This window comes from Idiotropiscis lumnitzeri, chromosome 15, assembly GCF_059441095.1.
Source record: "Idiotropiscis lumnitzeri isolate Australia: NSW breed Sydney's pygmy pipehorse chromosome 15, RoL_Ilum_1.0, whole genome shotgun sequence".
NCBI lineage: Eukaryota > Metazoa > Chordata > Actinopteri > Syngnathiformes > Syngnathidae > Idiotropiscis > Idiotropiscis lumnitzeri.
The window spans coordinates 9,303,519-9,434,043 of NC_142405.1; the positions used below are offsets into that span (position 1 = coordinate 9,303,519).

At 40.0% G+C, this 130,525-nt stretch overlaps 9 protein-coding genes and 1 long non-coding RNA gene across 20 annotated transcripts; 5 read left to right on the forward strand and 5 right to left on the reverse strand.

Moving 5' to 3' along the window:
• The first annotated feature begins 9,275 nt into the window (after window positions 1–9,275).
• Window positions 9,276–12,132, forward strand: nfil3-6 (nuclear factor, interleukin 3 regulated, member 6). 2 transcript variants are annotated; one of them, XM_088317481.1, is made up of 2 exons: window positions 9,276–9,548; window positions 10,236–12,132. In XM_088317481.1, the coding sequence occupies exon 2, from the start codon at window positions 10,248–10,250 to the stop codon at window positions 11,376–11,378; it is 1,131 nt and encodes a 376-aa protein (XP_088173607.1). In that variant the 5' UTR covers window positions 9,276–9,548; window positions 10,236–10,247; the 3' UTR covers window positions 11,379–12,132. The 2 variants fall into 2 exon arrangements, with proteins under 2 accessions (XP_088173607.1, XP_088173606.1); XM_088317480.1 differs by having other exon boundaries at window positions 9,278–9,548; window positions 10,165–12,132.
• Window positions 12,133–15,834: 3,702 nt separating this feature from the next.
• On the forward strand, window positions 15,835–20,958 carry LOC148322753 (uncharacterized). The gene is made up of 3 exons (XR_015846690.1): window positions 15,835–16,125; window positions 20,629–20,705; window positions 20,873–20,958. It is a non-coding gene; the product is annotated as an uncharacterized LOC148322753 (long non-coding RNA).
• Window positions 20,959–20,962: 4 nt separating this feature from the next.
• Window positions 20,963–24,776, forward strand: nfil3-2 (nuclear factor, interleukin 3 regulated, member 2). The gene has a single exon (XM_088317573.1). The coding sequence runs from the start codon at window positions 21,128–21,130 to the stop codon at window positions 22,922–22,924; it is 1,797 nt and encodes a 598-aa protein (XP_088173699.1). The 5' UTR covers window positions 20,963–21,127; the 3' UTR covers window positions 22,925–24,776.
• Window positions 24,777–44,654: 19,878 nt separating this feature from the next.
• rgl3b (ral guanine nucleotide dissociation stimulator-like 3b) lies at window positions 44,655–58,426 on the reverse strand. 3 transcript variants are annotated; one of them, XM_088316187.1, is made up of 16 exons: window positions 58,326–58,426; window positions 53,017–53,303; window positions 52,553–52,597; window positions 51,757–51,956; window positions 51,533–51,672; window positions 51,106–51,330; window positions 50,491–50,594; window positions 50,109–50,193; window positions 48,244–48,330; window positions 47,782–47,814; window positions 47,539–47,660; window positions 47,252–47,341; window positions 46,996–47,125; window positions 46,573–46,869; window positions 46,282–46,396; window positions 44,655–46,064 (listed from the first exon to the last, which is right to left on the reverse strand). In XM_088316187.1, the coding sequence occupies exons 2-16, from the start codon at window positions 53,133–53,135 to the stop codon at window positions 45,925–45,927; spliced, it is 1,932 nt and encodes a 643-aa protein (XP_088172313.1). In that variant the 5' UTR covers window positions 53,136–53,303; window positions 58,326–58,426; the 3' UTR covers window positions 44,655–45,924. The 3 variants fall into 3 exon arrangements, with proteins under 3 accessions (XP_088172313.1, XP_088172312.1, XP_088172311.1); XM_088316186.1 differs by lacking the exon at window positions 58,326–58,426 and adding an exon at window positions 56,472–56,798 and having other exon boundaries at window positions 46,573–46,858; XM_088316185.1 differs by lacking the exon at window positions 58,326–58,426 and adding an exon at window positions 56,472–56,797.
• Window positions 58,427–59,870: 1,444 nt separating this feature from the next.
• On the reverse strand, window positions 59,871–77,339 carry LOC148322756 (choline transporter-like protein 2). 4 transcript variants are annotated; one of them, XM_088316184.1, is made up of 22 exons: window positions 77,150–77,338; window positions 69,281–69,329; window positions 69,116–69,189; window positions 68,930–69,014; window positions 68,253–68,337; window positions 68,007–68,120; window positions 67,851–67,911; window positions 67,129–67,252; window positions 66,944–67,027; window positions 66,742–66,854; window positions 65,386–65,517; window positions 64,779–64,878; window positions 64,591–64,683; window positions 64,366–64,450; window positions 63,976–64,238; window positions 63,812–63,906; window positions 63,097–63,200; window positions 62,938–63,011; window positions 62,789–62,859; window positions 62,470–62,558; window positions 62,286–62,370; window positions 59,871–60,946 (listed from the first exon to the last, which is right to left on the reverse strand). In XM_088316184.1, exons 1-22 carry the CDS (start codon window positions 77,175–77,177, stop codon window positions 60,840–60,842), a joined length of 2,115 nt encoding a protein of 704 aa, XP_088172310.1. In that variant the 5' UTR covers window positions 77,178–77,338; the 3' UTR covers window positions 59,871–60,839. The 4 variants fall into 4 exon arrangements, with proteins under 4 accessions (XP_088172310.1, XP_088172308.1, XP_088172307.1 ...); XM_088316182.1 differs by lacking the exon at window positions 77,150–77,338 and adding an exon at window positions 70,436–70,829; XM_088316181.1 differs by lacking the exon at window positions 59,871–60,946 and adding an exon at window positions 60,957–61,797 and having other exon boundaries at window positions 77,150–77,339.
• A 2,173-nt stretch (window positions 77,340–79,512) lies between these two features.
• Window positions 79,513–84,838, forward strand: gcdhb (glutaryl-CoA dehydrogenase b). The gene is made up of 12 exons (XM_088317815.1): window positions 79,513–79,677; window positions 80,053–80,168; window positions 80,528–80,557; window positions 80,656–80,796; window positions 81,149–81,211; window positions 81,402–81,572; window positions 81,704–81,833; window positions 83,034–83,250; window positions 83,363–83,466; window positions 83,550–83,675; window positions 84,072–84,232; window positions 84,359–84,838. Exons 2-12 carry the CDS (start codon window positions 80,069–80,071, stop codon window positions 84,430–84,432), a joined length of 1,317 nt encoding a protein of 438 aa, XP_088173941.1. The 5' UTR covers window positions 79,513–79,677; window positions 80,053–80,068; the 3' UTR covers window positions 84,433–84,838.
• A 2,775-nt stretch (window positions 84,839–87,613) lies between these two features.
• LOC148322758 (uncharacterized) lies at window positions 87,614–90,238 on the forward strand. The gene is made up of 3 exons (XM_088317537.1): window positions 87,614–87,746; window positions 87,820–88,160; window positions 89,022–90,238. The coding sequence occupies exons 2-3, from the start codon at window positions 87,863–87,865 to the stop codon at window positions 89,288–89,290; spliced, it is 567 nt and encodes a 188-aa protein (XP_088173663.1). The 5' UTR covers window positions 87,614–87,746; window positions 87,820–87,862; the 3' UTR covers window positions 89,291–90,238.
• A 272-nt stretch (window positions 90,239–90,510) lies between these two features.
• Window positions 90,511–96,948, reverse strand: farsa (phenylalanyl-tRNA synthetase subunit alpha). The gene is made up of 13 exons (XM_088317535.1): window positions 96,752–96,948; window positions 95,774–95,911; window positions 95,490–95,588; window positions 95,285–95,403; window positions 94,981–95,073; window positions 94,408–94,536; window positions 94,221–94,336; window positions 94,050–94,134; window positions 93,161–93,260; window positions 92,641–92,809; window positions 91,825–91,902; window positions 91,042–91,156; window positions 90,511–90,818 (listed from the first exon to the last, which is right to left on the reverse strand). The coding sequence occupies exons 1-13, from the start codon at window positions 96,896–96,898 to the stop codon at window positions 90,713–90,715; spliced, it is 1,494 nt and encodes a 497-aa protein (XP_088173661.1). The 5' UTR covers window positions 96,899–96,948; the 3' UTR covers window positions 90,511–90,712.
• A 463-nt stretch (window positions 96,949–97,411) lies between these two features.
• ilf3b (interleukin enhancer binding factor 3b) lies at window positions 97,412–109,385 on the reverse strand. Of its 4 annotated transcripts, none has more exons than XM_088317071.1 (18): window positions 109,315–109,385; window positions 107,883–107,934; window positions 107,584–107,795; window positions 107,330–107,504; window positions 106,479–106,626; window positions 104,754–104,845; window positions 103,438–103,533; window positions 103,139–103,250; window positions 102,962–103,059; window positions 102,783–102,891; window positions 102,557–102,670; window positions 101,278–101,483; window positions 100,895–101,068; window positions 100,363–100,644; window positions 100,143–100,263; window positions 99,815–99,859; window positions 98,204–98,578; window positions 97,412–98,081 (listed from the first exon to the last, which is right to left on the reverse strand). In XM_088317071.1, exons 2-18 carry the CDS (start codon window positions 107,883–107,885, stop codon window positions 97,951–97,953), a joined length of 2,493 nt encoding a protein of 830 aa, XP_088173197.1. In that variant the 5' UTR covers window positions 107,886–107,934; window positions 109,315–109,385; the 3' UTR covers window positions 97,412–97,950. The 4 variants fall into 4 exon arrangements, with proteins under 4 accessions (XP_088173197.1, XP_088173196.1, XP_088173199.1 ...); XM_088317070.1 differs by having other exon boundaries at window positions 99,815–99,862; XM_088317073.1 differs by lacking the exons at window positions 97,412–98,081; window positions 98,204–98,578 and adding an exon at window positions 99,193–99,270.
• Window positions 109,386–110,446: 1,061 nt separating this feature from the next.
• LOC148322761 (prostaglandin E2 receptor EP1 subtype-like) lies at window positions 110,447–114,959 on the reverse strand. Of its 2 annotated transcripts, none has more exons than XM_088317047.1 (3): window positions 114,121–114,959; window positions 111,936–112,862; window positions 110,447–111,179 (listed from the first exon to the last, which is right to left on the reverse strand). In XM_088317047.1, the coding sequence occupies exons 2-3, from the start codon at window positions 112,812–112,814 to the stop codon at window positions 110,907–110,909; spliced, it is 1,152 nt and encodes a 383-aa protein (XP_088173173.1). In that variant the 5' UTR covers window positions 112,815–112,862; window positions 114,121–114,959; the 3' UTR covers window positions 110,447–110,906. The 2 variants fall into 2 exon arrangements, with proteins under 2 accessions (XP_088173173.1, XP_088173172.1); XM_088317046.1 differs by having other exon boundaries at window positions 113,860–114,959.
• Window positions 114,960–130,525: the final 15,566 nt, after the last annotated feature.

Below are 130,525 nucleotides of genomic sequence, written 5' to 3' on the forward strand. Positions count from 1 at the left end.
CTCCCACCGTAGTATGGAATCTGGGAGGGGGAGTGGCCATAGAGGGGGCGTGACCACACTGCTCATTACCAGGAGGCTTTTTTGTACTTCTTAATTTTGTATTAATTTCTCCAAAACTCGTTGGTAGAATTGAAAATGCAAAAATACAAAATTATATACATGGCTTGAGCTTGTTACTAAAAATGGACCATCCCAACTCTGAGGACTTTAACAGTATGTACCGCACATTTTTTGTCTGTATCAAAAATAGCATATTTGTCGTATATCTGGCTAAGAAGTACGTGGTCGTATGTGGCCAGAAAATGAAGAATTGTGGCCCCCAATTTAACAGCTGCACATCCCATTGTTACAAAATGAGAGTTGGAAATAAATTACCGGTAATACTGTGACATGTAACAATCACAAAAGTTGTGTAAGCCAGTCTGTTGTTGATTTACATCTGTCATGTCTGTCATTTCTTCACCTTCTGTTAAGCTTGATTGTCAAACAAATATAGTTCTCTTGCAAAACATCTGGATGAACATGACAATTAACTTTTCTGTTGATGCGTTGCGTCCAGGTCATGAGATTGCAAAGCACTCCCAAAACAAGGCATTCTGTCAGAGTCAAATAGAAATCTGTTTTTCTCCTCCCATTTAAACTCATAATGTCCCACAATTATTGCAGTTTATTGTATAATATTCTCTCATGGTACAGGATCAATACACAAAACGATCTTTGTTGCTATCTGGCAAAACATCCTGATAACCACATGGTGGGAGCTAGTCGGCAATTCCCACCATGTGCCGTAGGTCGTGTTACACTACGATTCCCACTTTAGTCACTGTACTTTCAAAAGTAAACAATGCGCATTTTGAGATAAGTGTTGAGATAAGGCGCTCCCGCAGAGTAACACAAGAAACGTTTCGGATGCATAAATTCCAATAATGTTTGTGTGAGTGAGATAAAAGAGCATCACTGAGAGATATCGAGCTTGACTCACCTCTTTGCACTAGTACCGGCAGGAACTCAAAACCCAGATGCAGGATGACTCATCACCGCTACCTACGTTTCCACCTATAGTCAGATTGTATCACATAGACAAACGGTCATGGCCAAAATATCGTAAATAACAGGTTGCGAATCGACAGAAGACAATGGCACTTTTTGAAAAAAATAAACACCCCTGTGAGGAATGTATTATGTCCTTACACCACTGAAGCAGACATCGAGTTCTAAATGCCAACTATCTTAAGTCACTGAAAAGTAATGAATAAGTGAACAGCGGCTAGATGGAACACAAGACCCAGTCAACAGACCTCAAATGTCCCTGTCGATTGTTCTTTGTCCTCAACAAACACTCCTATTCTCTCCCCCCTCCGGCTTGTTCCTGTGGTTGTCTCATACCGTGAGATCAGATTGCACAAGTCCAACAATGATGTTAAGACGCTGAGCGCGATAACGTAAAAGAATGGGTGATATTCATTGTACATTGTTGTCTATTTCCTTGGCTTGTCGTGGAGAAAAAAAAATTTTGGGGGGTCAAACAAAGTAAAAGCTAGAAGAAAAAAAAAACTGATTCTCGGAAAAAAAGTTTATCTGAAGGGTTTCATAATTCAATGCTTAAATTTCCACTGGTGTTGTGTTGGCTATTTGGAAGCTGTATTGCATGTCTTGCGCTTAATTGATCCCTATGGAAACCAAGGCCGACTTGTTTACATTTTCTTCCTTAGTGATGGAATCCCCTCATATTTTTTTGTCCTCCTTGTTTGAAAAATATGAATCACGTCCTCCTTATTAAGGATCGAGCAGCATGGTCTAAAGAATGTCATTTTTGTTACGTGATATCTTAAAGAGTATTTGTTTGCTACATAACCCAATCATACAATATCCCATAATGTGATTTTAGTTCATGTCAGCCTACTGCAGCAAACTGAATCAAACAAAATTGCTTAAAAAAAAAAAAATACTAACAATAATTATGTAAGACTTTCAAACTAATAAAAATATGTCCTCATAAAGTTCAAAAAGCCTCCAGCGTTCCACAAATATGAAGATGTCTGAATTGATAATGAGCCGTGAGAGTTGAGTGATTTGAGCCGCGGATAAATTGACTTAACAGATTTGAACAAACGTTTTACTGTAAGCCAACTGCCTCAAGGAATTACAGTACTTGACAGTATTTGACACGATGAAAAAAACAAATAAAGAGGCAATCCCCTAGCTTCTTTTTTGTCAAATGAGATCGTGAATCGCTGCATGAAGGAATGGACAGATGTTTTGGTTGGAACAAAAAAAAAATCAAAGTTACATAATGCTGTTTTCTAGAAAGTCATGAGGTTTGCCTACATTTTATGAGCCAGTGTGTTGCCGCCCTTAATGCTCGTTTTAATTCAATCAACTTCATGTGAATGTCATTAAAAGCCAAAGGGATTCACAACTACCCATCACCACCTGGTGGCATGTTGGCGGCGATGGTGGAGGGAAGATGCTGGTCCGATCTGGCAGATCCAAACGTAATGTGCGGGTCTGTTGGGTACGTCTGGAACGCCTATTTGCCCCGTGGGACTTCTTTCTTCCTCAGCAGAGTCCTCAAGGTTGCATGAGTTTGCCCAACCAGTTTTGTCGACTTTGAGATGTTCAAGCGGTTGACAGCAGAATGTGAAGCGGTTGGGATGAAAATCAGCACTTCCAAATCTGGGACTTGCCCCAAGAGTAGGAGTTCAAATATCTTGGGCTCATGTTCCCGAGTGAAAGGAGGATGGAGTGGGAAAGACTGAGAGACGAGTCCAGATGAAGTGGCTCGGGCATCGGATTAGGATGCCTCCGGGTGGACTCCCTGGCGAGGATTTCCGGGCACCTCCCACTGGCAGGAGGCCCTGTGGACAACCCAGGAAGCCTTCGGATTCCCCCAGGAAGAACTGGATGAAGTGGCTAGGGAAAGAAAGTCTGGCATTCCCTGCTAAAGCTGCTGCCTCTCAACCGAGCTCCGGATAAATGGAAGAAAATGGATGGATGATATAGAAGTACTGCATGGTATCACTTCAGGTGTCGAAATGCAATCAAATGCTCAAATCGTGGTTTGTGAATGTCGGCGGTGAATGATGCTCACAACAGTACAGCTGTGATGTGATGTAAACTCCAGCTTGCGTAAACCTGAGTGCTCAGAAGTCTGTGCCACCGGTACGCTGGAATGAACACAAAAGAAAACGGTGCCACCTATATTTGCACAACTCCTCTGATTAGGAACAGATTATGCAACTGCAAAACACGCTTTACATAACTGGGAAGAGTTATGCGCTCGGCTGAATGAACCCTTTGTCCCCAAATTAAAAATGTCATTTAAGCCAACCTTTTAAAGTTGATGTCACAGTAGTAGCTGTCACTTTATAAAATATTTCTTGTGGAGAACTCGTAGACGTATGCTGCATCAATGAAATCAAATGTTTGAGTAAAGTGTTGATTTTTGTCAACGAGAGTCCCAAGTGCGCTGGAGACGATTCAACCGACTGGGCGGGAGGCGAAGTGTTGACATGATGTTCCTGCTTATTTACAAGCCAATGTAAAATATTGTTAAATTTAATTGCTTTTTTTTGGTTTCTATTTAATGGTTTACTGTTGTATGGTCTTAAATGAACTCTCCCAACACAATGAAAGTTTATTCTTTTTTTGTGTTCAGAGACTTCCGTTGGGCAAAGGATTTCAAATCCATTTTTACTTTTCACTTTCGTAAAGTTGTCCTAAAACATTTTTAAACACTGTACTCTGTACTTATTTTTTACTTAGGGGGATGAATGAGTAGGTCTACCTTTATATATATATATATAAATATATATATATATATATATATATATATATATTTATTTTTTTTTATTTTTTTTTTTTTTTATTTTTTTTTTTTGTTTTGCTAATGTGGTCTCCATGCCTGGCTGTTCTTTTTATTTTTTGCATGCAATCATAATAAGAGTCAAAACTAAAATGTGAAGCAACGTGACACAAAGACTTCATAGTTTAAATGACAGCATGAAATGTGGAAATCAAGATTTTTATTTTATTTTATTTTATTTTAGTTTATTTTAGTTTATTTTAGTTTATTTTAGTTTATTTTAGTTTATTTTAGTTTATTTCATTCAATTTTATTTTGTCCTGGGTGCATTTCATTCCCCAACCCATCTCCCCCTGCCCAAATGATCAAACGGGGTTGCGTTGGCAACAGCGTGACGTATTTCAAAGGCTAAGAATAGAATCATTGAGAGGAAAGCAGGTCTGCAGCTCTTGGCTTCTGTCTTACATATGCTTTATGCTATGCTCCAATTTTTTTTTCCTCTGCGACACTAAAGATTAACAGTGCAGTGAGACTGAAAGTGTTATATGATGCCAGGCTGTGGAGTATTTGTTACCTGATAAAACACCTGAAATTTGCATAGACCGGCAACAAGTAAATGCATGCAGCACAAGCACTCTCCATGTTATGAAACGGAACCCCAAGTCTCAAAAAATGAGTCACGGGCTATTTATAACTACACCGATACATCTGTCCTGTGCGTGATGGAGGCTTGACGTTGAGTCTATGCTGTTACATAAATATGTTTTGGTCTATAAACGGCCACAAAATACGGTTATTTCTTTTTATAGATCTTCCCTTAATTGCCTTAAAATAAAGTTTTCTGAATTTGAATATGTGGAATGTTTGTGGAGAGTATGTTGGAGAGTTTGGGGGAGAATTCAGGTATCGGTTGTCTTGCACGTCTCTCAGCAAGAAAAAAACGAAGCAGAATGGACTGTGAATGGTGAAGAAAATAGCAGCAAATATATAACAGAGAAGAATGAGAGAGGTATTCTCGCGTGCAACAAACCTGTGCACAATTGCTCAAGTTTGGCACTTTCATGCCGGTGACATAACAGACAATTGGCTCGGGCTCATAAATGCCAGCGAGTGTTATCACATTAGGTAACCTTGTTCGGCACGTCAAAAGTAGGCCATAGCCGTCCGTGTCTGGTCTGCTGCTGTGTTGTTGCAGCACGCTGTGTTCCTGCAGCACATTTTACGAGCTTCATCATTAGGAAGGAAACAGTTCTCAAAGTGTGAGGGCAAAACATTGTAGCGTAGCATTTAGTCAGGAACAGATCGTACCGGTGACACTGGGCTGAAAGTGATTAATGGCTCCGACCTTCTTTCTGCAATCGGCTAACTATGTCAGCCACCCTTTTGCCCTTTTGCAAAGACGTTCCTCCCGGGCTATTTTGGGGTGGAAATTGGGCTCCTACAGGAGACTTGATGTCTCATCTGTCAACTTTTAGCAAGCATCTCCAAACTCTAAATCTGTTGGCAACTCACTGGCTGTTTTTGTAAAAAGGGAATTTGCTGGCGTTAACACTCTCACTGTCAGTCTTCTGGCTTGTGTAACACCCTTGTTGCCCAACGCTGCTGAGGTTAGACTTCTTTGAATAAACACGGGCTAAGTATTTTCACGGCTACATCCGCTATACAAGAAAATGCCCCACGTCAATTTTTAAATGGGACGTACTACGGAAAATGCATATTAGAGGACGTCAGGAAATTCTGAGCGACTTTGTGGTCTCAAATCAACTATTCCAATTATTCGACCAGTGCCAACATAATGAGATCATGTGATAAAGCTGTTTTGATAACAAAAGGAATAGGGCTTCATTTTAATGTCATGTTTATTAATGTGGTTGTAGTTTCAAGTGGTCAACAACTCCAGTGCGGTCCTGTAATATTTTTTTTAACCTAAATTAGTTACATGAGAGGGTAAAACTGATTTTCCTCACTATGTCTTTATTTGTGAACAAATGCACATTCACGGCACGTTCGTGTAGAAGTAATATTGCAATTGTCAAATGAAAATAATCCTGAAAATAAATTTTTTAAAAATCAAACAGATTTTTTATTCCTAAAATTTTGGCTTACATTTGACCTTGAGTGGCTTCCACGCATTTATGTATTAATTTTATTCCAAATAAATGTTTTTTTTTTCATTATTAGTGTTATTATTACAATTAGTGGAGCTTCATAGAATTATAATTTGAATCTTTGTCATTGCACAGTGTACAATAAAATTGGGGTCATCACCATATGTTTTGAAAAAGACAAGACATTTAAAAAGATAAAAAAAAAAAGGTTTGGGTTGCCGCTTTAAGTAGGTTACTAAATCAATCTTTAAAAAGTATCCCATTATTGGTTCTTTCTGTCGCAGCAAAACAAAGCATGCCGTTCATTATTTTGTCAACTCATTCATCAACTCATTTCAACCTCAGTGATATTTGTCTTGTGCTTTTGTTTGTTGAAAGCACATGTTCAGTTTACAGCTTTGAGGAAGTCAGCTCACAGCCCTCTTGTAAATTCTTGACTGACATATTTTTGAGTGCCTACGTGTTGATCTCCCTTTCTCCCTCCCCCTTGCAGGTCAAAGAAACAAGATCAGCCATTCCATTCAGGGCTTGTACATCAAGAATTTCAGCTTTAACGTAATGAACTTCTTGGTCGACTTAAGTTTCTTTTCTTATCGGGTTCACTGACTCGACTTCATTCCAGACTACCTTGTTACTTCTTTTGTTGAGAGAAAAAAACAATCCCAGCTCTTATCATTGAAAAATGATGAAATTGTAGTCTCCGAATGATACGTTATCTAAACTATGTAGAGGTCTGGTCAATAACTACAGAATCCACATTTTACCGATCTTTTGTCCACAACGTTGGCATACGTATGTTGACACACTTGTGAGAAAGACAGAAAGGCAGCGTTTCCGTCTGCATAAGCCTGATGCAACACTCTTTTCAAAAGTAGAACTTTAAGTGTTAGATTTATTTCGTAAGGCAAGCAGATCTGTGATGTAACCCACTTCCTGTTGCGTAAACCAAACAGTCACTATGACCCTGAAGATTTTATTTCTTAAGAAAGCACGGCTGTATTCTTTGGGTGTAGAAATGTCATTATTATGTATATGCTTAATTGGTCCTCGCTGATCAGGAGGATTGACGAGACCTCCAGGATTCTCCTAAAAAAAAAAAAAAAATAATCAGGTCATTGTTGCTCTAAATGCAATATCGAGGCAAGGCAGTTTGATTTATACAGCACATTTCATACACAGGGCAACTCGGTGTTCTTCACTTAAGAAGAGACACAACATCGACAAGCATTTACAAATACGCCAGTTAACAACATTCAAAAGCAAAGCAGAGAAAATAAATTTTAAAAAATTCATAAAATATCCATTGACAACATTCAAGCACGTTAACAGACAACTTAAAAAAATGTTTAAAAGTAAAAGGAAAGAAATAAAAGTGGTTTACTAAAATATCTAAAAGAAAATTATTATCGTTTAAAATTATTTGGAGGACCTTAAACAAAGCTTTTAACCAGGATTTGAAAGCATTGACCCTCGGGGCTGTCTTCACTTCTGTAGGCAGCCTACTCTATTTGTGTGCAGCATAACGGCTAAATGCTGCTTCACCGTGTTTACTTTGAGCCCTACAGGGCTTATATTCAATCAGTATTTCTTGAATGTATTTGGGACCCAAACCATTCAGTGGTTTATTGGCCAGTAGCAGAATTTTAAAATCTATACTACGTCTAGGGAGCCAGTGTAAAAACTTTAAACCTGGAGTAATGTGTTCGGATCTCTTTGTTCTGGTCAGAACCCGAGCTGCAGCGTTCTGAATGAGCTGCAGCTGTTTTGATGCTCTCTCAGAGGAACGGAATGATTTGTCGTCAACTTCTGAGGAGCGTGCTCAACTGTCAGTGTCCCTATAATACATAAGACATTTCTGAAACGGAAATTGCAGAAAGTTTTTTTTTGAAGAAGAATTATGCAAATCAGATGAATACAGAGTGATTGATTGATGTGTGTTGAACAGCAAACCCAGTGTAGACTTTTTCCAAGTCTTAGCATGCTTTTAAAATTAATGGGTGTCATCAGCAGCAATGTAGTTTGCCTGGGTAGACCACTTCCACTCCGGTTGCGATATTTACATTCATTTATTTATTTTTAACTGTATTAACACGTTCACTGTGACCAGATTCTGTCTAAGCAATTGTAGCTTTTTCTATTCTCACTTCTCATACTTTTTTTTTTTTTTTACACAAATCAGAAATGTGACTTGTGCCCAGGGCCCTGGCTTTTTATGATAAATAATTTCTTGCACTAATTTAAATATGTGCTATGAAAAATTAACAACAAACAGCACATGAGGCATTCATTTACTAGAAGGAATAATAAAATATAAAATTTTCTGGACGGATTCAATAATGTAGCTTGCAGCATGATTTAGTCTCGATATCAGCATTGTAACAACAGATCTGGTTACTAGAACTGTAAACTTAATTGGCCTTTAAATATCCATCCATTTTCTACCATTTATCCCAAAACGCTCTTTTTTCCCCCCTCAATTATAACATATCTGCAGGAGAAATGGTAATTAAATCCACAATAGTCTCGAGGGCAGAGGAAACCTGGAATTGACGCTGCTACATTTTCTCAACTGTGGTGCCAAATCTAATTCTTGAACAAAAAGCACACAGTTCTGGAACTGCATGTCATTATTTAAACATCTCTCACTAATAGGAAATGACAAGCACGATACAAGAGAGATGGCAAACAGATTATTTTTTTTCCGGAATGACAAACCCTTATTAGCTCCTGTACTGTGACTGTAAAGCCACTGGCCTTTGTCTCCATCATGATATCAAGATGGCCTAACAGTGAGGGCACTGGGGTTAAATGTGTAGCTCATAGCTCACTATAAACCGAAACATGTTTACTTATGTGATATCACACTGACAGTAAAGTGCATTGTCCTCTTTGAGCATACATCAAACTTAGTTGAACTATTTGACACGAAGGCACAATACTCTAATTATCACATCATGTTGCCTACTGGCCACAGACAAGTCAGCTTGATGATACCCTTTCAATCCAAATTAGCAGTCATGAGAAAAACGTATGTCATCTGTCTTTAAAATGATCTCTGCTGAGTTTTGAATGAGTGAGAGGTTTCAATTTGACATACAGTATTTCATAAAAACATGAAAAGAAACGTCCTGATGGATCAACTCTTCATTCGTGTGCAATTTGCTGCATTCTGCACAAGCTCATTCAGTGGCGTTGGAAGTTGTACAGAGATGTTTCTGATTCTTTAGCTTTCGGTTGCTTTGGATTGCAGTGGCGTAACATTGCTTCATTATGACGCGCTTACCCGGAGGGGGAGGACTCGATGAGCTCAGATGACGGCGGCATCTGCTATTTGCGGTAAGCGTCGGGAGCTTTCCTCTGCACAGGGCGGTCGGTGGGGGGAGGGCTTTATGAAAGTGGTCACTTTGGAAGGCGGTCCCTGAGCGTCCAATTTGCACACAAACCGGGACCCGGCTGGTTCATGCGAGGATAGAGACCGTCCCAAACTGATCTCTGCGTTACAAATAAGCGGCAGCGCTCTTCCAAGTGGAGCAGAGTGAAGAACAGCACGTCCGGCGGATAATATTAAGTAACATAACAGATTAGAGAGCATCTGCAGCGAGCACATACGGACCGGCACCGAATTCCTATCGCAGGTATTTCGATTTGCATCATTGTCATTATTATTTCATTTTTGTTGTTATTTTTTTTTTAGGATTTTGGTTTTTAATCTAATTTTCTATTGTTGGATATAATGTTAGTTTCCATTTTTTGTGAGGAAAAAAAAGTTGTAGTTATGTACCAAACGTGTTGGGCGATAACGTGGTGATATGACAGGGATGCTGCTCTGGAGTGGGGTGAAATGCTGTAGTCTGTTCGTCTGGACAGATTCCGGACCAGATCAATGTGTTCCCGTCAGAAGTGGGTCGGTCGTCATGTTGGCCGAACATCGGAATTTAAGTCTATTTGAAGGGCGCTATGTTATGCAGCTGAGAGTATGCTTTCTAAAAGTATCCTGTTTATGGGTTAAGCGAAGTGAAAATGTAGGTCAAAGTCAAGCGGGACAAAATGACATTTTGAAAAGACTGTTATGCCATAACTCCGGCTTAGCGTCAGGTAACACACGGCATTACCGCATATTGATCACATATTACGGTACAAGTTGCTCCAGTTCCACGGGAGTAGTGTAATGGACTCGAGTTACATAATATTGTGTCGTAATGACTGTTGCGTAACCATTAAATCCATCCTTTGTGTCTCCCTCGCCACTAGGTGGCACTGTTGCTGCGGTTTGACATCAACGCAACTCGAGATTTGACTCACATTTCTCAATGTTTGAGGAGGTGTCCCAGGAGATGAGGATGCAGCAGGAAGTAGCTATGCTCCACCCACCAGAGTCCTCAGGAGAAGGAGAGGGAGCACCGAGGTCCTTCTCAGATGATACCATGTCCGTCCTGACCTCCAGCAAATTGTTGGCTCGCTCCCTGCTGGGCCGCTCGGCCGCCATCAAACGCAAAGAAAGCCCCTCGTCCAGCATCCGGCGCAAGCGTGAGTTCATCCCGCTTGAAAAGAAGGACGATGGCTACTGGGACAAGAGGAAGAAGAACAACGAGGCGGCAAAGCGTTCGCGGGAAAAGCGGCGCGTGAACGACATGGTCTTGGAGAGTCGCGTGCTGGCCCTGCTGGAGGAGAACGCTCGCCTCAGGGCCGAGCTGTTGGCTCTCAAGTTCCGATTTGGTTTGGTCAAAGACCCGTCCAATGCGTCCATCCTGCCTCTCTCTGCGGCGCCTCCACACACACCCCCGAGTGTGACTCCGCACTATTATCTTCTTAACTCCTCATCATCACACTCCAACAACCAGACAGTTCAGCCGAGCGGGCGGGGCGTCAGAGACGGTGGCAACCTGTCAGAAGACTCTGGGTTTTCCACTCCAGGTGGGTCCAGCGCTGGAAGTCCTGTTTACTTCGAAGACCGGCTCAGTGACCATGAGAAATCCTCACCACGCAGAGCAGAGGAGCTGACTTTGGACCTCTACCCGTCCTCTGCTGATATCCACCACAAGGTGGAACAAGCCGAGGCTCTGAAGACCCTTCCCCATAAGCTGCGTTTCAAAACGCCCTGTAACGGTGAGGCGGGCGATCCGGCAGGTGATCCCAACAGCACTCGACGCAGCCCAGCACCTCCCATGGTAGAAATCCCGCGAGAGAGCCCTAAAGGCCAAGAACTGATGAGGGGCGAAACAGGAGAGGGTCACTTGAGCCCGTGGCTTCCTCTCCAGGGCGATGGAAGCAGGAGGGGAAGACAGTCACCCCAGTATGTCCCCTCACCCTCAAACTTCAGCCTGCAGCCGCCTGCTCAAGGACACGTAGAGGTCAAGTATCAACATGAGAACAACTACCTGAAGTCTCAACTTACCTCTTTGAGTAAGGAGGTGGCTCAACTGAAGAAACTTTTCACAGAGCAGCTCATGGCCAACGCCAACTAAAAAAAGCACTCTTTGTCATTCAAATGTTGCTGAAAGAGAACATTTTACTCTTTGAAATGAAACCTCGAAAAATGTGATGTTTTGTTTTTAAAGTATTGCAATATTTTGCGATAAATGTCGAGATATATTCCCCTTGTAGTCTGCTGTTTAGCTTGCACGCCCCAAGCGTGGAACTTTCTTTTTGTGTCAGATGTACAATGTGCTCACGTGGTGGTTTGAGGAATAGCAAAAAAAATGGTCATAGATGCCACAAGATGGCTGCAAAGTAAGACTTGCTTAAATCCGTGAGTTTTTCCAGCAAATAACAAAGGATGGGTTCCCCAAAAAAGCGACAAGGTGAATTCACTGTGCGTTAATTGATATAATCCACTGCACTGTGACACATCACACCCTCAAAAAATTTTCAGTCAGCATTTTGACACATGGTAAGCAAAAGTGTTTGTAGTTCTGCGTTCGGATGATTGCAAAAGGTTTGTACTGTTGAGACAATTCAGCTCCATCACTGTAAACAGATAGCAGGTAGACGGTAGCAGGTGCACACAAAATCCAGGTAAACTAATATTGACTCAGCACTCTCAAGTTTACTTCATTGTGATAGTTGATGTTTACCGACACACTAGGTTTTTTGTTTTCAAGCGAAGCAGTCGAACACTGTTAAATGTCTGGTTTTTTTTGTCCATTTCTCTGTTCATGCTAAGTTTGAATGGTATCTGTATATTTTTATTTCCACTAAAATAAACATTTGACAAAGTCACTACAAGTGTATTTTTATGTCCATGACCTCTTAGTCCATCAAGTTAATCCAAAGTTTTCTGTGAGCTGTAAATGGAAGAAGTGGTTCGTCTCGCTCCGCATGTTCGCTCCAGTTTGGAAATGTATATGAAATGGAAATCACAAAATCTAGCACGAAAAAGAAAATGTGTGAGTTCAAGTAATGGGCCAAGAGTCCATCCACAGCTGAGAAATGCTGAAATCTGTTTGTGGCTCTTTAGCAATCTGTTACACGTCTTACATGTTAGTGCACGTTAATTCGCTGTGCTCGTTTCCTTGGTGCATCGTTTTTATTTTTAATGTCCAGCAGGGGGCAGCAAAGACAGTATCATTGAGGGTCACCGTCTAATCCATTTTCATCATACAAATAACAAATAGTAATCCTCCTTTTGTTCTTCTATTAGCAAGTTCGTTGGCCTGGTGATGAGTTAAATTCAGCAGCCCTGCAAGTGTATTCATGTCCGTTTAATTATACAAGAGGAGGTTACTTAATTGACAGACTTATTTAATCTGATCTGCTTATAAATGGAGTGTTTTTTTTTTTTTTTTATCCATCCCAATATTTGTGAAAGCCAAACCGCATCATCAATTTTCTCTTTAGCTTCCCCTCACTAGGGTCGGTTGTTGACCTGGAGCTGAAGACCACCTCAGCTGATTTTCGGGCCAGAGGTGGGGTACACCCTCAAAAAATCACGGGGCACATTACCACCTGAATATAGATGTGATCGTATCAACGTTTCCTATAAATTAGAAATATATTTTCTGAATGAATTGTACAATCGTGTGGTGGTTGGGAAAAGTAAAAAGGCCACTGATATGCGACAGCTGCTGCAGGTGTGGCGCAGGTTGGAGAAAGGAATGTGATTTAAAGAAGCCACTATAATATGTTACTACTCGCATCTACGTAACTCTCACAACCCCCTCGTTCCCCCAATCTCTTGCCCCCACCACCACCGTCCTTTTTTTCAGTCATAAGATAAAGCCTGTTGCTAGGCAGGCATTGCGACAGTTGCCATGGGAACGCTTGCAGACAGAGCTGGGGGGCTGCTCGGGTGGGGATAAGGATGGGGTGCAAAAAGAAAGGAAGGAACGACATAGAGACAGAGAGAATGTGTGTTTTTATGGGGGAGGGGCATCCATGTGCACATGCCGCCAATGCTTCGGCTCCTTCAGTGCTATTTGTCTCCTTCATCCGTGGAGGGAAATAAAGAGTGGCACTTCGGATGATCCCGTTTTCAATTCCAAATTTGAATTTGCATACTTATATATAGAAAATGTGCAGATGATACATTTGACATGAGACATTTGGTCAGGTTCATAAATGTAAACCTGTTTCTAATTTGTACACACAATACCTGAAGCCATTTTTTACAGTTATCAAATGTTCTTAAATATTATGCAGCAAGCATTTAAAAACATTTGTGTTTGATTTTGGGATGCGTGACGTCAGCGAGTATAGTGGAGGAATGTTTTAGCCTGGAATAATTTGGAGTGTAGTGGGTGAGAAGGGAAAAATGATCTCTGAAAAAAATATGTGGCGGTTAAACGGACAATTTCCTGCTATTGTTTAAGAAGAAGAACTGTGCCTTCCGCAGTGAAATACTTTTCACGGAAGACAACAAACCACCCCACAATGCAAAAAAACACCATTGATGTTGTGGGTGCTGTAGCAACTCATGGTGTGGTCACGTCACCCCCAGGTTCCAACCCTATGACAAACCACGGAGCTCCTAAAAAGGAAGTTTATGATATACTGACAAAATTAAAAAATCCGCAAGTGCAATAATAGGAGAGTTGTTAAGATACCGATACTTGTTTTCTTTTTAACTGCTGTGCCTGGCAATTTGGATCAAGGCATTTTGATGACCTTTGCAACAACACCAGAATTCTGTCATCGTGGTGGTTTGCTCAATAAAAGCCATCTTACTAAAGAAGTCGATCTAAGTATTGATGGTTAAAAAAAAAATCTGTGCTGACTGTTATTGGTTACTTGAGAAAACGAATAAAAACAGCATCATCTGCTTGATCATTTGGAACACAGTGTACTCGCGAAGGCAATAAACGGGCAAAATCTTGAAGACATTAACTGTGATGAACTAGATGTTCACATGCTCAAAGCTAAAAAAACAACAACAACAAAAAAAACCACATCATGAAATACTCACAAGAGGGCACACACACACACTGGCATGCAAGTTGCAGCTCTCACATTGTCCAGTTCAAATACGTTCTGCGTTAATAAACCAGTTTGTTGCGCTAATCTAGCCCCCCCCCCCCCTGCGGTGCAGTCGTCTTTGATAACCAGTCCGTTATTAGGGCTGCCTCACAGTCCAAATGCTCAGTGACACAAAATCGAGTTGTTGCACCATAACAAAATAGTTTAACACTCTTTGTGCGAGGGATTTCCACACTTCAAGCCTGCCGGCGTGTTAAACATTCCTGCTTGTAACCAAACAGAATCACAACATGAGCTTCAATAACAAGCCGGGTTATTCAGAAATATGTTGAGCAAGATGAACAGTCGGGGGGGGAAAACAGTGAATGTGCAAGGCCCGCTTGGATAAACGTTGGAATCGTCTATGGGATATTAAGTTCATGTGACCTCTGCCAAGTGCAACACTTGCAAGGTGAGAGGTTGAGTTTTGATGGCTGTTTGAGGTGCAGGGGTCAAGCACGAGCCCATTCATTTCATTCAGCAGATCTGTCACATTTCACCGTAACGGTCTCCCGTTGTTGAAATATATTGAACGATGGGTGACACGGTGGAGGACCGGTTAGCGTGACCGCCTTACACTACAGAGGTGCAGGGTTTAATTCCCGTTTCCTTCCACATACTGCAGACATGTAGGTTGAGTGGATGCTCTAAATTGTCCCCAGGTGTGATTGGGAGCTCGAGTGGTTGTCTGTCCTTGTGTGCCCCGCAATTGGCTGGCAACCAGTTCAGGGTGTGCCCGCCCACTTTCCATAGTCAGCTGGGATAGGCTCCAGTATAATCCACAAGGCATTAAAAAAATGTTATCTTTCCATGTTATCACCATGCACCATAAAATAGCAGTTCCAGAGAACGACTATAAGAAACAAATCCTCAAAGCCCGTAAATTTGCAGTAAACAGCATTTTATCCCGATGCCTATCCCTGGTATCTTTGGAAATTGTGCTTTGCTCTAATCAAAGTTGGCTGCAGAGAGTTTTGCTCTAACCAACTATTTAGAGAAGAGAAAAATACTGACATCATTGAGGGTTAGTGAGCTGATTGGTTAAAAAAAACAGTCCTATTGCTAATATTGTTTAAGTTACATCAGCCAGCAATGGTTCTGACGGCCATGGGGAGATTCAATTTAAGTGGCAGCACATAAAGGCTTAACTGTGATTGGACCGGAAAAAAAAAGGAATAATCACATTCACGTGCTGGTAGCAATCCAGCCAAGAATTACGCTATGAAATAAATGAACACAGTTTCGTGGATCCTTTTTTTAGCTGAATGATGTTGGCATACATTGCCTCCATCATTCTCCTTTCTTTGACTTGCAAACCAATTTTACATCATCTGTCAGTCTGGATTGACGGCGTTTCAATTCTGTAGCCCCGCCCCTTACATAATCTCGCCCCGCCCCGCAAATCCCTTCTGCAACGGGATTCGAAGGCGTGGACAGAGGGGAGGGGGCAGAACCAGGAGAGAAACAAAAAACGTGACTAGGCACCCAAAGCGTCCTGTTATGCAACAACTGACCTACTAACATACATTTAGACACTGAGGGAGAAGGGGAAATAGAGAGAGGGAGGAATTGGAGCAAACATGACATGAGCAAGGCACTAAAAACAAGATCCACTGTGCTCACGCTTCTTCTATGTTCCTGCGCTGAATGGAGAGCTGGAGTTTTGGAAATTGGCGGATGCTGTGTGTTTAGGACTATGAGGCGACATCAGACACCACACGGATTGGTGCCCACTGTGGATTCTATATTCGAAGCAGCTGGGTGAGTTTTGTTGGATATTTTCATTAATTTCTAGATTTCAGCGGGTGTTTTGTCAAATAAAAATGATTAGTAGCTATTACTTGGTAGCATTTTTCTCAATGTCATTGTCAATTATATGAGGGTCTATGGTTGGGGGGGGGAGACCTATAGCGGGAGGCTACGCCTTTGAAGGGAAAGTGTTTTTTTTTTTTGCGTTATTTTACGATAATTCAGTAACTCATCATTTCATTTTTTATCCTTGATCGTCTCTGCTTAATCTCCCCACCTGCTTCCGTGCGCACGTGTGCAGAGACAGCGCATAAATACACTACAACTAACACTATTGTAATGATGCAAATAATAAAAAGAATAATAATAATGATAATGATAATAATAATAATAACATTGTTATGACTATTTTATTATTTATAATATCTATTATTAGTAGTAGTGACAATATCATTAGTATAGGTCTTCTCTACACTATTACTATATCGATACTTTCTATATTAGTATATATATTCTAAATATTTGTTCAGTGACTACATGTCTAAAAAAATCGAGCTATTTGGACGCGTTGTGGGTTAGTAGGCTCGTCCGTGCAGACAAGGGGAACAGTCGGCTCCGCGGACACACTTCTCCGTGTCACGTGTAGCTGCTTCTTTGTAAAGGTTAACGCGGCTGTGCAGTCCTCCCGCTTAACCCTTCAGTCCCCGCCCAAGAAGCCGCAAAAACAAACCGGGAAGCACAAAGTCAGTCACGATCGAGCCGCGAGTGCCTCGTTTCTTTGATTTTTTTCGTTTGGATGGTGGTTTTCATCTATTACGATAAAAAACAGACAGATGGAAGAATGGTGAAGTTAACCGGCTTTGGTGACTGCAATGCTGCAAGGTGAGGTGTGGAACATCTGGATCTAATGTGGGTCAGACGAGGGTCAATGTAGGTTATCAGGTTTATTTTATATGTGCGGTGATTGTTTATTGAATGCAAGCAGTTGACAAACTGGGGATCCAACTAAATATGCATGAATGTGATTTGTCAGACAGTACAACAAAGAAGGCACGCTGGCCGATATATTACCACTAATGATGGTGAAACAGAAACTAAAATATTTCGGTGGGCAATACTATTAGAAAGATTTTTGTATTTTTTTTTTTTATTATTTATTTATTTATTTATTTATGAAACTACTTAGCACGTGCTTGCCCTATACATGCCCTTGCAGGTTTTTAGTAATGGCATGCTGAAGTCGTCCTCCAACTTATAGTTGTTATACATGTGTAATATAATGTCCAGTTAATGTAGCGTTATTCTGGCATGCACAGTGAAAAGGCTGTTTGGGTGGGGACACGTGAAGCCATGCAAGAAAATTGAAATCTACACATTTCAATACAAAAATAAATGAATGAATCCATTTTTTTTTTAAAATTGGGTTATTATGCAATCAGGGGCAACCGGTGGTTTGCGCTGTCTGCGTCTGTATTCTGTGGCGAGGACACTGCCAGTTGGGTGGCATACAATGGGTCCCCATGCCAGCTATAAATGTAGGTCACATCACTCCTGTGGGAGGGGCCGGCGGTGAGGTGAGGCCCAAAACCAAGGCATGGTGTCGCACTCTCAGAACCACTCAATATAGAGTCCTCACCAGTCAACAACAAAACTGGGCATTTAATTCAATATCCCCACATGAAAACATGTAAAAAGTCCAAACTTGTGCTGAACTAAATTCACATTGAACCCAGTAAGAAATATGTTTGCTGTCCATATTGCGAGTTCAAAAGAGTGTGAGACAAGTTTATTGTCCGGGTTTGCGAGCACATGTGAGATGATAAAAGATGAGTGCTGTGCTTTGTTATTGTGTTGCGGTTGTTGCTGCAAGCACAGACGAATTACAGCGTTTAGTAGGCCAAGGGAGCACATGTGACTGGTGAAACACATGGACTGAGTCACTCAGCTTTTTTCCCTTTTCCAGAGAGAGAGGGCTGATATAGCCGAGTGTTCTTGGAACTAGGATCCTGTTTCGATCGGGCTCCACCTTGCTGGCAGGCTTCCAGATTCTTTAACCCCCGCCCCCCCCCATGTTTTTTTTAAGTGGATAAAGTCTGCACCCAGATTTGGATTTCACACAGACCCCACCCATGCCACCCCCCCCCCCACCCCCAACTTCACGTCACGTGCCATAAACCAAACCCCCTCCTCTGTAGGAAGAGGGGACTGTTTCATCATTCCCCTTCTTTTGAGGCATGTGCCTTTTATTTTAGGCCGGCTCCTATTTCCTGAAATGCTCCACAGCAACACGTGCAGGGATTGACCTCAATCCACTGTTTCCAATACGCGTTACCGCATTTAGAGTCCTGCAGTTCTGGCCCCGGTGGTTTTGTGTGAACGACGAGTGCAACTTGGATTCTTTGACTGTGCTATCATTCCACAAGTGCCACATCGACCCGGCAGTGACACGTGATGTGTACGATGAATCGGAAGGCGTTGATCTAGGTCATGGACCTGTATTGAGATCAGCAGATCAGGTTTGCTCGCTTGAGTTGAATCTATTTGTAAATTTGAGTCATAAATGTCAGTTACTCTGCTTTAATTTGCCTGTTAAAAGGAGTCCCAAAAAAAAAGGCTGAGATAGAAAAACAAAGGAAAAGCTTGAGCTGCAACTCTGAGACAGGAAAAGAGGCTCATCTAAGAAGGGGGATTGCTGATGTCACCCACTCCCCTTTCAAAATGTGAACTAATCATCTGCTTTTGACCATGTGACATGAATGTTGATTGTTGGGGCTCTGATATCGGATGTGATTGGCCGGCCCCCTTTTTTTTTTGGCCAGGGGTGACATATTCCTCCTGTTGATGCAACACCAACGTAGTTGCAGCCACCACTGTCGTCCCCCGTATCAAGCGACCTTCTCATCCTTTGTTACAATTCTCCCGCTTTGATTAATTTCTTTGTCTGTACGCGCTTGCTCACGCCTTTATATAAGCAACACACCATGCTGTCATTCTTCACGTTCTCTCCCTTTTTTTTTTTTGTTAAGTCTCCCATCACGTTTTGTCTTTCTTCCGATCTCTGGGCTACATCTCGCTGCGGTTTTGGTGACCTAGATTCTGTACAGTGGAGGCAATTGGACTTTCTGGGTCAGTGGGACGTGTCTCTTCCCATTCTGTTTCACTGCTGCCACACGTCAAAGGCTCACGAGGACAACCGCAAACCATTAGGCCACACAACAGTCGAAAAAAAAAATTCCAGTCCAAATCAGAAAGACATGGGAGTAAATTCAGGGCTCGAACCAGGTTTGACCTCATTTAAAGAAAGAAAATATGCACAGCATCTGATATATCCATTGTGAATATTCCAAATTTTACACAATGGTGTCCGTTTATTTGAAAAAAATCACAATTTAAGAGATACATTTAGGTTATATAACGAAATGTACTTTTCAGATGGTGTAATACGAATACAGCGTAACCTAGAAAAGCAGATGCGGATTAATACGCACAGCAGCCCGGAAAATAGATCAGCTGTTACGTGAATACGTTGATGCAAATTAACACTTCAGTGATGTATAAACATATGCAAGACTTAACCACCGGTGCAAGAAGTGTTAATTTATGGACTCTAACTGAAACCCACTTACCTCCACGAACTAGCGAATGTGTTTTATCTCTGATGAGTTCATCGTGACAGCACGGACCACCCTTGTGTTCTAGCAAATGTTATCAAGCTTCGTTAGTCCTGCCTCTGCCCCTCATTCTTTCTTTCCTGGGGCTCTTGACCTATATTTAGCAATAGCTCCGAATCCCCCAGCCTCTCCCCACTAACACACACACACACCTGCAAATCTCTCGACCAGCACTGGCTGCTTACTTTTGTCTACTTTATCTGCTTTCCTTGCATCACTGATTTGGCATAGAGTTGTTTTTGGTGAAGAATGCTGCAACATTCCTCGGAGGCTGAATGCATGGAGGGGTGAGCTATTTTAAGGGGTGTTTACAAATTGGGATTCTCACTGGGAAAGTCAGTGGGGCTACTCCTGCAGAATCCTAAAAGTATTGATTCACACTTCTGACCCACTTTGATTTGATCTTTCAGACGATGATGCGGTGGTTTCTACTAGTTATTTCATGCATCTGCCTCCGCCTCCATTTGTGCGCGACACAAACGCTCACGAGGGTGACGGGATCGAAAATGGGACCATCAGCCTAGTGAAACCTAGTGACTTCATTACATCACATAAGTCAACATGACAGGCTGAAGGTCAAGGGTCATAGGCTTGCAGACAGTGAAGATCAATAGCAGAGCACAGAGGTCAGACCGTATCGTCAAACGACTTCTCATTGGTTGCCATGGGACACGAGATGCAAACGCTAAAGTGCTTTTTATCACTATGCAAACTGAACAAAAAAAAAAAACATGAGGAGGGATTTAAAGTTGCCAACATTTTGATTATTTTATGTAAATCTGTCAAGAGTTGACCAAAATGATCTTTTTTTGAGGTTTGTTTGTTTTGTTTTTTATCTCTGCAGCTTTTAATCTTGACATCAACAACAGAAAGCAGAGGTGAGAACGAGAGCAAGATTCCCCAAGAGACTGTCTCTCAAAGGTAGATGACAGACTTACTCGCTGCTGTTTGCATGCAGATCTGGGACACACATTTTCCTGATTTACTCTGTGTGCCATTATTTTGCAAAAAAAGAAAGAAAAAAAAAAAATATATATATATCATCCAGTTGTCACACAACAACGTGATTTTTTTTTATTCAATTCCAGATTCAGTGTCTCAACCAGGAGTTGGAAATACCTGCATCAACGCCGAACCCAAAGCTACAAGTGGATAAATGAGGGTGTCTAATGCTCTGCGTGATCTTCTTGGCTAATTTGGACACTTGAGTTCCCTGCTGTCATAACTGAACTTACAGTAAACCGACTGATCAAGATTTTCAAGGAGCTTTGAAAAGGGGTTACATCCCCTTTATTCCTGACCTGTTGTTTTATCCAGTTCAAACTGGCTACGACGAGACAAGAATGGAAAATCTGACTTCAGTCCTCAAAAACTCAGGAAGTAACATAAACTGCCTTGAGACCTTCACCGGTTATGAAGAGTCTATGCCCCCTCTCCAAGGGACGCCGCCCCGCATGGGCCGAGTCATCAAACCCAAACCCAATTTGACCTGCAGGCGAAAACGTGAATTCATTTCAGATGAGAAAAAAGATGCCTCCTACTGGGAGAAACGGCGCAAGAACAACGAGGCAGCCAAGCGCTCCCGTGAGAAACGGCGTCTTAATGATATGGTTCTGGAGAACCGCGTCATTGCACTGAATGATGAAAATGTGAGGCTCAAGACGGAGCTGCTCCAGTTGAAGCTACGCTTTGGCCTTATAAGCACCGCCTCTTATATTGAAAAAAGCCAACAAATTGAGGGAAGCAACGGCGCAGGAAACGGGGGTTCCTCTTCGTCATCATCCTCTCAGTACTACTCCAGCGGCTATTCCAGCAGTTCTCAGGTGATGATGAACTCTGACTCCTCCGAAACTGAGCAGTCTGGCCTGGGCGAGGGCCACAGGCAGATGGTGAAATACTCGCCACGTGGTTCCTTGTCCGACATGTCTGACGGCTCCTCCAGGGACAGCCCAGACCCAATTCCCTTTGAGATCAAGCAGGAAGGCGACAGGCTAGAGATGGATATCACTAACGGCACGACCACCCAAATCATGTTCAACATCCATCGAGGTCTGGCCTCTGTCCCCACTCATCACCAGCTCCAGCAGCATTCTCAGGAGATGGAGGCGGCTTATCACAGCCAGCAACAGCAGCAGCATCTTCACCATCCACAACCCCTTCAGGAACCCGTTTCCACTGTCAATAAGCAGCTTGCCCCTCAACCACCTGCTGCCCAGCGGAGTGTCATTCTCTTTTGTCCTGTCGACAGCTTGACGCGGACCCAAGATATCGACGTACAGAAGCAGAGCAAAAGTAGCAATCAGGCATGTGTTAGCCGACAACCCCGGTCCTTTGCGGAGACCGCCGCTGAGCCTCTTGCTGAGGCGATGAAACGACTGGAGAGGAAAACATTAGACTCTCCTCTATATGAGCTCTCAAGCAGCCGCAATGAAGATGGACAGAGACAAGTGTACCAAACATGCCCGTCCCCCCAGCGGATTCACCAGGAGCAGCAGGAGTCACATTTGTCCAGAGAGTTTATCCACAAACAAGTGGAGGAAGTCAGCCAATCCCATCTGTATCATCACCAGCCTCCTCCTTCATACCTTAGTGCCCAAGACGAGGAGCCACCCGTTCTTAGCTTTGAGGGGGACTTCCCAAATGATGCTTATTACCATGGCCAATCAAGCACCTCGAGTAAAGACACGTCATCCAGCGATGGAGATCCGAGGAGCTCCGACAAAGAGGCCTCCACCGATGACGACGAGTCTCCTTCCTCATCCTGCTCAGACAATGATCACAACCGACTTCTCAACGGCATCCACGAGCCTGTTTCCCCTCAAGCCTCATCCCAGAGTTGCTCTCAGGCACGGGACCCCCAGGCGGAGGTGAAGGCCACAGCATTGCCCCACAAACTCAGGCTCAAACATCGGGCCATTAACTCCGGGAGCTGTGGAGGCCATTGCTCCGGCCAAGAGTCCCCAACAACACCTCCCTCCGCCACGTCGCCACCCCTCCCTCAGCATCCGTATTTATCCTTGTCACCGCAACAGAACATTCAGAGAGAGAACCCAGCCGGGGCCGTGATACCGGGGGAAGGCGCAAGGAAAAATAACGGTAAAAAGGAGACTGGTGGACGACGGAATAAGAAACCAGATTAGGTGATTTCAAATGAATGAACATAGAAAAGACAATTTCTCCTCTGTCACTCTCCTGCCATAATGCCTTCGCCGACGATCACCCTCCGATGCCCTTGGTACATGAAGCAGGCCTCTTTTACATCCCTCACCTGAAAGTCACCAAAACGGCTGAACTTTGCGACTTGTAGGACTGTATCATACTTGTATATATTGTACAGATTTGTCCTTTCTTACATTCTCTCCATACCAACAGAAGCACTTTTTTTTTACTGAGATGAGAGGGGGAATGGAACTTCACGCTTTTTCTTCGTTTTGCCGTTTATTTCACAAACAGACTCGAAGCACATTTGGATGGAAAAAAAAAAGAATGTAATACAATCAGTCTGGAGCTTTATCCGTACCATGAATTAGCCGCATATCTGACTGCAAACAAGCACGTTTGGCTCTTTATGCCTTAATTCAAATGAAACGCGAGCATATACTCTTGGGATGTTCCCTTGACCAAAGAAACTGTAACACCTTCACTACGAAATTTGAGTTCCATACCGCTTCCCAGACCCTACCTCTACGATCCATATTCTCCCCCTTCAGTTCACGAAAGATCAGCATCCCCTTTATTTTTTAAGCACTTGTTTTGTACATGACTGTGATATATGAAAATATTGTATCTATTCTAAATCTATATTTTACAATAAATTTAATACAAATGCAGCAAACCTGCAACGACAAAGGATTTTGAAATGACCATCCTTTTAAGGAATCTGAATGAAATTACTGTACAGCCACACTGACTGCTGTTGCTACAGGACCCACTCAAATCCAAATGCCTCTCTCTTGCTTGTTAAGCTTTAGCATTAATCATATTTTGGTGACCTGTTTACACAGTAACGGCTGTCCAGTTTGGAGAGCCAACAGCACTGAATGGAGAACATTTTTCGTTTTCTGGGGCGAGTGCCTCATTAAAATGCTTGGATTGCTCAACCTATAACCAGCCTTTAAATATGTGGTGGATCTCACCAGCTGCAGGCTATTTGCCTTTCGTTTATTTGAGCTTTATCAACCATATCTGTTGTCACCATTCACTGGCCCAATGTATTTATTTCCCTTTTCTCCGCTTGCCCAACACTGTATAAAAAGCCCACATGAACATAGACAGAATTTGTACAGATCTAGAACCAAGATCCACTGCAGTCTTGAGTTTGAACTGTGACGTAGGCATCGGTTGAAATTTCCAAAATTGACATTAATTCATTCATTCATTAGTTGTAACGACCAATGTTGAATATTGACCTTCAAATTTGGCCCAACAATAGTTATTTATATGATTTTCATGACCCTCATGCTTCCAATTATCCAGTTCTCAATATAGCGCTACTGCACAGTGAGCGTGTGCGTAGCCTGCACTGGATCTAAGTTAAACAGAAGTATATGGACCATGTTTGGCTTTTTGACACTTGTGTATAAATGTAAAGTTCCCTCACCTTTCAACAACACTGTAATGTTTATTTCATTGGTTTTATATCCTTTTCTTCCCGTCATGGTGTTGCTCTGTTTCCGAAACTGTGCCCTTTTTCCTATTGACTGTGATGACATGTATTTGACTCATAACCCCGCCCTCTCATGCCCGCCCACCCTCTTTTCAGTGTGTATTAATCAGTAACGTTTGTGGTTTTGCTGATGGTTTTATGAAAAAGACAAGTAGACAAAAGGAACCAGGCACAGATAACGTGGTGTTTTGAGATGGGTGGCAGTTGGTCCGGCTGGTCATTACCGTCCGTCTCTTCCTTTTTGACATGAAAATGTATGGAACAACACTAATGAAAATGGGAGCATTTCAAGATTGAAAAAGAAATAAAAAAGAATGTTGAACCAATTGATTGTCTTCATTTTTATATTTTATTTTTATTTAATTTTTATTTTATTTTTTTTAATTTTATTTTAATTTTATTTATTTTTTTATTTTATTTTATTTTTTATTTTTTTAAATTCACACTTAACACTTAACTTAACACTTAACTTTAATTTATGGCTTTTTTTTTTTAATGGTTAGTGTAGTTTGTTGTTGCAGCAGAATCTACACCTGCACATTTCTTTTCAGACCAAGCGCACAAAAAGAACCTTGGAGTCAAGTGAGCAACAATTTGGATCTATTCAAGGATCTTTGGTGACAGGCAGTCGTGACTGTCAGCATAGCAATAAGAGCCCCTAAGCAGCCTGGCACTGCATGCTGATGATCTAGAAACCTCAACCTCCAGTTAGGTAACACATTGCTCAGAGCCTCTTCTAACGGATTCGTCATCAGAAGCCAGGGAGGCGCATTACATGATGGCAATGCAGCATTTTAATATCATTTATGAGAATACATATTTCTGTTTTTTCCATGCAGTTATAGGACAGGGAACCTTAAAGGGTTCCCTGAATTCAAATCAGATGAACAATGAAATTAATACACATTATATTAACTCATTTACTGCCATTGACGGCTTAAGACGTCAAATATCCATTTCTTACTCAGCTGGTAGTGAATGAGTAAATATGCTGATAGCTCCCTGGCATGACTAATGTAGCAGACTAATCCACTTCTCTGATGTGAATATATATGTTCTTTTATGTGTATTGTTAACACACTCATCATGATATGCATTGAAAAAGACTGCCGGATCACTTTTTGCCTGAGCAACTAGAACAGGTCCCCTCCCTCCCAAAACATATTTTGAGCAGAAATAAAACAAAGTCGAGCCGGTTACAAGCAAAACATCCTACAACTGAAGAGGGTGAGTCATCACAGTGGGATGTGCACAAAGCCGGTCAGCGCCAGAGTGAGCCTCTGGCTGCTACTGCTGCCAACGTCCCGGCCAAATCAGTGTTAAATGTGGGAACACGTTTAAAAAAAATCTTTTTTAAAAATATGATTATTATTATCACTCACATAAAGTATTGAATGCATCATGTTGATCAATAGATTATTTATATTCAAGAGTTGATGTTAAATACAATTAAATAACGTCGCCCTTCCATGCACTAAAACAAGGTCACGATAGTAGCAACAAAAAGGGCAAAGGGAGGGGCGGCTGATGAGAGAGAGAGAGAGAGCAGGCTACAGAAGGGGAGGGAAGTGACCACTACCTCCATCTAAGCCTGCAAACAAAGCACCTCTTTGAGGCTGACGCATCAGTGCCCTTCACAATGCTTTTAGTCACATTCAACAAATCACACACACACACAAACATATACACACACAACTATGCATGTGCAAAAGGAAAACTCAGTCGAGCAACTACATCACACGATACTGACATTTCCTGCACGGAGCTTGCATAAACAGGTCAGGAGGAAAGTAGGTCAGTGTGCACGGGAAGGGAGAAGAGAGGTAAACGAGAGCAAATGAGAGAGTGGGGTGGCAACATGCTCACGGGTAGATCAGTGGAGGTTGGGATCCATCCGTGTCATTCTTGTTGATCTCCTGCGGCAAACGAGCAGAAAACGCGGCACTCACGTTACCTGCAACCGAGAGAAAATACTTCAGGGGTTTCTATGAGATAACAGAAGAGGGACTTCAAATCGTATTTTGCAGTGCATTGCTGGGCCGGTTCTAGAATTCTTCTCAGCCAGATTGCATTTACACTTTGTAAGTCATAAATTCCCTTTCCTGCAGTGGGTAACAGTGACCTGCACTGACATAGCAACACTGTATGGTGTTGACGTGAACTATCTGCACAATTATTGTTAGCTCACTGTATGAAATGCAATTACAGCAGGTGGGCACGTGACCTCTGCATATTTTATCATCTGTATGACCATACTGTAAAAAAATAAAAATTAAATAAATAATTAAATAAAAATAAAAATAACATTAATTAAATAAAATATTGATGCAGTACTGATATAATGTATCGTAGAAACATGTCTTTTGGAGCACACTTGCTGCTTTATAGCCAACCTCAAAAATGTTCTTAAAGGAGGACAAGATCCAATATGGCGCATTTTTCACAAACAAGCTCAGTTATTTATTTATTTATTTCTTTATTTTATCAGGAAACTGATATTAGTAATCATTTTCTTTTAAAACAATTCATTTTGGAGTAATTGGAAATAAGTGACAACTTGAAGAAAGCCTACTTTTGATGAATAATATGGCCACACCCCCCTCCATTGTCGGCGTCCTCGCTGGAACTTTATGTTTTGTGGCCTAAGAGCACATGCCGCTCTGCGATGTGCACCGAACAAGAAGATAGGCTTGGAGTTTGATGAAGTATTGATCGGAAATTAACACCCACTCACTCTCGCGCCGAAGCTGGCGGCTGCAAGCTGTGTCGGACAACGCATGCGACTGCTTGGGAGGCGACCGCGCGACAAGAAGTTGCAAGCCTTTTATTTGAACAGCCTGAAGATAATTGTTGCGATTACAGTCAACCTACTGAGGGCCATCCCCGCCTGCTGGCTGCCGTCTGCCTCCTGAGACTTGACACGACTTTGGCGTACCTAAATATAACCACTCATGGGGTTCATGTGCGCATTCATGCTCTTGTCCGCTTCAGCCTGTGTAAGTGGAGAATATATCAGCACGGTATTTTTGATTTCGTGGTGGTGATCACCTGAGCTCACATTTGATGTCAATAAATCCAAACTATTGTGCAACACGTTTTTATACTTTCACAAGTTGAAGTAGACAAGAGTACTAATTTGCATTTTGGTGGCGATCGGTCGCCTTTATTATATTAATATTACACATTTGCTCAGGGGTCAGATAACGACCAATCAGGGCTCAGCTATAGAAAACAGGTGAGGCATGATTGGTCATTACCTGAGCTCTGAGCTAATGTGAGAAGAGGGCAATGAAAAAAATGTCCGCCCCCTACGATGGCTAAAATCCGGTGGATTTTACTGCTGAACTCATATTCCACAAACGCAATATTAATCAGAATGCAATGTTTGGACTAGTGAAGGCGCATAGAACATTTTATTGAAAATAATTTACGGGGGTTGTCTTCCCCTTTAAGTGAGAATTTAACTTCCAACCGTCTGATTAGTCAGAAGACAAAATGACAACCGGAGTTGTTTATATTTTCTCAAATAAGTTGTTTAGAAATTGGAACCTTTTTGTTTGCCTCAGTGCCATGCTGTGTGCGGTTCAGTCCCATTTAAACTAGGTCTGAGGGAACCAGCAGCATGAAAAGCACCAGAACAGGGAGTGGCGTGGCCCACATAGAACCAAAGCCCCCTCCCCCCGCCACAAACAGCGCAACACGCCCCACATCGGCAGCAACTTCACACCCATTCTCTCGGCCTCTCTTGGGTCAGGCATGTATGCTCACTCTCATGAACACGTGAGCGCATAGGAGACCTTGTTGACCTGCAGCCTCTAACTTCCTTTGAGCGTGATGTAAGAGGAGTGTGCATGTCTTATCTTCCTGTTTTTCTCAACTTCCCCCCTCGAAAAAAGTGCGACAACATATCATGAAAAATTTACATTTTAATTGCTGGTATAATAGTTATTTAATAGGCTGCCCATCAAGTGTGTACTTAAACAACCTACTTACATAAATTGAAAATGTGTCTGTGACTCACTTTTTTGTTTGGTAATGACAGCTCAACAGTACTCCAAAAAAAAAATTGAAAGAAATTTTAAAAAGCCTACTTCCCTTTGAGTTTCTTGGACTTTTTTTTTCAATCCTGGGCTGTTATGAATATGCCTCCAACTTTTGCTAGTATTTGTTAACAGGTACAACCAGGGCTGCTTAACCAAAAAATTCGAATTGCCATTTATTTTTAATTTTTTTTAAATCACACAATAACCTAATGAAATATCAATGCAGCTGCCAGGCACTAATTTCAACCACTCTGATACAAGTGGGTGTTAAGTACCCTGTAATTCTGTATTCTTTATCTATTTGGGCAGAAGAACATTTTAAGACACCTGTGTACTGTTTAAAATTCTAAAACAATGCATAATGTCTACTTGAATGTAACCTGAGCACCACCCAATGCAAAACACCTGACACTTAATGAAATATAATAATATAATTAAGAAATATAATTAATAAATGTAATTGCAATAAAGAACATCATGTTCTAATAAATAAATAAATAAATAAATAAATAAATAAATTGGTTGTAAGGTGTTGAAGAAATATATACCATCAAAGTCACATCTGGTCTAAAAAAAATGTTCATACGCTAGCTAGCAAAAATACCAAATATGAAATAAATCTGAGTTCAACCAGTGTTGTCTTCAACCTGTGAGCACTATCAGGATCACGTCATGGCAATTTAAATGATGTGCATTTAGAGTTGGGACGTTGCCAATGTTCTAATGTTTTTCATACTTCCTCAGAAAATGTCCAATGTTTCTATTGAAAAAAAAAAAAAAACATGAATCCTCAACAACACCCATGGAGCAAAGACACTCTCTACTCTGCACCCCGTAATTAAAACGGAGGACACCCACAGACACACACGCACACACACACACAATGTTTTTCTTGCTATGATGAGAAGAACCAGCCAAAGACATGCATGAATCTGCAGTAGCAGACAGTCAAGAGTGTTTGCAGCCGAATGACTAATGATGGAGGCCCGGAGGGCACAAGGAACGAGTGGGAAACATTGAGTGCAAACAAAGAGACGACTGTGTCTTTCAACCCCGTGGGCTTCCTTCCTCTTAGGCCACAAGGCCACTTGCTAACTGCAGCCTACAGGGGGAAAAAAAACAACACAACAACCATTTGCTAATCATGCAGCTCCACCCCCCCCCCACACACACCTGTACTCCCCTTCCCCAACTATGGTGCAACTCACAGGTTACGTATGAGAAGTGATGAGAAAAGGAGTGAGAGGGGCAGCTTGACAAAACGGCACAAATTTTGTTGTTATGTTTCAATCACCTCTCTTGTGCTGCTCCACCTGAGCCTTTCAAAGCCTTCCGTAATCTCACCACAGCAGGGAACAACGACCATGTAACACACTTCGAAGGAGGACATGTCAGGACAGATGATATAAAGAATCTTGGGCATAATGCATCAATTGTATTTCTGGAAATTTTGGGAAGGCTTCGAAGTATAGAACTAGATTTGTAAATAATTCATTGTGTTCTATACTATACTTTTTATCCCGTTCAGAATCGCGCGTTAGTGGAGCCTATCCAAGCTCATTTTAGGCAAAAGGCAAATTAACACACTTCCCTGGTCAGCAGTCACTAATAATTGAAATAATAATACATTTTTGGATCTCAACACTCAAAGACACTTTTCATGAAACAGATCACAAGGCCCATACTGTAAATCCACATCCAACTCCAAAGCATGATTATAACGATATTAAAGCCAACACAATAAAATCAAGTCACGCAACTAACCCGTGAATAAGTCACATGCCAGCAATGATCGCAGCGACTTTGATTTACTGCTAGGTTTTCTTTTGCGCTTATCTTCTTTTGAGTCGTAAGTGAGCCGGAGCCCTTCCCAGCTGGAGGCGTCGTATACCTTGGACTGGTACCTATAGACAGTCACTGGGCACGTATAGACAAACACAACCATTAAAATATTGGCAACGGATATTTAAAAAAAATAATTATAATTAATACACTTAATTTTGTAGAAACTTTTTTTGTTGTCTTTAAGTAAATGTTGATTGAGCAATTTTTCCAGATGTGTTGATTTTTTTTTTTAAGTGATCTAATTATCATAATACTTTTTAATAATAATTTCAGCATGTCTTAAAAAGTGAAATGAAAACTTAAACAATGGCTTCCTGTAGTTTTCCACGGTAAATAAAAATTTTAAATTGCCGGAAATAAGAATATTTCACTTATCTTTGCTTCAGAATGTCCGTAGCGCCAGTAGAATCTCGAATAAAGTTAACAGAAAATATATTATAAATAAATTAAATAAAAAAATTGTTCCTTAAACTTTACACAATTTTAAAATGATCTATTATTGGCCATCAGATTTATTTAAAAAAAGGCCAACGCACCCATAATCGGCCGGTCTATTTCTAGTAAATATTGACGATGAGCTTGTTTTCAAAATTGGTGAGTTTTTGTTCAATAAAAAAAAGGGGGAAAAAAAATAATCTTTTAAATTTTTAAATCCTTTAAATGAAGCCATTTGCAAACATCCTTAGTTTGAACACAGATGACCGTCAAAGTCCCCTCAAGTTTGTAACGTATGCGGAAAAGAAAACATGGTGCTTGTGCTTTGCTCTAAGTGTGTTATTTGTTCAGCTTGGCAACCTCGACTGGAGGGGGAAGACTTGTCGTGTAGGTTGGAACGCATGTTTAAGATATTACACAATCACATTGCCGCTGTGCTGCCTGTAGTTAAAGTTGAGTAACATAGCCGCCTGTGTTACGCTGAGATCAGGGCTGGGTGAGTGTGGAATGTTTGTTTTGATTCCAATAGGGGCCCACGAAGGTGTAATGTGTGTCTATGTGTGCGTGTGTGTGCGCGTGCGCTTGTACATGAGGGGCGGGTTAACTCATGGCAAATTAGCCTCACTTGCCAATGTTTTTGTTTTCAATTCCTCATCCGCCTGGAAAATTAGGTCAGCAGTCACATGTTGTGTGTTTCAGCCAGAGTAGAAACACAAAAGACTTGGAAATATATTTTGAAAGCATTTTTTAATTTAGCTCATTCGTCATTCAAGTCGGTCAACCTTTTCGAGGCAAAATGCACGTGATTCAGTCGAAAATGTCTTGACTTCTCGGAGCTTCGTGGAAATGGCAATTGGTCATGTGTCGCGCTTACTGTTGTCTTTGGAAGCGCTCCAACCGCAGTGACCTTGTGGAAAGTCGCAGTCATACGTGTTATTGGTGCATGCAGTGTTTGGCTGGGCTGTCAATAAGGTGTTAAGAATGCGCAAGGTGCGGCAGGGAAGATGAATCAAAGAACAACAATTGTGTCATGATGATAAAGCACGGATCTGGACATCTAACACGTGTTTGTTTCAAATTCTCTCAACGAGGAATGCGGCTGTACACACACACAAAGAGATCCAAAGGACGTGTCAGTGTAATTATACAAAGTATTTGCGGTTATTTGCAAGTCACCATGGAATTCAATTAAACAAGGTCATGAATAAGTCAAAATTAATAGCAAGGCTCGAGTGTATTTTAATCGTATTAGTTCGCGCCTTGCCTGTACCAGTAATTGTTGTTGTTGGTCAATTGTGGTTCTCTGAAGTCAATGAAGTTAGAATTCATTCCTGAAAAGAAACAGATAAAAAAAAAATTTTTAGGCATTCATGGTTCACACACATTTTTGAATTTTGCCATTCAATTCCTTATTAAAAAAAAAAACAGAAGTTGTGCAAAAAGCAGAGTTAGACATGCATTTTTCTCAAGGATGTTATTTTTAGCAAACCTATTGTGTCCCTCGCCACTCCTCTACATGTCACAATTTTAAACACGTTCTTCTACATTTTTAGGGATAATTTCTCTTTTTCTGAGAACCTTATTGATTTGCCCTTCAGGATATCTGAAGATAGATGTTAGAGTTTGGGTGGTAGTTAACTGTAACAGATTTCTGACACTTTATCCTGTCAAGCATATTTATTTGTAGTCACTGCAAATTGACACGATGACTGACTAGTCAGCACTATTGACGCAGGTCGCAATTCTTAACACGTGGTAAATGTACATGTTTATTGATTATATGGGCCTCTGGAGTGCCTGCACATCCAAGAATAGATAGCACCGACCCCAGAATCATTTTTTTCCTCCTATAAATAATGGCAGTTGGCTAAAGATTGTCTGGCTAAAGATTTGTCCACTATTCTCAAGAACCATTCATTACACGCACAAACATTTTTAGCTAATTGTGTTATCCGGGGATCTGATTAGCAGCTCATACGTGAATATTTTTAGACCCGGGTCAGTATTCCCAAAATAGATCCATGAGAGTTTATTAAACCAAAAATGTGCAGTGTTGAAGTACAGGATAGAATCAACGTCCAATCACAGTAATACGTTTAAAAAAAAAATAAAAATCAAAGAAATAACCATCTCTTAGTGTATTTGATAAGAAATCCCGAAAGAATCAAATTCAGGTACCATTTGATTGAAATTTTTTAAACGGCTACTTGCTGATTCCTTAAAAACAGAGACTTGTGTCCTAATGAAATGAACACCGTCTGGAAAAATTCAATGAATTCATTTGGATGGAGCAAATTCAGAGCATCAACAAAATGTGATTTCCTCCTCATGGACAATGCGGAAAATCTCGTTGTTTACTGTAAATGAGGACCACCCTTGTCTTGATCACAAATATTATACGAAGATGGCTATTGAATTCTTCTCAACTCACTTGCGCAAGTGATCTTAATGTGACGAGTGTAAATAGGCTTGTATTAAATTAGGTAGCGTGACATCGTGATTCATATGAGACGGTACGCGAAATCTAACCTTTGACCCTCGGCTATTCTCTTTTATTAGACTTATATGGTATTTTACACACAGTATTTGAAAAAAAAAAAAAACATAATAATCTGTGAGTTTTCACGTTATACCACATCATGCATGCTAGAAGTGACGGGCAAAATGTAGGTCAGCTACACCCAATTTCTTCAGCAAGGCCCCACCTTTTTATTTGACTTATCCACAAAGTAGCTTTTAACACCGCATAGCCTTGAGCGAACCCACCCATGATAAAACAGCTGTTTGTGGGGTAAAAGAGGTGCTGTCGGCTGCCTTCGACAAGGCTTTCGCAATGTTCAAATACGGCCTTCCTAACAGGGCTGTGTCCCCCTGGACACCCTCCTCCCCTTCCATTTTTTCCACCCTGATGTACTTGAGAGGAAATCTGCTCCGAGCTCCAAGAATCCTGACCATATACAGCGCCAGCTGGATCACAAAACAGCAGACTTGACTGCAGTCACGTGTCCCGCTTGGCTTTGATTCCACCAGCCGACGGCAGGAATGTCATGTCGTTGTGGTGGGCCCTCTCGAGAGCAGCCGTTTTCAATCAACAGGTTGCGTTTTCAACAGGGTTTGTGCCGTGGCATTACAGAAGCAAAGGTGCCTTTTAAGGAGGCGCTAAAAAATTTGGGGGGGATCTGGAGTCAAGCGAGATGAAATGAGCAGAAACACAGCAATGACAGCGTGAGTTTTAATTTGTCCCCAGATTGGAATTTAAAGGGCGATATTTACGAGGGCCTAACAGCAGCTGAGTGCGCGACCATTGGTGTTTGTGGATGACCACAACCTTCCGTTATCAGGGCAGAGCAGTTGGGCCAGTGTGCCACATGCTGGAAATACAATTCCTAGTCAATAATTCGGGTGATTTCCTGGTTTTAGATGTTGTCAAGTTTTGGAACGTTATTGCAATTGGTAATAATGTATCCATCCAAAATAGTGTTGACATTTTAGCCTCCAAGAACTTTTCACTTCGGACTTGTGAAGTTTTGTAAATTTAAAAATATGTATATAGTATATAAAATATTAATGTAATTTATTTTTAATTTGTGTTATTTTATGACATTTTAATTGGCCGCAGCGCATCTCTCAGCGCTGAATTAAAGGGAATCAGCTGGGAGCCGATTCATTTTGGCCGGGGAGTCAGCTGCGTTCACGCCCACAACGGCGCACAATGGCGTAAATGTCTTCTTCTACCTGCGCTAGTCGAGCAAAATACCCAAATAAAAAAAACTCCACCCAATGCACAAAGTTGATTATTATAAATTATTGATATTAAAATAATAAAGAATAAGGTGGCATATTGAATAAAGTAGTTGTGTAAATTTGTTATTTTAAAAATGTGTATCATTCCTATTAATAAGTACCTCTCAGTTTCAGAAAAAGTTAGTGACCCCTGTTCTAAATTAACAGTAGTCATACATGTGTACTGATCCCACCTGTGGTATTTTCCACCGTTTATGGACTGAACGACTGAACAATGTAGGAAAAAGTGAAACTTGCATGAAACGTGGTATCAACTGTGCAAATGCATCTCTTCTTCGTAGAATTACTGACAAGATGATTCCCAAGGAAGTTAAATCACAGTCTTAAGTAGGAACTCAGCAAAATGAAAATATTCAGAGAAAGGAGCTGGAGATGGAGTTGATATCAATGACGATGAATCATCCTCTTTATCTTTGTAAACTAAACTAAAAGTGACCTGAAAGATGTCAAAAAAGAGGAAGGAACTTCCATAATCACTTCATATGTTCTTCAAAGTTTTTGTGCAAAAGATCATGCAGTGGTGATACTACAGGCCGCTGCGGCATGACATTTTTTGTACGCTGTGCATACAGTGTAGAAAATAAGCGTGCATGTGCACTGCAGCCTTAAACACTGTATACCTTCAGCTCACGTTTCGTCATCTCTCACTGTGCCTCACGTTGTTCAAACGCAAACACGCCCACGAGTCCAGAGTGTGTCACGGCATAACCATGTGTGCCACAAAGCCACATAGACCTACTTTCTTATCCAGTTAGATCCAGTTTGTCAGAAAAGCTGGCAAGAAAGTGAGCGGTCAGGCCTCAGGTTAGTGAGACCAGAGAGGCTCTTGACATCTCTGTCCATCTTGTGTAGGTTTCTGGCTTCAGGTTTCAGAAGCAAACATTTCCCAAGGGGGATAGAGGTTAAAGTTGAACAGGAGCAGCTGTAGGACCGGGAAGAAAAAAAAAAACAACTAGACATATGAATATTGCACAGCTCTTGCTGTTTACAAAATAGTTTGGTTTAATAGAAAATATTACAAATGGACATATTTTTTTAGAAAAAAGAAAAAAAGGCATATTTACTATTTGTATACTTTCTATCATAGATAGATTTATTGCTGTACATTCATGAAGAAGAAGGAAGGTCAAAAGTTTTTTTTTCAGAATAGTAGTTTACTATAATTTACTGCGTAAGATTAAACACAACACAAAAAAAAACTAAAACTAAGATTAAAACTAATGAGTGAACTCAAAGTACCATTGAAAAATAAAAAGCAATATAAGGTAACAAAGCTGCTCTATCAAACCAATTACACCTTACTGAATTTACAAATCATTTATTTAAACAAAATATACACACAAAAAAAAATCCTAAAATAATATAACCCTAGTCTGACATTTTTTTCTTGTAGGTGTTTTGGTGAGTGTAAGACACAGGTGTCAAACTGCGGTCCTTGAGGGTCGCTATCCTGCATGTTTTAGTTGTTTCCCTCCTCCAACACACCTGAGTCAAAAGATCAGGTCATCAGCAAGCTGGACAGAAGCCTGATAACGAGCGTGATCATTTCAATAACGTGTTGGGAGGAGGGAAACATCTAAAACATGAAGGATAGCGGCCCTCCAGGATCTGAGAGGGTTTTTTTTTTTTTTTTTTTTTGGTGACGTTGAAATTTTGTTTGGTGTGAGAAGGTTTTTGAAAGTAAAAGTGATAGATATTCGGGCTTGCTTGTTTTGGGATTTGTTTGAGGATTTTTTTTTTTTAGTGAGGAGGCTTTTTTTTGGGGGGGGTGAGTATGAAACTTTTTGACATGTGAGGTTTTATGCTGAATCTGAGACATTGTTGATAATTGCAAGCAGTAAATCTTATTTTTGTCCTATCCAGCACTTCACAGAACGTCATTCAAGTAATCCAACTTGCATGGTCTGTCTCACCAGAACCTCTTATTCAAACGCGGAAGGATGATAATGACACTGACCGTAAAACAAAACATTGCACTGATCATCACAGCACAAGGGGAATTTTCTTAAACAATCGGTGTGCAATTATGTGAAGACGTGTTTTTCTTTTGTCTGTAAAATAAACCTGGCATGCAAGTTGAGGAGCCAATGACAAACTGCTTCGAAAAGGGCAAGTTCCTGTAATGCCCAGGCTTGCACCGGGGAGAAATTTTATTTATTTATGCCCTTCGTATGATGAATGGCCATAAAATGGCCTTTTTGGCCTAAGAGGTACTACGAGGGGTATTGCAGTCAAACTCGAGCGATACTTTCAAGACTGTGATATAGAGAGGCATTTCCCCCTGACACACAATTTAAACTTATTAAAACACCCTTCTTAAAGTATTCATTAACGCCTGTTCTCACTTTATCACAGAGACAAGTCTGTTACTTCAAGTTATGTCTCACTCCCTCGCTAAAGTTGATTGTAAAACTGAAACATAAAACAAAAGAGAATCAAATGTTTTATATTTAAAATTATTATTAATAATAATTATAATTATATAATTATATATATAATTAATTAATTAATAATTAAACATAAAGAAATATATTAATTATATTTTAAAATCCATGTTTTTTTTTCCATAGCTGGATGCTAACATATAATGTAGCTCACCATAGCTAAAGGGCTAAAGGGAATTAGCATCGATGTGATGGTCAGTAAAAATCTTTAATAAATGGCTACTTAAACACACATGGAACAGCAACACATACAAATAATCCAAAGAACATGGTATGATATTACACTAAAATTGTGTCCTTTTTTTTTATCCTCTTAATTACTCTCCCAGTAGACCCCGTGCTGCCTGGCAGCACGATATGCGACAACACTGAAGGCCCACAACTCTAAATCCGGCACAGACATTCATTCCCCTGTTGACAATTTTGCCACAGGTTGCTAACCACCAACTTGCCATCACAGCGATGGCTTCCTGCCATGTCAACGTAACAGACCACAGGAATGGATTTTACATGCCTTCCCATGCAGACCAATAAGCTCCCAGACAATGATATAACTTGTATCACATGTTTCAGTGCTTCACATCTATCATATCCATCCCGCCATCTGTCACCCTGAAGCATCTTTCGGATTTATTTTTGTCAAGGTGAAAAGTGAGGAAACACAATGAGGAAATTGAAAGGGATTTTGCCAGTGTAATAAGTGAGTTAATGCATTACACAGTTCAACACAATTTGAGTACACAGTGGAACAGTTACTGCGGTCTTTTAGGGTTCACTGATAGCACATTGCTTGAGCCACAAGTATTCTAGCGGTTAACGTACTTAATCACAGCGGATAATCCGACATGGTTTCATGGGGAAATGAACTCTGGAGGGTACAGGCCTATAAGCACAAGTGATGATTTTGCTCCTTGGATGAGTAGTCACACGATCAACAACAAACAACAACAAAATCAAGCTCATTCCATTTCTCGTCACAATGTGGTATGCCTTATATCATAAATGGCTACTTTCCTTTTCCATCTTCCCGTTATTCTGATACAACTTGAATTTGGTTTCATCTGTTCAAATAATTTTAGATCATGGAAGGCTTTTTAGGTGAATTCTACCAAAGTCTGATCTGTTGCTGGTGTATAGAGGCAAAGTCATTAAAACTCAGACTAAATAGTTTTGGCCCTGATTGGACAAGAAGGACACTGACATTTATGGGTACTTCTAGTTTTTTTATCTTGTTTGTTCCAAAATATTAGGTCGGAGTTTGAAATGCATTCCTATACAGTTTCCCTTCTAATTTAACCCATCGGAATGTCTTTTCTATTTTTTATTTTTTTTTGTATTTGCTCAGGTTTCACAAACCAACACTTGTGTCCCCTGCATAAATTTTAAATCAACACATAGCAGTTAAATCTCATTTGCATCCGGTTCCAAGAAGGTGATTAAATCAGTGTAGCACAACATTTCCCTTGAGTAACAGGTATACAAACTGAACTAACTTCAATTTGACCAACTCACACACACACTCACGCACACGCACACGCACACGCACACACACGCGCACACACGCACGCACGCACGCCATATGTTATGATCCCTTAGCTTCTCGGAAAGAAACACGGGCCGAGTGTGTGCGTGTGCGTGTGTGCGTGTGCGTGCGTGTGTGCGTGTGCGCGCGTGTATGCTTGCCTTTGTGCCACGTGAGTTGCTGGTTAAGTAGGTCAGTCAGAAAGTCAGGAGTGGCAGCAAAGACCCAAAGCGGTGCACAAACACAAGCTAACTCCATTACCTCATACTGTGGATTAGTGTCAACAGGCACATCCATCTGTCTCGAGCCGGCCTGGTTCAAGTGACTGTTAAGTAGAGCATCCAATGGACTTGTGTTCTGGTCCATTTCTCGGCCCGTGAATTAACATTCACAAAGAACTTTGTCAGACTTATTGTGTTGAATGAATGGCATCAGGTGAGATTGTTGTACCACTGTCATCAATGGCAAATAAATATTTGTAACTTCTCACTGGGAATGTTTGGACTAATTGAGTGACAATGATTTGACTGTTGTTAAGAATTATTCGAGTCGTTTAACGTGTGACGTTTAATTGTCTCATTCTGAAAGGCTTGTCTTTTATTTTGAAGGGTCGTTTCATATTTCCGTTTCCTGTTTAGCGTTTTCGTTCTTCTTTCAGCTCAGTCTCTCTGTTCAGTGAAGCTGATTAAAGTGTTGAGTTCTACTGAAGACTTTGTGCTCTCTTACCGGAGCCCCTGTAGTGGTCAATACATCCAGAAAACCAATTTAGAGGTCAAATCCTCAACAACTGTTGATATCGCACAGCCCCCTGCAGGGAATCAGCCATGCACACGGACATGGCAAGGTGTGTCTTTCTATAGCACGCCGGTAAGACTGCACCCATTGTCTTCAATGTTTATATTGTAGCACAAAAAGCCAATACTTCCTGTTTCTTCCACAAGTCATTGGAGAATGAGCTGAATAACAATAAAAGTCCAAAAAAGGGTGGCCTCCTGAAGCAATAACCTCATAAACAGTGTCCTATTGTAATCTATCTACAATAAAAAAAAAAAAAGTGTGAGGGGTTGGCATTGTTCCCAACTGTGTTGTGCTCACTGCTGAGTGTGCAATGGAAATTTAGGACACTGTCAAAAAAATTTATTTGTGGTGGCAAACGTTTTGCTACACACTGTTGCAATGCCTGGCAAGAAATGGCACTTTGTTCCTGCTGCAACAAGAGTAAACAGGGTCATGATGGTACTCGTCATGCGGGTCTCTCACATGTTAGAGCTTCTGTGTTCATGACAGTAACAATTCTAACTGAACATAATTTCTGATAGCTATTGATGATGCACTCTTTAAAATTCCAAGACCAATTGAAGCATATTAGTGTGCGTATCTAAAACATCCCTAAAAGCGACACACAAATTATGAAGCTGGAGCAGACGGAAAAAAGGATTTCTCAGTAATGCCCCCCCCCACCGTCCTTCCTCCTCTAATCCAAACACCTGAAGGGGGAGGAAGGAGGGTGAGCTGCAGGCCCCATGTGAGTTGTTGCTCACATGCAGTCAGAGCACAACGTGTTACTGTAACACCTTCACTCGGCCCCAAACTGACGGTTACATAAAGCACAGCGTTGCAGACGAGCTTTTATGCAAACAGGCTGCGCCGAGGGCGCAGAACACTGGAAGTGGAACATTTACAATACCACCTGTTGTTTATGTTTGCAGTGTTAACAGCATGTAACTAAAAGCTCCTGTGTTGTTAATAGCACATAATAAGAGCTCAGTTGTTCGGAGTGGTGTGATGAATCGTCATTGCCATGGCGACCCAATCCCCTGATATGAGGTATGATTACTCCTGTTCTCTGAAAATGAGCCATGATTGGTGATGTCACTTTCAGTTGAGAGAAGTGACAAAATGGCCGCCCCTTGATATTGCTAAAAATAGTTGGATTTTTCTGCTTGGCTTATATTCCATCAACGCAATATTAATCAGAATGATGTGTTTGGACGAGTGGGCCTGCGTAGAATATAATCTTATAAAGAAAATTCTTGGGTTGACTTCCCCTTAAAACAGGCGTGGGCAAACTATGGTCCGGGGGCCACATGCAGCCCGTTGAACGTTTTAATCCGGCCCGCCGAACTTGAAAAAAATTAAATGAATAAACCTTGTTAATGTTTTATTTTCTAAATATTGTGGTTTTTCAAAGACATAAATTGTTGTAATGCTGTTGTTCACTTTCATTTGAAATTAAATGGGTTTTTCTCTTCAAAAAATGTGCCTGTAAGATAGAAGTTCATGAATTTTGCCTTTTGATTGGGATACTAGCCCCACACCAAGTTCCTCTGTCAACAATTTGGCTGCTAGGCTTGGCTAAAATGCTCCATTTTCCACCTCAAAACACTGAAATGTCAAATCCAAAAGGTAAGCAAAGCTGCAGTGTTAGCAAACATTAGCATCCAGTAACAGCATTACGTTTATATTAAGTGACACATACTTAAAAGTTCAAATTATTTTCTCAGCATAAAGGATTCTTTCTGCGATGTGTTTGCTGTATTTGCACATGACACAGCCAGCGCCCTCAAACTGAGTGATTTCAACCAGTCTCTTCGAAGTTAATGTAAAGTCTGCTGTAATTATTTTATTTATGTAAGACAAGAAAAAGGTCAACTTCACCCTCAGTCGGAGGCAAATAGAAGCTAGGATGTTTGAATCTTTGTTGAAATATGTTGAAAATGAGAGCGCAGAGCACATTTCATGAACGGAAAACTGTTAGTGAGGTCGTGTGAGCTTGTCGACACGCTTCCAAATTTCATGTGACCCATATACTTTTCGAGGAAACGCTCCTCACAGGAACTTGTTTTTTCCCTTGCTTTCCCTCAGTTCCTAATCAGTCATCTTTTCATTATCGAAATCTTTAGCTCAACTATCAAATAAATGCATTTCGCCGGGTGCACAAGTTTAACATCTTAATAAAACAAGCTCCAAAAGAAGCTGCCATAGTGACAAGAGAACGGAACACATTGAACCTGCACGGAATAAAAATACATTTCATTAAATGTTGACTGGAAATACTTAAAAAAAAATAAAAAAGACGAAAAATACTACCAGGAAGCAGTAAAATAAATTAATTGTTGCATGGTTTGTGCCGCAGTAGGCAGAGCCAAGGTGGGTTCTCAGTAAAAGCCGGCGAGGGGTGTGAGAAAGGAAGGGGAGAAACGCAGCACGTGAAGGCTGGGAGTGTGTTGTCTGAGAGCCATGTGCTGAGGCCAAGCGTGTGAGTGACACAAGGCCGTTCACGTCACTTTATGACTCACGCAGGGGGAGGCTCACTCTCTCACTTGCCACACACACTCATTCATGCACGCACACACTGATCCACGGTAGAAATTTAACCATAAAGATAATGTCTACAAGCATGCCTACGTGCCTAAATATAAATATATATATAAATATATATATATATAAATATATATATATATATATATATATGCACGCACACACACACAGGTATTTATTTCAGAGCTTAAAGCTGATTAAAAAAAGCTGCTACCCATACAGGCACATTCGCGTCAGTTTGAATATGCACACACATGTGTCATTTCTGCATAGAAGTGGGGACTCACATCCAACCCTTTATGCAAATCCTCAATTGTACGCACATAATAATATGGTGCAAGAACTCGTTTCACACACAAGTCGGAGGTGTACGTGTCTGCTCAGAGGACCCATTTCAAATGAAAGTCCTTGTTTAATATTTCATTGTGTGTGAGGTGTATGTTTGAACACCGGTGTGACCTTCAGCTTCCTCTTCGAGGAATGGGGAAGAAGGCTGTGTTTATCAACTGTGTGCACATTCAAACAAAGCACTGACCTGGTTTCGAAGCACATTTTACAGCCGGTGGGCACAAGTGAACATCTAGAGTATATATCGCAGCTAAAAAACTAAGCATTAAATCAGCGATAAAAGACATGACGTGAACATATACAGTACACACAGTGACTCATCTGGTTATTTATTGTAAAAACAGCTGAAAGTCCTCTTGGGAGGTGAAGTAGAGGGCAGCGGCATGTCTTCAGTTTTACAAAGGAAGCTTGAAAAGAGATGTGACAACAATGTTGCCCAACATGTTTCCCGGGGTGATTTTAGGAGAAACCAATTGCTCCACACCTCAGAACCATTAGGCAGACATTAAACCAGTAGGGTTCTATGTTGCGGCTGATGATATCCTGTTATGCACAAACAAAGTAGAAGACGGAACTGAGACACAATTGTGACCCCACAAGACTATAATATTGTGTTTATGAGGCCCAAAAGATGAGGTAGGGATAGTTTTGAGAATGCAAACAAACAGGTCTCTGACTTCTTACTACACTTTTGGGTCAGCAGTGGTTAGCATCATGGATTTAAATTCCACATCTCATCAATCTTCATTAGAGAGCTGCGCGAGCGATTTCCTTGACAAATCCAGATAAGACCTTGAAAATCATATCTGAAGGACCCGACTACACTGAAGGAAGGAGGGTATCGCGGATACAACCTCCATTTTGCACACACGGCTGAACCTCACACACATACATAATACATGAGAAAGTGGGAGATGGGTGCAGTGTACTGTTTCTCCGGAAGAAATGCTGACCTGTGCATCCCAATCAAATAACAGCCACACATGGAAATTCCTGTACCTCTACTGGGTAGAAAAAAAATGTCATGCCAGCATGTACTATGGTACAAAAGCTTATTGCATTCACTTGGGGATGAAAAAATATTTTGGAGGGGGTTTTTTTGAGGGCGGGTATTTTTTATTTCAGGCCAGTGATGAAAAAAAATTCTGGATAATTTTCTACTGTTTTTCAGATTTTTATTTCCTGTTTTTGGATTTTTTTTTTTAGTTTTTCAGAATATCAGAATTGTTTTTATTTTTTTGCAATATTCTCACCAGTTTGTTAAAAAAAAAATTCTGTTTTTCAGAATGTCCTTGTTTGAGTTTTTTTTAATTTTATATATATATTGTGTGGGGGGGGTTACTGGTTACTTCGATTTCTTTCCCTTTTTAAAGTTGTTTTATGGAAAAAATATCAGGAAAATAAAAATATTCAACAAAATTATTTTTTAAAAACTAAAAAAAATATAAGCAATTCATAAAAACTGATCATCTTTTCCAAATACAATTTAGAGTGTTCAATCAACCTGCCATGCATGCTTTTGGAAACCAGTGTACCCGGAGAAAACCCACATAGGGGCAGGGCGAACATGCAAACTCCACACAGGAAGGCTGGAACCGGAATCGAACCCTGGACCTCTGCACTGTGACTCCACCGCGCCAACCAGCAGTTTTCTAGCCGGGTTGAATTATGTGTTTTGATGCCATAAGCGGCACAAGCAGTGGAAAAATTATGCTCCTCTAAACGTATGGACAACATACAAACGCCTCAATTAATGTTTGATGGCATTTCCAAATTCTTGTGAATGCAACCAGGATGTTTTCTGCCTCGAGGTGGCGACTCAATATCATTGCTGCTGTTTTACAGGAGCTTGCAAGTGGGTTAAATGCAACAATTGACCACCATCTGGTGGACATTTTTGTGAAAGCACAACAGTAATTTACCAGTATTAGTTTGTTTTTGTGTTCGTTCACAGTGGCGGAGACTTGTTGTATTTGTATTGAGAAATATTTTTTAGAGACATCATCATTCAGATTAATCCTTTAATTAGCAGTTTAACCAATTGGTTAAGAGCACATTAAGAAAGCAACAAACTCGTTTCGAGGACCGATGCCTGCTCAATTGTTTGGCAGAACAAGATTTGAGATAAAATATTTAATTTGGAGCAGATTTTTTTGGAAGTTTTTTTCAATTTAAAATTCTCGGCAATATTGCCATACAATGAAAAAAAAGGCAAATAATACAATACAGTGAATCAGATTCCCCCAATCATTCAAACTGTATTTATTTTTAATTATTAAATTTTCTTGGTATTTGCCATTAAAGTACTGTGCTCGTTTTCTTATTATCACTTGACATCTCATCAACCCGAAAGGCTCACATACAAATTATTGATTTTTGTCATAAGTGACCAAAGAACATTTTTTTGTACGGGTTGTTAAAAGAGTTACCTATACAGCAGAAGGGAGTGAGGTATTTTATTTTTAAACATTGTTTATTAATTTAACAGCGTTAAGAATCTCTTAATAGACAGCATGTTTACTAATGAATTCAACTTTAGCAAATAGTGTCCTTGTACTAGATATATTATGACAAACTTGTACAGTAAGCACTACTGAAATGATAACAAGTGCAACTTGTCTTCAGGCATTATGCTTTCGTTAAATATATTTGCTAAACATTTTGTTATACATTTGAAACACCCTCCATATCATGAAGAAAACAGTAACATTTAAAATTAGGCACCCATTTTTCAGTGTAGGTTTTCAAATTGGTGAAAAGTGAAGTTACCGAGGGGAAAAAAAATAAAGGTGCAATCAGAATAGGATTGACGTGAACAACAGTGGGATTAAAACACCACACAATGAAACATATAAACTTTAAAAGTCGAAAGAACCAACACTGAAAAACTGCTCCTCTCAATAATCACACGCTTTAGGTACAGTATGTGCATCTCGTTCTGTCCATCAAAGTTGCAATTGCTGCCATGGTTACCAGACTGGGGAATGCCAACCTTGTGGTCAGGGCCGTCATCCAAATATGCCAAATCTCTGAGCAGCCGTAGTTGCCGTGAAAATGGCCAGGGGACATGGTGCTCCCGGGTAAATAATCCGCCACTCACTTGCCAGGTGTCATAGGTGACATGAGGATAATTCCCCAAAAAATTCTTTGTGCGCTCGTCACACATTTGATCCCCAATATAACCTCGTATAATAATATACGCAGCCTGGCCACAACATTAGGTACACTGATACAATCTGATGAGAAGACGTGAAGGAGAAAAAACTACTTTTACAAAGACGAAAATGCTTTGTTTCAAAAGAAAAATTGCTTGAAATGCACAGACTCAGAATGAGATGTGCCCCTCTCATTGCAACCAAAGCATGAGAAATAAATCCTAACCATCCTGCACCAGAAGTGAAAGTGTCACTCAAAAGCATTGTCAGCTTTGTTAAGAAAGTCATGCTGTGCCTAATCAAGTGGCTAAATGTGACTAGAACACCGTTCATCCCTCCAGAAAGTCACCACACATCGTATATTTGAAAGTTTAGTTAGTCCCCATTGTTGTGACAATTATTCATAAAGTGCTTTTTTTTTGCCCACATTTTTTTTTTCAACATCTTTTTTACCATAAGAGCTTCTCATGTTCTCCTTTTTGTTTACCAGCAAAAGAGGATCAAGAAAGGTTTCTTTTTCGCAACCATAGAAAATTCCACAAGTCACTTTTGCGGTTCTATTTCGTGTAACGTCCGAGACTTGAAGTGGCTCTTAGCGGTTTCTTGTGGCCTTTGTGGAACCGACGCAGGACAAAATCAAAGTTTGCAGTAGTTGACATGGCGTAGAAGACGTTTGCTTTGTCTGGTATGAGCAACTCTGAAAACAGACACGGAGTATGTTGTTACACTTACGGATCGAAAGGACAAAATGTGTTGACGACAATCACCTAACTTACATCGATCATTTTAAATCGACTTCCCCTGACTATGATTAACACCACCGGTGTCAATCAACAAGTCTTGTCGTCTTTGTAAAGACGACGTTCTTTTCTTATTATACTGCCGAGGTGAACTCAAAAATTGTATATTCTGACCTCTCTCTGGCGAGATGAGCTGTGTCAAAGTGAATTCCTGCCAGTTCATGTGATCCAGGTGATGTTTCTCTAAAACCCGCTGAATCACATGGGCAGTTTTGTCCTGGCTGGTCAACTATGGAAACACAAAGAACCACACAGAACAAAGACTTCAAGAGATGACATGCATGAGACGTTTTGTGAGCTCGAAAATCTTGAGGAATCGTGAGGCAAATCCAACCTTTTTTTATCTGAGGCAAAGCTTAGCCCCCCCCCCCTCCCTCAAAAAATGGCGGGAACAGGAAAACTCACCAAGACACTCTTGTACATGTTTCCATTGTTGTGGCCCAGGTCCACGCTGACCCTCACAATGCAGGAGTCGGCGCTTTGCCGGTTGTAGACGGGCAGAGAGGTCATGGATACGGAACGTTGGTGGTAGGAGGCGGCCGAGAGCGGCGTCGTGACACAGGAAGTGGAAAAGGAGCAGAGGGAGTCCGAAGACGAGCCGGAGGGAGTTTGCGAGTCCGGTGACAAGGCCGTCGAGGAGCATGGAGAGGATGAGGAAGGAGAGGAGACCTCGGACACGTTGTTGTAAGAACTGTGGAAGGACTGCAAGGAATCAGGTCAGAATTCAGTAGGTCTACTTCACATTTTAAAGTTCTGTGTTTGAATTTTGTATTTATTTATTTATTTATTTCTTTGTGGGTGACTCATTCGCTCATAAGCACGGCTTACCTGCAGTCTGATGGAACAGGCCGAGTTTGGAGAGGACAGATCCTCCAACTCAGAACCACTCGATCCTGAAGATGATACACTGATCTGGTCCGCTGGGAGCTTTTTGGATCCATCGCTTACAGTCAAGAGACTAAAATAAGATCTTGCGTCAATTCATGCGGAGCCTTACAAATCATGCGGCATGAAAAAAAAAAATTCTGGGATGGTACACTGTGTGAAAGTGGATGCGGGCGTGCGTGTGTCACATGATACTCACGAGGAAAGTTTCTTTGTGAGTGTTCTGTGGGTCCAAGTGGTCGGTGAACACACGTCCACAGGAGGCTCCAACTGTCTTGAAAGTTCATAGCTGTAAAAATTTCATAACACCATCAGTAATGAAGTTATATTCCACGGTAGGATATCCAATAAATACTCTTCGCATCCAGGATGGGTTTTTATAAAAAAAAAAAATGAAATATGTCGCATAACACCACAAAGAAGGTTTATCACTAGTGTCAGTTATTTGAAATTTGGTAAAAAAAAAAAAAATGTCCTCCAATGAACCTTTCTTGGTCAGTGAGAAGTTTATGTCCTCGCATCCAGGCAGCAATTTTGGGGTGATGAGGCAGGTCGAACTGAGTACAGGACACTTGCAGTACACGTATTTGTGACAGAACTTCAAACTCCTGCGGGAATAGAAATGTTTTGGATATACCAAACACGCAAAAAACGTTATCCTTACTTGAAGAACTTTGCATAGCATTTTACTTTTATCGAGTAAAACAAAACGGGATCGAAGCAACTCACCCTTCTCCTCTTCTCAAAGTTTATCAGTCCACCCTGTCAAAACATTACATTTTGATGTATTTATTGCAAAAATAAATGATTAAACCGATCATATAAATAAAACAAACACGCACAACTTCCTTCATTTTAAGCAGTGTAAAGAATAAGAGAAAATAAGTTCATCGTTAATTTAATATTCAGAGTACTGGACTTTTTCATGGGACTTTTTTCCACTCCGCAAGAGTGAAAAGTGGAAAATTCAGGATTTTCCCGTAACAAACCATTTATTTGTCATGAGCTATAAAAAGCAGTGTGGGAATGAGTTTTCTGGAGTTTTTTTTTTTTGTTTTGTTATGTCGCGCTAGCTACCGACTATGTGCTGTAATTGCTCTCGGGGATAATAACCTTAAATCATGTAATGGAATACAAAATGAATCACGAGGAAAGGAGCCAATGAAATAAATTATCGTCAGACACTTCTACCTTCACCGTGTCTGGCAGGGCCGTGTCGAGCATGGTGAGGACGGTCAGATAGGTGCCAAGGTAAGGCACCACTCCACTGGAAGTATTCTGCAGAGAGACAATAAGTGGTTTATGAGGCGACGTTAATTCTGTCACATGTAGTCAGCAACAATTTTCAATCACATTACATTTTAATGGCATGCGTGCCCTACTTTCATTAAAGGTATATCGGTCGGCGTTAGTGGCACGGCTGGCTCATGTTTCAGCCCAGGAGACGGCGCAGATGACTCATAAAGCGCTCTGCTCGAGTCTATTATTACTGGCCTATAATCCTGGTGGATCTGCGGCCACTTGAAACTTGTTTAGCACTGACCGGGGGCCAAAGATAGTTTGGAGTCTCGGCCATGTTCGAGGCACCACACAGTGATGTGAAATCATCTCCTTTGCAGGGCAGGAGAATATCAGTGATTTTTTTTTTTTTTTTTTTGCGTGGTTCATTTTGGAAATTAATCAAAAATGGCATTACATCGTCCTGTCATGTATTATTTATAAAATCTACATTTCGAAAAGTGGAAAAGTTCTCGCTCCCTCCCTGAGGCATAGCTGTCCAGATACGAAACGGCTTGGCTATTTCGGGAGAAATATTATCCAGCTATGTGCACTTGAATTTTAGGTAAACAAAATGATCCACTGCTCTAGCTGAGCAAAATGAGATTTAAATGGGTGCACGGAGGTTTATAACATCCACGCACACAAGTGTTAACTATAATTCCAGTTTATAGTGTAAAATCTGACCTCTAAACTTTAGAGAATGAGTTTTGGTACACATTAACTTGGGTATCCTGTTTAATTGTTTTCCTCGAAAAGGGGAATGAGGCCACGTTCGACATGTTTTGAGCACCCATTGCATAAGTGTGAGTGACCTTGGTGTAATTAGTATTTTTTAATAATCCTATCGTGCGCAGAAAGGGTGACCCACAGAGACATGAGGACACTTGAGTTGCATGAAGGAGACAACAGCAAAAAAGGAACAAATTACAATTTTACAGGATATATTTCTAGCAATGTGAACTGAAAATGATTCTTGATAACAACTAAAAGAGGGGTGGGGGGGAATCAGTTTCTAAAACGAGTTATTCATTTACAGTTGACATATGTGGATGGTTTCATTGGACTGGATGCACATTGCACACTCACCGCTAATATAATGCTTTTGAGAGCCTCAGTTACGATCACCGAAGATCTTTTTTTCAAGGAATGTGGGCGCAACAACTCAATGGGCTTACTCTGATAAACATTAACTTGAAAAAAATGTAGGTAGATCAAAAAGGCAGTTCTTCTTGAACAATGGCAACGTAGTAGAACAATATTTACTGTACAGAGTGGAAAATTCCATCAATATTTTTGATTTGTTGTGTTTGTACAATTTCAAGTGTTATGCAGTATTAGTTTATCACAGAATAAATGCAATGATGAACTTGCAGTGATGTTGCAAATTCTATTATAGTATTAGGAAAATTATTTAGTTTCAAAGCTATTAAGAGATTTTCATTTCATATTATTACAAAATGTTAAATGAGGCCATATAGAACAGCAAAATGGCTGAAACTGAGATCAAAGAAAATGAAAGAACACAACGATAATGATGATGACGATGAAGATAAATGTTTTGAGCATATATTACTATTCAAAATTATTTACTCAATTGGGACATTTTAAAATGCCTTTTAAAAGGTTGCAAAAATTGCGGCCCACCCGGTATGGATTTTTTTTTTTTTTTTTTTTGCAGTTGCCAATTCCAACAACAGAACATATATTTTGCTACTTTTGGTAAAGTGGGTTGAATTTCGTGATGTTTGTTGGGTTTTTTTCCAGTTTGGTCTCACCTCCACCAAAAGTTCTCTGTTGGTCAGAAGACAGTTTTCATCAGGAAAGGTTTCACAGAGGTTATCAAACGTAACCATGCTGTCCCTGCAAACACAAGAGCGAGTACAAATACACTAACAATGAAAAGACATTCTTTCTAATAGTTCAGAGCACTTTAACCAAGAGCAGGTGTTATATCACACAGAAAACACAAAGTTAAACTTTAATTATCCGTGACATTTTACTAGCTTGGTGCAATGGTCATCGCCTCTCTGTGTAATATGGGTCAGCCAAAAGCAGGTAATTTGCAAACATTGCTCTTGACGAAGGTTCACCACCCTCATTAAAAGGGCATTATGATACAAGACGTGACGTAAAAAGAGAATAAAAATCTGACTTTACCTGCTGACTGCTGCCCAGGTTTTTCTCAATCTGTAGACTGCATTGGACTGAAGGGCGGACAGGATTGCCTTGAGAGAGGAAAGGTTCTTCAAACGGTGACAGTCCTGCAGAAAAATACAAATATTACTTGTTGACAGTCATTTTTTTTTATATGGCGTATATTCCGTAAAGTACATCTAGGAGGAATTCACAGAGCTTCACTTTTTTTTTTATATGTTCTGCTACGGGCTTATAACCTTATTCATAAAAAGATTCAATCATTTTTTTCACCTGAAAATAAAAAAAAAGAAAAAATCACATAAAGTGACTATAAAATCATTCACTGGTCCAAATATCAATTTATTACACGCAGCACCATTAACTGCAAAAAACTTATCTTCATTGGTCAGTCCACATAATCACACATTGCACTAAAAATTAAATGCTGAAACAGTTTCTGTTAATGCAGACAATAACTATAGTTGACAAATCAGTTTTGAATGAAAAGTCGCATTGATATAACCCCCGTAATTGCCGAAAAAAAAGAAATCAAGAAATTCTTTTGGAAAAACTCAATACTCCGATGCCCAATAGACAAGCAGTTGGGATCAAGAGTGAGAAGAACACAGCACTCACTTGCGCCACGCTGATCCACTTCTCTATGATCCGAGCTCGCTGCGATGGCGTAGCACCTGAGGTGGCACACGCGGGGCGGCAGAGCAGGGATATGATGACCAGGTTGGTAATGGCATTAAACTGCGTGATGGTGGCCCGGATGGTGGGGGACATGTTCTCCTTCTTGTCTCTTTGGGACCAGATGCAGCCCAAGCACTGGTAAGGAGCCACTTTGACAAATAAAGCCTGGAAATCAACGAGAAACAACATTGGCTTTTAAAAAACAATTCAAAAATATCAACAAAATTTTGAAATGATCTTTTTACATCATCACTTGCTGGAAAAGGAGCACAAATCCTGACACGGTGAGACGGAGATGAATTCAAATTTGATGTACTTTATAATTGTGCTTGCAGTTATATTGTCAAGCTCATCTCCAAACACTTACAGAATCCATGCAGGTGAGTTGCTCTGCGATGGCTCTTGCTGAGAAATCCATAATGTCTCCTTGCTCTTGGGAGTGTTCACATCCTGAATCCTCATCAGCTGAAAGCAGTTCATGTTGTCGGCTCACACGTGTCTCGGATTCTGACCAATCAGCAGCAAGATAAAATGAGCACGTACTGTATGCGTAATGAAAATATAATGATATGCATATGATAGGGGGAGCACCTTCTTTCTGGAACCTTTGGAGCAATTTTTCAGTTTGCCCGGCCAAGGAACAGAAGTTGGGCTGCCGGTGAAGTTGGTCATGCACGGCAGAACTGATCCGAAGGTGATCCAAAAGAAGTTGCAGGCCGGAGTGCAGCGGAGGATCCCTGAAGTCCTCACTGTATTCATCCAACCATGTCTGGACGAAGGCCAGCAGCGGACTCGGGGAGGCAGTGGGAAAAAACATTACCTGTCAACATTAACACGTTCTGCCAGAGACGTTAAAGAGCATATCGCTGGCGTCTGGAGGAATCTTTGCACCTCCAAAATGCTCACTTTTAAGGAAATTCTCAAAACGCCAATCGTTGGTCAATTTGGTCAATCATTAATGTCGCAGATCATTTTCAACACGCTGATAGATCAATAATTTGGAAAAATAAAATACAAACACCCATAAATTTGGACTGACCAATAGTATATATTTGGGAAAATATTACATTTAACAAATTAGGACATAGAATGAAATGAAGCTTCAGATTTGCTTCATGAATCAGTTGTTATTTTTTTAGATGGCATTCTGTATTCACCATCGGGTTGAAAGTACACTCACTTGCCATTTCTTAAACCCCTTTATTTAAGACGACAGCGCCATCTAGAGGAGTCAAAAAAATACAACAACTGGTTCATGAAGCAAATATGAAGCTTCATTTTCCATCACTAGTTCCAGCCTCACGCCAGCGACAGCCACGTAAAATTGGACATACTCGAATTGTGCAATCACTAACGATGATTTTAGGATTAACAAACATCCGCTTACCTCGGGTTGCATTCAGTGTTCTCCAATTCTGATGCTGCGTTGTCTCTGCATGAGGGAAGACAAATTTGAGTTTTTATGGTTTGACGATAAATGTTACTTGTCTACACTGCATAGCAACCTTGAGTCATACAAACCACATTGTCAGCCTCTCAGTGCATAATTGTTGTTGTTTTGTGAGCCTTGCTTACTTTTAGGCTTTTAATGAGTATGCAGAGACAGACGTGCAATCTTTTTTTCTTGGTCATCTCGATAAATTACTGAATAAAGTTGAATAAAGTGCATGGACAGGATGTGGATGTGTAAAATGGGCATATTTCATCATCTATTGTTTAAAAAGTGTATCTTGGCTGGATAGTCCAATAAAACTTTTTTCAAAAGTAAGAAAAAATTGGCAACCCCAGTGTCATTGTCTATATAGTTATCATGAGACATCCATCTAGACTACAACAAAAAAGAGATTATACCTTTGGAAGATGAACTCTAACAGCTTTGCCATACTGGTGAAAGTTCTGTATGTGGAGAGGAAGATCCTGCCGTAGTCCTGCTCCGGACAGTCGCCGTCGAGGAGGTGACTCACGAGCATTTGCAGACTGGCAGCCTTCAGACGCCGCACTTTGTTGGTACGGTACTGGACAAAAGCGCATGATGGACTCGAGCTGGGGTCGGGCGAGGAGGGGACGGGCACCCGGTGCAGCGTGATCCCGTACACTGCCCCATCCTCAAATTCTTCACCCCACTCCTGCACTGGGTTCTGTGGATTGGGGTGGAGGGGTGGGGGGGGGATGCAGAGACGCAATTCACTGCCATGCATTTCTACAAGTTAAATATCCCCAAAAAAATCGATATAGGCCATTTTAAATCATAATACCACAATTTATTTTTAAATATTTCATAAAACAGTTTGCAACACACTAAGACTGCTTACTTTTGTGAATTTTCAGCATTGTCAATTCAATATAATGAACTGATTTGGAATATATGGGATGATACTTTTTTTTTTTAATCAGATTCATTGATTAATTGACAAACTACTGGACAGAAAAAAATATGAATTAAAATTAATAATTGTTACAGCCCTTTTTCACATCAGCTTTTAAAGACAATACGTGTGCATTCCAGAGTTTAGAATAACCTGAAATTTCCAAGAATCATTCAGAGGTTGAAGCAAATGTTTATGGACAAATACAGGATTAGTCAAATTTCAGGCATCTAATAACACATAGAAACGGGACACCAAAAGAATATCGAAATGTCAGTGAGATACAATACTGTGCAAATGTCTTGAGCCATTTTTAAACACGTCGTTACAGAAAAGCTATCATAAATTTAAAAAAGAATCCACACTGAATACAAATTGACAACGATGAGGTGTTAAAAAGAATTAGCGGTACTGCTGAGCACCATTCATTATTTATGTCTATCATTTTTGAATAATTTCACTTTAATTATCACTTTTCAATTTATCTTATTATGTTGCTGAAATAAACATAAACAGCCCTTGAAACATGATATCACAACGACAAAAAAAAAATTATACTGGGGCAACATGCGTTCGATTAAAGCATGTGCCAAATAATGACATTATTTAGATTGTGCAAATGATTAAATGTGACCAATAAAAATGAACTATTTGTCAATAAAAAAGAACATCAGAAAGAAAAAAAAAAAAATCAACATTCTTATATTATTCTGGAAATAATATGATGTAAATGATTACTATGATGCAATAGCTTGCGTGCATAGTCGCCACTTCCCCCCCCCCCCCCACTTGAACAGCGAGCGAATTAGTAACACACTTCGAGGAACTTCGCTCAGTTTACCTGAGGACCACATGAGGTGATTTCTAGAAAAATCGGACCTCTATTCTCCAGTTCGAGTAAGCCCGTTCACGCCAGCCTAAATACGTCTTCAGCCCAATGTTTTGCATTGCTCCAAAAAATAACTCATTTCCAATACTTCCCAATTAGCACTTGCCCCTCTCTATGATTCAAATCAATTCATCAAAGGTGTAAAATGCGTTACATAACCTGAGCGTCAATAACAATTTGTGCATGACTTCAACTAATCCATATAGCGTACATGCACTGCCTCACAAAATCTATACCGCCGCACGCAACAGATGAGTAGACATGCAATGTTATTTAATATACGCCACTCTGGATTGAACCAAACAAACCTTGAAATGGACAAGTTATTCTTTTTATGTCAAAAGCTGGAACAAATCTATTATTGCCATCCAATGACTTGCAAAAAGTTGAGAAGATATGCCTTGTCACAAACAGTATCACACACACACACACACACGCACGCACACACATAGGCATTGTCTCTTAGAGATACCCATTGTTTGTTTGCAGAAGAGAGAGCAAACATTGTGTGCTACTTGTAGCCATTGTCAGTGACGCGCTGGTAGCACGAAGTACAACTATCAGCCAAATGCTAATGAAGCTTACTTAATACGTTGACTTGAATAAACAATCATTGTGTCAACCTTCCTGCATGAGCGGCATTCCCGTCGTCATCTCATGAAAAGGGCTCATTAATGGACCTCAAATGGTTTGTACCTTTTGCGTGGCCAAATAAGGTAAAGGCACGAGATGTGTTTAAAAAAGAAAATTCCCCTAAAAAAAAAAAATCACAAGACTGGCGTTAGTCAGTAAAGATCAATTTTGACCCCAAACTATTGAGTTCACCCATCACCCCCCCCCCCCCTACCTCCCACCTCCAACGTGGGCCAGACAATCAATCAAAAAATATCTCCAAGACGATCCTGCAGCACTTGCAACTCATCATGGCTGCTCACAACCCGCTGACAGTTTCTGACTGAAAAGATCGCTTGCTCCACTTGTAAAGATGTGGATTTCCCAAGACGGTGAGCAGAAGAAGGCTTTCAGGGGTGCTTGAAGGCGTGGCAGAGAAAGGTGGGAAAGCGTGCTCGACTCCAGGGTGAAACTTGTATTTTTTGTGACACCAGTCCTGGATTCTTTTGACACTTTTTGTACATCTCCTGCATTAAAAAAAAAAAAGCAAGTACACCCACGGATTCTTATGAATGTGTCAAGTGACCGCCATCTTAAACCATGAAATGAGCACTTCAAATGCCTCTAAAAATGAATTCACGGGAGAAAAATTGACTGTTGATGTACATAACCTATTCTAATATCTGCACTGCACTAATCTTACATTTACCCTAATCATTTGAAATTTGGACTCGTTGCCATTCAGAAGTATGGCCTGTGCAAGCAATTGGTGGATATTTTTAATTGAAACTGGTCAGCCAATCTGTTCCGCGAATAGAAAATGAAATGAAAGGGCTGAGAAGAATGTGGAGAAATAATGAAGTTATACCATTTGACTCTAAAGACGAGGTATCACAGAAACACACAAAAAAAAAAATCAATGGAGTCCACTTTATCTAACCAAGCTTTTGAATATTTTAAACCTATGTTGTATTATTTAAACACAATCAGTTGGAGTTGTAGTGAGATTTCTGTATCTTTTGTTCAGTACACTATATCATGCTGTGGAATCTATGTATGTAACCTGTTCCTTACTTACACTGCACACACGTCAAAATGTGTACAGTATGTTTATTTGTATGCATCAAAACACTCAAAAACAGGAGAAGTAGTAGAAGTTTTAAAATGTTTTGATTTGTCTTTTTGTGCATTTTAAGCAAATGCATACAAATAATACTGTACCCTAATTTGCCAACATTTGAAACATAAAGGGCATTTTGTTCATAAGCTATAAATGAATAAAAGGACATTACAGTGCGCTTTATTGATTTATTTTTGTCTGAATTGTCTGTTCCAGTCATCATCTCTCTTTTGACTTCATCCTGCACCACAAACTCTGTCCCAGAAGGCTCTAGTTTTGTACTTTCTAACTTTGCATGAAAATGAACAAAATGTCTTACCATTGTCAGCTCCCATTTCCCCATCTCGCTTCGTTTCTTACGGAGAACGACCTTCCATCTTCTCTGGACTTAAAATTAACTTCCAATTGGCGAGACTGTCCCTTTAGGGCTGCATGCTTGTTTAAGGTAAAACTTTCACAAAGTAATTTATGAGGTCACATTACCGAGTTTTATTAAACTTATAAACACGTTAGAGAAGAGTGGAAAGTGTTGACTACATTATACGGGCTTAGTAAAAAGAAAAAAAAAACGACAAGGGGGAGCGCGTTTGGTGCGGCTCGTAGGGAGTTGTCAGACCTGACAAGAAGAATCTTGGCGTGTGGACTCAACTGGAAACTCCAGCTGAGACGTGCTGCATATTTATACAGTGGGAGGGGCCATTTTTGGAGAGGGGCGGGCTATACTCTGGGTCCAGCCAATCATTGCCCCTTTTTCTTTCCGCTGTTAAGCTTACTTCCTATTCGCAGTTTTATTTATTTTTAATAGTTTCAAAATATCGGCGTAAAAACAATTAAGGCACATATTCACTACGAAAATTGCCCAGTTGAACAACAAGAATAAGGAAAGCATGAAAATAAAAATTAAAAAGTAATTAGAATGTGATGGTCTCAATCAAGAAGAGCATAAAGTTCCATTAAAGAAAAAAGACTGGGCGTTTTTGTTTTTCATGTCATACAATGATTTATTTTTGTACTACTTGAGGTCATTCTTCAAACTGTTGATGTGGGGCTTGTTGGTTTTTTTGGAATCAATAAAGCTGAGTTGGTTTTAAAATAACATCTACTGATTTAAATTTTTAAATTTTCATTTAGAGTTCATTTGTATAGGTCGTATTTCCAAATATTCTTTCAAAATATCATATTAAAATCGCCTTGATAGTATTGAATTGCTCAAAAAAGTGATATGGGGGGCCAATTGTTGGCCTTCCATCAAAACTGTATCTACCTTTTACTCTTATTAATTGGCTTAATAACTAAGTGTTTTTTGGGGGGGTTAGAATGGAGGTTAAAATACGTAGAGCGTATTTTGTCTGTTTCCAACGCAGGAAGTTTCTACCCACCACTGCTGTAAACTAGCACACCTAACATCATTTCGTATTTTTTTGTTTGGTGTTAGGAAGCACCGCAGAATGCTCAAAACAGTATTTGTCTCCTTCAGTCAAAAAGTAACGTCATTTAGAAAGCACCGTGCTTCCGGATTTCAACACACGTTGGTTATAGATTACATTTTCAGAGATGGGCCTGCATGAGTTCTATCAATGTTTGTCCACACGGACCAGACCTGAACCATGCAGGCAGGTTTACATACTAATCATTGCTGATTCTGATCATTGCTTAAACTTGCTTGTCCGAGATTATATGAGCGACAACAAGACAACACACGCCATTTTGAGAGACAATTCAAACACAGCTTATTTTATTTAGTGGTGGAAACTACTGCTGACGAAAAGGAATCAGATCCTGTCTAAAGAACATGCTCGCAGACATTTCGTCACAGTTGGATACTCAAGGTCAGTTTTGACGACTTGTGATTTGACTTGAGACATGAGGACTTGATAGGCCTAATTTTTGCTCATTTTGTTTGTTTTAAAATAAAATATGTTATAAATAAAAATATTGTCACTATTTGGACTAAATATGGATTTATAGTCAAATTTCAATTACAAACAGGAAATAAAGTATGATTTTAAAATCAAATGTAAATAAAAAAAAAAGTCCATGGCATGAATCAGCTTTTATGAATGAATGAATTTTAGGTACGTCAATTGCGACTTTATAGATCTCAGTTCAAGATACTGCAGGAAAGACTGCATTAATAAGGTGACTTGAAGGTTGAGACTTGAAATTTACTTACTCTTGTGACGAGATCCCATCCCTGTATTTCTTTTATGGATTCTTGGAATCCAAAGCCCTCAGAAGATGATGTGCAGAGGTTACAGTGGTGTCACGGAATGTAGACAAACACTTCTTTATCAACACAAGAGGCAGATACTTGCTACAAAGTATTTGCGTTCATGTGACTCAGTCGAATCAAGCATGGTAGGGGCTCCCGTAAAGGCTGCCAAAAAAGTTTAACAGTTCAAAAATGTCAGAGTAAAACATGAGGTTCAAGTTGAAAATCTCAAACTAGAAATTAATATTCAATTAGGGTCATTGAGGCTAATCACAATCAGTTTTATATAGAATTGCTTTTCCATTAGGAAATATTACATCACTTCCATTGTCAGTTACATTCCTTCTATCTTTGCTGATGTTAAAACAGAAATAAATTCCTTAGAATATCATCAATGTAATAAATGTGTTATTACTACTGTGATGTTTTGCTGAGACGACAGACGGATGGAAATGCAGAGTTAGTGATCGCTTTATCAGCTTTACAACGTGGACATGTGAGTGGAAACAAGAAAATCAACATTCTCAATAACACGTCAGAAAAATGCGCTCTTGCAATATTTCCCCCGACCTTTATGGCGTGTTCTATCAAACTGAAGCATTGTAAAAATAAAATTTAAAAAAAAAAAAGGGGGGGGGGGTGCTTCTATCAGGTGTTAGCCAGCACTTGAAATGGAAATCTCATTGCCTTCATTATTGACCTTTGATATTTAAATATTTAACAGATACATATTCTATCAGCTATTACACGCGAGCTTTTTATCATCATATTGGGGTTGCCGGGGACACGGTGGCTCATATCAAGTGCATACCAGCCAGTTTTAAGGGATCTGCTCAGGTGTTCTCCATGGAAACTGGAGTGAAAGCCACCCCTCACTGGACAGCAGGCTTTATTAATCACTCAAGAGCGATGACGCACAATTGCTGAGAAAACAACCTTTTGTGAGGTGCCTCTTGAATTATTAGTAAGAGTGCAAACAAAACCAAATGAAGTCATATATCCTGCAACACACGAGGCCCATGAAACGCTCTCTTTGCTTTCTTTAGTGCCTTTTACAGGTTTTCAATAGGGTTGAGGTCTGGGGACTGGATCGGCCATGGCAGGAGCTTGCTTCTCTGTCGGGTTATCCATCTCTACAATTTTCGACATGAGACAAAGGCATCGGGGGTGCCAATATTTATGAATTTATATTAACTCATTTCCTGCCATAGAAAGGAAAGGCAAACAAATGTGCGCATAGATTCTCAGTCATCAACCAGCAAAAGCAAACAAAATTCAAAAGTCAATACCTCAGCATCACTGGGAATTTGCTACAGCGGTCGCAGGTGTTTTAAGCCGCTGTACTGTCTGCGGTCACATCTCTCCCTCTGAGAATGCTGATAACCTAATTCAGAACAATCATTATATATATATTTTTTTTAACGGTTGGCTTGTGCATTTAAAAATGCAATACGCAGTTTGAAATCAGTTTTGAAGTGTATTCGAGAAATTATGAAACGCAGCCAGTTACTTTGGCATTTTTTTGAAATTGCACGTGAAAGTTGCTATTTCATCGGTAAAATGTTTTCATAAAAAAAGTTGTTGAAAAACGGACAATTACTTTCAGCAGCCGTATTAGCACAAAAACTAAATCAAAATGGTGTAGTATAGTGTTATGTTTACACTAAGGCTCATGTATCCTGCTTTGCATCATAATTATGAAGGGTCAGATCAATATGACCTCTCCTATTCGATCCAGTTTGTCTCCAATAGCTGCGTGTGGTGTGGAGGCAGCTGTTTGGAAAACATCTCAAAGACCTACTGCAAAGAAAATAATTTACAAAACATCATTACTTTTATTTCAAAACATTTGCAATTCAAGCCATACACAAAAAAAAACAGTCATTAAAAATGCTTTTAAAAGCAGTACAAAATATGTATCAGCACATCAAATGTGACATGCAGTTGTGTACACAGCCTCGCATTTATCGTGCAATGGCTTTGGCGGGTTTTTTTTTTAAAAAAGTGATGCACAATTATACATTTTCAAAAGATAAAGGTATAAATAAATGTTTGCTTTAAAGCTTACCTTCATGTACTTCACAAATATGGAAAAATATACATGTGCTGGTGCCTTTAACTCATTGACTACCATTGACGGCTAAAGACGTCAAAGATTTTTTTTTTTTTTACTCGGCTGGTAGTGAATGAGTTAATTGCCCAAAAAAAAGTACTACGACGGATGTTTACTGCACTGCAAATATACAAAAAGCTTACACAATGTCAAATCCAGAAAGCTGTATAATAAATAAATGCGATCAAGTGTACGTCTGAATTCTTTAAACGTTAACCCTCTTTCAGGGTGATCATGTAACAGAAAATATGGTCACCTGAGGGTTCTGAGAAGCATCAGGATCTATTTTTTTTTTTTTTGCATAATTATATTTACCAATCACACCAAATGAATGCCATCGCTGCTAGCAGGGAGGGCATGCTCTACTGAGCTGGTGCATCCTTGTTCTTCTTGTTCAGGACTTTGCGGAGGCTCTCAGGCATTAGGTACGGCCTCTCTGGACTGCCATCATTCCTCTCAAGATCCTCCACTGAAGAGACGGGGGGGGGGGAAAGTTCACTTTTGACAGAATTGTTTTATGAGAAGGTGTGCACCATCAACAGTCTGCAAATCTACTTCAAAACATCACATCTGAGCTTAGAATCCTGAATTTTGTTGCCATTAATTTTGCTTTATTATATCAAGTACATTGGCAAACATGTGAAAAGTTATGAGGTGTTGCCATCAAAACTAGGAAAATTCACAGTAAAAACTGAAATGTTGACAGTACCCATACAAGGCAAATCAAGCTTCTAGGTCATCAATTGTTAGTACAGATCAATTACTTTAAAGCTTCTAATTCTCAATTCTAAACCTTTACATTCAGCGATGCAGTCAGACGATCATTAAATTAGGAAAGTAGGCACATAAGTGGTGTCACTCAAACAGCTTCTGGCCAGCAGCATGAATACGTCACCGCCTAGCACATTTCCCAAAAGCTTCTCCGTCGCGTTTGACACTCCGGGAAAATGGAGACATAACACACGTGTCATTTGCAGATGCGTCTACGGTACCAGTATTCAGCTGTCTTAAGATGACTTTGTTGCTCATTAAACTTTCCTGTTTTGGATACTTGCCACTTCTGCGCATGCCTGTGAGAGATAAGGCTCAAAAAGAGAACCATCGCCTTAGTTCAAAGTAAAATCTACGTGTCCTTGTCAAAATTCCTGTCTATGAACGATGTGCCTTCCTCCTTAAACTGTTTCTCTCCACTGAATTCTTCCTCCTGAAGCTGAGCAGAAGATGGTGGACCCTCCTTGTTCTTCCAGAGAATCGCACGGAGGGAAGTGGACATGTAATAAGGCCTCACTGTCGAACCATCATTACGCTCCAGGTCTTCACCTTCATTTGTGAGTTTGTGTAGGAATGTGTGCACGTTAATGAATGGGTGAGACGTTTAGTGATGAAGTCAAGGTGGGAAGGAAGGGATTAAAATTGTCAGGAAGGAAAGTGGATGGGAGTGCGTTGAGGGGCGTGAGTGGAAGGAGGGGAGAGACAAAAAGAGAAAGTCAAACAGCAGGCAAGCAAGCAAAAAAGTCACCACAATCAATTGTCCAGAAAAATACATTTTGAAGACTTAGTAAGCCAATGAATGAAATGGTAGTTTCATTAATTGCTTTCTTGTTAAAAAAAAAAACCAAACAAACACCAATTTACATGCAGAGAGCCCAACACCAGAAGCAAAGCAATAATTCAAGGATTAAAGTTCTGATTAAGTCCTGAACGTCCGCTTTCTGCTCAAAATACAGTTGCGAAACGTTTTATTTTTATGTTGAGTTTTGCATGCGGTGTATTACTGTTAAGTGACCAGTTGAGGAGGTTCTACTCACAGAAGCAGAGGAAAAGTGTGTCCACGCACATAGCGTACACACTGAAGAATCCGTGGGCAATGAGATAGGAGCCAACCACGACCGTCTAGAGAGGACATCATAGAACACATGAGTTATACACTTTAACTATATAACATTTTCAGAAAGCTCCTTTGTGTGTGTATTTCTAAAGTAAATGACTCACCAGGATCGGCACCCAGTAGTAGTGGAGATGTGGGGCAGTGTTCTCAAAGGCCTTCACTCTCCCAGAAAAGAAGAAAAAGGCAAAAACCCCTGTAATAGGAGAAAACAAATAGTCGAGCAATCCAACTGCCACAATTGTATCATTGTTTTTTGTTGCATCAGGCACTTTCATCAAGATCAATGAGTTCTGATTTTGTGAGGTCAAACCAAGTTACGCAATCAACGTACATTTGCAGAGACATCGCATTGTGGTTTGAAAGAGCCAAGGCCTCGGGGAAAATTCTAATCAAGCGTGAAGAGCACAGATGACAAACACTCACCCACGAGTCCAACAATGAGCAGTTTGCCCAAAAACAAGAGGAAATCTGTCACTTTGTCCAACACAGCCACCCTAGGAAATACAAGTAAGTATTTTGAGAATCACAAACTGCTTTAAACTTCATTTAATTTTATAGAAAAAAGCATGAACCTAATCATATTCCTCATGAGCAGGAAGAAGGCATCACGGGCAGACGTGCAGAAGTTCTTGCCATATATCGCCACCTTGTGGTCAAATGTGGAAAAGCACATCTTATTAGAATGCCTCATGTTGCAGGAGTTATGTCAATCGAAAATGCAGACAACTCACCATAATATAAGCGTTTCTGTTTATGAACTTGATGCATTTCTCCAAGCACCAAAAGCAACACTTCAGACAGCACATGAGGAATCTGGTACACTTATTATGAGCTCCTGCAAGGGAAACCAGAAAACCTCACTATATGCCAATAAGAACAGAGAAGGTGTGTACAACTAAAATGTAGGGACAGAGCCAGTATCGACGGCGATATTTGGCAACTTGACTTTTTTTTTTTAATAATTTGTTTTTTTTTTTTTTTTAAATCTGATGGCTGATAATAAATTAATTAAAAACTTAACTTCAAGGGACTAGTTATTTAAAATTTTAATTAACTTTAAAAGAGATCCTACAGACCCCGGGAACACTCTGAACTTTTTTTTTTTTTAAATTAATAAGAGAAATTTTAACATTTGTCATTTTGAAATTTTTGAGAAATGCATTTACTTACAAAACTATAGGGAGCAATTGTTATCATTTAACTTTTTAAGACATGCTGATGGCCCTCGAAGTACTCGGTCGGCTCTTTTTGTTTGAATTTTACTAGCTAGATTTATCTACCTATTTAAAATTCAGATTTCGACAAAAAAAAAAAGGAAAAATAATATTCCTTTTTACTAAAAAATAATTAGCGGCTCGAAATATCAGTTATCAACTAATAAGCAGTCAAAAAAAAAAAAAACATATTGGTTGATCTCTACTGAAATGTCAACACAAAATGACTGACCTTTAAGTTTATGGTCCAGATACTCCAGCAGAACTCTGATGATCTGGATGATTGAAAGGATCAGGGAGCCAAACGCCAGAGTTCCTGTGTGATACCTAAAACGATGAAAGTTCTTCAAGTCACTGGCGGTCAAATGAAGGAAGACGCACTATAAAAGCACACACCTGAGAGATCTTCCGAGAGAGGAAAATATGGGGAAGGAAGGCATGTCGTCTGGCTTGACAAAAGCCCAGTAGTAGGAAGCAAAGGCCCCCGCCAGAGTCATCTGTCCGAGCGCTGTGACAAAGTTGGCACACCAAAAGAAGAGAAAGACGTTGTAGAACTGCAAGCCGATCAGGTATTTGTGGTAAACAGTCTCTCCCCCGTAGAAGGCAAAAAGGCACTCGGAGTCCGGGCACTGCGCTTTCATGGTCGTGGTCGTGTAGTTCTGTGAGGTCAAAGCAAAACATTTTTGGATTCATTGACTCACATCAACATGAAAAGCCAACCAAGTTATGTTTAGAGACTTCATTATAAAGTTCACACACGGGGAAAGAAAATGATTTGATACTCACAGCTGGCTCGCATGTTTTCCTTGAGTGCTCACACACCGTCTCGTTGAACACCTTGTAGATGGGTTCATTTGAAGTAGACAGGAAACTGAACCGTCATGTCAAGGACAACCATTATGAAGAGCTGAGAAGTGCTGCACATTAGATTCTTCTCAGGGTCGCGCCAAAGTAGCTAATCTTTATATCTAAAATTGAGGAGGCACAACAAAAAAAAAAAAAAAAGGATACACAGCAGTGGTGGCCCAGTAGGCGATGACTATAGCCAGAAGGAGAAACGTGAACAGCGGGTAGAGGAGAGAACACATGACGTGTCCAATCGCCCTGTGAACAAATCATCACTTTAGACTCTGGTGGATAAATGTGTTGCGATTGTTTTCAAAGACATTGAAAGGTACAGTTCAAAAGTGTTGGCTTACTTGCTGGCTTCTTTGATGAGTGCAATTGCAATTAGGATCCTTTTCCTGAGGAAGATGAGTAGGAGGATGATGATAACTTCTACTATGGCGAGAATGATCACTAGAAGGAAGAAGAGCAGAAATTATTTTTTTTTCTTTCAGCTCAGCAAAGTACTGTTTGAAACAGGAAACATTAATCCTGCATTTCAACGGAGAGCTATTTGGCAGACCGAACAGCAACAGCTGGCTAGGTAATCGTATGACATCATACAATGCAGTCACGTGCCAAATAATTAAAAGCATTGCACACTACAATGACGGAGGAGGTCTTCTGTAAAATAGAAAGTGCTTGCTAGTGATGGCCTGAGTCAGACAATCAATTCTAAAACAGACCAAAAGAAACTTGGAGCAAATTTAGCTTTTACATGACAAATGTGACATCATATGCGTTTGTAATGCCAGAAAATAAATGTATTCTGCAAATAGGCGAAACCGGTAGCATACGGGGGTTGACTGTATCCCGCATGCAAAATAATGATAATGAAGGCTTCGAGGCTCAGCCAAAAACCAAACCGAACACAGCTTGGATAAATGCAAGATATTTCCTGAATCTGTAAGTTTAACTTACTGAAGGCCAGCCAGGTCTGTCTGATCTGAAGGTAGACTGTGAAGTCTGTCTGAAAGCCAAGATCCTGCAAAGTCACATCAGCACCAGGTGCACCTTTCAGGGCTGCATACTCCATGTAGCAGTGGAAGATACCTAAATAGAATGTAAAAGAAGTTTTATCTTATTCATTGAAAAAAAAAAAAAAGCACTTTTGGGGGGATTATAGCATTTTTTTTGCACAGTTAATGGAGCTGGCTTGTAATATATATTTTAGGAATGTGTAAAGCAAAACTCAGGAAATGCATGCATCCATTTGTTAAAACTACAGTCACCTATCACATTGTTATATACAGCTGGACGGTCTAATGAGACTAAAACAATAGTTGTGGCATTTTTCTTTTGCTTTTTAAAATTCTCAGTGTAGTAGAACGTAATCCTACTGACCACTGTTTCTCATACTTTGGTTAGCTCCTTTAATAAAAGCTCACCCCTTTTGTGTGAAAAGCACTTTGAAGAAATATATTTCAAAACTATGGTTGTTCAATATTCAATAAAATGTAAAAAAAAAAATAATAAAATAAAAAGCAAAAGCAGTGTTCTGTCAAAAATGTTCCATTTATGATGTCATATAGTAAATGTATGCAAAAAAGTAAAAAATAAAATAAAATAAAACTTATTTTCGAGGGGGAAGTAAAAAATAAAGAACAGAAACACATGTGGGAAGGCAAAATAAAATAAGTCATGTATTTGGGGTTGATCAAAGGCATGTTAAATGGTGCCAGGTGTGAGCTGACGCTCTTAACATGAGTTCTCGGTTACTTCAGAACAGTCACATTTAGACTTCGATGGTGTGTGCATTTGCGCAACTCCATTACTTCTGTTTATTTTATTTCCACTTTCAAAAAGATTTTGTTCAATTGTGTTGTACCGTTTATGGGACACAACGGCGGAAAATGTTCAGAAATTCTCTCCGTGTCTATTTTTATATCACCAAAAAATAATTTAGCGTCAGTTAGTTCAAGCCGGAACAGTACGTCTGTCTCCGATTGCCAATTGGCGTCGAGAACGTACTTGATTCATCACAATCAAGACAAGTTAAAAAAAAAAAAACGCTCCCAAAAATAAAAAAAATTACATACGTTTTGTTCCCATAGATCGCAATTACATTGTCCTATATTATTTTGATTTCAAGTCGTTTTGCATGTGATGTAGTAAGTTCGTTCGATGCCGATTGGCTGTTGCCGTCGACGACGGGTGGACTGGGCCAGCCTGAAATAATGACGAAAGGATGACCGACGTGCCCGCCACTGTAATTTTGTACGATTCTGTATGGAAATCGCTATAACTATGGACGGATATGAATTGATCAAGTCTTACCATATCCTAGCACTATTATCACCAAGGCGACCATGATCCAGACCATGATGCCGGCCAGGAAGCGCAGGAGCACGATGAAGACCAGGCTGAGAACCGTTGCAATAACCAAACCTCTGGAGAGAGCGAGGAGATTGTTGTACCGATAAGCCAACAATCGATGCTTTCCCGAAGAAGGTTTCAACATTTGCAAAAGGCCTCTTACATCAGGATCCAGTACCAAGACTGCGTGTAATCCTCAAAGATTTTCATGACCACCTGGCGAGCTTCAATAACCACAGTTGCATTCCTGTAGTGGGGTTGGAAGACACAGCTCAGTTTAACACACCATTTGTCAAATTTAAAGCGGAAGATCCTATCTTAATTGCTGTGTAATAATCCAGCACTCACTTTACGCCATCGACAAGATCCTTGGCATCTCTCATTTTTCCAGTTCCATCATCAAAGTGAGAGTTGTTGCCTACAGTTATCACTCCTCCTTTTTTACCCAAAGCAGGGAAGCACCTCCGGGTGACTGAAAAAAATAAATAAATACAAATTTAATCAGGGAAACATTTCTACAGACACGGAATTGAAAACCTTAACTCCATAGGAGGAAAAACAAAATCTAAAAAAAACGTTCTATGCGACAGTGCAGAATTTGTAACAACTACAAAATCCAATTTGGAAATATTGCCACTAGTTTGCAAAGTTCAAGAAAGTGAAAAAAAAAACTATTTGAGGAAAAAAAAAAAAAGATTTACAAGCGGCACCAGACTATAAGCCGTAGTTTTCTATGCTGAAAAAAATTTAGTTGCATGTACTGAACGATTTTGTACTGTGAATGCACATAAAGGTACATAGATAGTTAAAACAGTGCCTTTTAACACAGCAACAACTTTGCTAATAGACCCAAGAAAAATTAAAAAAATAAATAAATAAATAAATAAATCAAGATTTATTTTGCGTATTTTCTGAACTATAGAGCGCCTACCAAAGAAAGAAAAATCCACAGACAAGCCGCACCTTTGTATTAGCCGGATGGTTCAAAAATCAAGGAAAAAAGTAGCGGCTTATAGTCCGGAAAATACGCTCATCAAAAAAAATTGAACAAAAGCTGAGGCTGAACTCACAAGGCTTGCTGGGGGTCAGCATGGCAGGACACAGACCTAACTTGAGGATTTCGGTTACAGCCTGAAACGATTGGTAAGAAAGTGCATGATGGGGAACAATAACAGCCGATAGGTGGGCAACTTTGAAAAGTATACAAGCACAAATTCAAAACCCACCATCGAGTTACTCACGCCTTCCTTACAGAAGGACTTGTAGTAGTCGAAGTCTTTTCTGTTGCTGTAAGCTTTGATCAACGTCATGAATTTATCAGGGCACTTTTCCACACACATCTAATAAAAGGAAGAATGAAACCACATCTTGAAAGTGCACTGTAAAGGAAACTCAAGCAGGTTTATGACGCACAACAAAAGCAATGTAGTGGATGTGTGGGGGGAAGGGAAAAAATTTAAAAAAAAAACAACCTGTGTGGTTGGACACTGGAACTCCAGCAGCACCATTGGGCTGGCACACTTCATGATGTTGAAGTAGAACAACAGTGGCTTTTTCCTGATGAAGGCACCAAAAAAAAATAAATAAAAATTCAGTCAATCAAACTGAACCATCAACACTCGTTTCCCGTTTCTTTAGCCACAATGTGAACATACAAGCGAAAAGCAGGGCAGGAAACGAAAAAAACAAAAAAACAAAACGGTCATAGCCATGCAACTGCGGAAAATGAAACTCACTGACAATTGTTTTCTTTATTTGATTTGAATTCAAAATAGCAAAATAAAGCGCAATTTGTATCCATTTCAAAAACGTTATGTCATGAATTTATATATTTTAAAGGGGAAGTCAAGTCAAAAATATTCTGTCCAATAATATGGTCTTAGAACACGACATTCTGCTTCAAGATGCATTTGTGGAATACAAATTAAGACGCCATTTTTATCCCCCAGAGGGTCAGCCATTTTGCCACTTCCAGTCGACTGATAATCACTGTTGCTCAGGATACAGGTGAAAACCCAATCACGGCTCGCTCGTTTACTGAATTTGCTCATGTGACGTTCGCAAGGTGAGTTGTGATCAGTCTGCACCTCAGCCTAGGTCGTAAAGATAACTTTTATGCGTGCGTGTGTGTGCGTGTTGGGGGACTCACTCAAGAGGGGTGCCAGCCTGCCCGCAGAACTGCCCTCGGCTGTCCGTGGGATAGATCACCTTCCTGGGGTCACCCTGCGACCAAGCTTCAGAAATAAAACACATTGTGAGGTTAGTTATGTTCTAGAATATTTGTACAGTATACAAAAAAAAAAAAAAAACGGCAGGGCTTTTTTTTTTTCCTCACCAAGTATCCCCACTCCAATATAACACAATATGGCAATAATGAAGAGGATGCAGCACACAATGTCTGTGCAGCTCCTGGAGACAAGAGCAAATGTTGGTGGATTTGGGATTCAAATAAATAAAGATTCATCAAACTTCTGATAAAATGTTGGCAATCCTCTCTCACCTCTTATGGAGTGGCCCCTTGAACGTCGGATCATACTTCCTCGGCTCGCCTGAATAACAGAGGGAGGTTTATTCAAATTCACATAATACGATGGTACAGTAAAATAGTCACACACACACACCAAAAAAAAAACTTTAAAAAAATGGAAACCAATTTAGAATGGCATAGTAGTGTGCGCCAGTCTTCCTCCCACTTTCCCTACAGGCAGACACGCCTGGAAACAAAGCAAATTCCTCCCTGGTGACTCGCATAAGCAAAACCAGAGAAAGAACGAGCAAACGGAAGATGGAAAGCCACCAGAGGTCGCTTAATCCTTTGTCGTGCTACTTCTTAAACATGATCATGGAGTTGCTTGTGAATTTATGGTGAAAACAAGTCAGAAAGTAACTACAGTCACACACACACACACAAAATAGGAAGTTACTGCCTTCCCCGAGGACCTGACAGGAGCAAATTGACAGCGGTCCCTTTTTAAGCTTTATTCAATTCCAAAATGTTAAGCACAAGAAACACACTGCATACGAAAATGGCTGCCATGACAACGTGAAAAGGAAACCTTGTGAAATTGGTTTCCTTTTTGACAAAAGACAAAAACTGCCGGATTATAGCCAGTTGGCCCAGAAAGACACCTCGGTGTTGAAGATGAGACAATATATTACCAGGATTTGATCGATATACAGAATGCAGAAAGGCATCGCAGTCTAGACAAACGAGTGTAGTCCTTGCATATCAATTATGGATGCTTTTAAGGGGATTAATGCTGCAGAAGCATTTCCGAGAGTGGCACTTCCAGAGAACACTTCCTGAAACATTGCGAGTGCTTCTTGTTGTCAGTGTATGCGACGATGCCACAGTGTTGCTTTCAGTCGATACTCTTACAAGATCGCATCGAATCCAGTGGTTTCGGTCGTTTGGAAGAATTAGAGAAGCTGGAAATTGAAATGGTGGTGGTTGCGTATGAATTGAGGAAGTCAAAAGAGAAAACAAGAGGACTACTCGTTCACACCTGGATAATCAGCAGCGCGCCACCACGTAAAGCTGTTACTGCTACTCCCGCATCACAACAATTCATTCTCAAAGAATCACAGATGAGGGGAAGAAAAAAAAAAAAAAGGCTTCATTGCAAAGCGAAACTTGAGCCGGAAGGGTAATTACCATGCTTTCCATAATATTCTCCTTCCTCTGGCATCTTCAAATTCCTTTCTGCGGCTAATGTTGAAATATGAAGAGAACCCTTGTTAGTTCCCTTCCACGGACGCTTATTTCGCGCTTTCTTTCCAATGGGAGTTTTTCAAAAGCCGAGGAGAAGAATCCCACGGGTGGAAACCAGTCTAACCTGTCCTTGCGCGCCTGGCCAGTCAAGAATGCTCCACCTTATTCTTGCCCCCCTTTCCCTGCCCCACCTTGTTTATCCTGAAATAAGTGGCTCTTCCTAATCAGTGTTCCACCTGCGTATCTCCTCCCACCTGGAAAAACAAGCCTCGCTCTCACTGGCTTCTTGTTGTTGGCCTCCAGAGATAAGAGGAGACGCTTAAACTCATCTGCAGGACGTCTGGGAGGGACACAGGAGAGGCGTGTCGGTGTGAAAGAAGGGGTGGAAACTTTTGGTGTGGAAAAGGAGGGGGCGGAAAAAATTAAAAAGTTGTGGTGATGTGATCAGAAACACGTGTTTTCGGAAATGCGCGCTCCGCCAGCGGTTTGTGTCGACTTTTTGAAGCAATATGCATTCAACTTCTGATAATGGGCTAAACTAATGAATTTTTTCTTTGGAGTCTAAAATTTGGACTCACCACTATTTTTATTTTATTCATTTTTTTTTTAAATCTCAGTGTTTGTTTTTGCAATATGCTGTTGAAAATGTCTATAATCGGCAGCAGATGGATTCACGATTTGAACAAAGAGCCTACAGTGTGACTAAGAGCCTAAATGGATCTTTATAACAGAGGATGGATGACATAACAGAACATGACGGAACTTTTCCATTGATTTTGTTTTGGTGAGCAATTGACCTGCACATGGATGGACCAGTTCAGAAATGGGCTTTGCGCCATCATCAACCCCTCTTGTGCACGATCCAAGTTACACCCCCCCTTAAAAAAAAAAAAAAAAAAAAAAGCAATGTCGAGGAGTGGTGGCAATTTTAATCTGCTAAAAGCCCTCCACAAGGAGCTGATTCAATTTCAGTTTTGAAACCAGACATCTTGTAAAAAAAAAAAAAAATTAAAATTAAAAAATATTTGGCATGCAAATGGCATTTCCTACCTGTGCAAGAGCATTGATCATTTAATAGTAAAGTGTTTGCATGTTTTGCAACAAAAACAGTTTAAACTGCAATTGTATTTTTTTTTTTTTTTATGAATGCAGAATAATTTCAACCTGCAATTTACACTAAAACCCCCTGGTCACAATTTACAGCAGGATACAACAACAACAAAAATAGTCTGGTTTACACTTCCATTATCACAGATTACTTCAAAGGCGTGGCCGTCAGTTTTTTTGTTTGTTTTTTTTTATCTTGTGAGGAGAAGCGGTTCAGAAAGTGGATGGATTGATGACATGCAGCCACAACTGAGCTGCTGCGTCATCTTTTCTTCCTTACATGTTTGATATCCAAGTGGTGGGCCTTTGTCACTTGGGTCTTCAGGGGGGGAACAATGTCCAATACTATACAAAAACGCACCATAACAGCAGTTCAAAATGAATACTATTAAACAATTAAACAAAAAAAAAAAAGTAATGCATCGCACTCACTGTAGATGCAGATTATTAAAAGTATCAAAGGGTGCAGATTAGAGGTGCAAAGATGAATCGACACCTAATCGATTATCAAATCAACAGACAATTAGACATTGGGACGTTGATGAGTTTAGAATTGTCAAAATCCTTGGAATTTAAGCCTCTCAACGGTAAATATCCTCAGATTTCTGTCGTCATCCAACAAAACAAACTATCTTTTTATTTAACTAAAATAAGTCATTTACGAACATCTACTTATATTTTGGAAAACATTGATCAATATTTTTTTTCTATTTTCTGTCACGTGGCAGACCAGACAAGTGATAATTTTCAACAATCTTTGAAATACTGTCCTGTGTTTTTTTGTTTGTTTGTTTTAATAAATGGAAATTATATTCTTATTTTATTCGATCAATTGACATAATAACGGACAGGTTAAAAGATTATCTAAATAATCATTAGTCGCCCGAGTGCAGATCGCTACAGACATTGAACATGGCTGCATGTATTTATATATATATTTAACGATTCAACATACCGAATGACTACTGCAGATGATAAATTACAGACCAATCTGAAGAAGGTAAAGATGCTGACCCACCATGTTGGTGTCAGCAGTGTACAATATATTACATCATTCATGGAGTGAAACACTAAGATGGAATCAATAGCACTAACAAAGGTCATGAACACATTTATTCATTACACTGGTGTTCGGCAAGAGACATCTGTCAGCAGTTGAAAAAAAGTATTTTTAACTTCATTGCGCAGGTTTTGTTTCTAGGCAAAAAAAAAAAAAAAGAAAAAAAAGTCACCGCCTGGATTTAGCCAAGCAAATAAGTTTCATTGTTTGCAGTGCGGTGGTTAGCTGTGTGTGTAATGTCAGCTGGCAAAAATGTATCACTATGAAAATATGTGGAAAGTAACAAACCGTCGTAGGCACATAAAGAAAAAAAAAAAAGAATTTAATTCCTTAACAGCTGGTAGTGTCAAATTTTAAAATTAATAAAAATAAATAAATCAACAGTAACATTTGTATTATTTTTAAATATTTAATTATTTATTTTTATACACAAAACAAAGAGAACTCAATGCATTGGGTTTTAACATCTGAGCCGCCTTACCAATATAGTACAAATATTCAATGCAGAGTAAGAATATCGAACATGAGAGCGACGGATCCATCTATAGTTCGAAATGTATAAATATGCACACCCTAATATCTCAAATTAAGCTTTGTGAGAATAGCGTGTGCTCGTTTTTGCAGCATTAAATAAATTGCAGGAGGAAAAAAAATTGGGTGTGTGCACATTAACAAATTGATCATCCATCTATTTTTTTTTATATGGGGGTGGGTCAGGTGGGCAATGTTGGCTGGGCAGGGGTCAAAATGTATTTGATATTTAAAAATTCTGGTCAGTTACCAAAATAAGACAAGCAATAATCACTTGACATACTGAAGTATAGATTGAACCGTGGGCAGATATTTATAAAATCGTAAGTCTGCAGCTGCTACCCTCTATGCTTGTGTCACACAAATCTTTTATTACAGGCTGTTGTGGCGATCTTAAATTCTCGCCAAGGAAACTCCACCATAATGATGCGCTTCGCATTTTTTTACGACACTCTTCAATAGTTTAACAGCCGACACTCCTCAATACTTTAAGCAACATTGTCACGTCTTAATTTTCAAAATGAAATGCAGAATCTTATGCCCGTATATTTGAAAGCAAACAAACCAGATTGCCATGTACATTTTTATTTTGAAAGTAATATGGGGTCATGAAGAGATGTGGCCTGCGGAGGGGGGAAAAAAAATGCGACTTCTTCTGTATACATCTAAATTAGTGACCTTAATAGCACATAACTGTCATGCTTAGTCAGTTGGCAACAACCCCAGATAGCAAACTCACATGATCCTCCTGTCTGGATTGTCAAGACTAGGAACAAGCGCTAACAAATTGAAACAGATGGCTACAATTATGGGGAGATTCTTGGTTGTTTGTGAACGGTGGGTAAGAATATAGCAAAGGAAATAAGCCCAAATCTGCTCCACGCGCGCAAGCTTGAACACACACAAAAAGGAAGGTCAGAGAGAATTCGAATCACGTTTCAAAGCACTCTTCTATATATGGCTTCTAATTACAGCTCATGTGAAGCGGGGCAAGTCTGCTTCAGATCCTGTCATTGTGGTGTGTGTGCGTGTGTGTTCTGAAATGACTCCATCATGTGAAGCCTATTGCACAGAACCAATGAAGAACTTTCCGTAATGGCGAGTTCCAGATTTGCTCAACATTGTGGGCAGTGTGTGCGTTGCCGGTATCTGTATCTTCTGACTAAAGACAACAAAAGTCATTATACTCCAAAGGAAACCTCTAAAATATCAAACTCACATTAAATCTTTATATCTAATTTTAATTGAATGTGTGGTTTAAGTGTTTCTTGAGCAGTCATTTTTGAAATGCCTCGCAGTCTTTTTTCTTTGACGTTAAACATATCCGATGTAGCTGTTAATAAAACACGGAGGAAATTGTTAATAATGTAATTCATCTAAATTAGACATCATAATGAGTACAAATTACAGAGATTAGGAGTCATGACTTCGGTATATCTCAACGTGCTATGTTCAGAACTTCACAACGGCTGTTTCTATAAAAACACAAAGCTTAACCACGTCCACACACCCACGCATTGAAATATGCTTTATAATTTATTTATATATTTAATCCCCATTTATCCAGGTAAGGAAATTAAGAACATCTTTGCTTTTACCATGTCAACCTGGCTGCAAACAGCAGAGGAAAAACAAGGCAAACGCAAATACAAAGACAACCGTACTATGTGATGTAAACAAACTGGGTACAAAAAAAAAATAATAATACAATCATAAATTGCCGTGTTAGCTGCTCAGGCCCTAATTACCATTCATCTCCAATCAAAATACACCATAGCTCCCATTACCCGGCCATTAACTGATGAGGTAGGTAAGAGAGATGAGAGACTCCTTTGAAAAGTAAGAAGGTGCCAGGATCATAGATTTTGTGATGCCAACATAAAAGCAATCCCCCAACAGCCACTAGTTTGTTTATTGGCAAGCACCACACCTAGGTTGTTTCAAATTTGGATCACAGTGCTTTTTAACATCAATTCTACATTTTTTGTCTGGGTCCTGCTCGCAGTCGACCGTCACAGAGGCAAAGGCGCAATCTTTGAAGTCGTATTACACATTTATAGTGTATTTGGAACCAAATCAGAATGCACTTTACCGGGTTTTTATAGCATATTTTCCCTTTGAGTGCAAACCAAAACAATCCAGTGATGTTCCAAACAAACTCGGGCTCACTCTAACCCCAATAAGACGCCATAATGATGCAACTACAATGTAGAACGATGACATTGCTAACCTACCTTATTTAAATTCTTGGACAAATACACATTTTAGATATGATAGGGGAACAGACCACTGAATTGTTGCAAAATGTTGCTACAACTAACTACACCCAAATTAAGGACTACTAGTTATATTGTTTGCTTGCTTACTATAAAAAAAACATTGATTTCCATGCATTTTCGAAATGCTTTTTCATGGTCGCTTCTGATTCTGGGTGTTGATTTCATCAAATTAATGTCGGGATAATGCTCGTGTCAATGTACTCATTGTCATCATGCATTGTGTTGCACCGCGTGACTTCATAAGACTCAAGTTACTTCTTCCAAGGAATTTGCTTACAAATCACCATTGACAATTATTTAATTCCCTCCCTATGTGTCACGGAGCTCTAAACCAGGGGTGTCAAACTCATTTTAGCTCGGGTGCCACATGGAGGAAAATCTATTACCAAGTGGGCCGGACCAGTAAAATCATGATCTATAACATAAAACAACAATATTACGCAGATTATCACTATTTGCATGCTGTCCTGGTGTTTCCAGTAGTCGTACTATGTTTTTTGACCATGACTTAAGGTTGTGTTTTAAATAATGACATCCTGGCTAATTCCTTTTTTGACTTAACGCATCTGGGCATTGCTTGTAAATGAAGTATCAAGAATAACACTTTGAAAGAGAATCTTACGGATTGACCGCCACATTGAGTTTTACAAAGATGTGGTTCCGGTGGTAAAAGTCCAATTAATTGAATTAAATTTACAGATGTGTGTGTGCAACTAACATCGGCCATTTGGCAAATTTTGGGGCAGCTGTTTATTCTGTTGGGCCGTACTTATTTTTAGCATTTACCAAATCTTCTCATTGGCTGGATTAAACCTGTTTCGCGGGCCTAATCCGGCCCGCGGTCCGTAAATTTGACATCAAAGAAGAATCCTTGATACAATCCTGTGCATTTTAGTTATTAAATATACACGCGCACACATGCAGTGCGCTGTATTTCAATTGAACCACAGTGGGCATATAGTACGTACATTTTAAAAAAACACACAATGTGTCTGACATACCACACAGCACAATGGTTATTATATTACATTTCTGGGCATGGCAAGTATAATTACAACAGAACAACACAAGAACTGGAACAAAGGCGCAGAGAACAGCTAGCTAAGGTGGGGGGGGGGGGTATGAAGAAAGGGACCATCTCCCCACGCTGAAGGTATTTTTTAATAAGCTGTGCTGCACCCTTTACAAAGCTGGACGTCAAGTTGGCTGCCGTGCCAATGTGAGGAATGTGGCAGCAACTAGACAAGCAAAGGATATTGTTTTAGGACACTCAGCCGCGGCGCCCCACAACACGGGTGGACACACAACCAGCACATTTTAAAGATTTTAAAAAATATATTAATTTAAAAAAATAAACTCTATATACCTTCATCTTATTGTGAACTTTGCGCATGTATTGTTAAAAACAGTAGCTGAGTTCAAAGCCCATAACAGTTGTTTACGCTCAATGCATATACAAAGCAGGGTGGCACGAGTGAAAGTGGTCCGCGTTGCCAGCTAGCTCGTTGAAACTAATGATTAAACGTCAAGGCATTAAATCCCATTAAACATGTGGATTTATTTACGTTACTTCTGAAGAACGACGCAAATTTAAAATGGCTATGTTATGGAGAAGCTGACGTAAAGTCGCTTTAATGCTGGCTATCAATTGTGCAACATCTAAGCAAGCAATGAAGTTACCGTATTTCGGCTTCTCTTCCAGTTCCATTGTATCTCAATGTTTCTTGTCACACAAAACGGCTCATAGGCGACGACTTGAGAGTATTTCCAGCCCTGGGAGTGGTGATGGTCAGAGATCTGTGTCCATTTGAACACAGGGTAAAAGTCCGCTCCAAATCTTGACTGCCCTACTACCGTTTAAAGGGGTATTTCTCCGAGAAGAATACTGACCAATCAAAACACGGTACACGCGTGATTGGCGTGAAGCTCGGCCAATAGGAACAAGAATCGGGACGCTATGGTGTTTTGCCTCTTCATAACAATACCGTTAAGTGGCAGAAGCAGAAATGGTAGGAGCTACTGTACTGTAGCTGTTTTTTTCCACATTATCGTTCTGATTCTTATTAATTCCTATTCGATGCATTCACGCGAGAGCATGGCTAAACGGCGAGTGAGCAGACACAGAACTGAGATTTATTTAGTTGTAGTTGATTGCAACTCAACAGTAATGTGACGCCCAAAATGGCTCCACCCTCAAAGTGGTGACATGGCATATATTTTATTGGCCCATAAACTCCCAAGCTACATTAATTATAAATGCAAACTATTCATTTGTAATGTAGACACAGACCTACCATTGCCTGGGTTTATTCTGTATTGAGTCACGACAGCTTGCAGAGGTAGAAGAGCTATGCAATTGTACTATTTAAACAACATTGTGACAACCACATTAAATACAAGTTACAAAATACAACATTGTGAATGTGATGCATTCCGAACGGTTGGAAAAAGCTAACTGGTAAGAAGTACAGGGTGTAGCCCGCTGCTTGCTCAAACGGCAGCGAAGATAGGCCCCATCTCACCCATGTCCTGAAAGAAGAGAAGCAGAAGAAGAGACATAAATAAGTCGCTTCACACATCCAGCAGACACGCCCATGGCTTTTGAGAGTGGAGACAATAGTTTGCCTCTCTGAGCTCCTTCGCACCTGCATCTGGACTGCGGACCAGACGCTATTAGAGGTACATACGACTAAATTGGCATAAAAGTGTTAAAAAAAATCTTTACTGTGAATAAAGAAATGTAAAATGTGAAGTGTGTTGTTTGGTACAGCTGCAGCCGATGAGAAAGCGGGCTCCTGATTACCCCTAAACTGTGTCATTTTGCTTAAATTTGAAACAGCGCAAGTACATTTTTCATTTTCTTGCAACTATGTGGCCAGTATATTTGCACATTTTTTTTTAGTTACTGAGACTTTTTATTGCTGCTTTGCCCTTCAGTCCATTCATCAGTAATATAGAGAAAATTAGTTTATAGTTAACTTAGCAAGTCCACTTAAATTGCACCCCTAAAATTTCAGGTTAGCGGCCCCTGTGCTGCAAGTTAAAAAAAAAAAAAAACAATTGTCCGAAGCGGTGGAATGTGCCAAGTGCTGTATAAATAAAGATGAGTTGAGTAAAAACAACAAAACACTCAGCCTTAGTGATAATGGCCCGAGAAATATTCTCACTTAAAATCTCATTTTCATGCAGTAATTACAAAACAGTGTGGAGGGGAAAAAAACAATTTTAGAATATCCAACCACTCATTATCCGACCGGCTTATCCTCACGAGGCTCGCGGGCAAGCTGGAGCCTATCTCAGCTGATAAAACAAAAAAACACTTCCTTGAATTTCATAACACTTGACAATGCATATACAATGCATCTACAGTTCTACACTCACATTCACGCCTACAGACAAGTATCTATATACAATTCGCTGTTATTTATCTTTTTTGAATGTTTACCTGAATAAAACCCATACAGTGCCCAAGATAATTGGAGAAACTCCACAGAAAAGGCCTCTCTTCTAGATTCAAAACTAACTTCAGAAATTAACTGTGAGGCAGACATGCCAACCAAGTGTCCACTGTGATGATAAATCTAATCTTGTACTTTTGATAAAATAATTACAGTACATTGTAAAGCAGCAGGCCGACATTTTTTTTACTGTACACACGCCCATGCTCATGGACCAACCAGGATAAACTTTAGGCATTAACATTGCCGAAGATCATATAAGACATGTCTATTTATTACCACAAGTCAGTCGTATATTATTGAGGAACCCCTAGACCAAGTGGCGTAGATGACGTATGGCTGGTGGGTTTTGTAATCCTATGTGCCCTCTTGTGGTCAAATGTATTATTTTTTTTAGCACAATACATCTTGATATATTAGATATTATTATTATTATTATTATTATTATTATTATTATTAAGCCTATATTGAGGAAGCGCAGCATAATAATGAGGCGGCGCCAGATTGAGTTTTTTTTCTGTCTTCTCTTCGCGTCCGCAATGTCGGCCCCTTTCGTGGAATTACAGCCCAGCTACGGCTCATGTTGTGAAAGAACAACGTGTCATGAACAAGAAAAAAAACAACTTGTCGTAAACAAGTCCAGCCCCGACTACATAATGTGACGTCCCTTGCGCGATGACGTCACGGGCCAGCCTGTCAGACCAAGACCGAAAAGTGCATGCAGGACAAACGTTTTTCTTCTGAAGACAGGTAAATTACTCTAAAGCAGATTTTACTGCATATTTTGCTTAGATTTTAAATAACTACGCATGAAAATAGTAGGGGTCTCTCTTGTTGACACCAAAAGTACGAGCAAGCGTTGTTAGCTAATAGCAACAATAGCATACGATACAGTACGTTAGCCGAGTTAGTTAGCCGAGCTTGTTTGTCATTGGACATTCGAATTAATATGATTTTAATGGGATCTGGCTAAACCAGTGTTGTATTTAATACCAACACTTTGCTCTGATCGACACTGCAAGTGGCGTGCACACACATTCAAGGTTATGCAACACCTTCACTTTAGTGCACCTTGAAGTTCTTTTGCCCATTTCAGATTATTGACTAACTGTTTCGTCCTCCCAGACATTGAATCTCTATCATGGCATTAAGGAACGTGTGTCGTCTCTTGGCTCAACCTCAGCGATGTGCCCAACTTTCTTTTGCTCGAGCACAGGGGACTGCAGCACCTTTTAGGTTGGGTAAGTCATCGTCAATATAGTGAGCTTCAAATTAATTCATTTCTATATATATATATATATATATATATATATATATATACATGTGTCTGAAATCGGCGCAATAAATCAAATGCAATCTGGAATCAGACGGGAACAACAATGCGCTTGTTCGCACACAATTTACTCCCCTATCATGTAAGTTTCTGAGAATTTGTGATGTAAACAGAGTGGCCTCATAAAAGCACTGGGACCTCTTCACTGTGAGGAAGATGTACTAACTACAATATTATATTTATATAGTAAGGTTCATATATTATTCCCAGCAGCGAATTAAGATGCATATCTTTCTTTCTTAACCACCATACTAATCACTTTTCAAGATGCAGAGAAGATTGAGAAGACCAACGCAAGTAAGTGGATTTTTTTCATTTTTTTTATAGATATGTCAAAAATGTTTTGTAACAATTTAAGGTTGATTCCTTTGTGTTCCCGTTTTTAACGCGAATAGCAAAAGTCCAGTTCAACTGGCGTGATGCTCTGGACCTGGAAGGCCTGCTGACGGAGGAGGAGGTTCTGATCAGAGACGCTTTTCGAAACTACTGCCAAGACAAACTGATGTCACGCATCATTTTAGCAAACAGAAATGAAGGTAAGTCACATGCATTGTAGTCCTAGAGTGTTATTTTCGATCTCAGCCAAAAATGTGTATTACGGACACAGCCGTGAGATTGACTTGTTTTCTTTACTATACCAAAACTGATTAAAGTTTTGTAAATTGTTTATTATTTCATGTAAAGGAACATTTTTCTCCACGGGTAGAACTGGGTGAGTCAATTGAATGTAAGGAACTCAGTCCATTAATAGCTTCTATTTTGTTTAGTGTATCGGGAATTTTGGACTCGGTCAACTATCAAATTGGCTTATATCAACACGTTATTATACTGTGATGGATAAAACTTTTTTCGTGCAAAATACACACATCTTTTGTTATTTTCGCTCAGTATTCCACAGAGAAATAGTGTCCGAGATGGGGGAGATGGGTGTCCTTGGTCCAACCATTAAAGGTTAGTGTGAACACATAATGTCCTTTTTTGGATGTGAACATGAGAGACCCACTTGCATGCTTAGTGAAGCATTTTATTTTCAACTTTTTTTGCTGGACAACCTAGAACATAAAATGTTGCCTCAGGTGAACTGAATGTGATTTGATTACAATCAGCCTGTTTTGTTTCCTATCCTGTCTTTGATGTAAAGGTTACGGCTGTGCGGGGACAAGCTATGTGGCCTACGGTCTGATTGCTAAAGAAGTAGAAAGCGTAGACAGCGGCTACCGTTCAGTCATGAGTGTGCAGTCGTCACTGGTCATGCATCCCATTAATGCGTATGGTACCGAGGAGCAGAAGCAAAAGTACCTGCCCAAGCTGGGTAAGAACAAGAGCAATCGCAACAATTAGTAATTGCTATGTGAGGTATTACTGGCTGGTATCTGGCTAGTTAGAAACTGCTACACAGTGAATAAATATTGTGGGAAAAAATTACCTCCTTTCCATATTCAGCTCGTGGAGAGATCCTCGGTTGCTTTGGCCTGACAGAGCCAAACCACGGCAGCGACCCAAGCAGCATGGAGACCAGAGCGAAGTACAACCCGTCCAGCGGCACCTACTCCCTCACTGGCTCCAAGACGTGGTGAGTGCGACCAGAGTGTGGGGATCAAACTGGAATGATTTCTTTAGATTCCCTGTGACGTAGTGGTGTGTGTGCGATCTTAAGTCAAACCTCAGTCATGTGACCTCAAATGTGAAATGATGTAACAAACTCAATAGATTAATGGTGAAATTTGTTCCTGCATCTGACATAATGTAAAACACAAAACAAAATCATGATAGTATTAAAAAAAAAAATCCTTGAAATTGCAATTTAATTTGGCACTGTCAGGAATGAACTATTTTTGAATAGAACTAAACAGAATCATATTTAGAGCTGTTGCAGATATTTCAATAACTTTCACTTGCACAGTATTTTCTTTTTCTTTTTAGGTATCTCTGCTTTACTGGAGTATTTATTTTTTGTTCTCTACACTTGAAAACTTGTTTGTGCTTGTAGCTCCTTTGTCAAAATAGGCTTGTTACTTTTTTTTGAACGTCAGCGGATGACCAATTTTAGGACGTGCAGCCTGCTTGGCTAATATTTGTAAAAAAAAAAACAAGAAAAAAACTCAACTTGACTTTGACTTGTTAATCAAGAGACCTGAATTGACTTTGACTATTTACTCTTGAAAATCATTCAACAAGTAAACATGGATGGAGCTCCAAGCATTACAGCCTGAGTCAAGTTGTGCCGAGTTCAAAGTTAAGTCAGAACTTTCTGCCTCTTTTAAATAACCAATAAAAAAAAGTCAACGCTGCCGTTATGGAATGGTGTAATGTTACCAAATATCCACAAGGGGGCAGTCTTTACACGTTTTATATATATCTATCTACCTCAGTTGAGAGGTTCTGAATTCAAATCTCAACTCTGGCACTTCTGTGCAGTGTTTGCGTACTGTTATTGTGCTTGAATGATTTTTTTTTTTAATGGCTACTCCATTTTCCTAACACGTTCACAAAAAATGCATGTTCATGGAAGCGTCTAAATTATATATAGGTGTAAACATGACTTTTGAATAGTTAGTTAATCGTTTGTGTCTATACATCCTGGCAACCAGTCCATCTGGCTCACCAACAACACATATGATGCTGGATGGATATTGGATACTTGCATTTACATCTTAAAATGTAATTCAGCATTCTTTTACCCAATGGCGGTCAAAACAAGATGTTTCAAAAAGCATACCTTTACAAGGAGTTGATGTGCATTGATGTAATTCTATGCCGCTCCCATCTACAGGATCACCAACTCCCCAGTGGCGGACATTGCAGTGGTGTGGGCAAAATGTGATGACGGGAAGATTCGCGGCTTCATCCTGGAGCGAGGCATGAAAGGCTTCTCCACACCCAAGATTGAGGGCAAGTTCTCCCTGAGAGCGTCCGCCACTGGCATGATCGTCATGGATGAGGTGGAGGTTCCGGAGGAGAACCTGCTTCCTAATGTTTCTGGCCTTGGGGTGAGTGGAGTGGATGGGTTTGCAACTTAGTATTGGGTCCTAATCCACCAGTTGAGAATCACTTCGCTAAGCGGTGCAAATTTTTCTCATTCATGTGTGTCAATGCTTCCAGGGTCCCTTTGGCTGCCTGAACAACGCTCGTTATGGCATTGCATGGGGGGCTCTAGGGGCCGCAGAGTTCTGTTTCCATGCAGCTCGTCAGTACACACTAGACAGGTCAGAGAAGTTGTTTCTGATGTCTCGCTGTCTTTGCAAGATAAGGCGACACACCGCAACTGCGTTCTTGTTTCCTAAACCAGGATCCAGTTTGGGGTGCCGCTCGCACGGAATCAGCTCATGCAGAAAAAGATGGCTGACATGTTGACAGAGATCACCATTGGCCTGCAGTCCTGCCTGCAATTGGGACGGCTCATCGATGAGAAAAAGTAAGGACAACTGAGGAAAGGCATAAAAGTGCACCGAGTAGCTTGCGCTAATTTGGGAATAATTTTGTTACACTTGCGCAACACACTGATGCCTTAAATAGTAACATTTTGAATTCAATTAGGATTTAACTACATTGCATAACATTTGGATCTTTTTCTGATACTTACCTGAAAAAAGGCAAACTATTGGACACACTTCCCAGTATGATGTGCGATAATTATGTATGGTGAAATATATAGCATCTATGGCGGAATATTTGTTGGGGCTCTTGTTCCGCTAAAGTCAACATATCAAATGGAGTGACTCAAGCCGACCCTCGAAATTCCAAATGAAAGCTTAAGAAGTGACATTGCTTTTCGAGCACGTCTAAACAAAGCATGTTGTTTTATGACCAGGGCTGCCCCGGAGATGATCTCCATGCTGAAGAGGAACAGCTGCGGCAAAGCCCTGGACATTGCCCGACAGGCCCGAGACATGTTGGGAGGAAACGGCATCGCAGACGAGTACCACATCATCCGCCACGTCATGAACCTGGAGGCCGTCAACACATATGAAGGTGTGAAGAGGCATCTTTTTTTTTTTTTTGATTTCCTTAAAAAAATATTTCCACCCAGTGATCACATCCTGCTGACTATACTGTAAATGTTACTCGTATTTTTAACCACCATTTCTCCACCTCCAGGTACCCATGATATCCACGCATTGATCCTGGGCAGAGCCATCACTGGGCTGCAGTCCTTCACTGTGGGCAAATAGTCACAATTTCTTATTGCTGCTTTCATCTAACTAGAGTTTGCCGTCTGAAATGAAACTTGCTGTACACGTCAGTTCTGTAATATGACTGTGTGGACTATAAAGAGAGATATTTTTCTAATTTAAATGACAGCTTTTTTTCCCCATCTCGTTTCATCGAAATTACTGCATTAGGACATTTTGATGTCAAGATTAGATTCGTTGTAGGTTACTGATAAGAGATACGGAAATTCAACTCTCCAAATCTCCACTTGTGAAGTATAAGTGCGATGAGCGGTTCTCCCAGATGTGATTCATAATTCTGCAGCACTTAACGGGTTCTTTTCTTGAGAAGATCATGACTGCATGTTGTGCTAAAGGTCAAGTTTGAAAAATGGCGCTTTTCAATAAAAAGTATTCATGGTTCGTATTTGTCTAATGTCTTCTTGGATTCATTTGTTCTGTTACAAGCATGCTGTAAGAACCCAAAGGAGCCATCTTACCCACGATCTTTGACAACAAACGCTCTCGAAATTGGATGGACATTAATATTGCAGGATGAAGGATTTTTGGAAAATGTTCATAATTTTTTATTTTTAGTCGTTCTAAATGCTATAAAATATGCGGTGGTAGAAGATGCAAACAAATTAATTTTATATTGTATCAATCTTTTGTCATTTTAACCCTGACTCTAAATATACTCCATTTATTATACAAAACTTTATTTACAGTTGAATGCAATATAAAAAGAAAATAAGCTTAATTTGGCGCAACCTGTAAATATACATATGTAAAAAGATTTTGTGAAACGGTTCATTTAGTTTCAGAACATCAATCAAGCCAATGAGATAAAGTGAAAAATGTTATGTAACGATATGTATAATAAATTGAAAGAAGTCACTCTGCTAAAACATGCAAAGGGATTTTTTTTAGGGGGTGGGGGGTTGGTTTACCAAGGCTGTTAAATGTGGCGTTCTCAAAATCAGGGGAGCACATGGCAAATGTTGAAGACGCTCCTCCCATGATGCAGTTGGCAAGTTACATAAGTGCACCTGTGCTCCTTTTTGCTGCCATGAGGTCACACATGACAGTATTATCCTCTATAGGATGATCACGTTCAGATCATCCTGTCCCACACGGGGGGTGGGGGGGTGGGGGCTGTGGGCTGAAAATGTCAACTAAAGGAAATACCACACCTGCTGCATGGCCTCTGTGTGAATTCAGATGGTAAATAGCTTTCATTTGCATAACGCTATAAAGGGGACGTCAACCTTTGGAAATTATTTTCAAAAACATTTTCATGTGCTTTCATTAGTCTAAAGATGGAATTCGGATTCATCTTGCAATTGTGGAATATGAATTAAACAGCAAAATCCAGCCGTTTTTGGCCACCTCACGAGATGGCCATTTTATCACTTCTGTGGGATGAAAATGACATCACAGTAGCTCAGGGCACAGACGACCGACCAATCTTGCCTCAGCTTCAGAAAACATGTGAGCTGTGATTGGTCGCAACTGTGAAGAAATTTTCAGTCAACGGACAGTGACAAAATGGCCGCCCTTTTCGAGATGGCTAAAAATGGACAGATTTTGCTGCTTAATTCATATTCCACAAACACAAAATTAATATCAATCGGAAAGCCATAATTAGACTAGTGAAGGTGCATAAAACTTTTTGCAAAAAATAAATAAAAAAGCGTTGACGTCCCCTTTAACAAACATGCATGCTTTTGGAATCGTAGCAGGACACTTAATCTTTTCTGGTTATTTTTGACCAGGCCTGTTTCATGAGGTTTTGTTTTTTTATTTATTTTTTTTTCAAATAATTCTGTGAACCGCAGTTACAGACGTAACTTTCGTTTTATTGTTCTCCCATCTCGTGAAGATAATTGCACTGCCTGTTGCTATAAACTACTCGAATAGATAGATTTACAACACTTAATAAAATGTCAAAGGTCATGATCTAATTTTCAAACAACCAAACTAGTCTTGTACTGCATCCCAACACCTGACTTGGGTTTGAAGATTACTACTGAAGCAACTTAGTAGAGGTGAACCCCTTGAGCATATTTCCAGTGATTAGCAGCTCATCTTTGTGAGCGCATGAGGGGGGCGGTCAAGCAGATAAAGACCACCACGCCACCCAGCTTCATTACATGTCAGTCTGCCACTTTGAAGTGGAGGGAATTAAAAAGTGGCAAATCCCTGGCTGTGCATGTCCCGCATAGCTCTTACATAAGGAAATGACTCTCCCATTTTTTTTCCACTTTGGACCAATCACTTTTCATCATTTGGGCATGTGTGAGTCACTGTGACTAATTGTGGCCCAAATGGCCTGCGTGCTCTGTGTCCTCTCAGCCGTGGATGGTGATGGCGGCTGACATGATGCTTGCCTTCCTCCATGAAATCAACTCAAGTGTGGGAAATAACAAGGGCTGTCATCTGCCGCCTCCTCGCTAATTTTCTCTCATCCGCTCTGACATGGCAGCCTCACACTTAGACACTTAGGATGACGGAATTAATCATCATGGATTAGAAGCTACTTCTAATAAAGGCTCAGTCGCCATCATCAGCTCAATGGGACTCATAATTGGCCATCTTTAGGCAACTTGCAGGAAGTATGCCACTGGGAGGAAATCCTCTGATTAAGCCTAAACTTGTGATTTTTAGACAAAGTGGAAAGTGATGAAACGTTCAAAATAGCAGTCAGTGTTGATAAAAAAGCTTTGCGCTCCTGCAAGAAAGGAAAAACAATGTCAGGAAAAGCCGACTAGAACAGCTGAACTTTGTGTTTAATCAGAGGCACTGTAAATGGCGGCTGTGTGCAGACTCCTATTCAAATATAAGTTGGCATGTGATTGGTTGATTCAAACAGCCACACTTATGAGAGGGTGTGCACACTTGCGCAACCACATTTCAGGTGTCACTTCATCTTGGTCTATTTTATTTACCATCACAAAAGCACAAAAACAGGGGTGTGCAGACTTTTTAAATGTCCATTGTTAATAGCTGTGACTTTTTGTTGGTATTTTCATTCCAATATATTATGACCATTACTATATTATCAAATATTGATAATGTTGGCAAAATATTGCACGATTATAAATAGACCCCAAATCAAGAGTTTAGTAACAACCTTTTGCACATAAGACGTAGCGTGAACGTTTCCCAAGTCAGCAGCTTCTGGCTAACTTGAGGGAATTAAGGGCAACATAAGCCCGTGGTGAGCGGAGGCGTGTTCATGACATGACGACAGAGCTGAGTGCCTCTGCTGGCTGAGCAGCATCAACTTGCAGCTCCTCAGTTGACATGCATGGACCCGCACCACCAACAGAAAGGTGAGCATTTTGACAAAAAAAATTCACATTTCTCACGTCAAATCAGATTGTAACAGCTCTTTTGTTCTCACAGATCCACTTCATGAACAGTAACTTGAAATTTTCCGCGGGACTTCATGTGGAAGGAGCATCGCTTGTATCCACGTTTGAGTGACAAGGCGTTAAGAACTGAAACATTTTTTCCCACGATCATGAGCGGATATAATTTCACAATGTGGAACGCTACGGACAATGCCCACGCCTATCCGTATTCTTTAGAGGAGCCACTGTACAAGCAGTATAAGCCTGTGACGAAGGAGCTGATCCCCCTGCCCAAGGCGGTGCTCTACCTGCTCATGGCGGTCCTGGTGGTGGTTGGAGTGGCATATGCCATTATTGGACATCTCATTAAGGATCTGGCCATTGATATTGCAGGTAGGTTACAATTTGGTATTTTTTAATTTCTCACAAATATTCAGACCATACTTTTGTGTGCGTCTCTCTCTCTCTCTCTCTCTCTCTCTCTCTCTCTCTCTCGCTCTCTCTCTCTCTCTCTCTCTCTCTCATGTATATAAGGGTATAGTTATTTTTTTTATTAGACCAGTCCAGGTTAAAAATGGTTCATTTTACACTGTTTGAAAATGTAATGCGAATTAAAAAAAAATAAAAATTTGTGAAATCATAAATGATTCAATTTTTCGACATATGTCGTTAGTCTATATCAGTGATTCCCAATCAGAGATCACGTGTGCCATGCGAAGTAATTCAATTTCATTTAATTTGTCTGGAATTATTTGCTACAAATAATGTATTTGTTTATTTTTTTTATGCCAGCGACACATAGTTACAAGCATAACAAATACACTAGATGAATGTGATGATTGTCTTTTTTATGTGAAGGCTACTCATAAAGGTTAGGAAACATTGGTCAATATTTCATTTTCATTTTGCCAGTTTCATTTTTTTGAATACGCTTGATAAGTGCTTTGATTTACAATATCAATCACGTCTTAAGAAATATTTGCTGTCATTAAAAAGAAGAAAAACCCAATTCTGGGTAACTTTGGGGATATTTCGGGCCGACTACGTCAGCCATTATCCTCATGCAGCGCAAATTAAAGCAAAGAATTCGGGAGGAACGCTGTTTAACGAGTTCTAGCGATATGACAAGGTGTAGTGCAATTAGCAAGAGATAGATAATTTTGAGATCAGGACTATTTACGTACTTTAGCCGACTATCTCGGCCCTCCTGCACTGATTTGTGTCAAATAACACTAACGTCATATCCTCCTTCAGAGTGCATGTTGGGCCCGCTTGGCAATGAGGACAAAGACCAGGACAACAACCCACAACGCCTGGCCAGTCACCCCCCACCACACCCGTTTGCCCACAACGCCTTCCACGTGTGGGACCAGGATGACGTGGTCATCCCACTGCCGCTGGACGACAGTCCCGAGACCAGCCCCCTGTTGCTGGCCACCATTCCTTACATCCCATCTTTCTTCCCACACCTCCACAGCCCGACAAGTCAGAACTCTCCTGCTCTCCCCGACCAAGGAGATTAGAATCCGCATTGAGGACGATGACCACCAGTCAGCCAGTTCACAGAGGGAGATCTCATCAAAAGAACTCTGATATTAAACTGAATACTGGATAAAATGTACGGAGATTATTTCCATTTGCATGCAATGTGTCAAAGCCTCGTGCAAGCACACCGGGAGATCAAACCTCGGTGTGCTTGTCTTAGAAATCTGCAAAGGTTTCTGTGAATAATGCAACACGTAAGACTGCAGTTTGGCTCAGACTTGGAAAAAAAAAAAAATCAGTGAAGGAGAAGGCAAGGACAAAAAGGATTAGAGATCATGGGATAATTTCTGTGTGCCTGAGCTTCAGAGAAGCGGTTCAAAAATACATACAGTATTGGTAGCACATGTGTGGCTTGTCTACCATTTTGGCCAGTTTGTCATTGCCATGTTGATACAGGTAGCATCACAGACAGACAAATTATGGCTACACTATTTGGATTTGGTCGTATTTCATGAGTCGCCGCACTTTGTATCACACGCTTGTTATCCTACTTGCCAGACTCTCACATATATTATGCTGACCTCTGAATTCAGTCTGCACGTCAGCCAGGCGGCCATTCAAACCTTTGAAGCGATCAGTTGGCCGGCGTACACACTTCACAAAAATGCTATTTGGAGTTGCTGGGGGATTAACCTTAAAATGAAGACTTAAGGAGTTCCAGGGAGTCCACATGTACACAACAAGACTTAATCCTTGGAGCCTGCACGGAAAACACTTCCGAGGTTTCCCCCAGTTTGTGTGCAAAGCACAACCGCGTATGGACAAATGTGTCGGGACACTTACAGAGATGCGCTCCAGAAAGCATAACAACTCTTCTCAGAGGACTTACTGTGAGATTTTGGTGCGAGTGTGTGAATTTTTACACCTTGATCCAGGTCAGGGTCAATGGAGGGGTTTACCAAACCATGTGCCAAATACCCCCCCCCCCCCCAAAAAAAATAAAATCTATAGACATAAACAAATAAAGGAGCATTAAACTCATGTTTTGGGTCATACCAAGAGCAATCAATACAAACAACGCTACAAAAGAGTGTCGACATAGTGAAAATGTTTGTGACTCTGTCTGACTCAATTCACAAAACACAACCACAATAATGCGGACACCATTTTACAATTGTCAAATTTAGCACGTTAAGACACCATGACCCATTAGACGTGACGTCACTTAAAAGTCTATATAAAGAGAGAAGTGTAGGAGTTCTACAGTTTGAAAAATTTTTATTATTCAAAAGGAACCTATACAGTTGACACACAGAATGGTTTTGGGTCCTATTGTGTTGCTTTCTAGTGTATACAAAAGCCTCTCACCTGAATTTAAAACGCCATCAAATAGAGTTGTACTCAATTTATGGCTACAGAGACAGAGTGGGTCCAAAATCTAAAAGACATCTGCACCAAACTCAGGAGTCCAGTCGACAAATGGGGCTGTCATAGACCATCTGAAGATTGACCTTGTGTCCCACCAGCTCTCTGATGTTGTTTATGCCGTATTTAATCATGGTGGGTCTGTGGGATGCACGAGAAGGCTGAGTGAGCAACAGCTCAACGAAGGGAGAGGGGGAGGGGGGATCACTAAATATGGATTGCGAGGATACTTTCCTTGGACATACGAACAACATACAGACATGTTGCCTAATCTCGAAATCGGCGACGTAAAATAAAACAATTCATTCATTTGATTCACTTTGCTCAATAAACAACTGACTGCAGCCGTCATTTATTTGTTTACCTTTCCAGAGAGAGTCCCCATGCAATAACAGACACGCCCTCAGGGAGACCCATAGGCAGCAGCATCTCTGGTCTGAAGACACCAGAGTTCCCCACTTCCACCCACTTTTTTAGTCCTGTATAAACATTGACAAACCATCCATTAGCATAAAGAAGCAACCATTCTCTCTTTTGGTTTACTCTCACTGGAACTACACATAATCATAAATGTTAACATTAGCACTAAAGCTAAAACAGCATATGTACCCTATTATTAAAGAGTTGCCATGACAACAAATTGTAGCAGAATAGAGTCGTGTTTACGATATTCACACGAACCGCAGAGCAAGGCACATCTCCAACTTGAAATTACGAACGTAACATACTGTAACCCCAACGCACTATTTGCTTTACAAGTAAGGAGACATATGGACTTTTCAGTCTGGTAGAAGCTTTTCCATGATAGTTTCAGCACAGACGTGTTCCTGGATAATAAGTTCAGGTATTCCCTTATTTGAGCTGATTTTCAGCCCATATCCGACTAAGTGTCCACAAGCATTTGTGCAATCGCTAACTACTGTGTGTATTTTGTAGAATGCTGCCGTTAAATTCAAAATAATTTCTTGGACATGCAAGATAAAGATGAATTTATGGGGCAAACACTATTCGTCATTTGTTACTTTCATATGGCATTTGCAGCTAAAAGACAGATGACTAAAATAAAAAAACTTGACTCAAAATCCAGCAATAGTGTTAATTTTTTTGAAGCAGGAATACATTTTGGCCAAGATGGTGAGATGAATACCTTCATGATAGCTGAAGACCTCCATACTGGGCTCTGTATACGGGTTGTAGGCAGGCTTGAAACGTAGTTTAGTGATTCCTAAAAAAAAAATATTAAATAAAAAAAAAAGCATGTGAGAAATGTATGCTTCCTTGTATCTAAGTATCAGACGAGAAATAAACATTCTGTACAGTATCCCTTGCCGTATTGCGCCCCGCTATAGTGATTTTTTTAAAAAAAGAATTTTTTTTTTTTTTTTACACTATAATTATTGTATGAACCTCTTTGCTATGGTCCTGACAGAAGACATTTTTGGAATGACATCACAGTTGCTCAGGGCTCAGGTAAGCACCAATCATGACTCACCTCTTTTGTGAAGCTGAGCCGTGATTGGTCGTAATATTAATCATGCTGAGACTAGTGAAGGCGCATTGAACATTTCAAAGCAAAGCGTTTATTTTATTTGACTTCTCCTTTAATCAGTTGCTGGCATCCTCCAAATTACTTGCCTAATAGATTTATTTTCTCTCGCTCAGTAACATGTTCGTTGGCCTATTCGGCTGACGCTTGCAGTTTTTTTTTGTTTTTTTTCCATTTTCCATGGTGAAAACCATTGGAACTACAGAAAGTACAAAACTCTCTTTTAAATGAATAAAAAATGATACTACCTGTTATGAACAGTGCATCGAGTGAATAAACAGTAAAACAGGCCCTAAATAGCCTAAGTACCTGCAGACCTATGAGTTGACCTTAAATTAAAAAAAAAATTTAAATGCCCCGAATAGTATTGCAGTTGAGTTATTAAAGGATTCAGGACTATAATCTGAACATTCTAACCTAGTTTGATGAAGAACTGATGCAGGACACCCATGAGGTCCCCCAGAGTGAGCCCATAGTCAGCCACCACACCCTCTATTTGGTGGAACTCAGCCAGATGGGTTGCGTCTAATGTCTCATTCCTGAAGACCCGATCGATGGAGAAGTATTTGACGGGGGTGAACTTTTCCTGGTGAAGAAGAGACACAGTTTAGTCGTCACCACACTGCGTGCTCTTCATGTCACGTCAAACACAATGTGACCCTTGAGCATGCTGCGGTGCTACTTAAACTCTACTCGTCACGGCTTTCCAGGAAATGTTTGAACCTCAGTGCAAGGATTGCTCCAGTTTAGCTGCCAAGAGCTTTAGTGAGGTCAGACGTATTGCATGGGATGCTCGCAGGTTAAGTCTGGGTGCACTGGAGCAAAAAAGCTGTCTCGAAAGTGCTCCACACAGAACTGCAGAGACACCCTGAGAAAAGTTCTTAAAAGCATTGTATGCCTTGCCACACAAGTTTAAGTGTGAGCACGTGCAACTTACCAGTTGTGCAAGTTTATACAGCATCCGTGCGCTGACTGCCGTAGTGTGGGTTCGGAGGATATTCTTCCGGGCCTCCTCAATCTTCCAGTCATATTTGTATCTGAGGGGGCAGTCAGTAGAAGAGAAGTTAAGGGAAGGGAAGTACTTTATAGGACATTCAAGTTCATCCACATCCTGTCTATATGGACTTTTTTGGTGCACTGGTGCATAGTTATGTTGCCACAGTGAGGGGACAACATCAAAATGTTCTGTCAAGTTGGGAGAATGAAATTGTCCAAACTATTCTCACTTTAGTTCTAATGAAAAGAACTCTTAAATTTTCCAGAATACGAGATTTGGGTCTCTTCCGAATACTAGCTCTGTTTGCATTAGTCTTGACAAAATTAAAACCTTACTATATAAACTCAGCGAAATGGAGACTCAATCAGCAAGAGAAGTCAGATTTTTGACTCGCAAAATAGGCTGACAATAAGAAAAATGATGCAACAGAAAAAATAAAATGCTGTTTCAATTGTGGAATGGAGTCCAAATGCCCAGCGGGAAATTGGTTGATTCCATGCAACATAAGTTGTGAAGCAGTTCTCAGAAACAGTGGTTAAACAAATAAATGTGTATTTTCTTCATGTTGTTTACAAAAATGGTTACATCATGAAGCAAATCTTCACGTTTTGATTTGTAATCATCCCACGATGTTTATGTGAATGGTAATAAAAGCTATTGCAAGCATCTCCTCACTTTTTAAACATGTTATTCTGAACACATGGCACGCATGTTTTTAAAAATTGAAGCAGGTTTGTGTGGAGAAAAAATTATTTTCAACGTCAAACCTTATTTGGCTAATACTGAACACTAAAATTTTCATCCTATTGACCTCATGTGAAAATCTCACCCTTGTGAACCAAAGCCGCCCTCGGAGTGGACCCTCTTCACTCTTTCTAAGTACTCCTGGGGTAACTCAAGGGCATGAGCAGGGTCTGGAATTATGGAACACAATGACTCGATGCAAAAATCATCATGAAAGATTCCGGCGGGAGGAATATAATCAGAGACTCGGTCTCACCGGAGAGGAAGAAGGTGTCGTGCTGGTCTCGGGCTGGGTGCTGCTGCGGCTGGAAGAGCGAGTCAAAGTTCCAGAAAGAGCTCTCGATAAAGTTGTTGGTTGGCATCTCAGTGAAACTAAAGACAAACGTGTTCAACGTGTCAGTGTTGAGTACGTTTCTCAGATCACTTAATAACAAAGAACTCACCCCATCTCCAAGAAGATCTGTCTGAACTGTGTTCGCACCTTCATCAGCGGATGCAGGTGGCCGCACTCTGGGGCCACACCCATTGCATCGAAGTTGTACGGTTTGAAATTTTTCTCTTTCCAACTGCCGCTGCGATGCAATACATGCATTAGTGTAGCATGATATGCTTTTATAAACAACAATATTTAGTCGACTTTATTTTAATTCAATCAGAGACGTTAGTTACAATGTAACAACAATGTATAATTGTGGTAGTCGTTTGCAGTTGTGCAGCAAACCACCAAAATTTTTAACTGAGCGTAAATGAATAGAGAAAACATTTTGCATTTGCTACTGTAGACTCCTATTTTTTTTAACATAATAAATTCGAGCTCATTTCAGTTGTCATGGCTTTGTACCGCCTTGCCTTTAGGACAAATTCCCCATCTTTGGAACGGTCCCCTTTAATAGGCGTTCATTGCTCTGCGTCCTGTGTCTGAAACCCTGCACACCGTCACTGACGGACAGATGAGGACAGACGGGACAAACAGCAAAATTTTGCTCAAAAAGCAGTTGAACATAATTTGGATTTACGTGGCAATCATCTCAGGGGTGAGCTCCGTCTCCTGTTTGGTGACGGTGGTGCTGAAGGAGTTGCCTTTCGTGATCCAGTAGGACTTAACCGTCCTGGACACATTGATAAAAAGAAATCAAATAAATATCAATTTACAACTTAGAATTATGATTCACGCATGGTCCTCTTCAAAATACCTTTGATAGGACAGAATTAGATGAGAAAAATGAGACAATTTTTTCTGGATAAAATTAAACGCACTCATGCAGACCTGTCCTCTACTGTCACCCACTGGTAGATAAAAAGAACACATCCAGAACTTACACTTCGGCGAGAAGTTTTCGTTTTTTCAGCTCATTCTTTTCTTTCTCGTCCAAGTTTGAAGTGATGCCTTTCTGAACAAGAAGTAGTTTCTCTCGAACCTGATCCTCGATGTTCTCCATCTGTGGAGCCAAACAGAAACACACAAATAAATACATTTTCCCAGTGTCAAACACACAATTATAGTCCCTCTTAAAGACATGCATACCGTTTGGAATATCCTAGGTCCGCCTTCATGACCTTTGTCCAATCGGATCCACTTGTTAGACATGGCCTTGCTGAAGCCAATCTTTCCAAAAGGCATGTTCTACACACACGGACAAAAATTCTTCAGACTCTGAAATATCACTGTGCATATGCTAACATTTCAACTACCTACTATTTAAAGGGGAACGCAAGTAAAAAAAAAAAATTAATTTGCAATAATATTTAGTGTTGAAGAATTACACCGATGAATGTGGAATAAGAGGAGTAACCCTATGACAGCCTTACCATTAGGTCACTTTGGGTGAGACCCTCGAGCGGGACCGAGTTGAAGACCCGAGCTTCCTGGCTGCCTTGCTCAGCAATCTCCTTTCCCTCATCGGTCAGCTCCCAATGTTTGGAGGAGCGTAGCTCAGCTGAGATTATCTGAAGGCCAGACAACACACAATACATTTTTTCTCAATGTCATTGGTAGTTTTAAGTTAAGTAGCAGGTGTCGCCCCAGCCAATCATCCTCTTCTATCTCTTCCTGTTCTCAGCATCTTCAGCTCCAACTCCAGCTTCCTGCAAGTCTTTCCTCACCATAATCACCTCTTCTTTGGTCTTCCTCTTTGCCTCCAACCAGGGAGCTCAATTTCCAACATCCTTCTATCAATATCACTGCCTCTGGATAGGTTCAAACCATCTCAATCTGGCCTCTCTATCTTTGTGGAAAACATTGAAGCAGTAGCATTAGAAGAATAAATAACATTAGAAAATTAAAAAAAAAGTGTCAAAAATACAGAATGTTGACTGTCTCGTCATGGCAAAGGATAGTTCCCAAATAATTACATGCTCAGTTTTTTAGTTTGTTGATGTCAGTTTACCCTCCTTTCCAAGACATATTACTCTTGGGAGAGCGAGTGGCTGTTGAGTTGGGTTGCATGCAAGTTTGGAAGGGAATTCCGACCCCACCCCACAATAATAATTCGCCTTTTGGGCTCATGAACACGATTTTTTTCCAGTATACAGCACGAGTACTCTTAGTGCAGCAGCTGCTACTACTACTACTACTACTACTGCAGTCGAGTGTTAAAAAGTAAGCATTAATAATAAAATTGTTAAGTGTCTGTATACTATAAAACGTTGGCCATATTACATGGAGCACATCAAGCTGTCAGGCAACTCTCCTATGTAGTCTTCAACCTCACTGCATTGCATCAGTCACATTACAAATGTTGACGTGACAGCGGAACTTCCGCCGCAATTCAAACAGGGAAAACTCACTTCACCGAGACACTGCAAACTCTTCACGGCACCCACGATGACCTGGTGGTCCACTCCGAGGCTGCAAGCCACATTTTGGCTTTCCACGCCGTCTTCAGCCGCCTCAATATACTGAAGAAGCGTCTCGACTACACGCGTGTCGGCCATAACCGGTCTCTGGTCTCCACTGAGCACAACTCAAAGGAACCGGAAACGACGTCACAACGCTGGAGCTTTTATTTTTTTGTGCAACCATTCAGGCATTGTAGCCTTGTAAGAATATATTTTGTAATCATTTGTTGGATTTATATTGAGATAAAAATAAAAATTTCGTAGACGAATAAATGAGTGACCATGACGTTGGGGGAAAATAGACGTGTCAAGTTTTAGAAAGCTGTACGTGGCATCTTAATTCACATACCCATTTTGTGAAATGCGCTATAAAAATAAAATTGTATTGTTTTGTATTATGTGGAAATTTCAGTCGTACTACATACGGGAATGTTTTGGCTTTTAGTTTGCGTCTAGCGTAATGGATCGGATTATATATATATATATATATATATATATACATACATATATATATATATATCAAAAGCAACCTCGGTTCAAAACCTATATGACACTAATCATTGTAAATACCCCAAAAAGTAGTTCAATCAAAACACTTGACACAAAAGGTTCTAAACAAGCATTTTTCAATACAAAGACACATGGTTACATAAATTGACAAGAAAAATATCCACAAAATCAATTTCAAGAACGAACGTGTGTATTTTCCAGCAAAGTCCTACTAAAATCTAACACTATTACCTCAAAAATAAAGGCAAAACTAAAAGCAAAGATATCTACAAGTTGGGAATAGTTGCATGCAGAGCAGTCATGCAACATAAAAAAAAAGTCTGCACCGCACATGTAAACCGTAACATGAGATTTCTTTGTCGGTTTATGGTTTATAAATACAAAGAAAAAAAAACCAACCTCAAAAGAACCTTGAGATTAATCAATCCTTTGAAACAGCCTACCAACATTCGCTACAACACAACCATCACTACACCACAGGCTGATCATGAGCAACACAGAGCTAATATGCGCATAAACAGCATGAAGGAAGGAGGACGTTGAGGAGCACAGGTGAGCCATCAATCACATTCTTCGGAGGTTAGAGGCAAAGACACAGTGGGAGATGGTGAGCTGACGTTTCACGCGAGCAACGCATTTTATCTATACTGGTAACTTCCGCTGGAATCGCCCTTGTAGCTTCCGGGATTGTGATACTGAGTGTGGCAGATGTTGAAACCATGGTTTTCTCCGGCACCCTGCGAGTTGTAATTGGACTGGTTGTTGAAACCTTCCCAAGGAAAAGCGCAACAGGTAAAGTCAAATGCAACAAATTAGTTTTCACCGTGCATCGCTTTTGTGATTGCTGTAACACAATCTCGTTAATATCAGGTTTATCAAGACTTCACTCACCATCATAATTATAATCCTGGCTTCCTGCAGCACCACCGGTCACCTGGCTCGGATAGGCGGTGCTGTAAGAGTATCCACTTGCACCTCCCTGGTGAAAATTCTTCTTTGCCTGACCATAGCCCTGGCTATAGTGGTTATAACTGCCCTGTCCGGGAGTGCTGCTGGCCTGGTAGCTCCCTGAAGATGCACTATTCATACCCTGAAAAGATGACTTCCCGCCCCTTGTAGGGGGTTTCTTTTTGGGAATTTTAGCAGCCACTGTCGTATTGTAGACTCCATCACCTTCATAGTATGAGCCATATGAGCTCTGCGACGATCCCAGTGCTGTACTGGCCGAAGTACCTCCGGCATTTGCGCCACCATTGTTGTAGAAATCTGAGAAATAACAGCATGCCAAGAGTTTGTAAACATGCAGCCGGCAACACGGAAATTAAATCACACTATGTAAGAATACAGTTATTAATGACAATCATATTTATTAAAAAAAAAAAAAAAACTAAAGTAAAACATGCATATTGTGGAGTTTTATATCTGGAAACATTCAGAATACTCTTTAAAGAGGAACATCAAGCATTCAGTGCAGCCATGACTGAATAGTCCTTGGAAGGCCACATTCAATTTGCAGTCCAAGCGTAATCCCTGTGGATTTCTTAAGTGAACGTGTAATAGAAATTGTTCCTCTGCATTATTGCGTCAGCAATATGGAAACAGAAGTGAAAGGCAGTCAGTGTCCAAAAGTAAATTTGTTGTTCCAACAGTGTTGAATTGTGAAGCCAGTCGTCCACTCTCACAAAAAAAAAAAAAAAAAAAAAGTTCAGGTATTTGATACATCCACTCATTTATGCAGAGGCAGCTCATCTTGCCCAGGCTGCAAGTGGACTGGCAAAATAGGGTAACCGTTGTTATAATTCCAGGGTTGCAGTCGTGGAGTTGACGGGAGTTCTGGATGTAGTTGGAACACAACTGAATTTTTGTCTTCTCTACTATAGTTTTTCTTTTTTTTTTAAGACTGAGGAGGATCTAGTTCTCAAATTCTTGGTAGCCATAGAAGTCTGAGACAAAGTCACCTAAAGAGTGAGACAAGGCAGAGAAGGGGGGAAATATCAAAATTAGTTTTACGTAATGGGAATTTGTTCTGCCTTAAAAGCAGCAGTCAATTGGATTCATTGGTCCAAATTGCGTGACAAGTGACTTATTGCAGTCGTTTTTTTTTTTTTAATTTTATTTCAAGATTTCCCTCCTCCTGTCACACTCTGGAAGGTCAGTCCCCAGGACGAGCTGCCAAAAATTAGAGGTTTGGGGGGGTGCTTAGGTTTAGGGAGTGCTACAAATATAAATATGAGATTAAGGCCTGTAGCTGGGTACTGTGAAATTAAAATAATAAATAAATCAATGAATTTAGAACAAAAAAATAATTTCACCATATTAGACTTCACTTCATTCCAATTTCTGCTGCTTGATTCGAATGCATGTGACTTGGTGGGTACTGAACATATTAATAGCAGCACACAAGAATGTGTTTGCATGTAGACTGACACTTATTTCTCTCATTGTAACAGTGACAATCCAATTTTTAAAAAAAATTCAAGAAATGAAGATAGGAATACTTACTGTATCCAGACATGGAGTTGTTGCCATAACCAAACGTTCCAAAGCCTGCTGAATAACAAATAATGAATGAGTCAATTTGGTCAATGAGGGGAAAATGGCTAATGCTGTCAGTAGAATCAATAAATGGTTCTCTGAGGCAATCATTCTCAACTGGCTGTTCAGTGTGAATCACGGCTATTTCAAAATAGAATGATTAACTAAGCATCCAAAGTCAGCCACTTCTATTTTAAAGCTTGCATTTTACTTCAAATGTATGTTGCAGTGTGAGAGCAGTTGAGAACCTCAGCTCTAAAGACAATGCATCTTAAGTAATAAAATTTCATTTTACCTCCGCCACAGCCCCCTCCATTATTGAAACCTCTTCCCCTTCCACGACCTCGTCCTCTCCCTCTGGCCCTGGGCATTGCGACGTCGCTAGGAGGTCCCATCATGCCAAATCCTTCATTGTTCTGAATGATAAATCAACAAGATTTCAATTTCCATTGATGGGTGAAGAGTGCAGCAAGAATCAAGATCAACATTCTTTCCCCACACCCCAAAGTGCTTACCATTGGAGGTCCCTTTTTCTTTTTAACCACTTCGGTCACAGAACCCGAAGGAAAGAGCTGTTCCAAAGCAGCAAGTGCTGCGTAAGCCTTGGCCACTTTCTTGTTGGATCCGGTCCCTTCAAACTTTTGTCCATCGATCTCGACCTCCATGACGAATCGCTTGTCATGGCTGCCACCAGTCTCTGAGATGAGCTCGTATTTCAGGCCACGGCGCTTCTCGTTCAGCTCCATCACAGGGTTCTTGCCGTGTTTGGTTAGGATTGGTCCCTGTTGGCGGGTGGTCTAAGACGAAAGGAGGGAGGGGAGGGGGAGGTTGAGAGCAGAACTTTACACATTAATTTGCTATATTCCAAACTGTACACAGCACGCTCAATGGAGGAAAGAACGGCATTGCATGAACAGGATATGACGAGATCGTATTCGATGTTGGTAGTATCGGAGCGTTTTTACCAGTCCGAATATGATTACATTCTTATCAGTACTGATGCAGATACCTGTGATGCACATCACTACATGCTCATGAGCTCTGTACCTCTGCAGCATCAGTGGAATCTGTGCAGACGGCTCCTGTGCTCACAGGAACAACTTCGGCTTTTATTATTGGCTTCACATCCTGCACTGTGACTGGTACTGTGGTTTCTTCAGCTTTTACAGGCTCTGGAGTTTTTACTTCCACTCCTGTGGGTAAACCCATGTCTTGCAGAGCCTGAAATTGAGCAAACAGAGGCATTGCACTTGAGTACATAAAAAGAAATCAGTGGGGTTTGAAGTGGCACTCTTCATTTGTCACATTTAATGAAGTCACAGATGGAATTTCCTTACAATTTTTTAAAACATTTTGGAAACAAGATCAGCAGCAATGTAATTCATTAAAGGCTTATGTCAACTCAACCGTCCGGTCCTGAGCTGACTCACCTTGACAGCTACGTGCAGCTTGGCAGTCCGTTTGGACGGACCGGAAGCCTCAAATGTCTTGCCGTCAACTTCTACAGCCATCGTGAAGACGGGAACATGAACCGGGCCGGTTTGGGATACCAGCTTGTACTGGAGACCCGGCTTGAGCTGGTTGAGCCGCATCAAAGCATTAATGGCCTGGGGTGGATCAGATTTATCCTCTGCAGCTGGCGGGCATAGCACGATGACAGATTTGTTTTGTAAAACATGTCAAGCTAGACTTTAAACTCACAATGGAAGTACACGATGTATAAAAGCAGACGACTGAGATGTAGTTTTATACAATTCTACCCATTATGATTAAATAAAGAGTCCTATCAAAGCATGAAGGAAAAAAATTCAGTCAGGTCCATTAATAGGGACAAGGACAAGTCTCGTCTTCTTGGCTATAAAAACCAACACAATTAAAATCACATCGGAATGAAACAGAATCTTCAATTTGAGAATATTTACATCCTAACCAGCTGAACGGATGAATAAACAAGTGTATGTGTAAGCCTCTCACTTTGTAATTCTGACAGCATTCCCCTGATTTGGACGTAAACACTCAAATGACCTCATTCGATGCTAGTCCTTTGAAAATAAAAAAAAAAACATAAAAAAGACAACTCCTGATGTGCCAGCTGCTTCTATCACCAGGAGGTTTTACCAAATACATACCAAAAAGGGAGACAATGAGCATTATGGGAAATGAAAAATTAAGCAAAAAAACAGTGACTTTCCTGATATTTTTTTTTTAATTTTGTAAGTACTTTAACATCTGAATTGTAGTTTCATTCCATAACACAGCCTAAAAAACAGTCGTAACGGTTTTTAGTTATTTACCGGTATACACGAGCCTGCAGCAATGCTAAATCACCAGAATGGCACTCAACAGAATGGCACGTCAACCACGACGCCCCAAATGTTTCTGGCTGTTCACATGGCGACCCAGATGCATGTCATACATAAAAGATGTCTCTTGTGCTTTATCACATTTATGAAACAAATACTACTGCCAAGTACCACAACATATATACTGTTAAATCAATTTGTCTGGCTAGCTAGCCAGTTTGGCCTCATTAACACTCGTTTCCAAACAACAAAAATATTTGGCGGCGGCCGAACTCTCTTGAATGTAAATACCCTCAAATTGAATCCGACAATCCGCAGTTAAGCACAATCTTGCTCGTTTCACGGTGGTTGTTCGAGCCAAAAAGGGTGACAATTATGTCACTCTCTCAATACATAAAGCACTTACATTTCTTTTGCAGTTTTTTCTTCTTCTTATTCGGACTCTTGTCTTCAATTCCTTCCTCCTCCTCAATGGGCCGTTTCATCGGTGGGGCATATGCGGTACTGGGTGGGATTTGCACTGATCACACAATGTTATGTGCGGGAGTAGGGGAGACATGTTATAACACCTTTATTTGACTATTACAACATGAACAAAATATTCCTCTTACTCGAGGGCACAGATTGTTTACCTATATAATCAATGGGAGGTCCAGGAGTTTTCCTGGGTATCTTGGAGGGAAGGGGATCCATTCCAAGCACTTTGTGAAGCTGTCCAAAGGCTGACAGCCTTAAGGCATGCTACAAACACAAATAAAGGTAACATCTTCCATGTTATGAGTATGCTCATACTGCAGGGAATTCGACTTACCTGCGCACTTGATGTGATATCTTCTCTCTGCTGGTAGTCCAAGTGACATACAGCATCTGTGGGCTCCTTCTCACATGGGTCAGCGATTCCAGCTCCATCTGTAGAAGAGAAACCGCATGGGAGCACCTTTGCCGCAATGCAAAATGGTACAATTCAGTGCCACAGACACAGACTTACCTGGCATCAAGATTCCCGAAGCCAGACATTCTAAAACTCGGCGAAGTGCTTCTCCTGCCATCATGGGCCTATTTCCTGTGCCAATGGCTTTCTCACAGATCAGCTCCAGGGGCTACACAGCAAAGGAGAGAATTACACGCGCGCATATTTTTAAACAATCATTTTAATGTTTTTTTTTAATAGTAGAGCAGACAAGTTTGAATTTAATTCCATTCAACTTCAATCATATAGCCCCAAATTACCAATAGAAAAATATTACAACAAATCTTACTCAAGCGTAAAACAAAACGTATTCTCACCCAGCCACATAGTGGGGTCCATACTGGGAGGCGCGTACACAAGTCCCTTAGAACTCGAATGACGATAACACAGGAGCGCAATCCGTTAGCTCTGGCCTGAAGACACAATAAAGGGGCGGGGAAGGGATCACGGGAACGACAAGCAAACTGAGTCAATCGTGAGCGATGACAGATGGTGTGAAATAAAAATCCATATGTTGAAATTAAGATTTTTTTAAAAAAAAAAAATCAAGCCACACAGACTTTGTGGAAATGTAAGAAAACAGTTTAACGACCCATAATTGGGTCTGAGTGAGTCATAAGTCAACTGAGAATGGGATTTGGAGCACTGAGATCCAAGCATAAAACATTGAAATCACGATCAAGCGTCAACAAATATGACCGCATCATAACTAATCCAAGCTTTCCATGAGACAGCCGAGTGAGCCACTTGAAGGAAATGGAAAGATTGTGTGTTGTCATTTGGGTAATGTTATCGTCAGTGGAAGTTATAAACGCACACACACGCACATACACCCCCGCGCGTACACCCACACACAAGAAAAGTAGTCAAGGTGCAATATTCCTGATGGATTTGTGGCACACAGCAACATAAACAGAGCAGGGAAAGATGAGGCGAAAATGGCTGCAGTAATGAAGCGTTGTTTAAAAAAAAATAAAAAAATACACAATACGATAACCTAAACTCAAACACTTTATCCAAATTTTCCATTGCATACAACACATCCTGTATGCAAACATTTCCATCCATCGAATCCATCCAACTGGCAAGTGAGACATCAAAACACAGATTAAAAAGAAGGGTTTTTGGCACACATGTGCATTTGTGCTCTTCAAGCAGCAATGAAAAGTGCAATTTGAAAGACAAATAGGTACTCAGTTAGCATGTTGGACATTTTTTGTAGATAAATATAGATTTGTCCTCACAGCACACTTTCTCCTCAAAAGGACTGCGTCCACTATGCCTCGCTTGTTAACACTGGGATTATTGAAATATTGCACCTGGATACCTGGTTAGTCCCAAATGCCTGTGTATATTTGCTTACATGAGTTGAGTGGCTTTTAAGATAAATGAATGGTGCCAATTAAACAGCTGCGAGATTAAAAACAGAAATGAAACAGCCCTGCAGCCGAACAAGTAACTAACTTGAATACGTTGGAATGGCAAAGGTTTCAACTTATCACTACAGGAAGTAAACTAAGAGCCATTAAAGATAAATACATATGCCAAATGAAACACGGATAAAACAAAAGAGCATATAAATCAAACTTGAAACTACTTCTGTTTTAGAAACAAATAAAGACAAGATCCAAACCTGAAACCACTTAGCGTGGCGAAGAGACGCCAAGGCAGTTATGCATTTCTGCCTGTCCAGAGCATCCGGGGGATCGTTGACTGATAGCGTTTCTATTGGCAGGTGGAATAAGAAGACAAGGTACAGTTTGACCAAGGGGAGTTCTGTCATCCGGCCGGGGGAACACAGGCAGCTTTCCCAAACCACAGGGGGAAGAGGTAAGGGGAGGGGGACTCCTCCATTGGAGAACCACCAAATGCTCTTAACCTCCGCTTTCATACGGTGTTGCACGTTACGGCAGGAAGCAAATCCACTTAAAACCAACTGCCACCAGTAATGTGAAGTAAGTTGGCAAATTATAAATTTTAACGTGTATGTGGAGGTTGTATCTCCAAGGTTGCATCAGTGTGGTGCTTTTTCGGAGATTGACGGGAGGTAGAGCCCCTCCCCTTTGCCTCAATACTGGGTACACTGCACTTTGCCCCTTCCGAGACAGAGAGCGGCCAGTTGGTCAAAGGTCCAGCGTCCCTAAAATTGACAAACTAGAAGGCTTGACAAAGAGAATCAGAATTGGAACCACAGGTACATGTTATCAGGTACACAAGAAGTGGGTATCAAAACAAGTCTGCACTGCAGCAAAACTGATGGCTTACAAAGATTCAAACTGGGGGGGTCACCATCAGCTCAGGGTTGCAGATGAGGCCATGGTTTTAACGCCTTCTAAAATCTTAATCCTCATTTCCATCAAACGGTGATGATTTATTCCGTACGGTATACACTTTCCTGTGTTTTCATTTCATGAGCCAGAAGCTGTCAACTGATAAGACAAGAAGGAACAACCAGACTTCTTTCTGCAATAAAATAAATTATTTGAATAGAGAGCAAACTAAAGCATTTACATAAAATAGCTATACTCGCAAAAAAAAAATGGAAGAAGTCAGCGAAATACTGTGTACTACATTTATTTTAGTGGTTATTCATCGGTGAGTTACACAGAGTTGCGTTGGTATGCTGTGATGTCACATTAATTACCTGAGCTCATTCCGATTATCCCCCTCTCAAACTCAAAGTTTGGCTAATGCCGACCACGCTAAAGTGAAAAATTACCGTCTGGTGGAAACATGGCATTATTTGACGTTTGAGGCTGTGAAGAGACTGACCAACGAGAATGCTTATCGCTGCAGTTAAACATTCTGTAAAGGACAGACAAAAGTCGACACCACAAAGGCCAATAAGGGGCTGCGTATGAAATCCATTGCTGCTTGTCCTTATCTGCAACCCTAAGCTCTTCCTGCGGAGAAACATTGCAGTCAAAAGCCCACCGCTGGATTAACCAACCAAGGAGTTTTGCGATACCTTGTGCTACTCATTTTTGCTGCAATGCAAACCGTTCATGAACGAAAAAACACATGCAAACAAAGTGGTCTCTCTTGTGTTCGTTTAAATTCTCAGTAAGCCTTCATTTCTTTTGTGACCTTGATCATAATGAGGGAAGACAAATTCTTGCTACCTGCCCTATACTGTATATTGGGCCATCAAAAATGTACAATTACATTACATGGAACTATGAGAGTGTCTACAGAGCTATAAGTATAGCACAGGTTCATTATGTGACAGTGGATTTTTGTCCCCTAGCTCCATTGAAGGCCCAATAAACAATATCCATATTGTCTGCATGGCCTCCCAAGAGGAGGTGTAGTTGTGCCATCAAAAGAAAAAAAAAACTGCAGCGTTTGTGGGCCTTACCACCAGCAGCAGCCCTCTCCATCTCCTCCCGAACTAACGGGGACGTCAAATGAATGGTGAGGGTGAGGGGGGGCTCCTTTGTGCTCCTGATGACGATACAGGCCTCCTCGATGTTTTGGCTCACATCATACTTGTCTTCGGTGACGACCTGCACGGGATATTGACGTTATTTCACTCTTTATGCATGTGGTTAACTTCATTTCTTCTTTCTGTTCATAAATATTCGGCGCGAGTGACTTATGCGTAACACAAGGGTCTGCATAGGTTGATGAGCAGATTATCACTAGAGCATTGGTGTGGGCAAACTACGGCCCATTAAACGTTTTAATCCGGCCCGTTGAACTCGCTTTGAGCAGACAAGCGGGGATTGTCCAACAAACAGGAGAGGAATAAAAAAACAAAACATTTTCTACTCAATCTGGTGACCGGTTGTTTTATTACTATGGCAGAATTTATTTATAACTTATGCAAGTCCGGGCACAGTAGCAAAGAGCTGCAGGATATGGATAAGATAAGATGTCCTTTATTAGTCCCACAATGGGGAAATTTGAGGTGTTACAGCAGCAAAGATATAGATCACACAGAGTCGGCGGCGTAATGTAGCCGTTAATGTATAACATTAGCAGCAGACATTCAGAAAAAGCATGCAAATATACACAGTATAAACGTATCTAAGTGTAAGGAAACACTCCTAATGTTTGTCCATTATACGGAGGGGGAAACGCTGTAATGATAAAAACTACTGAATGATTGAAAATACTGATCTTCTCCTCTGTGGTGGCAAATCAACTACCCCACTAGTAGCATTTTCACCAGGGAGACAAACGAGCCGCTAAATGTTCTGCTCTCACCTTAAGCTGTGTACTCAAGTTGTCAGCCACCTTCTTCAACAAAGTGCTGGTTGGCTTCTCCTTGCAGAGAAGCACCAGGTCAAGGTCCAGATCTCCCTTCAAGAGAAGGCCCTTGGCTACAAGGCCCACTCTCATCACACCACGAAGGGTACGCATGACTTGTTCTTTGTGCTCACTGCAACATGGGCAAGACAAGCGTGAGTAGACGCTTATCATTAATGTGATATGATTCAATTAAATCAATGGACACTCACCTCTCTTTATCAGCCTCTGCGCCATCTCCGTCACACTTCTCTTGTTTATCCAGCCAGTCTGAGACTGCCTTGAGGGCTCGTTCTGTGTGGGATACCATGTTTTGCACATTCTCCAGTTCCTCCTGAGAAGGGTAGATGGCGGAATGCTTGGCCATGACGTGGCGGTCATCATGCAAGAAAACACGCAAGGAGCGATGCCGTAATGGAGAAACCTGTAGGGGAACAGTAGAAAAGATGTGACTGTGAGACAACTACCGGAGAAAGTTGATATTCATTTAAGAATCAAGGTCAGGGGTTACCATCTTAGTTTCAGTGATAGCGACACTATCTTAGGAGCTGTGGGTAGGTTTTCTGCAGAGAGTAGGGAAAACAGAAAACTTTAACAGTATTCTTCAACAACATGTTATTGGACATTCACGCTGATAAAATGCATTGATGAAAGGTATGAAGCGTTTGTTTAACAGGAATGTTTGATGAGGCTGATATTACGCTAATATTTTGTCATGGGAGAAACCCGCCTCGCCTCCATGGAGAAAGGAGTCTCAACATGACAAGACGGAGATAAGGAGACAAAACGACACGAACACCCAAGGTTGAGTTTACTGGCCAGGAGAAATGAACGACGGCAATCTGGCTCCGACCGCAGCCGTTCCTCTTACTTGATCCCTTTATTGAGAATTACAATATCAATAACATAATCAATACAAGATAACTCAATATTAGCAAAAAAAACACTTGAGACTGTTTACTATTTGTTTGCTGCGCTAGTTTGTCTAACTACATCCTGTCCTTGGCTTCGCTCCCTTATCTGGTCAGGTCATCCAAACCCTGGTGAAGTCTATACCTACTTTGGTGTGTTAGTTGATGTATTGTGAAGTTTATTTAATGCGAGTAATATAGAACAACTATTGAGTGATTTGTTTAAAAATTACAATTGATAATAATGAGGAATGACAAAACCCAATATAAGTTTTTTATATATGATGCCAACATAATGCATGTTGGAAGATATGTGAGATGGAATGAATATATGGATGAGTACATTATTGCCTTCTCATATTTCTCTCAAAATAAGGGTGCATTAACCCCAATGATTGCTGCCATTTAAAACTGCAAATTGCGTGGCTGTATGCAAGTAGTATATGCATCAGCGGAATTAATTTCACCTCGATAGAATCACACACGCAATTTCTGCATTGGAAATATTGTAATTGACTACCTTACCTAGCACCTGCTACAGTGCACAATGGCTAAATCGTGTGTGATAAACACATCAAGTTCATTTACACGTTATTCGGCTTCGTATTACGGGGAGGAAAAAAAACCATTTGAAAGAGGGTGTGTAAAGCCCCCCACAACCTCATTTGTCGTTTAAAAGGTGATGCCACTTTAACGTTAACTAACGTTAGCTAGCACACCATCCGATGGATCCAGCTCGCTCATTGTGCGTCGATGTGACGACCATGTACAGTAGTACACCGACGTAAACGATCTGACGCAAATGAGACATACAGCAATTCACGTGATATAAAACAGCAAACACGCAGCAGGAAAATGGCACCCAAACGCACGAGTATTCATTGGACGTGCTAGCTTAGCTTTATCGATGAGGGGTTTTTATTTCGCGAGCAAATCTGTTATTATGAAGACGAGAAGACACGTCAGTGTATATCGCGATGTGCTTCAAATATTAGGCAACTATTGTTATCGTTTATTCGTCATTTTACTCACCTTCTTCGTTTCTTCTGCACGCAAATCAGTTCGAGCAGGAAGGGAGATTGTCGTCGAGTCGGTAACGCCTCCTATTTTTTGATTGGAGGCCGATGGTTTTCTCCAGCCAATAGAAAAAAACAAAAATGTTTCGTAGACACCGGCACTACGTCATCATTACGTTGCGAAAATGCGTAGCGAAAACCCGACAGAGTATTCGAATGACTCTGATCGTACGTAAACGGACTACGTAATAAACGAAGCATTTATTTTAAAAGAAATAAAAACAAATTTGGAATGTGTATAAAATGAATAAAACAATTATAAGTTTTGAAGCGGTATGTTAAGACAGACAACCAGAAATTAGGGTCCTTGAGGGAGAAAGAATTTAATTAAATAAAATCTAATTATTATAGTACGTTTCCTTGTTCTTGGAGGCTAGTGAAGATGGGCTGTGACGTTTCTATTCACTCGGTTTTGGACAATTTCTGAAAATGCACTTTTATCCAGATACTCACTAAAATGTAACGAGCTTCCCTTCCCAATTGCTATAGCCCCTGCTATCTGATTCCGTAATGTGTTTTACAATTAAAAATTTACTAGGAGCCACCCGTGCATTTGTTGCCTGGGGCTTTTATTAACAATTTAATTATAGATTAATTAAAGACCATTAATGCAATACAAAATTGCAATGTATGCAATTGCTACTGAGTCAAAGTCGGCTGAAACAAGTTTTGGTATGACCAAACAATCAGAAGATGGGGGAAATTCTCATGAAATTTAGGTCCAGCTGGCTGGTCTCATAGACAAAGATGGCCCTGTGAGATAACTTACCTTCATCCATCCATTATCCAAGCTGCTCTGGAGCCTAGTCCAGCTGCCTTCAGGGAGTAGGCAGGGTGCACCCCGATTTGGTTGCCAGTCAATCGCATGGCGCACAAAGACAGACAACCATTCACGCTCACAACCACACCTAGAGACAATTTAGTGTCCGATTCACCTAACATGCAAGTATTTGGAAAGTGGGAGGAAACCGGAGTACCCGGAGAAAACCCACACAGGAACTGGGAGAACATGCAAACCAGGAAGGCCGGAGCCAGAATCAAATCTTGCACCTTCGCCCTGTGAGACGGACATGCTAACCAGACGTCTATTGCACTACTAAATGCTGTAACATTTTTATTTCAGATTATTTTAAGATTTCAACAAGACAAACGATCACATTCATTCCAGTGTAGTACATCAAACAAATATATTTTTCCCCACACATTCACATATTCAAAATGAGGTAAAATCAAAGTGTTTTGCTTGTGTATTTAAGCTTTTGAAATTCACATTATTTTGCTTTGACTTTGTGGAGTAGTCTTCATTTCTGACAAAACTTGACAGTCAATTTCAACAGATAATCAATTAAATTTTGTTCTCATAGAGGACAAGCGCCAATGCAATCATGTAGATTTTGCATTCAAAATAAAAACGGACCAATTTGTTATAGATAAGGACCTCTCTCAATACAATTTGGGCTGAAACACCAACAACCTGACCAAAAGTCCTGACCAAGATGAACATGCCAAGGGTCAAAGTTAAATAGCAGATGGAATGATGACCGTCCGTTAAATCTTAACATTGTTTTTTTCTGAGTTCTGAAAGGAGCTGATGTCCCAGCGGTAAGAGCGAAGCATGCTTCCCCTCAAACTGGCTTGCCTTTTAGTAATCCTGTAAATCTTCTTGAGTATGGCACGCCGCAGCAAAATGTAGACCCATGGGTCCAGGATCTGGTTACACGTAGCCATCCTAACACCAGTAACCATCAAGGCCCTGTAAGTGTCCCTGTCGGGGCCGAGGGATCCACTGTATGACCGGGTGGCTGACATCAGTCCAAAGACCTGTTGACAATTAATGCCACACATTTAGTTAACATCGTTAACCTAGTAACATGATTGTCAAAGTCACATTATTGGAAAATGAGAGGAAAAAAAACACAACGACATCAACAAACAAGAAGAGTCAGATTGGCTCAATTCAACCACACTGACATAAACAAAAAACATTTTTTAATCAAGCACACGTGGTATATTTTGTGATATTGCGGCTGTTAAGTAAAAACGACTTCTGCAACTATGCTATTGGGCTAACAATATTAGACACCAATCACTCAATTGTTGCATTAATTTTTCATGGCAGGCAAAGAAAACAAACACGATTGACGCCTACAATTAAATGAGATCCCAATTAAGGTGTGACGCATATTTTTAAACCTTAACCAACATTTTGTATTTTTAATCTTTTTGACTGTATTGCCGGTGTAATTGTGGTTTGATCTTATTCCGTTAAAGCGGTTGAATAACAAATGGAGACATGTACGTTTAGAGAAAGTCAAAATAAGTTCGGTTGAAAAGATTGAATTAACTATATCCTGAAATTTCACCTGAATATCCCAAGCTTTTTGTGAGTAATGTATTTTCAGCATCGTATCCATTATTTGATAATTTTACAGTATAAAAGATTTACGATGGGAAGTCAATCAACCTGCAGGTGTCGTCATGGGCCGTTTTACAGCAGTGACACTGTATCAGACAGGTCGTAATGGAAATGAAGAAATCACTTGGATTTTCCACTCATCAGTCATGTCTGCAACTCACCAGCAGAGGGCTCCAGCAGATACATGAGGCGACCATGATGCCAACCAGCTGGACGACCATCTCAGTGTCGTGGGACCTGGCCGAGGTGCGCTGGGTGCTGGATTTCTTCCTTAGCTTTGCTCTCACTAGGGTGATCCCACTGATGGTGTTACACACAAAAGCCATGGCCAGCGAGCTCAATGCCAGTCCAGAGAACAGCGTCACAAAGGCCAAATCTGTCGCTCGAGTGCCCTCCATCACCCTGATGAAGCACCACGTGCCCGGGTACTGATAAGTGTACGCTCCCAAGCTAAAAAACGGCAACACTGCGACACATAATGCCAACAGCCAAATGAGAGCTAGTGCCATCTTCGTCCTTGCGTTTGTAACCAAACGAGCATGCAGCAAAGGTTTGGAGACACCCAAGCATCGCTCAGCGGCCATAGCGCAGCCGAGGAAGAGGGGGCACAGTCCGAAGAACACCATACAGCACCCCAAAAACAGACAGGGGGCATCTGGATCAGTTATGAGATCGCCTCGAAAGCTGGAGGGAGGGTCAGCCAAGGTTGCAATCCCTTCGGAGTATCTTCTTAGCACCAAGGCTCCGTTGATGACATGCCCAGCCAGATCAGTCGCCACCAGAGAGCTGGCAAAGAGTAGAAAGGTGGCCTTTGACCTGCGTCGAAAGCGGTTGTAGGCTTTGGCAAGGATGATGAGCGCCACAATGTTGAACACAATTCCAAGCGTCATGGTGATGCCGGCAGCTGCGGGATTAGTTTGTGGACGGGTGCCATTACGGAATACGGGCCCCACTTCTGGCTTCAGCACGGCTGCGCTGTTGTTACAGGGGGGCAGAGAGGCAAAAATGTCTGAGGAGTTTTGACGCTGCATTGCCAACATTTCTGCTGATCGTCAGGTTTGATGTCGTTCTCTTCGGCTGAGAAGGTCCTGAGAGGAAGAAGACAGGATTAGAATGCGGAAAGAATTCATAGAACAGCACTCAGCAGAGCAGAGCACTTCACTAAGGTTAAACAGTTTGTAAACTTTCTACTTCAGGCAAATGATGTCAGAGCTATGCAGGCCGGATTCTACTATTTGCATTTTGGAGGTGGGTGGGGCAATAAATCATTACAATTTTATTCAAAGTACACTTTTATTCACATTAGCACCACAATTAATAATAATAATAATGAGAGCACCACTGCCAACTACTGGAGTGGATGTGCAATTACACTTTAATGTAGTACGACAGAAAACAAGCATGTTCCCCAGGGTCACACGCCCCCCTTCAGCATTGCACCTGGGTGGGGGCCCACCCCACTATTTGAGAAGCGCTGCACTATACCGACAAGGCAGTCATCTGAACATGTTCGGACAGTTTTGTTGACAATTTTGATTTCTTTACCAATTCATTTGGAGTCGATGTAACACCCAGTTTCCAACAATGTCATGCATGTGAGCAGATCAAAACAAGCGTGAGGGCATCACGATATGCCAGTAAATGAAAATAATGTGAATTAAAATGCATTGTAACGGCCGAGTCATGGCCATCAAAAGACACACACACACACACACACACACACACACACACACACGTTCTCTTTTAAGGAACTTTTCAGGACTCAGTTATCATTTTTATTGAGGTAGGTTTATGAACAACAATATGAACTTTATTCAGTCCCCTTTTCCAAAAGTTGCAGCAATCTTTTTTTTTTTGCAAAAGATTTTTTATACTGCCTCTCTTATTCTGGTGAATGAGTAAAGGACATAGGGAGATTCAGTAATAACCAAAATAGCATTTATTCCTGTTTTCTAATTGTAACAATCATGGTTTTCTTTTTTTGGGGGGGGCATTAATTGTCTGACACTGGTAGTCTATGTTGTGATACATTAAATGTTTAATAGTTTATGGAAAATATTGAGAAATATTTTAAATGTATCCTACCTTGAAGTTGTGAAATCCATAAAATCCAAGATTGCTTTCAATTTGACAGTGTTTCATTGTTGTTATTTCAAGTGCAACCACTGCATTCAGATTTCAGTCTTTTCCAAATATCTTCAGAGGTAATTCCTCACATTTTAGCCCCTTGCCGATTCTTGTTGGAGCAAGCAGCCTCCCAGTGACATTGCGCAAGGATGTCCTCTTATTTGACTGAGGTTGGCTGCTTTTATACAGCATGTGGGAGCTGCAGAAAGCCAAACTCACCCCTGGGTGTCTCACTTGGAGGGAAAACAAGTGACGTCCTTGCAGGAGAGACAAACCCTTTGGAGCTCACGCAGTCTTGTACGCCACTGCATCACAGATACGTAATCATATGAATTCTTCTATCGATACAGCAGAATCCAGCATAGTCTGTGAGGTAGCAAAAATCAGGAAAACAGGCCTGAACAAAAAAAAATGGTGGGAATCTTAACTTAATATTTGGTTTCACAACCTTTGGAGTCACGCAAACAACGTTTCCAACTTTCAATGAGACGTCTGCACCTCTAAGCAGGTGCTTCGGCCCACTCTTAATGACCAAACTGCTCCAGTTGTCCCAGGTTTGAAGGGTGCTTTTTCCAGATGGCATGAATCTGCTACTCCCACAGATGTTCAACATCATTTAGATCAAGTTTCCCAGAAGGCCATTTGAGAATCGTTGAGTAATTTGTTCTAAGCCATTCTTGGGTGTTTTTTGCTGCATGTTGGAAGAACCAGGACCTGCAACTGAGACCAAGACTTCTGGGGGCAGTGCATTACACACACTAGCCTTGACATTTATTTGTACACTGCTCAGATTCAAGACAACCAATGATAGATGCAGCAAATCAGCCCCAGAACATAACAGAGTCATCCCCATGTTTCACAGTAGGGTGCATTCTGTCAGGTTGTCGAGGAGGTTGAGGAAGAGGAGACCCAAAAATGCAGGGAAGCGAGGTAGGGGTAACTTACAAATGGCATTTAATTAAAAAAAATACAAAACAAACGTGAGCAACAAAACGCAAGGACTTGACTAACAATAAAGCAAGACAGGTAGGAGGACAACTGACAAAGACATCCGAGAAGGACAACTAACAAGGGCAATGCACTGACATGAACGGAAAGTAAACAAGGAACTAAATACAAACAAATTGACGAGACAACGAGGAGCACCTGGACAAGACACAAAGGATTGCAAGGACCTGATTGGTTGACAGTGGGGCTTGAGTGGACGAATACAGGTGAACACAATGAACATGACGAGACACACTGAACAGAAAGATAAAATATAAAACTAAATACTAAACCAAAAACCACAAATATGGATCATGACAGCTCGTTAGTTGAAGTTTGGCATTTTTATGATTTATTTTCAATCTCTTTTTTGGTCCGCTTTGGGTCCAAAAACATTGGATGGTCCGATGTGACACTTAATTTCCATTGCAGTAAACACCACAAGGATGGTGTAGTGGGGTTTCACCTCGAGTAAAAATTTTCTCAACGGTTTGTATCTCGACTTAGACCTTTCTGCGTGGAGTTTTTATATTTTCCAATGGGCATATTGTATAAGGATTTCCTAACTTCAATTTCTCCTACTCATCTTTTGAAACTTGCTTAGGTTAATTGAAGACTTAAATGGTGTGATTGAAAGTGTGAATGATAGCTTGTCTATATTGTACGTTGCCATTCTAGAGTGTAGTCCCACCTAAAGTTATCTGGATCCATCACCCCTGTAATCCTTAACAAAACAAAACGCGGAGAGACTTCACATACTTGTTTTTACGATGATTATATTTGCCAAAGACAACTGCTGATGATTCCGAGAAAGAAAAGCACTCCCTTTGTTGTCTGTTCTAGCCGAATAACCACAAGAGCTTTGTGAACAGCTTCCACTTCCATCGTACTCGACCGTGGTCTGTGGTGACCATGATTTTGAATAATAATGAACTTCTCACAGAGGTCGGCTAGACCACAGCGGCTGATGATGTTGAGGACATCAGGATCTAATATGCTCGCGAAGGAGACATTTGTGAGGAGAAACCTTTTACACGAAACGCATGTTTTATTTTATTTTATTTATTTTTTTTTTAGACAACTTGGAAAGCTGTAAATCCGATTCTGCTCACAGACCTAGTACAGTAAGTACGGAACGAAATGATAGGATAAGACAGAGAGAAAAAGAGTAAGAAAAAATGCAGGCTTTTTTTTGCTAACCAATATGAGTCCTTCGATTTATCTTTATTTTTAATTAATCTGTCAAAGCAGTGGAGGGATTTTGCATTCACACAATATGGCGTCTGGTTCACAAACACACACAAGAAGAAAGTTGGACTGACTGCGCATGTGATTTTAGCATATCTTTGGAGATGCTGGCCGTATTTTACTGTACTTATACAAAAAACACTTGTGTATATTTTATAATGGAGCAAAATATTGAGACTCAGTTAGCCAGAGACGACCTTTTCCACATTTGTGTGTGACATTTAGAAGCTATTATTGTAAGCTACAACGCAACTGATTTTGAACGCTATTTTGGCCCATAATTTTATTACCTTTTATTTAAAAAAAATAAAAATACACCAGAAAAACACAACCTTAAAAAAAAAAAAAAAGTTCTTAAAGGGGAGGTCAACCCCAAAATTTTCTTTACAAGAATATGTTCTATATGCAGGCCCACTAGTTGAAATATTTTGCTGTCGACTGAAAATGACATCACAGCTACTCATGACCAATCATGGCTCAGCTTCAGACATCAAGTGAGCCGTGATTGGTCATTACCTTAGCACTGAGCAACTGTGATGTCATTTTCAGGCGACAGAAGTGACAAAATGGCTGCCCCCTGATTTGATTAAAAATGGGTGGATTTTGCGTCTTAATTCATATTTCATAAACGTAATATTTATCAGTATGCCATGTTTAAACTAATGAAGGCGCATACACCATATTATTGCAAAGAATTTTTGGGGGGGCTTGACTTATTTTATTCTTTGTGTATTTTGTCAAAGATAAGATATTAAGACACATGGGAATGGTTTTAAATGTAAACAAAGTGTGGATATATATAACATGTCTTTTTTAAAACTACAGCCAAAATACTCAACCCTTTGCTCTAAACTTGGAAATGGTAACAGTTTAAAAAGAGCCCAAAGCAAAAATTATTATTCAACAGAAGCTCAGCATGCCCTTACATTTAACAGCTAAAGACAATAATATAAACTCATGACAGGTGAGACCATATCACGTGAAAAACCTTTGGCCAAAAAAAAAAAAAATGTAATTAATTTCTGAGAAACTAAAACGAGATTACTTTTCATCATCAAAGCTGATGGCATCTTAAACTACCGCTGTGGTTTCTTGCACGTACATGTGTGAGATGCACTGAGAAGACGAAAGATGAAAGGTCTTGATCAGGCACGCAGGGAGTTGATTTAAACACTTGGGATCTTCACAATGACCTTTAAAGGGACGAGTTAACCGCAACTTCCTCCCATACATGAGAAATTACATCACACAGCATAAACATACCTTGAGAAGACACATTAAAAATGTCCTTTTGCAGCTGGAGGATGTTTCTGTTTTTGCTCTGTGGGACACTTCTCTCTGTGTTGATCTGGTTAGATTTAATCCTGTGAAAAAAATGGGTTCCAACAATCGACTTTAAAATAGTAGCTCTACATCTCACGACATGTACTTTTGATGAGCTTTTTTACACACACACACACACACACACCCACACACCCCAACACAATTAAAAAGCATTTTCCTTTTATTATAAAATGCTGTACTCGGTTTTCTCCTGACCTGAGAATTCGCTGTTATAGCTGTTTGCTTCATTGATTGGGAAAAGAATAATAATAATAATAATAATAATTTTACTCAAATACTGGTTGTTATCTGCAGTATATTTTTGGAAAGACTACGAGATTCCTATTCTTAGCACAGCTTGAGGCTGCTGGAATTATTCTTGTTAGTACTCGTCCCAATTTACAGAGCGCAAAATTGTACTACACAATATACTTACATGCCACCTCGGGCTAGAATGACTGGTCTTGCTGTCCTATGAAAGGCATAAAAATGCAATAATGCATCAAAATGCAGAACTTTTTTAATGTGATCTTCGAGGGAAATTATTAATTAATAACCTTATCCCATGTGTGTTTACATTTAAACTGTGTGATAGCGCAGCATGTTGGATATTATAATTTTTCCGCATTATATTTTGAATCAGATCCGGAAGTTTTGAAACCAGTGATTTTCAAAGAGGGGTAAGGAAACCACTTGTGGTATGCAGGTTGGTATTTTTTTTTTTTTGTTCCATTTAAGTGCCGTGTTATCGTTCAAACTGCGACTGCGAACCATTAATTCAGACAAAGATAGAGTTATGAAGAGATTGCCCAACGAATGAAGTGAATAAACACAAAATGCTCTTGGGAGGAATAAGAACACTTCAAAACACCAGTTATTCACAATCCTCTTCAGAATGTGAAATGTATTATCATCAAAATCAACCATTTAAGGAATCAAATGAAGAGATTTCTTCATGAATGAAAATTTGGAAGCTTCACAATGTCGTGCTAACATTCAACAATAAGAGAGCCTCCGATAGAAAAACAACACAAAACATTTTTACAGAACTTTGGAATTAGATTACTTGGACAGATGACACCAAGGTGAATTTAAATCTAAATGATGGGAACAGAAAAGTATGGAGAAGAAAATGATCACCCATGATAAGACAGTGAGAAAATTAATGCAAGCACAGGAAGAACATGAAAACGCCACTAAGACAAACCGGACCCTGGATTCAAACCCTCAACCTCAGAACTTGTGAAGCAGGGCTACATCATTAACATGACAACAACAAGCAATTAAAAAAAAATACACTAAAGCAGGCGTGGGCAAGCAGGTGTGGGCAAACTACGGCCCGGGGGCCACTTGCGGCCCGTTAAACGTTTTAATCCGGCCCGCCGAACTTGAAAAAAATTAAATGAATATACCTTGTTAATGTTTTATTTTCTAAATGCTGTGGTGTGTCAAAGACATATATTTTGTTGTTATGCTTTTGTTTAAGTTCATTTAAAATGAAATGTATTTTTTTTCTCTGATGAGGTGAGGTTACCAAAACACTCCATCCATTTTCTCCTGCCCCTCTGTCAAATTTTCGAACCCATTGTGGCCCGCCAATCAAAAAGTTTGCCCACCCCTGCACTAAAGCATTAAAAGTGGCGTGTTGGAACATGGCTGTGCACAACTTTAAAGTGGTCAAGTAAACAGATTTAGTCAGACAGCGCAGACCTCTGCCAAGGAGCATACTGTACTGAAACATTAATGAGGAGTCCTTGGCTCACACACCTTCACAAAATTGAAAATCCACCCAGACGTTTTAGAGTAATCATTACTGACAAGAAAAAACAACTTGTGGCCTCTTACTTCTTGTGAAAGCGCAAAAAAAAAAAAGACCGTCATGACCTTTTGAAATGAGTCAAGAGAATGAAAATGTGTCCTGTGCAATTTCTTTACTCTCACAATGTCCATATAAGTCATTTGCCGTAACTGAGCACTATCCCACAATATCCCGAAGCCAATCGGCAAACAAAATTGCACATCAATGCCGAAGCAATGCAAAGGCTTGCAAATTCCTGCTGTGAAAACACTCAAGCTCAAAAGAGGCGCAATTCAACAAAGCAGGTGTTGCATAACGTAAGACCGGCAGTAAATGTTCCATCCTCTATGGACATTTTTGCTGCACATTTAGCAGGTGATAAGTCAAAAGGCTTTGACAGACATCACACAGCCAATGTACAGTAACTTGTATCCTAAAATAGGCTAATTACATAATAAACCTAAACGCACAGTGTTAGTTGACCATATGAACAAAGAATTTAAAGGGGAAGTCAAGTCAAAAATGTTCTTGATAATAATAAGTTCTAAGCAGCCCCACAAGTCTAAACATTATATTTGGATTAATATTGCATTAGTGGAATATGAATTAAGCAGCAAAATCCACCCTGTACAACACTTGGTGTCAACTGAAACGACATCACAGTGCCGAAAGGCTCAGCTTGTAAACATCACATGATGATGAATTAATGGACAAAGATTGTCACAGTCTCGCTGCACGTTGCGACTCGGGAGAGTCAAGATGGAGCTGCCGTCAAAGGCAACTCTCATTTATGGCCTGCTTTTATTTAATAGTTTTAATGTGGTTCAAAAGCACATTGAATAAAGACATGATTTCATGTTAAAATGAAAAGTAAGTTAGAATTTTCAGGTATTCTATTTTGGTTTAAAATCGTAGTGAAGAGGGGGAATTTATTTTTTAGTTCCACATATACACTGTTGTTTAGGCACACAGGCAATAGATGCACCTAATGGCCACAAGAGGCGCTGTAGCTAGAAAAGGAGGCAGGAATTTGGCCTAGAAGACAAGTCGTGTTTTTTGTTAAGAAGATTGTGTAAACTTTGATTCCTTTTGAAAGAATGTGACCAACGAGGCAAATATTGTGCTTATTATTTGATGTGACCCATCCTTATTTTGTGAGCTAATTGAGTTTTTATGTTGCTGTTTTCTTAGTTCTGACGGCATTGCATAATATATCGCATTTTTCAGTACATTAGTAAAACTGAAAACAAACTGTGAGCGCTCCCAGTGTTAACTCATTCACGACCAGCCCAGTAAAAAAAAATGGATTTTGACGTATTTATTTCAATGGTATTGAATGAGTTAAGGGTGACCGTCCCATTATTGAGGTGAGCCCTTCATTTGAAAAGCAACATGCTAAGCTTGCACCTTGCGGGGAACCTCAGCCAATGTTTATCCGGCATTGCAACATGCGTGGAATTGCTATTTTGCACAGAAATGCACATGCAGTAGAGATTGTTTACACAGGATCAGCAGCCCATATCTTATTTTGACCAAGCATCGACGCTGAGAATAGAAACTGTGTTATCATCATATTTTGCGTGCAGTCATGATAGAGAGCTGCTTGTTTGTTGTTTGCATCCATGATACACTTGAAAAAAAAAAAGGTTTTGGACATGGGATATGCATCTAATTATCTTCAAAGCAGTGTCTGCATTTAAAATTTGAGAAACCAAATCCCCAAATACCAATGACGTGTGTCTGATAGTAAGGTTAGGCCAAGACAACCCAAAAGTAGTCTCGAGATAAAAACAGTTTTCATATATGACAACAACACGGTATACTTCTATATGTGAAGACGTCGGCCTGTGATGGAGCTGCTGAGATTTTTTTTTCCTGCTTTGTTCCAACAAGCCGCATTGAGAAGTGTGTTCTTTTTCCAAGTTTATGCTGATTCAAAAGAGTTTATCAGCAGCCAAACAGATAGCTTCTGTCACTCTTGTTGTGGTTCAAATGTATGACAAAACAGACTCTTTAAGTGAAAACATTTTTTTCTGAGGACTCCAGAGAGATAATTCTGCAAACTGCCTTGGGTAAAGAAAAAAACCCCCAAAAAAAAACATGTACGAGTGCATTCCTTACACTGATAAGATCACTTTTGTTTTTTTTTCTTTTGGCTAGTTTACAAGTTTGCATTTCAGTGCTGAAAATATCTGCTTGTAAATATTAGACTTGGAAATTAGGTTCATGCTGTCATAAATATAGACCGAAAGTTCTTAACCTTAAAAAGAACGTATTGTGCTTTCTTTTAAAAGCACGAAGAACACGGTGGGTGGCAACTTCACGTTGAACAATATTTGGTCGTCGTGTGAGAGAGCTTTATGAATTCATCAGAGATCCCAAATCCTCTGTGTGCCAGCGACTTCAACTCTGTTATTTTCTGCAACGAGGAACAATAAGTCACTCAGTCTGTCTGTAACCTGGTTTCAAGATTTGTGGGGGGATAAACAAGGGAGGGTCCGAGTTGGAGAAATCAACTTGGACTGGGTCATGTTGTCTGTTGGGATTGTGGGATATTTTCAATAAAATATGATTAACAAAACAAAACATAAAGCAATGCAATATGTTACTCATGGCAACTATTTCCATTGCTCTCCTCATCATATTTGTGCGACAGTTACAATTTAAAGGGCCTGTCACAATTTCAAATTTTTTTTTTTGTTCAATTTGTTAAATTCATTAACATGCTTTTATTGATCAAATTATTTGGGTTGGAAATGCTGCAGGATGACCTTATTCAAGTTTTTTTTAAATTTTTTTTAATGTGTGTCCAAATTTGCCTTCCACCAGAGACCCGTGGTATTAAGCCCCTCATAAATTTGAAGTTAATACATAAGTACTTTTTTTTTTTTACTCAAACTAATCACATAACTGGAATATTTACGTGAATAAATATGATGTTTTTATATATAATATGGTCCAACAAAAATCTGGCGGCAATCATATGAGGTGAAAGTTATGTTAAAGATGAGGATCGACCCTTTTTGTTTTTGGAAAGTCATGCATAAAATGTATTAAAGCTTTTCACCTTGACTCGGAGTGCTTTTGGGAACGAATCCAAAATCAGGCAGTTGATCGTTGTGACAGAATCAGTTCACAGTCTATTCAAAAATGTCTAATCTGTGTTTGAAATCAGTCAAGTTCAACATTCAGCTAATGTGTTCAAACTGTTTTTGCACAGACTTACCTAAGTGAAAATATAAATCGAAAGCAGCCATGGCAGAGCCAGTAAGTGACGTCATGTGTTATTCTATTCCAGCCCTTCCGCTGTAAGAGGAGAACAGTCTTGGCAGTTCAAAAGTGGACAACAAGCACTAAATGCAGTCTTAGTTGTCAAAAAATGTTGTTTTTTTTACATCCATCTAGGCACTAATTACATCATCCTCATGTCCAAAAAAGAGGCATGAGAGTTAATCTTTGCAGAGAAGTGGCTATAATGCGGGAAACAAAGTTCAAGATGAATCATTTGACTCAGAATACACTCAGTAATATGTGGACACTGGGTTTACTCTTAAAACAATTTGTTTAGAACTAGAGCTGTCAAAATTAAAGTGTTAACTCAAGATTTCTTTTTTTTTTAATTAACGCGATTAATTATTTTAACTCAGTTAACTCGATTTTATTTATTTAAAAAATTTATTGACATATTTTGCAAAGTCAAATTCAAACACTGTACCATATTTGCTGTACATCTTTAGCACATTATCTCAGACCCTGCCTAAGTTACCACTGGGCCTTGCAAAGCAACACTGCTGGAGTGTGGAAGTTTTATAGCTTTTTTTTTTTTAAGTTTTGAGAATTGTTTCGCAGAAAAAATCCTGTAAAGATGACTCCATTTAGATCGTATCCAAGGATCAAAGAAAGCTATTAGAACAGTCTTTGATTTAAAATACACTTGATATTTGGTGATTTGACATTAATTGCAATATATTATTCAAATAAATACCTGTTAAAAACGTCACAAAAAACAGTAGTCGAAAAAATGTGATTAATCGCAATTACGTAATTACAGAATTTTTTTTGCGAATAATTAGTTTAAAAATGTAATCGCTTGACAGCACTATTTACAACTAATGATGTCAGATCTCTCCAATAGTCCAGACAGAGATAATGAAAGATTATTTCTATGGAAATAAGGCATAAAAATAGACATACAGTCATTATATTGATATTTGCGTTAATTTGGGTAAATTCGCTACACCCGCAATAAATTAGTATTAAGTCAAAATTGTCTGGTGAATGGAATTGAGTCCATACTTCATTCTACGAAATGTAATATTTATTTTATTTTAATCTGGATATTTAATTCCAATGATTCATCCATTGTCAAATTAGTTCTGATAGCATAATTGGTGCACTGCCACAAATATTGTGATTAAAAAAAACTAATCTCACTTCAATTGGAACTTGCTTTGGTTAGATGAGTTGTTCTATAAATACAATATTAGTAAGCTATACAAACAAGGGAACTCTCAAGTTTCTCGTTGGTCGTGGGTGACAACGTTGGAAGTCTTCACGCATTATTCACATGACTGTAACATTCACCGTGACTCAGAGTTACAAGAAAGCCATTCAACCTTTGCTGCTCTTTGTGGGATGAGTGTCATTAACCGTTATTAGAGCCATTAAAAAATTGCCAACGAGGCACTAATGTGTTTCCGGCTACAGGAATCAAGATCCCAGGATCGCTATAGTGGTCGGTCATTTCCTCATGAACAACTTTTCAACACAAGTCATGTACTTATTAAAGATAATTGTTTGAAGTTGATATCTACAAGAATAATTGGTGATGAACGTGTCGTGCCATCCTAAAAATCTGAAAGAAAAAAAAAACACATACTGGTAAGGTGTACTTTTGCACTTATTAAGTATATATTTATTCACTTGTTTATGTTAGCTGAGTAATAGGAATCTCTTTTGATAGATAGCGTGGGTCTTGAGCCACTACAGGCTAGATCGTGGTTTAAATAAACAAAGACGGACATGTAACATTATTTTTTTCCTTCTTTTCGGAAAGAGCACTGCAGGTCTAAAACAAAAAGGTAAAGCATTTTGCGTGTAATGATGTTTTTTCGGGGGCGGTGCCGAGTCAGCAAAGCAAGTATTGTAATTTGACAGTAAAAATTCTTACTTTTGGCCTTTAGTACCGTTTTTTCCGCAACAGGCCGGTTCATACAAGTCTGTAACTTTTGTGGAACAGTAACTGGGTTGCTCGCCTCATGTTGTGCAGAGCGGGTTTCGTACGTGGTCTGTTTTTTACTAATTTTGCTAGCTTGTGGGTTTTATATTCGTGTAGCGCGAACGAGACAGTTAGCATCTATCATAGATGGATGTAACAGAAAGAAGTCGGTCACTTTTCAAAATAAAATATTTTCCTTCCTTGAATAATAAATACACCGGAAGTGCTACATAATTTTTTTTTTCTTTCATCTGTGCTTCCTGGTCTAAATTGGCTCGCGGACCGGTCCTGGGCCACTGCTTTAGTACATTACAGAGATTGAATGTTTTACTTAGTAAAGCAGTTGAGTCAGTACATCAATTTTTAAGAGACTTTCTCCCCCCAAAAAATATATAATATAAAAAAATATACAATATAAAAAAATTATATATAATATAAAAAAAATAATATAAATATATATAATACAAAAAATATATAAATATAAATCTAAATATTTTTTGAATTAATTATTTCTTTAATTTAATTTAATTATCTACACTTCTAAAGTGTAGTCAGTACTTTTGTGACCCCTGCCTGCAGCTAACATTTGGCTTGTTTCCCAATTTACTGTTTGTCCTTAATGCATTTATGGATTCACTCTCCTCAGTCCATTAGACGCAACATCTTAATGGTTTATTGAAAGCTTCTGTGTCTGAGAGCAAAGGTATTATGCGCCATATATGAATGGAATCTACAATTCATTTGTAAACTGTTACCATGTGAGGATGCATGCTTGTAATGTGTATGTGGAAATACTGTAAGTGGAAACAGATTATGCAAGGTAGATAGACATCATGAGATTTAATTAACGTAACAGCTGACGTAATGCACTTCTCTGCATTATCAAGAGAAGAGTCTCTTGGCGTCAAAGAAGTTTTATCAATTTTGGCTTAGTTGTATCATACTGAGCAACCAGGGCTGTTGTCTGCGAGACCAGCTGCCTCCCCTCCTAGTGACAAATGTAGTGGCAGCCATTAAAAGTTTATCAGCAGATTTATATTTATCAGCTGGTTGATATATGCATATTGGCATATAATTTGTTATTTTATGTGACACATTTTTGCTGTAACTTGTTTTGAAAAGTGCAATAGACAAATGTCCAAGTGTATTTTTTCTCTTTTCTCAGGACTTGACAGTGATTTGCATGTTTACACATAAACATAAATACAGTCATTTAAAATGGGACTTATACCGTGCAAGGGTGGAAAGTTTCCTTTCCGTCTTGGAAACAGTTTACCGGTTACATCTCAGCCCACTCACATTCTGGTGGAGCTTGTAATGATGAATGTTGAAGTTTCATGAGAAGATCGCAGAGGGATTCTTTGGCCATTTCTGCACAGTGTCTCAGCCCTTTCTGATTCAGAGAGAAAACTGACAATAAGGATAGACAAACGATAAGGCAGAAGTGCGGAGGAAGTACTAAAAATAAGTTTCCTCCGAAGTGAAGCCTCTAACGTTTTAAGCAAACAATAGATTTAATTGGGATGCCCATGTGACAGCAGTGCAGAGTCCAGTGATCCAATCTTCAAGGAATACGAACATTTCCTGATCTACCTCCTCTCCAAATTTGCAGCTTTGAAGAGTCAATGTCAAGAAGGATATTGGAACTTATCAAGATGGAAGGACGTTCTGAAGGTCTGGAGCATGTATAACCTGATATAGATAAGCTTTTTAAAATAGTTGGACACACAGAGACACATGGACTTAATTACTTGGCTTGCCTCATTTAAATGTAGACCAGATTTCATCGTACGGAACGCTTGAAGCAATTCTCTTCAGAACGTGGTCTCTAATCACATATGAACAGGATATTTAAACCAAACCTGAGGGAGGGACTCCATTAATGCCGCTTGACCTTACTCGGAGTAGTCCTCCATTATTTATTTATTTATTTTTTAATAAAAAAAATTTGAGCTGAGCAGTCTCAAGTTGTAATAACAGTCATCGCCACTAGATGGCACACACTGCTCTCCAGAGCTGTAGACAGTTCGTTAGAAGTGTATGAGTAATTTCTAAATTTGTGTCAAATCACCATGCATTTAAACATTAAGATATTGTTCTCTACATTTGTTCAATAAGTAAAAGAAACATGCACATACTCCATCCTTATTTAAAATGGTATTTCTGGCATGCTTTTATGTGGCATCCCAGTAGCGCGGATAAAAAAATTGCGATTCCTTCTATCGTTTAAGTTGCCCATCCCTGGTCAAAAACAAAAACATTAAAGTGCTGAGGTCGGATAATGATTTATTTTCCAACTCAGGGTCCAGTGCATCCAGTGGGGCCTTTAGGTTACCCAATGAGAGATCTTGTGCAGTAAACAGCTGAAATTATTTATTTGGTCATGCTGGGATTGAAATCGTCACAATCAGGAAATTGCGTAGTTCTAAAAATGACCAGCTTGGTCTTGATAAGAGAACCTCCTACGAATTAAAGAATCTTCAAGTGTCTTGGGCTTGTGGGCATTTAAAGGGGAAGTCACCCCCAAAATGAAGACTGACTAGTTGAAACATGCCATTCTGATTAATAAGAAAAATCCGCCCGTTTTTGTACATCTCAGGGACTCAGGGGGCATCCAAGTTCTCATTAAAAAAAAATAAGAAAAAGAAGAAAAAAACTGGCCGCCACTAAAATGGCTGGATTTTGCTGCTTATGCAATGGAAGAATATATTGAAAATAATTTTGGGGGTTGACTTCCCCTTTAAATATATGTGACAACAGTCCAAATGCAATACGGACAGATAGTTTTTAATTAAAAAAGAAAAAAATATTGGAGCTGTCATATAAAGTGATGTGGAACACATTTGATAGTGTAATAATGTCATTTTTGGGGGCGGTGAGTGTCGTGACCTTGCAGAAACATTACATGCCCAGGACTTGAGTTGTTTATACATGACCTTTTATTACTGTTTACTTAGGCTCTGCCAATGCCAGCAGACTTAAATGAGTCCTCACATCTCTCACTGTCAGAGTTCACATTTAGTGGTTTCACAGACGTTTACTTAAGAGTAAAAATCAGCGTTCCTTCATGATTGCACTCTGTCATTCCTTCTACACAGAAGGTTTGGTATCCTTACTCTGGAAGATATTTCTTTAAAAGCTCAACTCTTCTGTATTTGTGCTCCCAAAAGTGTTTGCATATTGACGGGAAGAGTTGCAGCTGGAGCAGCATGGTTCCGCCGTTCTCCTCTTTTTAAAGTCCAAAACAAACATCCAACTGTGAAGGACTTCTTTTCATTAAACTAGAAATCACCCATGTGGTACTTAAGCACAGATGTGCAACCGGGAAAACCACAATTTAAAAAAAAAAAAGTCATTTTAGTGTCCATCAAATGTTGCATAGGCACAATCTGTGTAGACCTCTAAAATGAGTGAAGCAGGATTACAAACCATATCACTTTCAATTTACTTCCCACTGGTAGCACTGGGCCACACCTTCAAGCATCGTCCCTCCATGGGCCAGTAAGAGGGCAAAAAAGTCCAAGCAAAACATTATGGGCAAGCAATTTGCATCCCGGTTATTTTCTTTTCCTGGAATCTTCCAAAAAAAAAAAAAAAAAACTGTGACAATCCCCCTTCAAATATATTCAGACAGAACTAAATCATTTATATGCATGTAATAAATCAATATAGCCCTGGGGAGCTTCGTAAATGTTTCTGTCAATGCTTTGAGTCGTCAAACATGCATCTGTGCACAGCTCCTCTCGAAGAGCTTCAATCATTGATGAGAACATAATTGCTTTTCTGAGGACACACGCAATAAGAATTGATCGCACGTTGCGAGCCTTTGGATCAAGGCAGCTGATGTCATTAAGTATGAGGTAAGGTCGTTAAGGTCTGTCTGCCGTGCAGGTTTGAGCCAATGAGTAAATAGCTTTAAATGATGCCCTCGGAGCAGAGACGAACGATATTCTTAGTAATAACAGTGGATCACATTGTGTTGTGTGTTGCATAAGCCCCTTTTATGGATGATCCGACCGCATTCCCTCAATTCTAATGAGCTTTTGAGGGTCTTTCAACTAAGAGGTTTGGTTTACTAGCATCATCGTCATCAATAGTTTTCCATCTTAGAAGCAAACAACAGACGGATATGGATTGTGATGACCTTAAAAATAAACATTGCAGAAAGTGTGTCATCTGATTAACTCATTCATTGCCATTGACGGATAATGACGTCAAAAAGTACATTCACTTTACTAGGTCAGATAGTGAATGAGTTCAAGTGTTTGCTTTTATGTGTGTCACGCAACTGGTGAGAAATGTGCAGATCACCTTTTTGTCCCTCACTTGGATATATATTTTTAGAGTCGTACATATATCGAAAACACATGGAAAGGAAAAAACGTTTTATGTTAACAGTAATGTGTATTTTGTGTGAGTTCAATTTAACACGGTAAAAAATGGATTCTACAGAATTTATAAAAAACTAAATAATCCTAGAGTGTGAATTTTTCCCAGGTTGTTTGTCATCGAGCGCAATGTGTTGGGAAACATGGTAGCAATAGAAATATTGCCCTTTTCAGTATCAATAATGTTTTTGTTATTTCACCCTATGACGCGTGCACTTTTGTTTTGCAAAAATGACTTAAAAAAAATAAAAACTTTAGTAGCCTTGCAAGTCACATCCAAGTCTTTCCAATTCCTCCCCTCTGAATTTGTCATCTGCAATAAGACTTTTTTTTATTTTTTTATTGATGCTGCAATGAAGAGCTTAAATCTTTTGGAACCATTGTGTTGACATTATTAGCACCAAGTCTAGCCTGCTCAAGTGGGGAGACGGAACACAATAACTTTCTACTTTTGGAAAGTTGTGGTCAAGAGACAAAGTGTGTGTGTGGGCGTTCAACAATAAGGGTGTAATTGACATCAGATGAATATCAAATAAATAAGAGATATGAAACAATGAATAAGAAATGACCAAGCAGAGTGGTTCTCGTACTACTTCACTCACGTTTTTTTTAAAGATCATAAAATTGCGTGTCATAGTGACTTAACACGTGTAAAATGTTAATATTTGGTATATCGATAACCGAGGGCCAAATTGAAATTGCCACCATTTAAAGGCCTCTGCTTAACCCCAAATAAAGTTCAGATGTTCTATTTGGCCTTTCTTGACATGTTTTTGCTTCAAAGCCAAATCCTGAGGGTACATGTTGTTACATGTACTAAACGGCCAGTACTTGCTTCCAGGTCCTTCACTGTTGCTGTCGGTATCGTCGGCCTCTTGGCAGCCTCCCTCACCAATTTTCTTCTCATATTTTCAATCAATTTTGGAGGGACGTTGAGTTCTTGGTCATGTCACTGATGTGCCATAGTTTCTCCACTTAATGACTGCCATATTTTCTTCACTTAATGAATGTGTCTTTGTTCACTGGTACAGTTAATGCCTTGGACTTTTGTTTGTACCTTTTTTCTGTCCGATACCTTTGAACGGTAAGATCCCACTAATGATGTGAAAGCTCTTTGGGGATCATGGCTTGAGCCGCTGTAAAATGTGCCTACAAAAAAGGTCAGTAAAAGCCCACTAGAACATCTGAACTAACCATTTAACATGAGTTTGGTTGTTTTTAGTTATTAGTGAACTTGGCCACATTAATTGGCTGATATTAGCTGCTTTAAAATAGGGAAGAGTGTTTTTTTGCTGATTGTTTTCTTTTTCTCCAGATTTACGACAACATAAAACAAAGATGATGTGATTCAAACACCTCAACACGCTCACCCCACCCAATAAACACTGACTATTTTTTTCTGTTCTAAACGTAAACAAATGTTAAAGGACAAATTAAGTAAAACATGAAATATTTTGCCTTTAATTTATATATTTATTGTTGGAAGCGCCAAGGGACCAAATATTATTTAATTTATTACATATTCAAATTTATTGACCATTTAATCAGTTATCAGAATTTTATTCCGCCAAATCAGCGTTGACTTAAAAAAAGTTTTTTTTCAATTGAGTTATTTATACAAGTTATTGAGCTCATTAATGGTGGCATTTTTTTTCAAATGAT

Bases quoted from the DNA above. Each gene is read 5' to 3' on its own strand.
- nfil3-6 (XM_088317480.1), top strand. From the start codon at position 10,224: ATGTTTGAGGAGGTGTCCCAGGAGATGAGGATGCAGCAGGAAGTAGCT.
- nfil3-2 (XM_088317573.1), top strand. From the start codon at position 21,128: ATGGAAAATCTGACTTCAGTCCTCAAAAACTCAGGAAGTAACATAAAC.
- rgl3b (XM_088316185.1), bottom strand. From the start codon at position 56,495: ATGGGGAAATGGGAGCTGACAATG. The intron at 51,957-52,552 runs GTAAGCGGATGT...TGCCTCCCCGAG, and splicing joins AACACTGAATGCAACCCGAG to TCCGCTGCTGGCCTTCGTCC. The intron at 46,065-46,281 runs GTCAGAATATAC...GTCTGTTTTCAG, and splicing joins GCTCATCTCGCCAGAGAGAG to AGTTGCTCATACCAGACAAA.
- LOC148322756 (XM_088316180.1), bottom strand. From the start codon at position 70,469: ATGCCAGAGGAAGGAGAATATTATGGAAAGCATG. The intron at 67,253-67,850 runs GTGAGTTCAGCC...TATTTTTTTCAG, and splicing joins GCTGACCCCCAGCAAGCCTT to TCACCCGGAGGTGCTTCCCT. The intron at 62,860-62,937 runs GTTCATGCTTTT...TGTATTTCCTAG, and splicing joins CTCATGAGGAATATGATTAG to GGTGGCTGTGTTGGACAAAG.
- gcdhb (XM_088317815.1), top strand. From the start codon at position 80,069: ATGGCATTAAGGAACGTGTGTCGTCTCTTGGCTCAACCTCAGCGATGT. The intron at 80,169-80,527 runs GTAAGTCATCGT...TCACTTTTCAAG, and splicing joins TGCAGCACCTTTTAGGTTGG to ATGCAGAGAAGATTGAGAAG. The intron at 80,558-80,655 runs GTAAGTGGATTT...TAACGCGAATAG, and splicing joins GATTGAGAAGACCAACGCAA to CAAAAGTCCAGTTCAACTGG.
- LOC148322758 (XM_088317537.1), top strand. From the start codon at position 87,863: ATGTGGAAGGAGCATCGCTTGTATCCACGTTTGAGTGACAAGGCGTTA. The intron at 88,161-89,021 runs GTAGGTTACAAT...ATCCTCCTTCAG, and splicing joins TCTGGCCATTGATATTGCAG to AGTGCATGTTGGGCCCGCTT.
- farsa (XM_088317535.1), bottom strand. From the start codon at position 96,898: ATGGCCGACACGCGTGTAGTCGAGACGCTTCTTCAGTATATTGAGGCG. The intron at 95,912-96,751 runs GTGAGTTTTCCC...TCTGGCCTTCAG, and splicing joins GTTTGCAGTGTCTCGGTGAA to ATAATCTCAGCTGAGCTACG. The intron at 94,135-94,220 runs GTGAGACCGAGT...CCATAATTCCAG, and splicing joins CGACACCTTCTTCCTCTCCG to ACCCTGCTCATGCCCTTGAG.
- ilf3b (XM_088317070.1), bottom strand. The intron at 106,627-107,329 runs GTGAGAGCAGAA...TATCCCGTGCAG, and splicing joins ACTTGAGTACACAGCTTAAG to GTCGTCACCGAAGACAAGTA. The intron at 99,863-100,142 runs GTAAAATGAAAT...TTTGTTATTCAG, and splicing joins TGGAGGGGGCTGTGGCGGAG to CAGGCTTTGGAACGTTTGGT.
- LOC148322761 (XM_088317047.1), bottom strand. From the start codon at position 112,814: ATGTTGGCAATGCAGCGTCAAAACTCCTCAGACATTTTTGCCTCTCTG. The intron at 111,180-111,935 runs GTGAGTTGCAGA...AATTGTCAACAG, and splicing joins TCTGCTGGAGCCCTCTGCTG to GTCTTTGGACTGATGTCAGC.